The sequence below is a fragment of the Medicago truncatula genome, chromosome 3, assembly GCF_003473485.1.
Source record: "Medicago truncatula cultivar Jemalong A17 chromosome 3, MtrunA17r5.0-ANR, whole genome shotgun sequence".
NCBI lineage: Eukaryota > Viridiplantae > Streptophyta > Magnoliopsida > Fabales > Fabaceae > Medicago > Medicago truncatula.
In genome coordinates this window covers 51,767,783-51,909,763 of record NC_053044.1, presented here as the reverse complement: position 1 = coordinate 51,909,763, position 141,981 = coordinate 51,767,783, and the positions used below count along the sequence as shown (strand labels likewise).

Genomic DNA, 141,981 nt, shown 5'->3' with positions numbered 1-141,981 from the left:
GTGTCCGAAATTCGAACATCAACCTCGATATATAATATACATTATCCTAGTTAAGTTCGCACAATGCAAATGTATTTATTTATGTCTGATATTATTTATTATTTATTCCTCCTATTACACAGGTGAAAGTTGTGTTCACTAAAATAAGCCACGTTCAAAAATACAGATGTGGTGTGGTTTGTTTGTTATCTTGTGAAGATTATCTATCTTATTGCGACCCATACCATAGGTTATCCTGTCTGAGCTCCGTAGAGTTCATTCTTACAGAATAGAAAATGGCCGTTATGAACGGTTGCGACTCGTCCACCACCGATACGGAAACGAAGAAGAACGTCTCGTTTTGCTGGGGTAATTCTCAATCCACATTAGCATTCCCCTTTCTCAAATCCCCCATCTCCAATTTCTCCCCTCCACAACTCCCCACATCCATTTCCAACGCCGTCGATAATTGTTCCAAACTTCTCCACTCCTTAGCTTCTCAAAACCCCTTCTTAAACAAACTACTCTCTCTTTCCTCTCAATTCCATGACACATGCGTACAGGTTAGTAAAAGTTGCAGCAGCAGTAATTAATTCGTAGTAATTTTCGCCTTTTATTCATGATTTTTATGGTTCATCTATCAGATTCGGTGCAGTAACTATAGTAACAGTAGGTGGGTGAGTAATCATCACAATTTTGCTGCTGTTTTACCTGGGGATTCCGTGGCTGGCTTAGTGGTGGCTAATGGACTTAATAATTTCTTGAGTCTTTACAATACCTTACTCGTTGCCAGGCTTGTTCTTACCTGGTTTCCTAATGCTCCTCCTGCCATCGTTGCTCCTCTCAGGTTAGTCAGATTTGTATGTAATAGCTAACATGTTAGCCACAATGTGCCAATTACCAAATATATGTGAATAAATATTGATTGAAAATTATAGAATGGTCGGAGGCAGTTCCTTATGGGAACAGAGCCAATGTAAATGTAAAATTTTCTCTTCCATGAGTGGATAAGAGTGCATTTAACTCGTATTTTTTTTTTTTGTTGAAATGCAAGGACGTGGGGTTATTAGTTGATCGAGTAAACCACCAAATTGGAAGAGGCTTACAAAGATAGAGACCAATTTGATGGTTTACTCTTAGTGGAATCCATACTCGATTAGAAAAAAATTGCGCTATTTCTTGCAAAAAAATCATCATGAGTGTTTCGCGAATTGTTTTTGGTCATTTGATCTTCCACTCTAGTGGAATACATGGGTGGTTACACAAGAATTACAAGGAGGAGGTATTAATGAGTAAGCATCGTGAATGTTTTTGTGATAGATCTTTTCCCTACAAGTAGCATTTCTCTTAGAAAAATGGGATGCTTTTGAGGTGGTTAAGTTGAAAAGGGTCAAAATGAGTGATATATACACATAAGTTCCATACTTAAGGCCAGGGAATTCCAATGGAAGGTGTTGGATTGTAGGTTGGATGCTATTAGAGAGGGACCCAGATTCTCTACGGTCAGGGAATTCTATCGTCAATGCATTGGAGCCATTTGATTGAAATCAAATGGTCTAGATTTGATGCTCAACAAAGAATTTAGAACATTGTAGAACAGCAATCACGATCAGATGATTGAAATCTTCTTGCAGGCCACTATCTGACGTAGGGAATACATTTACGTAGAAAATACTTGAGTAGCGGGATGCAATTGGCGCCCAGTAGAATTTAATTATTTACCTTAAATTACCAAAATATTTGATTATGTTATTTCATCCCTGGTGCGTATGATGTAACTTCACGTTTCTTCACTTCTTGGACATTATACACTGCTTAGAACCAATGTAGCTAATTATTTAATGACACACAACATACACATATTTAATTGGTTAAAGAATTTGAGTGTTCAATAAAGTGGTTATTGTTTGATTCAGCACCGTATGTGACCCGTATTTGAATGTATTCCGTGGGCTTATCCCCCCCCTTGGAGGACTGGATCTCTCTCCCATCCTAGCTTTCCTTGTTCTGAATGCCTTCACTAGCACTGCTGCTGCACTCCCTGCTGAGCTTCCAGTCACAGAACAATCTAAGCAAGGTCTTGAAGCAAGATTACAACAACCTACCGACGTTACTTCTTCACAGAACAAATGGATGAGGCGGCTTCAAGGGATCGGGTCAAAGACCTCCACTTCTGCAAATTAGAATATCATAATGTTTTAGTTTGTACCTCTGCATGTATGTTCATTTAAATAGGTTTCTGTTGTAACTTCACAGTTATCATAGTCCTAGGCAACACAATTTTCGAGCCTGTGATTCATATGATGTTTTTTCAAAAGCTCCGAGTTTATTAGAATCATATCAATACTTTTTTTCTCCATGAATTCTCGTACTATTTAACTTCTGATACACAAAAGAGAATATTTTCAGCATGCTCCTTTTATTTCTGTTTGCCCCAAAAAGTATTTCATCCCAGTATGATATTATTCAAATTTGTGAAGTTGAATTGTATTTTGGACATTTGTGAGGACTGTAATTCGTTATAGTAATTCTTATGCATAACAGAAACAGCATCAGATTCAAATGAAACATAAGTCAAGCAGCGAATATTGTGATTTGTTAGTAGAGAATCAGATTCATAATCCTATCCCTGCAATGTAACAAGTATAATAAATAACAACCGAAGTAGCCTTTCAGCATGTGATTTCCAGTCCTTGTTACTTACTGGCTTTGAAAAAGATTCCAATTTCTGCACAATAACATTAACTATCCGACAGGGAGAGAACCAAGTACCAAGGTCACTCATAGACCATATCATAGTGAATGGAACTTGGAGCTTGCAGAAAAGGAAGCGAATTTTCACTATATGAGAGACTGGCTACCATTGGTTTGGTGGTTCTTGCTGTGGCTTCTACTCTTTACATGGAGCGAAAGCCAGAGTGTGACTTGGAAGATAATGATGAAGAACCCACGAATGTTGCTGTTTGGTTGCCTGTGCTGCTCTTTTTATTGATTTTATGCATAGCTTTATCAGCTTTCTTGGACCAGAGCTTGGCCGTGTTTGATCGTTACTGGATTCATAGAGTTTGTGGCTCCTCAGGCGGTATTTTTGTGATTATTACTGTTCTTTTTCTTATTTTGAAGTGGAAATCATCTTTGTAATGTCCCATGTTGCTCAAACTCTGATGTGAGATATTCGAACGTGCGGAAAAATTACTTTTGTACCGTATTTTGTTAACAACTCGATAGTCATCTTATCTTATGATCTCAATGTCTAAAGAAGAAAATATAACCAAATTTTGATAGAATTGGGCTAAAGTACTTAATTGTGATGGTTAAATAAAATACAGGCATTTAGAACTACGCATCTTAAAGTTAAAAAATATGCTAAAGTCAAGAGCCAAATAAATTATTCCTAGTCCTTCTCTCAACAATTCTATAAATTTCTTTAAATTCAAATGGTTAAATAAATTTCTACTGTCATTTCTCTGCGTTTTTGGAGAATAAAATGGGGGGTAGGACGAAAAATGCAACAAAAATGATAATTGAAGGACCGTTTTGTTCTGTTTTAAAATGGCAGGACCAGTTTCGTGAGTAGGCCAAAACACGATGACCAAAAGTGTAATCAAGCCTAATTATTATTAAGATGAAGATTAAGATTTTGAGTAACTCTTTAGACTTACTCTTAGAGTCAATATATCCATCCTCATATATTGTTGAAACTCAAATATGAGTGTTAAATTTCACATTGATTAGGAATAAACTAAACCGTTCAAAAAAAAGGAATAAACTAAATATTATTATTATTATATGTAAAAGAGATAGTTCATAAATTCAAACTTGAAGTTTTTAGGAGGAGACAAGGTGTTTTAGTTTCTTGGTTGATTTTAGTCATTATCTCGTTCTTTACTTTTTGTATTATACTTAATTTTTGTTTGTGTTTGTACAATCCATATAATTATTTTTGATAAGGTCAATATATAATTTTTTAACTGAGTTCTTTTTTATGTCTGGTAGCATTTGTGATATGAATTGAAAATGTGATTAAATTTTTTAATACAAATATTTCTCCAATGTCCAAATAGATGCATCTTGAATTCCAATCGTATAACAATCAAAGCAAAACTTGTATTCCTAGATAAGAAATTTACAAGAGCCAATATCACATGTTTCATATGTAGGCATTAAAAATAGGAAGACAATTGGCATGAACCTCTCAACAAATAAAAAAATCAAAATGAAGGAAAATAAGAAGAAAAGAATAGCTGAGACCAATCCTCTGTAGGGACAAAATGAAGGCCCCTAAATCAAGTGAAAATTCATACAATTCATGATCACAATGGAAATGCAAACCCCATTGCAATTGAAACTGAAGCAACAAATAGCCACATCAAACTGACTGGTGACCAAACATGAGCACCACTGCACACATCATTAGCTCCACTATAGCAACCTGGTTTTGTATCTTTAGCCACACCACCCTCAAAAGCAAAGGTGCTGTTAGGTTTGCCATTGCTAAACAACACACACCAGAAATAAGGAGACCCTCCATCAGTACCGGTTACAGCAGCACCGACCTGAGTGTGATTCTTACTGTAGAGTATGTCTAAGCTCTTCTCGTTTCTTATCAGGATTTCAGAAAACGCCTCAGGTGCATGGACATACTTAGTCTGGCACCCCAAGAAACGACCAGTTATACGAGCAAGAGTTGATGCCTTAACACCACAGTTTGGGGCAAAAGCTTCAGCAAATTGAGATTCAGGGGGCTTCTTGGCATCAGATCCACCCACAGCACCACAATCACCCTGGTATGCCTTAATGTACTGCAGAGCGAGACATGCGAGCCCGGGATTGTCAAATAGAGATGAATCCTTGTGAGCAGTTCTATTTTCGTTGATAGCAGCTACTAACTTGTCCGCAGGGTTATCAGTAATTTTGACTGCAAAGTTTTCATAATGTCACACAAATGTTAATGTAGAGAACACACAAGTGGGTAACAGTGAATGCAATAAAAGAAATTTAATCACATAGTAAGGAAATAAATATAACTATGAGGTAGGGATTCAGAATGATAGATAAGTTGATATTTGAGAATTTTCACTTTTTCAGTAAGCCAAAAGTAGGCTGTTTATTGTGACGAAAGTAGCCATATATATAAAATCAATGAAAATGTAAAAATATGTAACCTTAATCAAAGGATAAAAGGAAAAGCAAGACACATAAACTGAGTTTTTGCAAACTGTGTTTGAAATACAGTCAGTACAAAAACAAGTAGTGAGACATAAGTTAAGTGCAGAATATCAAACACATACTATATAAGAGAAATTCAAAGAACAAAAGAACTATTCAATTTTAATTAATAAAATATGAGTTTCTCAACAGATTCTCGGCAGAAGAATCCACCATCTGGGGGGGGGGAAGCACACATGTAACACATCCAAGACAAACTATAACAAATGTTGGTAATACTTGCTAGTTGCTACAATGATGAAGCAATATCAGGAGTTTCTAAAGAAAAAAGAGCAGCAACGGTTTTATTTTTATTTATTTCTCATCCCTTTATATACAGACTAAACTCTGTCTCTGGCTAAAACAGCCAATTCATATCTGATGCAAAAGCCATAATGAAAGCTAGATATTCGTTTGTCCACAACATTTTCTCCACTCTTAATGAACACCGAATCTCAAATTCCTAAACCCTAGTGCTGTCTGTCTGTGTCAAGTATAAAGAGGTCGCCATTTAAGGCCTCCATAAGTTTAGTCCTAATTTCACTACAAAAGTCATAACTTTACATGGTGCTCAGTTCTTTTGTTACTAAATTACAACAAACGTCTCATCTTCAAACAAAGGTACCTCGTTATCAACTGCTTCATAACTTATTTCCTAACCACATAACATAGATAGAAGACAGCAAAAGTTGTCATTCAACAAAATTAATCCAGGGGAGACCACATAATTAGCTCTTCAACAAAAAGCATCAAACAGGTCGTTGCTATTATACATGGAACACGTGGACATAGTACATTTTTGGATCCGAGCAGAGACAATATAAAATTAAAATGAAATCAAGGCCTGCTAGTTTGAAAAAAGTGCCAGAAGTGTATACGGTTATAAAAGTGTCATGTTGTTTTCATCATGCTTCCTACAACCATTTCTCCTACACCCAATTTGTGACTAACTAACAAAAGTGGATGCAGTTAAAACTAACTTATAACAAACTTCTAATAGCACTTCTATGCAATAACTAAATCAACAATTGGAAACTCCACACTAAAACAAAGACAATAAATTTAATGAGTTATTAAGATGAAGAAATGGATGATTTTCCAAATCAAGAATCACGGGATATCCTTAACCTGTTCTCGTTTTCCTTCACTTTCCTTCTCCACCATTATACTAAAAGTTCCAAATCAGATATGGACAGTTCTCTACATCATAAATTCCAATACCAACCAAGATTCAAGAATACCAAAAAATGAAACCATTTTCTACCATTTGACCAAAACTACAACTTGCAAGAAATTAAGATCTAGTCATAAAACAGCTAGCTGAATCACTGTGAAATGCTACATTGGAAAGAATAACATTAAAGATATAAAAATCATATTTTTTTCAAGTTATTATATACCAGATCAAACTCATATTACATAAGCAGTAACATTAAGATTCCAAATCTGAGAAATAAAATAAAAAAACTTGTTTTGGACTTACTTTGAGTAGCACTGGTAGAAGCACCAAGACCAAGAAGGAAGGAAAGGATGAAGAAAAGACAGCACAGTGTGAAACTTTTAGCCATTGTTACTGTTTCAGAATAAACAGAAACTCAAAGACAGATCTGTGTCTGCTTCAATGTGGATGTGGTGAGGAAAATTCACCAAACGTGTGAGTGAGTGGGTCTAACAAACTTGTGTTTTTTTCTCTCTTTAGTTGGTAGCATGTGAGTGGTGGTTGAAGTACAGATTCTGGAAGTATTAATATTATGAGATTATTTATAAGGAAGGTATTCATAATCAAATTAGTACTTCATTTTCTGTCTCATTCAAAATGGAAAATAGTTGGTTATTAGTTATCTTTAATTATAACCAAACAATAATTGAAAGACATGGTAAGACATCTCTTTTTTCTTAACTTGTGGAAATATTTTAATTTGACATATACAATTGTCATTATAGTCTTAGTGTGATTTGAATGGATGCATGTACAAAATTATCACTATATGTATATGTGTGTGCATGCATGTGTCTATAGACACACTTTTTTTTTTATTTACTAATAAAATTAAGTTTTATTAAAGATAAGATAGAGAAGAAATTTTTTTTAAATAAAGTTGTATTAAATTTAGATTTGAAAATAATTAAAAAAACTGAATAGATGGATAAATTTTGAATTCAAAAAATTAAATAAATAAATTTTCTTTTTCGATCCTAAATATAAAAAATTAGAATTAAAGTTTATTGAAAAAATTATGTAAAAATAAGATTAAAATTAATAGAAAAAGGTATATATTTTTTCGCAGAAGAAATATATATATATAAGATCCCCTAAAAAAAAAATAAGATAGATAAGATTAAAATAGATATTGGTAGCTTGTTGAGATATTTTTGCAATGTAACATAAAGATTAAATTTTTATTTATAAAAAACAAAAGATAATAAGTTTTTCAAAAAAGAAACAAATGGATTAAGTAGTTTGATAAGCAACAGCCAACATCAACCCTTTAAATCTTTCATAAACAAAAACTTAAAAAAAGTTTCTTTGAAAAAAACCTTATCCTCCTCCTCCTCATCTAGCACCGGTCTATGGTGGTGCGAGCAGTCCGTACCACCTTCATACCTTATCATAGCTACCTCCAAATAATAAGTGAATAATTAAATTCAAAGTTTAACTAAACTATCAAATTTTCATGTTGTTGATTCTATTCAAATTTTATATCGATATCAACATCAACAATAAAAAAACTATATATTTTGTCCAATAAAGCCAGATAGAAATTCTTGTTAGAACTGTAAGGGATATGGCTGTAACCAATAGGATCCTTGTATCCTTTGAAAGTCCAAAATCAATCATACAAACCTTTTAGTGTAAGTTGAGTAGCAATAAAACTCCCAAATCGAGGAATCGGTTGCAGCATTTGCCGATGCTGGAGTTTTGTCCTGATCCTTGCCCTTGTTGTCATGTGGTTGCAATCAATCATTTCAATTTTCTCAAATTACTACTATTGTCTACATGTCAGTGCACTATCATATCAGGTGTCCGTGTCTATCCATGTGTTTCATAGCTTAAAAGTGACAAAAGAAATAGGAAACTCCTAACAAGAGAAATCAAGATACTTTGGGCATGTTTAAATGTGTTTTAGTTTTTAGTTTTTAAATACCCTTTTGTAAATCTATTTTTAAGAAGCCTTTTTAAGAAGAAAAAGAAAAAAAAAATCTTGTTTGGTAATCCTGTTTTTTAAAACAGTTTTAGAGATGAAAAATGAAAAAACTTGTTTGACAAATTTATTTTAAAAATATATTTTGAAAACTAAAAAATTGAAAATGTGTTTGGTTGATACATATTTCAGTGGGAATTAAAATTCAAGTGAATGCTTAATAACACTATCTTGAAACAATGCTTAAGAAAAAAATGTTGATCAATTCAATTAATTATTTGATCAAAACTCCATCAACTTTTTTATATAAATAAAACAATTTTTGAAAACTAAATCAAACAAGCCCAAACAATAAAAATAAATAAGACCTTCAAAATAATGAAAGAACTATGTTATGAATAGTATACTTTTCCAAAAGGACAAAAATGAATGTATTAGTGATCCTATAAAAAGTTATTAACCTCAGTAGAGATAAATGTAGTTAGTGATGCTGATAGATGAACCTAACGGAAAATCCCTGTTTGGACATAAGAGTTTGAACACTAAGTTTAAGCACACATATATAATTGAAAAAATATATAGAGAGAAAATAATTAAATAATATTTTTTTTTAAATAATTAATTGAAATATACTTTTGTGTGTGGGTGCCTAAGTGATGTGTTTAAAAGCCTATGTCCAAACAAGTCTTTCTCCTTAGTAACAACCGAGAAAAAGTTATGAATTACAATCATAGATTACCATCAGTGAGCAACTATAATGTACCCAATTACAAGTATTGTAATAAAAAGTACTGCTTTATTGAAATTTACTAAAATAGTAAAATGAAAGGAGATTAAAAATAAAATGAAACAGTGCATTTTTTCCAAAGCTTGAGGAATTGTCTGTGTTGTAAAATAAATGCTGGCTGTTTTATAGAACAAACCATGTTAAATGTTTTCCAATTCAGCTACAATATTAACAATGACCTATTTCTTAAAATTATAATCTTGTATTTTCAGTATGACATGGCTACAAATTCACAAGAAATAAAAAACTAAAGCTAATGAACCATCCAGTTATAGCCAATTTCATTACAATGCATCATAGCCAGCCATATATATGTGTTGAGACTTGTAGCATATACCTTAGTCCAAGTGAGTCTATCAGAAAGAGTATAAATTATGGCCAATTGCTAAATCAAAATAATAATAACATATCAGAAATCAAACCAAGACCAAGCTCAGACAACTTTGTAGCAGTTGCTAGAAAGAACTCAATTACCCACTTAACATAAGGCTTTTAGCAGTAAAAGGATTAATAAACCATCCAAAAGCTTTGAAAATTCTTATAAGACATAGTATCCAATTAAATTGATTCAAGCAAGCCTTTACAACCCAAAACAGAAATAAAGTGAGGCATACAACAAATTATTCATGTGCCTACATAGACAAGCATATGAATTAGACTTAATATCCTATTCTCTCATACAGAACTGTTTCAATGAACAAGTTCTTTAGTCTGATGCAAAACTTGGATTTCTTTCATGTTTCAAGCAATCAATTAAAACTCAAAATATATCATAGTTTTATGTTTTATCACTATTCATAGAACCAACAACCGGACCATACCATACAATAGATAAAACTCCCAAAAAAAATCTTTCATGAATCACAAATACATGTTCTTCAAAAACATGGCGTAACTGTCATCCTCAATCAAATAGAAGTTTACATGTTGTAGAGCCCCTTGTGCATGAAGATAATTTCAGTTTCATTCGGTCATTTTCAAGGCAGGTACTCTGAATTGTCATGGTCTCGAGTACGTTTGAATGCTGCATAATATATTTTACAAATTTGAACTCGTATTCTGTGCCTATGTAACTTCTAACGCAACAAGTTTTGAGCTGTGATGAAAGGCAATCTGGAACAGTGGGTGGATACTTCCAAAAACCTTTACCCCTCCTTGCACACTGTCAACAACAGTTGACATGATTTTTTTGGTTTTAAAAATAAAATATGTGAAATTAGAATTTAAAAAGAAAACAAATCCTAAACATCAAAACCTGGATGATAAAATGTTGAAGATTGGGGAAATGTGGGAGTATTGCTAGGATCACAATGTACATCTGATCAAGTTCCATGTGGGTCAAATTGTGAAACATGGGAAGTCTTTTCAAATTCCACCCACACATCTGCATGAGGTGCACAACATTAGAAATGTATATTCTCTTTATTCCATATCTTTGGTAGATTGTACACATAGATGAAAAAATTATTTGGTTGATGTAGATATGTACCAATACTCAAGGCAAAGAGCATAAATACAATATAGCATATATATAGTTGAAAACAAAGGTCAATTATATCTTAAATTTCTAAAACACATTGTTTTGAAAAAGAAAAAAAATAATAATATGAAACTGGCAAAAATAATTTGACAGGAGAGATATTCATACCTGTTCTAGATGCAAAATCTTTGCCTTGCAAAACAAAGTCATCATATCATCCATACCATAACAAATCCTTACTTTGGCCAAATTAAGTAAAGCATTCAACTTTACTGCTGGATCATCAAACAACTCCGGCGAACTTAATAGAAATGATTTTGTATTCAAATCTTCTAGAATAGGAAAACCGTATATAAACTTCACAAAACATTGAGGAGGTGTGAAAAAAACTCTATCCAAATGAAGAGTTTTGACAAGAGGAAAATCCACTTTATCAAATTTTTTAATAAGTAAGTTTCCCAACGTAAGAATCTGAAGAGTCTTACAACTAAGAATGCGAGGAGGTAAATTGATAGAACGCTGTTTATCAGTCATGTTGAACTTAAGATTCTTGACTCCTCTTTCCATCACAAATTTAAGAATTCTATCAAATTGTCTTTGGTCGAAGCGAGAAGAGTGACTTAATTTGAAGGTAAACGAATAGATATCAGTTTTTTTGTCTCGCAACCGGAACATGGCTAAGTCAACAAATCTGCGAAAGCTGTTGAAGTCTGGGAAGGTTTTGTCGTCAAAATCAAGAGTGAACACCGAGCGCCATACCGGTTTCCATCTCTTAGAAAGTATAGTTGTGGTTACAGCAAGTTTGGTTGGGAGAAAAGAGAGAATATGACTGAGTATTGAATCCGGCATGTCGCTAATTCTATCAACCGTGGGAATTGATCGCCAACAAGAAAAAGAAGTCATCTTTTCTTCTAATGCCGGCAAAGCAAAGTGTGAGGGGTATGTGTGTGTGTATATACACACATATATATAGAGGTCTTCTCTTGTAGTTGTATCCAATCACGAAAGTCAATTAGGTTTTGTTTTTTTCTTTTCTTTCTTGGGTAGCAAGTCAAATAGGATTTGGGCATTAATATATCTTATTTTTCTTTAAAAAAACACAAATATCAAAATTAACTTATCAATATCTTTTTTATGAAATATTAAATATAAATTTTGATTCGAATATCAAAAATATTTTAAAAGTATATATATAACCAAGTCCTAGCTTCATCCGGGCTTTGTTTGAGAGTTTAGGGAGGGGGGGAGGAAAGGCTTTGGGGACATAAATATATGGAAAATTGATAATTCTTTCACATTTTTTTGAAGAGTATTTTTTTAGAGAGTGATAAATCAATGTTTATGATTAATATATTTTTAATTTTAAAAATATTATAACAATATATATTAAATTTGAGGAATTCATATAAACCCTCCCAGACACCCAAAACCCTCATCCAATACAATTTTTTAGATCCCCAAATGAGGAAGGTTTTATATTTTGAAGAAAAATAAGTCTCTTCATTTATCCTTCCTTTTTTTTCAAACACTCTACTCCTTTTCCATTGGCTATTCCGTCGAATTGTATTGTATATAAACATTAAAGAAAAGTGAATAGACGGATTTTTGGATCTTCCAATTTCAAACCAGAAAATAGACACTCTTTTTGCAAAAGTCCTTATAAACTATATTTATGAAGAAAAAAAAACCAGCCATACTGAAAAAAGAATAAAGATAAAAAAAAAAAAGTAGAAAAGAAAGATTTTAAATTAAACCAGTTAAAAAAAATTACCTCAATTTTCAACAAGTCTCCGACAACGATGCATTATGAATCTCAAGACAAGTGTAAGAATATACTGTCATAGTAAAAGAGTATCATTTCCCCAGGAAATTATGAATCTCAAGACAAGTTTTCTTTCCCAAGTGTTTAGTTAAATTGTATTTTGGTTTTGAAAGACGGTGTTTGATTTTGGTTTTGAAAATATGCAATTAATTAAAAATGTTTGGGGATCATGGAGTTCAAATTACAATGAATAATCCTAGTTCATAATCTTTTCTTATGTTATGTAAAATTATTGCCTAAGGATGAGGTAACTCTTAAAAATATCTTTTATCATCTTGCAAGAACAAAGAGTTTGCCTTACCAACATAACTCGTTATTCTCATGATTTCTATGTTCGTAAGATTCGTTGCACCCTATTACTCATATCGTTCCAAAAATCTTTAAGTTGTTCTCATGCTTCAAGACTTTTGTCTAGCTTTATATATCCAACAATTTTCTTGGAGAAACTCTTGCTTAGTCACAAGACCAACACCTCACATTTAGACACACACCTATGAAACTAAAAAAATTTAAAAGAAAATAATTAAAGTGATGTTGATTGATGTGACTATTTTATTTATCTTTTAATTTTTTTGATTTATATGTACGTGCCTAAATTTTGTGCCTATACAAAACTTTCTCATTTTCTTTTTCTTGTCTCTCAACAAGTGGAAAGTTTCACTTTCCATGATCCCAAGACAAGGGTGAATTACTCACTTGTTATAATGATGTACTTCCTAGATAAAAACAGAGACAAGAAAATAAACTAATTTTTTTTTTATTAAAATAGTAACAAATGATTCTATAGTGTAAATTGGTGTGAAACCATCCTAAGACTTGATTTATTTATAGCCTAAATATTTTAAGATCAAGAGAATTGATTTTGTCATCTAAAAAAGTTAATAGATATATAATTTTTTATATATAAATAAAATTGTTATGATTAACAAAATAAAAAGATAAAAAAAGAAATGTGGAGAAGTGGGGTGTTCGGAATTCGAGAACCCCGACCCCTGCATAAATTATGCAATGTTCCTACCAACCGAGTTAAGCTCACGGGCGACTTTGATAAATTCTTTATATTTCTAAAAAAGTGGATAGTTATGTTTTATTTCAAAAGAAAAAAAAATTTAAACCCTCTATTTATTTATTTTTTTCATCAATTAAACCATCTGGACATGGGAATTAAAAAGTGAGTAAATTTTATTCTCAAAAGTAAATAATAAGTTAGAACAATTTTTATAAATTTGTATTGAACATGAAGGAGAAGAGATAAGAGTATTGTGTGGATAATGGCATCATCATCAGTTGTGAGTCCCGCGCATGTTAGCAAGTACAGCAAACCATTGCATTGTTGTTCAAGTCGGAAGGTGAAGTGTGAACTGTCGCCATCACCATCATGGAAGGAAGGCAGGCGCATGGTCTCCATCTCTCTAGTTCTCTCCCACTTCCTTCTCTTTCCTAACCGTATCTCCTCTTTCTCTTTTTAATCTTTTTTTTTTTTTTTTGCTGTTTATGGTAACAATTTCACCTTCTTTGTTCTCCATCTGCACATTGAATTTGTCTTTTCTTCTATGTTACAGGGGCTACCGCTGAAGGAAGTATTATGGACAAATACGTTAAGAGGTTTTGCTTAAATTTGGTTTGAAATTATACTTTTTCATACACCCTTGTTTTGGATTTGTGATTTGTCTATAGTAAGTTCCTATTATTCCCTGTTTGGAATACAGTTAGTTTAATCAAGGGTTATTATAAACTATAAGTTGTTTTCGTATATAAATTATAAGCTATCCTGAAGAACTTATGAAAATAATTTAAGAACTTGTCATAAGCTATTTTTATTAGCTCTTCCAGTTCCTAACATTCTCTCAAGTAACACTGCAAGTAGATAAACTTAAGTAAGTCAATCCAAATAGCTCTAAAGTTTAATTAATACAAACACGATATTCACATATCCAAAAACTTATCTTAGTCTTCCCCATTGGTGGTGCTTAATGGTACTTGCCCATTAAGAATTGGGTACTTCCATTTTAGACGTCTAGGCTATATAGGTACTCTCCCTTTTAGAATGCAATGTTATTCGTAAGACCTATTTCGTAATTTTTTTTTTGAGGTGCTAGCTTGAAGGGATAAAGTGCAAACATATTAGGCACTGAATTGAAAACGTGGATGTTAGTGTTGTATACACATGAGAACCACTTTAAGTACCAAAATATGAGTTGCTCCTTCAAGGATGTTTTTAAAATTTTGTGGAGCCTTGTTCTTTGTCATGTTATTAGCCGAATTGGAGTACATACTCCTTTTGTTCATTCTTTGAGGATATAAAAAAAGAGACATGCATGATCATAGGATATTGGTGGGGATGTGCATGATTTGTTTGATGATGGTGGTAGTGATCGACTTCTTGAATTGAAAGAATTGTCTCTTGATGAATTAGACATATAAGCTGTGATTATTATCTACATATATAGTCACATATTAAATATACGAAAGTCTCTTTACAAATAATATGCAATTATGTAAACTATAAATTTTTTTTTTTTAATAAATTTATGTTAAAGTGTCTACGTTGTATCATATCTTTAGTCCTTGAATTAAATTAGAGTAGCTTTTAGATTTGCTTTTTATAATTTGTACTGGGTCTTGTATTATTGACATTAAACTTAAATTAATGTTTTGTTCCTCCAAAGAATGATAATTCTGATTCTAATTTGTTCTTAACTGCTCTAGAAAAAAGCTAGAGCCTCTGGAGACTTACGTACCAGCTGTAATTCTCACACAGTTCCAGATCAAGGATTTGGGTAATGCCAGTTTTTCGTGAACCACTTTCTTTGTCATGCTAGATATCCAGATATTTGTAAACCTCTGATTTTGGTGTTACATATTTATATCATACTTGGTTCTTATGGATTTGCTAAGATAATTATGTAAAACATATAAACACTCTATAAACATGAATTTAATGAGACACATTTTTCTCCTTTCATTGATAAATTTGGCCTCATTCTGATAAACGAATGCATTTATTCATGTGATTCATGTTGCTGTATCTTCTTGTCATTATTTTCCATGTTCACTCTTCACAACTAGGATTGCTCTAGGTATTTCACATGGTCTGCGATTATGATAAATTGAAGTTGATATGAAATCTGCTTATGCCTTTCTTTCTACTATTATAGAAAAAACTTTAGAGGGTAATGATCCCCAATTTTCCCTCTGCCGATCTCTACTTCGCTCTGGGCCTGCAGCATCTCTTCGTGTAAATATTCGAGCAGTAAGTAAAGGCTTCCTTTAACTTCTGAGTTCTTCTTTACTCTCGCATCTCTTATACCTTTGGATATTAAAAGTTTTCGTGTACGATTTATTTTTTAAAAAAAATGAATTCCTTTTTGGAAGTTTTCCCCCTCCCTTTTGATTGAGTCAGTCCAAAGCAATCTGAGGCTTCATCTTTGTAATTGAGTAGGTATTATTGTTTTTAAAACTCAACCCATTGTTTATATAATATTTGTTAAATAATCTATTTACGATTGTCCATGTTTATCATCATTTACTTTATGATATATATTCACCTGTATGAAAGTTAATTTGTGGTGCACAATCTTTTTATAGGTTGCGCAATATGCTTCTGACAGTGGCAATGGTAAAACTGCATTGAACAATGTTGATGATTGTCTGAGGTGACATAATCAATTTCCCGCAAAAATTATTATGAAAATAATGTGCTTGAAATAACTATTACCATTAGCAACTGAGCTATAGGACATATAGAAATAAGTTTTATGATTATGAAAAACTTAAATCCCAACAGAAGAATTCTGTTTCTGAAGGTCACTGGAGGACCTTGATTCCTTGCTTCTGCGTGCTTCAAGAAATGATCCTGATGCCTCCGTTAAATCAATGATGGCAAAAGTCAGTTCTGCCCTGATTGCTTTGGACAGGTGATTTGAATTCATTGTGTAGTTTTCCTCCCTTTTTCTTGTACATAATAAGGATTTGGATCCTTTGCAGTATCTCTCTTAATCTTACAGCCTTCAGCCGACTAGCTAAGGTCCCGTTTATTTTGTGAAAACATTTTATGTTCATCTTCTAAAATATGTGTTCATTTTAACTTGCTAATAAGAAGATATGAGACTTTTGAAGCGAATCATTGTGATGGAAAGGAGATGAAATGTTTGCTTGGGATGATGGATATCTAGAAATAATGAAAACCATTATTTTGACATTTTTATTGTTTCCAAAAAATGTAAACAATTGTTCACTCCTTCAGTCTCGCATTTTGATATCATTGAGTAAAATTAGCACAGATTTTTAAAAATAAGATAGTGTTAATTTCACATTTTGATATCATTGAGTAAAATTTTCACAAAATTACGGGGTCCAACATTTTCACTAGTGTCATACCAATTTACAGTTTACTGTTTACACACTGTACCATCTGATGCTATTCTTATTATGCTTTTGGTTTCAGCCTCTTGCAAACGGTACCATCAGATGTGCTAAGTAAGGGAAGGGTTATAGCTGATTCATATTTGGACCGGGAAGACGTGGAAACAGAGAACTTGGACCCTGGTTTAAAGCAATTAGAATCAATACTATGAGTAGCTAACATACATGATGCATAGTTAACATTATGTGTATCAAAATTAAATAAAAAAAATCATTTATTGATCCATTTTTTAAGCTTCAATGGAGTTGCTTTATCTTTGTTCTAATTTAAGAGCAAGTAATATGGATATATTAATCAATGGGAGCTGCTAATATGGTTCCATTTGTTGCCAAGAGGGAGTTTATTAACAATTTACCCCAGGGAGGATATAGAGGCATTGATGAGATGTAAAATTTAACTATATTTTATTGAAACTTTCTTGGTTTATCTCTCTCTCCCAAGCAAACTTTTTTTTCTTTCTCAGCTATCATCAACACATGTGTAGGGTGCTTCTTGGTATTTGCATTTGCATCTGCATACTCACTTTTTGGATTAACACCATGCCAACTTTTTGGACTTAGATCAATGTTTTTTACAGGAGGAATATGACATGCATCAATATGATATCGTTTTAGAACAGAGAAATATATTTACTTTTGGACTTCCAACAGAAATCAAAAGTACGAGAGCCTTTAGAACTTCTATTTCCATGTTTTTTAAGGACTTAGAATGCTTCAATTAAACGAGTGAACTGTACTGCTTATCAGCAGTTATTACACCGGTTCACGTAGTTAGGAATATGCACTTTATACATTCGAATTAGGAGCCTTTGAGAAATCTGCACTCCAGACCATGGATCTATTATAGTGTATAAATTCTAAATTTAATTATATCTAGTCAAGCAAGATACCTGTTGTTTATTGGCTTTAAATTTGTGGTTTGTAAGAACAGAGAAATCGTGACACGATTTCATCAACGTGTCACGATTTCCAAGCAACGAGCATGGTTTTTCAGGGTGCTCAACCGTGTCACGATTTTGGGGAAACGTGACACGATTTTCAAACTTGATGGGTACGTTTTCAGGATAAGGTTGGTTGTACCTTGGATCGTACGCACCAATCGTGTCACGATTTGGACAAACGTGACACGATTTTAACAGCCGAAGACTGCTATATAAGTGTTCTTGTGCAAATTTTGAAGGAGAGCTTGAATAGAGAGAAACTTGGATTACAAAGGAGGTAACTTTAGGGTTGAGTGTCTTTGTAGTAAGGATCTCTTGGTTGGGAAACATTGTAAACACCTTGGGTAGTGAGATTTCACCATTGGAATGATCAAAAAGCTTCCTTTTGTGTTTTCTCTTAGGATTCATTATTGAGAGTGTGGGTGACACAAAATGGGTAGAAATTAGGTCTTGTTCTTGTGTAAGCTTATATGCTAATTTCTTGTAACTCTTTTGTAACACTTTCATCATAGTGGATTGGAGGGCTGCTCTCTCCCCCAGATTAGGTCATATTGGACCGAACTAGGTCAATAATCTTGGTGTGTTTGTTCCTTTCTGTCATTGTTTATCTTTATTGTTTTGATTATGCTTGTGGTGTTGCTCTACACTTAGATCTAGGTCTGTTTTTGTTGTTGTTGCTTGGAGATACTTTATCTATTGATTACCATTTCCTTTGCTCCACACATCCTTGTTATTCATTGATGTGATTTTGTCCGAATTCACAACAATACTTATCTACCATTTTTCCCCCTCTGTAATTAAGATCTTCGATCTCAGTAGACACCTCAAGGTTCACATATGCCACGACTTAGTTCTAGAGTTTGCAGCTCGACATTTTTTTACTTCTTGAAAATGATTGGAATGTCTTTCAAATGAACGTTTTCAAAACTTAAAAAAAAATGCAAAACACTAATCAATCTTTTTTTTAATGGCAAGAAATAGATCAATTTAAAAATGCAAAACGTTTTTTCTTTTATTTTTTTGAAAGAAAAAATGTAAAACATTTTGGCAATTGCAATTTATTCGTTCAAGTTGGTATACCAATCGATATCTTTAGATTTAGGTTTTGATAGGGGTGTGCATGGTAGCATATTTTGACCAACCAAACTCTATCCATTTATATGTGGATTTGGATCCATAACCATGACCGTATTTTAATATAAATTAGTCACGAAACCGGATATAAATATGATTATGGATAAATAATCGGTTATATTTATAAGTAGATATGGTTTGATTTTTAAAAATATCCGAATTATTTTAAGATTCCAAATTAAAAACCGGTTATTTCTCTTACAAAATTGGTTTTTGAAACCAAATTTTATAAATAAAAAAAATCCAAATTTTCAATCATAGTTTTCTTGATTTAGGACCAATGAGTACAACAGACCTTGCATATATTAAAAGAATTTAATTTTTAAAAATTTTAAACAAAAAATGAAAACTATATTCTCATATTCCTGTCCTAGACCTTGCACGTATTATCTTAACAAGCTAATCAAAATATTCAAATGAACAATGCTACTTAACGATCATTATTCAAAATATGAAATCAAATACGAAATCTTCAGTATTGAACATTTTTTTTTTTTGAAAGGCAGTATTGAACAAACTTGAAGCTTGTATTATATTTATACGAGAAAAATAACGTGACATAAAATAAATATATGTAGATTAATTTTCCGTGACAATAAACAAATTGATAGTAAACTAGCGGGAGAGAGATGATTTAGTTAAAAAAAATATGGCTTAGTTAAAAAAAAATGGTTTAGTAAAAAAAGTGAATATGATTATGGATTTGGACATCCTACAAAAAAATCATATTTATAAAAGCGGTTGACCGACCGTTTTAAAACAAACCGGTTAATTTTAATGTACAAATATCTAATTATTTGGATATGGTTTTGAATTTGGATGTCTTTTTATCCATGAGGTATTTTACTCACCCCTAGTCTTTCTGGGAGTAGAGATGTCTATACCAAAACATCTCTACTCCCACATTCCTCTAAAAAAAACTCTACTCCCATTTTTAAGTCATCATATTTACTAAGTATTTAGTATAAAATGTAAAATCTCATTATATTTCACTAAGTATTTATGACAAAAGTTACTTCATTTGATCTTATTTATAAGATACATTTTTTTTGCAAACATTTATAAGATGCATTTAAATTAACGATAATTTATATATTTGGTCTACATTTTGAACTAGATACATTAACTTCGGTCGACCAAAATGCCTCTTATAAATACTCCATCTATTTCACAATATTTGTCACTTTTGGAGAATAATTTTGTTTCACATTACTTGTCACTTTCAAGTTTCAATGCAACATTAATTATTAGCTTGTCAATAATACACTTAATTATTTATTGTAGAGAGAAATAATATAATGAAATAATAAATTGTTAAGTGTATTATAGAAAGAAAAAAAAAACACTAAATTTTATCAAAAATAACAAATTTATTTGATTGATTGGTATATGTAAATTCTTCAAAAACAACATGTATTATGAAACGGAGGAAGTAACAGCCAATGATTAAACGGGTCAAATTTTTGAAATTGTTATTTTTATTGATTCATTTATTAATATTCTTAATCTATGTGCAATAATTTAAACACATTTTTAAAAGTGATGCAGTATATTTTTATTTTTAATTCTGGCGAGGTTTGTTTATGAAAAAAGAAAACATTGGAATGTAGTAAGTTGTTGAAAGTGACGTTACGTCATATGGCAGCACAGGTGGCCAATGAAATACAAATATTTTGGAACAATACTCAAAATTAGTTAAAAATATTTTCCGTCACCGAAGAGATTACTAGGCTGAGTCGCGGACTAGGTCGCTCTCTTTAAGACGTTTCGTGACACTGTTCAAAATAGTGCAAGCAGACTATCAACCACGACGTCCCCAGGATAAAACAGCTCAGCTACAATTGTATCAGAGTCCTATTGCATTAAAGGATCTGTTTTAGAAATACACCTTCAAATATGGTGCTAAGACCACTCTAATATGGTATTGATACCACTCTATTATGGTACTAAGACCATTCTATATGATACTAAAACCACTCTAATATGGTGTTTCCACCACTCTAACCTCTAACTTATCCAAGGGCATATAACATAAAAAAGATTATATTCTTAAGATCATTCTTATTTTCCAAAGGGACACTTTATCTCGAAAGAGACTTTGATCTTAAGAATACTCTTATTTTCGAAGGGACAAAATTTACCGAAGGAACTATGACCTTAAGAACACTCTTTAAATCTGAAGGGACATAAAAAGAGAGAGGAAAAGAATAGCTTGTCAACACAAGCTAAAGGAGGGAGAAGAGAGAAAAGTTCTTTCACAACTTAAGAGAACTTTTGGAGTGAGTAGAAGTGAAGGAGATGGGCTCTATTTATAGGTAAAGAGCCAAAGATGAGTTACAAATCCAATGGCTAGGATTAGTTGACATCTACAAATCAATGACATGATTTCTCCTCATAAATGAGCACTCAATGAGATAGTTGACATATTTTTCAAAATCCATTTACAACATATTTGTTTGCAACCAAAAGGCAAGTCTACCAAATACTAGGTCTTGTTAGATTCTAGAGAATCCATCTCATCTTTTATGGCTTCTTGCCATAAGTAAACATTCAAGGAAGACAACGCTTCATGAGGGCCAGTTGGATCCTCTTCTAATGTATAGATCATGTAATCAAGTCAATACTCCTTAGCAACTAGTGCTTTCTTACCTCTTTGAGGTTCTGTTACATCTAATTTGATGTTCTCATTAGTGCTTCTGATCGCTGGATTGTGAATTGTGATCAGTCGCAATAACCCACTAGTGCCCCCACTATTTTCTTAATTTAAAGGGGAATTTAATTTCATAGAAATCATCATCTTTTGATTCTATGATCACATAAACATTTAAGTCATAAAACTTATATGCTTTCTAGTTAATATCATACTCAATGAATGCATATTCACAGGCTCTACTAATGAGTTTTACTCTCTTGGGATCTGGAATCCGAATATAGGTCAGATAATTCCAAGTCTAAAAAATAAGACAAGATAGATTGTCTTTTCTTCAAAATTTCATAGCTAGAAATTTTGTTCATAGATTAAGGCACTCTATTTAGCACAAATCAAATAGTCGATTAATTTTTTCCCAACAATGAGATGCACTTCTAGAATTAAGCATGATGACAACAACTGACTCGGTAAATAGTATATTCTTTACAATCACTTTACCGTTCATATCAAGATAGTAAGATGCAGTTGTTTCATGAATAATTCTGTGTCATTTATAAAACTCATTGAAGTATGGAAATCACTTGATTTTCTTATTGAATTGATTTTCAATTTCAGCTAAAAAAAACTTTGAAATTGTCAGGCGTATCACTTTTATTTCTTATGATATATACCGAAGTATAGTTTAAATAGTCATCAATAAAAGTGATAAAATATCTTTTCATATCTAGTCAAGTCACCATCAAGGTCGCATACCTCATAACAAAATAAATCTAAATATTTAGATTATCTAAATACTGATTTATACGACTACTTGATTATTTTTAACTTGACTACAAAAAGCCATTTATATATATTTTTAGCAAAATTACACAATTAGTCCCTTAACTTTATTTTAGGTAACACTTTCGTCCTTTATATATTTTTTTGTCACGATTTAGTCCTTTATGTTATAAAATGACAATAGCTTATCATTTTTTATGAGATTTTTTCAAAGAAATTTGATTTTCTAGGTTTGTATGATGAAGATTTGCGTTTGCCTATGAGTTTGATAATTTTTTTTTTTTGGAGTTTTTGATTATTTTTTTCATAAAAAAGGATAACTATGTTGTTATTTTATAACATAGAGGACTAAATCGTGACAAAAAAAAAAGATAAAGGACGAAAGTGTTACCTAAAATAAAGTTAAGGGACTAATTGCGTAATTTTATCTATATTTTTTCTGTAAAAAATACAACGCATCTCATTCTACGATATAATATTGAATATGACAAATATGAATTGCAAAGTGCAAAAACAAATATCATCTGATTATTTTATTTTTATTAGACGGCTCAATGCATGATATTTGTTCCATATCTTAAATATCAACCAAAATTATATCAATAAATAAAACCAAATTATGTGAATTTATGCGAGGCATTAAATTCCATAAACCAAAAGAAATTATATGCTTCAATTCCATCTTGTAAAGTCAATAATTTGGAGTCAAACTATAGGCAAAAGGTAACCTTAAATACAAGAAAACATAATTGCATGCAAAGCAATTTCGATAATTAGAAATTAGAAGAAACTTTAATTTCTACCAAAGACTTTATGCACAATTTAATTTCCTTAAAAGAAATTGATTTCCTTCATAGAGATTACTTAGACAAAAAAGTCACTCACTTCATCTACCAAAAGGTTGATCTTCCGTATTCATAATAGTGAATTACTATCCATTCAGGTAAGCCTGTAACACAACTAGGGGTGTACATGGGTTGGGTAAACCCAAAAAACCCATCAAACCCATTCAAAAAAATCTAAAAAAGTGGGTTGGGTTGGATGATTGGGTGGATATGATTTTAAAAAATGAAAAATCCATAAAAAATAATGGGTTTTGGGTAAAACTGGACTCATATCCAATAAACCAACTTACCCAATAATTTTTAAATTTTAATTTCATTTTCATAGGGAGGAAGAAGAATAACAAATGTTTTGATCATAAATTTAGTTTAATTTCTAAAATTGACACAACACATCCTCTATATTGAAAATAAAATAAAAAAATATTAGAGTTACAAATTATGATGTTGCAGTTTATAGTTACTTTGATGCTAATGCAATTTTACGTCATTCAACTTTAATTTATTTCATGTATTCGATGATTAAATTTTTTATTTAATATTAAAATTTATTATTTTATGATGCTAAAATATAGTGAAAATAGGTTACATAATTATTTTAAGAAAATAAAAAGTTGAGAAATTTTTATGAAAAAAATACAAGGACTCGTCGTTTAGTCATTTCATATTAACAAAAAAAAAAATATTGGGTAACCCACTACCCAACCAAAACCAAACCGGAAATTAGTGGGTTTGCCCAAACCCACCCATTAATTTAACGGGTGGATATTTTACCTAACCCAAACCGGAGTATCCTATATGGTTCGGGTCTTGGGTTTGGCCAAACCCAACCCAAATCGACCCACTTACACCCCTAGACTCTGATACAGTTGTAGCTAGGCTGTTTTATCTTGGGGACGTCGTGGTTGATAGTCTGTTTTCACAATTTTGGGCAGTGCCACAAAACGTCTTAAAGAGAGCGACCTAGTCCGCGACTCAGCCTAGTAATCTCTTCGGTGACAGAAAGTATTTTTAACTAATTTTGACTATTGTTGCAACAATTTTAAGACGTTTACTTCTGCCATGTCGACTGAAGATATTACTAGTTTGTTGTCTATAAAGACAGAGTCCTATTGCACTGTAGGATCTGTTCTAGAAATACACCTTCAAATATGGTGTTAAGACCACTCTAATATGGTATTGATACCACTCTATTATGGTACCAAGACCATTCTTATATGGTACTAAGACCACTATAATATGGTGTTTCCACCACTCTAACCTCTAACTTCTCCAAGGGCATATAACATAAAAAGGGATTATATTCTTAATATCATTCTTATTTTCCGAAGGGACACTTTATCTCGAAAGGGACTTTGATCTTAAGAATACTCTTATTTCCGAAGGGACAAAATTTATCGAAGGGACTATGTTCTTAAGACCATTCTTAATTTCGAAGGGACATTATAAACCGAATGGACTATGGCATTAAGAACACTCTTTAAATCCGAAGGGACAGAAAAAGAGAGAGAGGAAAAGAATAGTTCGTCGACACAACCTAAAGGAGGGAGAAGAGAGAAAAGTTATTTGACAACTCAAGAGAACTTTTGGGGTGAGTAGAAGTGTGGGAGATGAGCTCTATTTATAGGTGAAGAGCCAAATATGAGTTACAAATCCAATGGCTAGGATTAGTTGACATCTACAATCAATGACATGATTTCTTCTCATAAATGAGCACTCAATGAGATAGTTGACATGAGAATTTTTTAATTCACAAATTAACACTCATAGTGTTCCAACAAAATTTATTTGATTAATTGGTATATGTAAATTCTTTAAAAACAACATGTATTATGTGTAACGCCCACTTTCGTTTAATCGTTTATTTAATCGAGTTTAGGCGATTATATGATAATTATATAGTATATGCATGATTTTGGTATGTTTTGATGATTTGATCGATGACGTGTTAAGTTATGAGTATTGAAGGATTTGATTATGATATGAGATTTATTTTATTGTTAAATAAAATAAAGATTTGAAAATAATATAAAATATTTAGTTGAGGGCTGTTTTGATATTTTAGATAGTTTTGGGGGAGGAAGTGAGATAAGATAAGTTATTAGAAAGAGGTATAAATAGGAGAAGACCTAATATTTTAGAAACTCATTGTACGTGAAAACTTTTGGAAAAGGGAGAAAAAGCTTAGAAGGGAGAAGAGCATAGAGAGAGCTGCGATTTCTTCATAACCAGGTAAGGGTGAGACTAGTAATTCAATAGCATTGATCGTTGTAATTCTGATGATTAATTGACAAAGTTAGGATTGATTTAGAAAAGTTTTGGAATTAGGTTAAAACCTTAAAAATTGATGATCAAACGGTAAAACTTGTTTAGATTGATGTAGAAACCGTCCTTTAACCTTAGAATATGTTTAGGATGAATTCTGGAATCAAAACCAAGCTTTGAAACATGTTGTAGGATGGATTTTTGAGAAAAACCCTAGTCTGCCCGTGCTTCTGTTCATCGCTCGCCACGGCGAGTGATGATCCTCGCCACGCGAGCCCTTCCTTTTCGCCTCGCGAGTTGTCTGGTTCAACTCGCCATGGCGAGCAATCCCCTTCGCCTCGCGAGTTGTGTGACGCAGCTCGCCACGCGAGCCCTTCCTTTTCGCCTCGCGAGTTGTCTGGTTCAACTCGCCATGGCGAGCAATCCCCTTCGCCTCGCGAGTTGTGTGACGCAGCTCGCCACTGCGAGCCACCTTACTCGCCATAGCGAGCTAAGGCAGAGTGTATGTTAGATTTCGTGTTTCGACCTTTTTAGTTGAATCTTTTATGCCTTTGAGTACCTGAACATACCTAGTATTGATTAGGAATGAATGTAGGATCAGAGGGAACCCAGAACAAGCTCAGTTTGTGAGTTGAGTGGTGCTCGCCATGGCGAGTAAGTACTCTCGCCTCGCGAGTACAACCAGGATGAACTTGCTTATGTGTTTGTGCGATCTGTGTCGCACTTTTTGGTCCAGAGTGAACCCCTAATTGGTAATGAAACCTTATGATAACGTTTAATGCAGTCTGTAAAGCTATTGAGTTAAGTTGATATTATTTGAGCATGATTAAGGTATTATGCAATATGTAAGATATAATTGAAATGATTATGATTCTAGTAAATTGTTGTTGATATATTGATATCTCCTTGCTGTTATGCGACTTGACTATGCTGCTGCTGTTATTTAACTGAGTAAGCAATGTTTATATATGAATATAATGAAAATGATGACGTTTTGCATCAAGTTATTGAATGCACATGATTACGATGATTATGATGTTTTGTTCATCTGTGTCCATGCATAGCATATCATTGAGCTTAGTCCTCACCACGGAAATTAGGAGCTTTGTCCTCCGCACGTTTTATAGGAGCTTTGTCCTCCGCACGATTAAAGTATATTAATACTTATGATGACGATTGGTACCACATGCATATAAGGAGTCTAGGAGCATTGTCACATTGTCATGATTAAGATGCCTTGTTGATAATGAATGAATATGTGATTATGTGATAAGTGTTATTTGATTATGTTTCGTTGTTCATAATGAATTGGATATATGATTACGTGATAACTGTTTAGCATTTATGCAAAGTTAATAATGGAATGTTTATGATGTTAATTATGATTCGCAATTACATTGATTAATGTTATTTTATTACGAAATCTCACCCCTTCTGCTTGAAAATGTTGCCCTTCGTATGGGTAACTTGCAGGTGATCGTGCTTAGTGTGCAGTTGCCGTCGTGAGTGGCCTTGCCTTCACTGTGTCGTCTAGGTCGCTCTGATACGTAACGGGATGGGGTTATATGCTATAACATGCTTCATTCTCTTACGTGGATAATATGTTATTTTTATTAAGTTATGGAATATGAACTATTTTGATGGGGCCTACGTGCCAAACTGATTTATGATTTTTGAATTTAATATTCCGCTGCTATGTTAAAGATAATTTGTGAAGGTTAAATCATTATTTAACTGTTTTTGGATTACGTTTCTATGTGATATCCCGTTTATGGTTTTTACTCTGATAATTGTTTAAGAAATTTGTATATTGGGAAAACGGGGTGTTACAATTGGTATCAGAGCAGGTCGATCCGTCCGGTCAATTAGAGAGTCGTGTCGAGTCTTAGTAATATTTATATTACTATCTTATGTTGCTGTTGCTACTTTTGTAGAATATCCGAAATGGCTGGAAGGAATGATGCTGCGTTAGCTGCTGCTCTTCAAGCTGTTGCCCAAGCTGTGGGACAACAACCTAACGTGAATGCTGGTGCGAATGCTGAAGCTAGGATGTTGGAGACGTTCATGAAGAAGAACCCTCCGACTTTCAAAGGACGTTATGACCCTGATGGAGCCCAGACGTGGCTTAAGGAGATTGAGAGGATTTTCCGAGTTATGCAGTGCACTGAAGATCAGAAGGTGCGGTTTGGTACTCATCAGCTGGCCGATGAAGCTGATGACTGGTGGGTTGCTATTCTGCCTACCCTCGAGCAGGAAGGAGCTGTGGTGACTTGGGCTGTTTTCAGGAGAGAGTTCCTGAGAAGATACTTTCCGGAAGATGTTCGCGGGAAGAAAGAGATCGAATTCCTTGAGCTGAAGCAAGGAAATATGTCTGTGACAGAGTATGCTGCCAAGTTCGTGGAGCTGTCTAAGTTCTATCCGCACTATACTGCAGAGAATGCTGAGTTCTCGAGATGCATCAAGTTCGAGAACGGTTTGAGGCCCGACATCAAGAGGGCGATTGGATACCAGCAGCTGAGAGTTTTTCAGGATTTGGTTAACAGCTGCAGGATCTATGAGGAGGATACCAAGGCTCACTACAAGGTAGTGAATGAAAGGAAGGGCAAGGGACAGCAGAGTCGTCCTAAGCCGTACAGTGCCCCCGCTGACAAAGGGAAACAGAAGATGGTCGATGTTAGGCGGCCTAAGAAGAAGGATGCTGCAGAGATTGTGTGTTTCAATTGTGGTGAGAAAGGCCACAAGAGCAACGTCTGCCCTGAGGAAATCAAGAAGTGTGTCCGGTGTGGTAAGAAGGGTCATGTTGTAGCTGATTGCAACCGTACAGACATTGTTTGCTTTAATTGCAATGGAGAGGGTCACATTAGTTCACAGTGTACTCAGCCTAAGAGGGCGCCGACTACTGGTAGGGTCTTTGCTTTGACTGGGACTCAGACAGAGAATGAGGATCGTTTGATCAGAGGTACTTGCTATATTAATAATACTCCTTTAGTTGCTATTATTGATACTGGTGCTACGCATTGTTTTATTGCTTTCGATTGTGTTTCTGCTTTGGGTCTTGTTTTGTCTGATATGAATGGAGAGATGGTTGTCGAAACTCCAGCTAAGGGTTCGGTGACTACTTCTCTCGTATGTTTGAAATGTCCTTTGTCTATGTTTGGTCGTGATTTTGAAATGGATTTAGTTTGTCTACCTTTGAGTGGTATGGATGTGATTTTGGGTATGAACTGGTTAGAGTACAACCACGTTCTTATTAATTATTTTAGCAAGTCAGTACATTTCTCTTCCGTCGAAGAGGAAAGTGGTGCAGAGTTTTTATCTACTAAGCAGCTGAAGCAACTGGAACGCGACGGTATCTTGATGTTTTCGTTGATGGCTACTTTATCTATTGAGAATCAAGCAGTGATTGACAGGTTACCGGTGGTGTGTGAATTTCCTGAAGTTTTTCCAGATGAGATTCCTGATGTGCCTCCAGAGAGAGAAGTTGAATTTTCTATTGATCTTGTTCCTGGAACGAAGCCGGTCTCGATGGCACCTTATCGTATGTCTGCTTCTGAGTTATCTGAGTTGAAGAAACAGTTAGAAGACTTGCTTGAGAAGAAGTTTGTTAGACCAAGTGTTTCACCTTGGGGAGCGCCGGTTTTGCTAGTAAAGAAGAAAGATGGTAGTATGCGGTTGTGTATTGATTATCGACAGTTGAACAAGGTAACTATCAAGAATAGGTATCCACTTCCGAGAATTGATGATTTGATGGATCAGCTAGTGGGTGCACGAGTTTTCAGCAAGATTGATTTGAGATCAGGTTATCACCAGATTAAAGTAAAAGACGAAGATATGCAGAAGACGGCTTTCAGAACGCGTTATGGTCACTATGAATATAAAGTTATGCCTTTCGGTGTGACCAATGCACCTGGAGTGTTTATGGAGTATATGAATCGCATCTTCCATGCATTTTTGGATCGGTTCGTAGTTGTGTTTATCGACGATATTTTGATCTACTCCAAGACTGAAGAAGAACATGCCGAGCATCTGAAGATTGTTTTGCAAGTGTTGAAAGAGAAGAAGCTTTATGCTAAATTGTCTAAGTGTGAATTCTGGTTGAAAGAAGTGAGTTTTCTAGGCCATGTTATTTCTGGTGATGGTATTGCAGTGGATCCGTCTAAAGTTGAAGCGGTATCACAGTGGGAGACTCCTAAGTCAGTTACTGAGATTAGAAGTTTCTTGGGTTTAGCTGGTTACTATAGAAGGTTTATTGAAGGGTTTTCTAAGTTAGCTCTTCCGCTAACGCAATTGACTTGTAAAGGTAAAACTTTTGTGTGGGACGTTCATTGTGAGAAAAGTTTCGGTGAATTGAAGAAGCGTTTGACAACTGCTCCAGTGTTAATTTTGCCGAAGTCAGATGAACCTTTTGTGGTATATTGTGATGCGTCCAAGTTGGGTTTAGGAGGTGTACTTATGCAAGAAGGTAAAGTGGTAGCTTATGCTTCAAGACAGTTGAGAGTTCATGAGAAGAATTATCCTACGCATGATCTCGAGTTGGCGGCCGTAGTCTTTGTATTGAAGATATGGAGACATTACTTGTATGGTTCGAGGTTTGAGGTGTTTAGTGATCACAAGAGTTTGAAGTATTTGTTCGATCAGAAGGAATTGAATATGAGACAGCGAAGATGGCTTGAATTGTTGAAGGATTATGACTTTGGTTTGAATTATCATCCAGGTAAAGCTAATGTTGTTGCAGATGCCTTGAGTAGGAAGACATTGCATATGTCCGCCATGATGGTCAGAGAGTTCGAATTGCTTGAACAGTTTAGAGATATGAGTTTGGTTTGCGAATGGTCACCTCAGAGTGTGAAACTGGGTATGCTCAAGATTGATAGTGAATTTTTGAAAAATATCAAGGAAGCACAGAAAGTTGATGTAAAGTTTGTGGACTTGTTGGTTGCTAGAGATCAGACTGAAGACAGTGATTTTAAAATCGATGATCAAGGTGTGTTGAGATTCCGAGGAAGAATTTGTATCCCAGACAATGAAGAGATTAAGAAGATGATTCTTGAAGAGAGTCATAGAAGTAGCTTGAGTATTCATCCGGGAGCTACGAAGATGTATCATGATCTAAAGAAGATTTTCTGGTGGTCTGGTTTGAAACGAGATGTGGCACAGTTTGTGTAATCCTGTTTAGTTTGTCAGAAGTCGAAAGTCGAGCATCAGAAACCCGCTGGGATGATGGTACCTTTAGACGTGCCAGAATGGAAATGGGATAGTATATCCATGGATTTTGTGACGAGTTTGCCAAATACTCCTAAAGGGAACGACGCAATTTGGGTTATTGTTGATAGGCTGACGAAGTCAGCTCATTTCCTACCTATTAATATTAGTTTCCCTGTTGCCCAGTTGGCAGAGATTTACATCAAGGAGATTGTGAAGTTGCATGGTGTTCCTTCGAGCATTGTATCAGATAGAGATCCAAGATTTACTTCTAGATTTTGGAAAAGTTTGCAAGAGGCCTTGGGTTCGAAGTTGAGATTGAGTTCGGCGTATCATCCACAGACAGATGGTCAGTCGGAGAGAACAATTCAGTCGCTAGAGGATTTGTTGAGAATTTGTGTTCTTGAGCAAGGAGGAACTTGGGATAGTCATCTTCCGTTGATCGAGTTCACTTATAATAATAGTTATCATTCTAGTATTGGAATGGCACCGTTCAAGGCTTTGTATGGTCGGAGATGCAGAACTCCGTTGTGTTGGTTTGAATCAGGAGAAAGAGTGGTCTTAGGACTAGAGATTGTTCAGCAAACTACTGAGAAAGTTCAGATGATCCAAGAGAAAATGAAGGCGTCGCAGAGTCGACAAAAGAGTTATCATGATAAGCGTAGAAAAGATCTTGAATTCCAAGAAGGAGACCACGTGTTTTTGAGAGTCACTCCTATGACTGGTGTAGGACGTGCTTTGAAGTCAAAGAAGTTGACCCCGAAGTTCATTGGTCCGTATCAGATATTGGAAAGAGTTGGAACGGTGGCTTACCGAGTGGGTTTACCGCCGCATCTTTCGAATTTGCACAACGTTTTCCATGTGTCGCAACTTCGAAAGTATGTTCCGGATCCATCTCATGTAATCCAAAGCGACGATGTGCAAATTAGAGACAACCTTACGGTAGAGACTTTGCCGTTGAGGATTGATGATCGTAAAGTGAAGACGTTGAGAGGCAAGGAGATACCTCTCGTGAGAGTCGTTTGGTCGGGAGCGACTGGTGAAAGCTTGACGTGGGAGCTTGAGAGTAAGATGCTGGAGTCTTATCCAGAGTTGTTTGCTTGAGGTAAATTTTCGAGGACGAAAATCCTTTAAGTGGGGGAGAGTTGTAACGCCCACTTTCGTTTAATCGTTTATTTAATCGAGTTTAGGCGATTATATGATAATTATATAGTATATGCATGATTTTGGTATGTTTTGATGATTTGATCGATGACGTGTTAAGTTATGAGTATTGAAGGATTTGATTATGATATGAGATTTATTTTATTGTTAAATAAAATAAAGATTTGAAAATAATATAAAATATTTAGTTGAGGGCTGTTTTGATATTTTAGATAGTTTTGGGGGAGGAAGTGAGATAAGATAAGTTATTAGAAAGAGGTATAAATAGGAGAAGACCTAATATTTTAGAAACTCATTGTACGTGAAAACTTTTGGAAAAGGGAGAAAAAGCTTAGAAGGGAGAAGAGCATAGAGAGAGCTGCGATTTCTTCATAACCAGGTAAGGGTGAGACTAGTAATTCAATAGCATTGATCGTTGTAATTCTGATGATTAATTGACAAAGTTAGGATTGATTTAGAAAAGTTTTGGAATTAGGTTAAAACCTTAAAAATTGATGATCAAACGGTAAAACTTGTTTAGATTGATGTAGAAACCGTCCTTTAACCTTAGAATATGTTTAGGATGAATTCTGGAATCAAAACCAAGCTTTGAAACATGTTGTAGGATGGATTTTTGAGAAAAACCCTAGTCTGCCCGTGCTTCTGTTCATCGCTCGCCACGGCGAGTGATGATCCTCGCCACGCGAGCCCTTCCTTTTCGCCTCGCGAGTTGTCTGGTTCAACTCGCCATGGCGAGCAATCCCCTTCGCCTCGCGAGTTGTGTGACGCAGCTCGCCACGCGAGCCCTTCCTTTTCGCCTCGCGAGTTGTCTGGTTCAACTCGCCATGGCGAGCAATCCCCTTCGCCTCGCGAGTTGTGTGACGCAGCTCGCCACTGCGAGCCACCTTACTCGCCATAGCGAGCTAAGGCAGAGTGTATGTTAGATTTCGTGTTTCGACCTTTTTAGTTGAATCTTTTATGCCTTTGAGTACCTGAACATACCTAGTATTGATTAGGAATGAATGTAGGATCAGAGGGAACCCAGAACAAGCTCAGTTTGTGAGTTGAGTGGTGCTCGCCATGGCGAGTAAGTACTCTCGCCTCGCGAGTACAACCAGGATGAACTTGCTTATGTGTTTGTGCGATCTGTGTCGCACTTTTTGGTCCAGAGTGAACCCCTAATTGGTAATGAAACCTTATGATAACGTTTAATGCAGTCTGTAAAGCTATTGAGTTAAGTTGATATTATTTGAGCATGATTAAGGTATTATGCAATATGTAAGATATAATTGAAATGATTATGATTCTAGTAAATTGTTGTTGATATATTGATATCTCCTTGCTGTTATGCGACTTGACTATGCTGCTGCTGTTATTTAACTGAGTAAGCAATGTTTATATATGAATATAATGAAAATGATGACGTTTTGCATCAAGTTATTGAATGCACATGATTACGATGATTATGATGTTTTGTTCATCTGTGTCCATGCATAGCATATCATTGAGCTTAGTCCTCACCACGAAAATTAGGAGCTTTGTCCTCCGCACGTTTTATAGGAGCTTTGTCCTCCGCACGATTAAAGTATATTAATACTTATGATGACGATTGGTACCACATGCATATAAGGAGTCTAGGAGCATTGTCACATTGTCATGATTAAGATGCCTTGTTGATAATGAATGAATATGTGATTATGTGATAAGTGTTATTTGATTATGTTTCGTTGTTCATAATGAATTGGATATATGATTACGTGATAACTGTTTAGCATTTATGCAAAGTTAATAATGGAATGTTTATGATGTTAATTATGATTCGCAATTACATTGATTAATGTTATTTTATTACGAAATCTCACCCCTTCTGCTTGAAAATGTTGCCCTTCGTATGGGTAACTTGCAGGTGATCGTGCTTAGTGTGCAGTTGTCGTCGTGAGTGGCCTTGCCTTCACTGTGTCGTCTAGGTCGCTCTGATACGTAACGGGATGGGGTTATATGCTATAACATGCTTCATTCTCTTACGTGGATAATATGTTATTTTTATTAAGTTATGGAATATGAACTATTTTGATGGGGCCTACGTGCCAAACTGATTTATGATTTTTGAATTTAATATTCCGCTGCTATGTTAAAGATAATTTGTGAAGGTTAAATCATTATTTAACTGTTTTTGGATTACGTTTCTATGTGATATCCCGTTTATGGTTTTTACTCTGATAATTGTTTAAGAAATTTGTATATTGGGAAAACGGGGTGTTACATTATGAAACAGAGGGAGTAACTGTAACAACCCGATTTTCGTTAGATTTATTTTAATTATTTTATTGTGTGTTTAACTGTGCTTGTGTGTGAATATTCATCATTGAGTGCATTTTCATGGGTTTCTGTGTTAGAAGGGTAATTTAGTCATTTTGGACTCAGGGGTATTTTGATCTTTTTGAGTGTAAGATTAAATTAGTAACTTTTGGTGAGAATTACTTTTAGTGGTTAGTGAGAACCGTTATTTTACTAAGTTACTAGGGTAGTAATTAATATTTTACCGTTAAGTGACCAATATTAGTAATTTACCGTAAAGTGTGTAGAAACATTTTAGAATTGAGTTGGAGTGGTTTAAGTCCACTAAGATTTAGGGTTAAGCCCATTAAGAGAATATACTATATAAGATTTGTCTTAAGAGAAAATATCACACAATTTTTCATTACAAAGATATTTTGAGAGAGGTAGAAAGAGAAAGTGAAGGAAAAGAGGAAAAAGGGTTAGAGAGAAAAGGAGCTTGAAGATTCAAGGATTGGAAGAGGGCTAGGAGTTAAAGTGAAGCTAGAGCTAGGGAATTGATCTAACTAAGGTAAGAGAGTTAGAATTCATCATAATCATTTAGTGTAATTTTTCATTTGTTGTATGAATAAGTGCTTAATTGAATAAGTGATTATTGTGAACCCAATCTTTGAAATTCATGCTCATGTTGTAGTGATATGTTTGAGTATGTTAATTTGATGATAATTGAATTGTTGGTGATGAAATTGCATGTTCATGATGTATATAAATGGGTAGTTTGAGAATTATGTTCAATTGGTGAATTATGACATGTTGTTGTTGAAATATGATGGAATGCATGATTATAAATTGTGGTTGTGGTTAATTGTTGATGATAATATCATTTCATGACTTGGGTATGAATTATGTTGAGATGTTGTTGTTGAATTGTGTTGAATTGGAATAAATGAATTGTTGTTGTTGTTGAAGACTTATTGTTTTGAGAAAAATCATTTTTAAACAATTTCATAACTTATTCAAAATGCCATGAAACGAGCGAGTTCGACGTGTTATTGTCTCGGGTTATGCCTCTGATCACTTTTGACGATTGGGGGTTTTAAACATTCGATTTTGGAGCGAAATTGGCGAAAATCCACGGCCGAAACACTCGAAAACGTGCGTTACGGAGCGCTGCGCCTGAGCAAGGGCGCTAGGCGCCCATATGTTAGGGAGCTAGGCTAGGCACTTCACCTCTAGCCCAGGCGCCCAGGACAGGACAACGGGAACGTTGTTCCGTGTCCAGGTGCTTGGGGGTGGTCGTGTAGGGGTCCTAGGCGATCGTTTTGAAGTGTTCTTTTGCTGTTTTCATTTACTTTTCTACTGGAACACATTTGGCTTTGTTGAAACTTCAATTTTTCAAATAGTTTGAAACTTGTAATTGTGTCGTTTTCGGTTTTTCGGAAACTGTCAGAAATTGGAATTTTATGAACAAAAAGAATTGCAAGCTTGGTCTACAGTTCATATAGACTTAGACAAGGCTTGTAAGGTTAGTACAATGTCTTAATCATGTCAACCGTGATTTTCGGGTGGGATTGTGGAATATGTGAACTTGGGTTTTTTTCATACGGACTTAAGCTATTCTTTGAACTAATGTCTAATAGTTTGTAAATGACTTAAGCTCATGACTACATGATTGATTAAGATTGATTTATTAGTTTTCAAACTTGATTATGTTACCTTACTTGAGAGTTATCAAAGTTGGCCATTTGCCACTTGATACGGTTTTATCGGAAATGGTTCTTTTAAGCCAATTATCTTATGATCTTTCGTGACTAGCCTTGAATGACTAAATGGAGATGTGTGAACGAATTTTTATGTGTTGGATATGATATTTATCATAAGATGTTGTATGTTCTCTTACTTGGAATATGAGAAATGATTATAGTGATGAAACTATATGAGGTTGAATTATTTGAATGAGGTTGATGATTATTGATGATTAAGTGATGATGACTCTTATTTGATGTATGACTTGAATGTTGTGTGGACGTAATTTCTTGATAATGCAAATGTTGTGGTTTGTGATCAATATATTTGGAAGTTGTCCTTTATATTGTTGTGAAAATTATGAGATGATCTTGCATTGTCGAGTCTTTACTTGTATGTCCATGCATCATTGTCATGTTGAGTCTTGTAGTTGTAAAAGGGTTGAGCTCTTTTACTTCGGTGATTATGTAAGACGGGTGTGAAATCTTACATACGATATTTTTGTTGCATCGAAGGTGACGACCTTGAGGTGATTCGGTACCACATGCATTTATGTGTCATGTTTAGGGACATAACATTTTGTTGCATGAGTCATAAATGTGGAATGATTGACATACTTGTGGTTGTGAGTGATTGATTGTGATATTTGGATTTATCATTATGTATTATTGATGAGATTAATTATTCATGTCAATTATGTGGAACTTGAATTGATTTATTCATGTCAATTATTTGGAACTTGGATTGTTTTATTTATGTCTAACTGTTTTGTGGATTATGATGATGTAATACTTACCCCAATGGATCTGTGATGGACCGCCTACCTGTCTGTATGGATGGGTAGACGTTGTGCATGATTAATTGCTCTGGTGAGTTGGTTGATGCTTGGTGGATACCGGAAGCTATCTCCAGTATAGGTTTAGTTGAGTCTAGGATGACTTTGATCTAGGCATATGTTTGTTGTCTAGATTATTTGTTTGGATTATTTATTCATGTTGGAGATTTACCCATTGTTGGGAGTTGGAGATTCATTCATGTTGATGTATTATTTGATTCATGACATGTATGCTTCGAAGTATTCTGGTTTATATCAGCTGCGACTGTTGAGATTTTTATGCATGCATGTGAATTTAATTTTTGTATGATGACGTAGCGTCTATTTCTTGAATAAATGTTTTATTCGTAAGTTTTATCGTTTTAATAGAAATAGGACGTTACAGTAACAACCAATGATTAAACGGGTCAATTTTTTGAAATTGTTATTTTTATTGATTCATTTATTAATGTTCTTAATCTATGTGCAATAATTTAAACACATTTTTAAAAGTGATGCGGTATATTTTTATTTAATTATGGCGAGGTTTGTTTATGAAAAAAGAAAACATTGGAATGTAGTAAGTTGTTGAAAGTGACGTTACATCACACGGCAGCACAGGTGGCTAATGAAATACAAATATGCAGTTGGCCCCCCGTTCATTTGGGTCCGACTCTTCTGAGCTAAGACTGACGAGTACCAATGCAAAAGTTGAAGTCCATGTTAAAATTTGAAAAGGGATGATGATATATCTATGACCCCGTTGGATGCTCCAAACACCAAATTAATGGCGAAGACATGAGAATGACGTTCATGTGCGCATCTATTGCATGCTTCCAAAATAATGTCTTAATCTCGTCAGATCATAATTGTTGTATTCACACTGTCTTACGATAACAATCCCTTACTATACGCATTTGCAGTCCGGCTGGGATGAGTAAAGATTTCTATATATCCACCAAAGATTGACTCAATTGATAAAGAATTAACTAATCAGCAAGATCATATATTTAACTTTTAGGGTCAATGGTGTTTTACCCTTGTAATATAGGTCATTTTTTGTTTTCCTTCCTGTAAAATATTTTTTTTGATTTACCTCCTGTAAAATATATTTTTTTGGAATACCCCCTAATAGGTCATAAAAAAAAAAATAAAGTCGTTTATGACCTATTAGGGGGATATTCCCAAAAAAATATATTTTACAGGGGGTAAATCGAAAAAAATATTTTACAGAGGGAAAATAAAAAATGACCTATATTACAGGGGGTAAAGCACCATTAACCCTAACTTTTATTACTAATACTTAGTAAATGATATACAAGTACATGTGTAAACATTTAGTTTGACCAGGTAAGCTTCTAGAGTCAAGCTTATTTAAACTTCTTATTAGCAAAAAAAAAAAGTTAAGTCAGTCCCAACTCTATTCGACACCAATGAAAATAATTCATTTTTTTTTTTTTTTTTATAAATAATGGAAAGTAAATGAATAGTTTTAATTGATATCATTTGAATTCTCTTGAACTTAACTCAGTTGATATGAACAAAACATAAAATATATAAGGTGTGAGATTCGAACTCCAGCCATTATCAAAAATATTTGATGTCACCTGAGCTGAGAATAGCAACCTCTATCCATCTTTTGGGGATAGTTAATATAATTGTCACATTTTTTTTTGTTTTTATATTTTCTTTTAGTAGTTGTGTTTTTATCTCTTATTTAAATCAATTTTTGTCCCTACTAAGTATGAAAAACTAATCCCCTGTTTAAATGTCAAGTTGGTTCTCTTTGTCAATTGTTTTTTAAAAATATTCGTCGTTTTTCAAAATATCAAGTAGTTTTAACTTCTTTTTTTTTTAAATAAAAAATAGTTTTGTTTTGTTTTTCACTACAAAAAGAAAAGTAGTTTGATATTATTTTAGTCAAAACTATCTTTCATTAATTATTGTAAAAATATATTTAGATAGTAAATAGTTAAATGCATTATAAGAAAAAGATAAATGATGTCCCCGTGAGCTTCACTCAGTTGGTAAATATAATGCATAATATATGCAAGGTTCGAAGTTCAAACCCGGACACCACCAAAAAAAGAAAAAGATAAATGATTATTGTAAAAAAAAAGATAAAAGATTTATAAAAAAAAGACAACTAATTTAAAAAAAAGTAGCATAATTTATTATATTTTAATACGTCTAAATAACCTTAAAACATCAACAAAAATAAAATTGTAACTACCTTCTCTATTGTCCCCGTAACATTAGCTTAATCGTTAAGAACATTGCATTATATAATTTGAATTTTAGACTTTCCACTTAAGATGAATCTAATCATAATCTAATCTAATCATAGTCTGGTTCACAAAAATCAATACCTACTCTATTTCTTGAACCCAAAAAAAACCACCTACTCTATAGTGAGTAACTTATTTACGTTGCGTTTGAATGCAAAGAAATAGATAGGAGAGATAGAAAACTTGTAACAAAAACTAAAGCTCAAAAGATAATTTGTTTATTTTCTATATTTCTATGCTCACATTTTTAGCCATTTTTAATCATCACAGTTTATTTTGACTAGTTAATGAACTTGTTTGATTCTCCTTAAAAAAACACAAACTTGTTTGATTAAAAAAAAAGTGTATGATAAATTACAGACAGAATTCTCTAGCTTTTAAGTTTTTATTTTTTTTTTTTTTTTTTTTTTTTTTTTTTTTTTTAAATAGTGTGATGGTTGTTCTAGCTTAGATGCTGCAATGCTTTAAATGGTTTTTGCATGTTTTTAAATTTGATGATTTATTTTTACGTTTAAAGTGTAAGTGATTAATTCAGATGTCGCCTATAAATAAATAAAAAAAAGATAAATTTATTAAAGAGATGAGTTATATACTCAATGTTTTAAGATTTTAGGTAGAAAAGTTGTGTCTCATTCTCTAATGATCCTAAAACATTTAGTCCGTTGTTACTCCTACGATCTAAACTCCCCAACAAACATTAGAGATGCTATTCATCATGAAATTTCTCCACTGCTGTTTTCCCTCCCAGGTGCTCATTTCAAGTGGTGTGTTTTTTGGTTCTTCGCCATATCAGGCAAAATAAGTTGATCTCTTGCGTACACTTAAAGACGCCAACAATAAATAAGCCAAAAGAAGACATTAATTGTATGACAGCACAACAAAAGTAACCTAAGCAAGGATCAACAAAGGCAACATTTAACTCGATCGTGATTCGGTGGTGTAATAAAGCACGCAATTTTCATATTATTAGATCTCGATCATTAATTAAAATTCGACCGGTTCAAATTAATATAGTTATAAAATCTTTCTAAACGATCTCAATCACATGTTTTAGATTGGATGGTCTTGATTTGTTACGTGTTACAACATCCCATCTATCTATGGTGTTAATAATTATGGCTTTACTTTATGGGATTCAACACCTTCGTTTATTTTGACAGATTAATTAAAAATTGTTTCCTCGACTTTGAATCTTTTCTCTTTTTTAAATAATATTCTTCGAGTGTCTTGCAAATGATAGGAAATAGATTGTCGTATCAACATAGTTAAGATGATTAATTTTTTGTAATATTTTTGCATGCATCCAACTAAGAAAATAAATCAAATTTTTGTATTAAGGTAAACTTAGGTGAAGTCTAAAGTCAAATCATTCGATTTTGGTTAACTTTAATTTCTTAACACAACCAAATGTAAATTCTTGTACTTAAACAAGTACGGCAAGTTATAAAAAATACTACTAGTCTATTGGCAAATGTACAAGTAGAACATGAAGTCCAACCCAACCCTTTTAGTCCACTTGGTTCTTTCAGTCTTCCAAAAACGCAAATGTACTATTTAGTATTTCCCATTCTTTCTTGTATCATCTAGTTTTGAGTTTAGACTATTTCAGCACCAGAGCATTGAATCTTAAGTGTGCTGATGCAGCCTTACAATGAAATGGCCAATAACATCCTTTATCATGAACAGAAACTCACCCTTGATGATGGTTCCGTTCTCAACAACTCTCCAAATATCTTAACCCCAAACCACATTCATCACCCTATTCTCCAACACTATCATTACTCACAATCTTTACAGAACACACAACAACAGAAAGAACGGTGTCACGAAGAATATCAACATTTTTATCAATCACATGAGGTACACCAGCATAAATTTCAACCATCACAACAACAACAAACACATTCTTTGGGTGACATTATTGTAAATCGTTACATTGAATGCGAAGGATCCAATGCCAGAGTATCTTTTTGGTAATTCACATTTTCTATTATTATTATTATTATTTTTATTTTCACATTGAGTTTAATTTTGATACATTACATTCTCAACATATAGTTATATAGACCGTTCTTTATAAAACTAACACCATCATATAAACTCTTCTGAGCCACATTATATGACATGTTCTGATAACTGTACAATGAGCCCAGAATAAATGTACAAATCTGGTTAGCTCGTGGTTACAAGTCTCTTCGACAACGTAAAAAAATATCTATCTTGACATTGTATATGAATTAAATCCGCTCACATTACGGATGTTTGTGTTGGCATTTTCAGGAAAGCATTCAACAACACGGTGCTATGTGATGCAACAGAAAAACAACAACATGAAAAGGAAAACAACGAGAGATGTTTGGTTTCCGACAACAACTTTGCTGGTGAGCTTGAAGCTGTGTACAAACTTGGTCAGAATCAAGTGTTCGTGGAGGAACATGATTCGAGGAGAAGGGCTAGGAAGAAGAAGCAAAAGAAGAGACTGAAGGAAGAAATGAGTTTGATGAGAGTGTTCTTTAAAAGATTGACCAAAACTGTGGTTAATCACCAAGAGGTTCTTCAGAATAAATTGTTGGAGGTGATTGATAGAATGGAAAAAGAAAGGATGCAGAGGGAAGAAAATTGGAGGCGGGAAGAAAGTGAAATATACGAAAGAGAAGCTGTGATGAAAGCACGTGAGCGTGATTTTGCTAAACGGAGAGAATCTTCCATTGTTTCCAGCATTGAGAAAATAACAGGTCGAAGATTTTCTAGTCAGTGACAGTAATAGAATAGAAGATTAATGTAAGGATTATTTAAATTTTATTATAGATGTAGTTTTAGTTTGTGTTGAAAGAAAGATTGAAATTTGCCAACTACATTCATTTGCAGAAAATGCTGAATGCATGTCACAACTGCAACCATCAATAATGATGTAGTTTTAATATGATTAGTTTGCATATCCTGAACTTTGGTTGAGATGTAAAAGTAAGTGAATGGTCAGGATGCCTGCATTGAACCAAAGATATATAGTTAAAAGCATAACTCAAATAAACTTATAGAGCATATGAAGGCTGCAATGAATTGAAGAAAGTGGTAACAAGACAAGATTGAGAGCAAATGTTGAAATTTTTAGTTTAACAAAAGAGTGAATGGGTGGATAAGGCCACATTTCATTGGTGAAACAAAGGAAACCAATATTGACTGGAGTAGATAAGGGAAGCAACAGATAAGTTGTAAGATCATTATCCCTCTGAAGAGTCTGAACTGAACTTGTTTTTGAATATCCAAATTGAATAAATGTATGTAGTCTATTCAATTGGTTAAAAGTTGAACCTAACATTTTGTTTTTAAGTGTTCTACAAACTCGGACACGCCTTTAATCTAAAATGTCGCTGTTATATGTAACTGTTTCTTTAAATCTCAACTACATACATTCTTTGATTAATTAGTTATAGATTTGATTTTATATATCAAATGATAGCATATTTATATAAACAAATCAATTCAATGATCTGCGTATGTGATTGCTGCATTCTAAACCATATCTTCATCAATTTAATGCAAATTCACATATAACATGAAGTAATGATTCGAAATTATATTAAAATGTTGAAGACATTGTGACATTGCATGGTAAGTATTCCCGCTTGTCACGCGGGTGACTCGGGTTTGATCCCCGACAACATTGTTTTTTAATTAGTTTTGCTTTTTTTGTTTTTGTTTTCCCTTCAAAGCGACGTCATTTATTCATCATCGATTCCATGCGAGCTGCTTTGGTTCTCTCACCTCTCTTCAAATGCACCCCCTGGCCCCTACCCTAGTATACAATTTTCTGAGATTCCAAAAACTTTCACTTAAAAATACATAAATGTTGATGTTTGAAAAATTGTTAATGGGACTCTTTAGATATTTTAAAGACTACATTAGTTTTTATTTTTGAGGTAAAGACTAAATTAGATACATGGTCTATTAACCAAGTTACTTGTTTCTTGAAAAAAAAAACTAAGTTATTTGTTTTATTTTGATTTGGTAATTTTGAAAGGTGTCAACGAATCTCAACCACTTATTTTGTTTGATCTAATGGTATGTAATTATTAATTCGTGTGATCTTCTCTTCCGTAACCCATCTGATTGCAACTCATTTTTTATACTCAAGTAAGTCAGGTAGTCTACCAACTGAGCTATGCTCACATTGATTATTATTATTATTTTTAACTAAAAAGAATAATACTGTGCAAGGATATGCACCCTAAGTCAATTTAAAAAACAATTATTAGCCTTTGATTGAAAAAATTGACGGTTGTGATTTGGTGTCAACGAATCCGTTGACACCTGGTGTCAACAAATCCTTACTCTTGTTAAATAGTTCATTTTTGTCTCTTATCTTCTCTTTTCTCACTCAACATTATATAGACGGTTCATCATATATTTTACTAAATTTTTTAATTTTAACCATTTCATATTTTTATTCAAAAAGAAATTGTTAGATCATGTATGTCTATTGTATCTTATAGCGAACAACAACGAACTATTTCTTTTTTTTTTTAGGGAACAACCAACTATTTGTTGTTCTTCCTTTTATCTTCTTTTTCACTCCTCCTCCTCCTCTTCCTCCTTCTTCATCTTTTTCATAAAAAAACTTAGAAAAAACCATAAAACACAAATTAAACCTTAGAACTCTTTAATCAACCCTTAAACCACTACACCATTATCTCATCACTACGCCGCCACGTAATCTCATCACAATAAATTGGTTTGCCCAAAGATAACTACAACAACAACCTTAATCCTTTAAACTAAAAAGAAACAATTTCAACAAATTCATCACGCGCCCTTCGTATTTTCCACTTCACCTCCGTTGGATTAAATACTAAAACAAAACAAAAAAATCAAGATAGATAATCTGAAAGTTACTCCATATATAATTCATCTCAGAACCATTCCCTCGTTTATCCATTTTTAAAGATAGACCGAAAAACCTCTCAAACCCCAAAAAAATTGAACCTTGCTACATTGTGTCGTTCTTCAAGTCAAGTTGCTCGAATATATCACATTTGAGACGCTCTCCACCACAAAATCAAAAGTTAGTTCGCATTTCTTTAGGCATGTAGTGTTTAATTTACAATCTAAATTGTTTAGGCATTTAGATCATATAATTCACAAGAGCGTTTGATATGCTAAATTCTGATTTCCCTTATAATTATCTTCAATATATTGATTTGTCCATGTATTTTTTATTTCTTTAAGATATGTAGGCATACCTCTGGCCAATTAGGCATGTGAACGGGTGAGTAAGGTTAAGCATGACATACGCAGACCCTCTCAAGTACCAGAGGTTAAGCATGTCCCCGAGTTCGAGGCAACAATGCTCCAATCAAGGATCATGTCCTGGTGACCTAGAGGATACGTGAACCCTCAACTTGTATGCACATCACGTAGCCATATACATAAAAGAGATTGTATGCGCATCACGTAGCCAGGCACATACGAGCCGAGGGTTTGTATGGACACAACATAGCAAGAAGAATCAATTTTGTGTTTGTTTATTGAAATAAAAATCACATATTTAAAAAATAATTTACTTTGTTTAAATACAGCTATATAAAATAATTTTTTTTCCATTAAACAAAAAAGATATTTTTTGTTTATAAATTTATAATATTTAGGATACAACTTAATCTAATCATTTTCACCAAAAACAAAAAAAAAAAAATCTTCCCTAAAATATATATATATTTTTTTTTGTAGAGCAGCAGCAGTTACAAATGAGCACAATTCGCGCTACAACGCGCAGCAGTTGGTAAGGGTTTCGATCATTCTCTGAACCAATCTCGACATAATTTCTCACAGCAATGGCGGATCCGATCCTAGCGCATAACAGAACCGTCACGAACCTCTTCTCCGACCCTCTCTGGTTCAAACCCGAACCGTTCCTCTCCCCTAACTTCGATTCCGAATCATACATCTCTCAACTTCCAACCTTCGTTCCCTTCCACACTCTCCGTTCACAACTCAACAACTACCTTTCATCCCTAAATCACCAACTCATTCATCTTATCAATCGCGATTACTCTGATTTCGCTAATCTTACTGCAAACATTGTTGATGTGGATGATGTTGTGGTACCCGCTTGTGGAGCTGCGGGAGAATATTCAGCAGTTTAGAGATTCTGCTGATGTTTCTCTTTTTTCTATTAACAATGGTTTGAAGCAGAAATCTCAAGCTGCTTCCGCTAGAGAGACTTTGGAGTTTCTTCTTTATTCGTTTCATCTTGTTTCTAAGGTACGCAATGCTTGCATCTTTTATTTTATTTTTTGTGTTTAATTGTTACTCTTATTATTAAATTCACGTTGTAAATAGAATCGTTGCATTTTGATGTGAGATAGTATAATTGTGATTCTCTGATCACTGAAAAATTTGAATGAGGGAAAATCAATTATACTCCAAAAGTGGAACCAAACATACTTGATTGTGTAAAGCTGATTTTGGCTAAACGTGAGTTGAATGTAACGTGTTTTATGCTTGGATAGATTAATTTAAAAGTGAGTTGAACAATATAATCCAAGCTAAATATTAATTGTAGAATCAAAAGCACAAAATTTTAACTTCAAGTTAGAATCAATTCTAGAGGCAAAATTAAATCTACTCGAGAACATTCAAACATGCCTGTATGTTTGGTTACACTTTTAGAGGGGTCAGAATTGATTCTATAAGTGTGGAATTGATTCTGAGATGTTTGATTGCTTTCGAGTAGAATTGATTTTGCCTCCAAAATTGATTCGGAGGTGTATTTGTTTTCTTTTTTTGATAAAAGGAGGTGTATTTGTTTGAGTAGGAAAATTATCATCCTATTGTTTTTTAGGTTAACTTGTTTAGTTTTAGCTACGGTTTAGTTTCAATGCCATTGCTAGGTTTAGTTTTTTCTTTTTTTTTTGAAATAGGTTTAGGTTTAAGTTTAGGTTGGATGTTATCATAAAAAAAGGTTTAGGGTTGTTTATTTCAATAAAGGTTTCTAAAACTGAAGGAACTCTTTCATCTTCTGGACATAATATTCGATAAGATTTGTTTGATGACAATCATTTCTGGCATTGATTTGGGAAACCTTAGGGGTGAGATAAAAAACATTGGCTCAAGATTCATTCAAAATTGCAGGTGGAGAAACTAATAAAGGAGCTGCCTACTGTACACTCCGACTGGTCAAATGGAGGTGTGAATTTGTTGAAGAAAAGTTCGTTGAGCAATGGGGTTACTGTGCAGCATGTTGAGAATGGGACAAGTCTCAGAGAGACTCAAAGCATGCTCAAAGCATGCCAGTGAGATGAACCGGCTAAATTTTTATGTTACACATGCAAAGGTTTGTTTTGTTGAATACTTGAATGTTATGTTTGTGTGTTTTGATATTTGTGTCGAGAATTTCTAGAACAATATTTATAAATTAGTTGGCATTAAAATTTTAGTTGAAAAGTGAGTTGAATTTGTTTGCTGAAGCTTGGTGAGAGGAAGGGTATACTATTTTGTAGGCTATGTATTGGGTATTTTTCGGGTTACTATTATTTACACAAACCACCGACTAATTAGCATTCTGAAAAGAAAAAAAAAAATGAAGGAAACTGAAAGGGACAAACTTGATAAAAAGATAGCCATGTTCAGGTAATTTATAGATACGACTACTCAAATTAAAATATTTTTTATGATTGAATTATTACACTTAACCAGTCGTTGAAGGTCCTTAATGTACTGTCTGTGTTCACTGTGGGTTTTCATTTAGCTTTGACTGTAGTTGTTAGGGTCAGTGGACTGCAGAGTGCGAAAGTCTAGAAAGGGAACTATTGTGTGTGTGTGTTTCATGTCGTTATCACTTTGTTTGGAGGAATCCTTCCATTATTTATTGAATATACTCCCTCCGTCCCAATTTAACTGAGCTAGTTGAGCTTTTCACACATATTAAGAAAAATGTATAAATGAAAGAGAGAGAGAAAGATTGTTTTGAGTGTCTTTGTCAAGTATTGGTGGATTCTTCTTTATCATAAATGTAAAGTAGAATATGTTGAATTGGGAGTGGTGAAAGTAGTATTAATTAGAGTTATAATTGGAAAAAAGTAATTAATGTTGTATTGAAAACTGAAATGGGTCAAGATTCCTAGGACAATATTTTTTTACAAATGGCTCAGTTATTACGGGACGGAGGGACTAGTTAGAACCGACCAGGTTTTTTCACTATGATCAAATATCTCATATCACTGTCAATTTTCTTAGTTTAGCATTGTCACGATGAACTAGTAGAAACAAAATGACATTTTGGTAGGGTTTGTCTAACAAGGACCTCCCAAAGATGGTTCAAAAGCGGACCATTACCATTTTTAGAAGTCCATATTAGATGCACTCCAAGAATTAATGGGTAACATTCAGAGTGTTATCGATAGAATTATAGATACATTCCAAGTATTAGATGCCTTGAAGTTTTGCTGGTGTTGATATATTTTGAATTTATTTAACTTTCCTCTGATGTTTAGATGTTAAGATCTTAGTACATTCTGTGCTCATCTCTTTTTCTCTATTCTACCAGTACAGAACCTGCCTTTTATTGAGAATATGGAGAAGAGGATTCAAAATGCAAGTCTATTAGTTAATGCAAGCTTGGGACATTGCTTTGTAGATGGTCTAGAGCACCGGGATGCAACTGCAACTTACAATTGCTTATGTGCATATGCTTCCATTGATAACACCAAAAATGCAGTAGAAACTTTTCGAGTGACTGTTGTTGCTCCATTGATGCAGAAGATTATCCCACATGAGTCATCAGCTGTGGCTGCTGGATCATCTGGGGATGGGCTTATAAATAGTTATGAATTAATTAAGGAGTGCATTTATAAAGACTGCAAATTTTTATTGGATATTTCTTCAGCTGGTACCTCATCTAACTTTTTCTTACCACTTTAGGTTTAGGATCCATATGAGCCTTAATCTGTCATACTGCATTGGTTTCTTGGACCATGTCAGTCCTTGCCGAGGCATTCCTTAGTCCTTCTTGGTCTTTAAAAGTTAGAACTTATTAAACCACCTTTCACATACATGTACTGTTAGCTAGGTCATTTATAGTCATGCTTACATATCAAACCATTATATTTACATATCTAAAGTTTGGTATTTGGCAAGTCTATTTAGTAAATGCAAGCTTGGGACATTGCTTTGTAGATGGTCTAGAGCACCGGGATGCAACTGCAACTTACAATTGCTTATGTGCATATGCTTTCATTGATAACACCAAAAATGCAGTAGAAACTTTTCGAGTGACTGTTGTTGCTCCATTGATGCAGAAGATTATCCCACATGAGTCATCAGCTGTGGCTGCTGGATCATCTGGGGATGGGCTTATAAATAGTTATGAATTAATTAAGGAGTGCATTTATAAAGACTGCAAATTTTTATTGGATATTTCTTCAGCTGGTACCTCATCTAACTTTTTCTTACCACTTTAGGTTTAGGATCCATATGAGCCTTAATCTGTCATACTGCATTGGTTTCTTGGACCATGTCAGTCCTTGCCGAGGCATTCCTTAGTCCTTCTTGGTCTTTAAAAGTTAGAACTTATTAAACCACCTTTCACATGCATGTACTGTTAGCTAGGTCATTTATAGTCATGCTTACATATCAAACCATTATATTTACATATCTAAAGTTTGGTATTTGGTGCAGAAAATTCAGGTTTACACGTCTTTGACTTCTTGGCCAATTCAATCCTTAGAGAGGTTCTCTTTGAGGAGTGCTTCCTCTTTATAAACTCTGATCAAGCTTCCAATCTAACCGATGTGGGACTAAATCCACCCCCTCAAAGACAAGGCAACTTGGGGCAGATCGCATCGCAATTTTAAGGTGGAATTACCAACCCACCCCCTCACATTCGGGGCGGGATTTCCAACGCACCTGAGGTGGAATTACCAACCCACCCCCTCATATTCAGGGCGGAATTTCCAACACACCCCCTCATGCTCAGGCCCGGGCCCAATGGGCATGAAGCGTGGCAATGCGGAATCCCGACAACGGTAGATCCTGGATAGGCTCTGATACCATGTTGAAATTTTGGGGCATAACTCATCCTTACAAAACCGGCTTGTAAGGTGAGGAGTGCTTCCTCTTTATAAGAACACCTGAATTATTAGTGATATGGATCTCATATTTTCAATTGCCTCAGGTTTCAGGAAATAGCAGGGTCGTTTGATTCTGTGCTGACAGCATCCAGTCCTGTCCCCGTTCAAAATTTAGATCCTGGCGAAGCAAATTGTCAAGACTTAACGCTAAAACAAAGTGTAACTCTGTTGGAGAGTTTGAGATTGTGCTGGAAGAAGATTTTCTTGTCCTTTCTTGTTCCGACAAATTCCTTCGCCTTTCCTTGCAGCTTCTTTCTAGGTCAGTTTTAGGTGGAATGTTAACTATTTATGTTTCTCTTTTGCTGACAAAACAGAAGCCAACCTGTTTTTTGAACTTACAGATACTCAAATTGGCTGTCATCTGTACTGACTGCACGGAAGAGTCATAACACAAGCACCGGCACTGGGCATGGAAGGGATGTTTCAGAAGTCATAGATGGCTGTATCTTTGTATACATCATGCCTTTACTTTGGTTTTGCATGCATCACATCACACTCACTTAACCCACATCTGTGTGTTGAAGACTTGAAGTAAATCTAGGAGATCTACTACTTTAAATACGTCACACCTGTACATATTATGACTTTTACTAGACTTTTTCTGAAGTTCTGTTTAAGGATTTGGTATAAAAAAATGGTGCCATGATAAAATAACAATTGTCTTGCTTGCAATATTGTCAGATATGTAAAACGAGGATATGATTGCCCATTACCTGAATTATAACGTGAAATCATTTGTAGGTTATTCATGATATAAGATGTTTGGAGGAGCATGTTCGTGGTGATTACTTACAACACATGGTTCAGGTTTTATCTTCATGCTCCCCCAATGTCCTTGAATCAGTAAGGCAGAGCATTTTAGAGAGTGGTCAATCCTTGAAATCCTTAGAACCTTTAGTCATCAAAGCAGTGGTGGAGTCTCTGGTGGAAAAGTCAGTCGAGGTAGGTTGTATTCTACAATGTTCATTAAATTGGTTGCATTATTCAGATCTAGGGATGTATATATTTGCAATTTTCTAGACTTTTTTTTTCTTTCTTTGCTTCCCCCCATTTCCCTTCCAACTTGTTCATATTTTCACTTGTACAAAATAATCTAGGACTTGAGACAGATGAAGGGGATAGCAGCAACTTACATGATGACTAATAAGCCTCTACCTGTTGGGCATTCACCATATGTTGCTGGAGTATTACGTCCCTTAAAGGTATGTGATATCGATCAAGTTTTATGGTTTATATGATTTTCACCCTGGTTACTTCTTTTCATGGTTACTGGTTAGCTGTATCTAAAGAAAATGGGATGGTGATATATTTCTGGTATGATGTTTAGTTTGATAGCATGATCGTAGAGAAAGCTTAAACATTCATGGTGATTGGTTTCATTATTACTCCCTCCGATCCTATTTATAAGAGACACTGAGTTTATTCTTGGTCCTTTATTTAAGAGACATTTTGTGTATTATCGATCAATTTCCTTCAATCCCCCTATATTAGTAATAAATTATATTCACAAATTTTTCATCTTCCCCAATACAATGAGAGTCATTAATGTTATACACTTGATTATTCACCGATAACCATGGGACGGTTTAATGCCATATATATGAAGAATGTCTCTTAAATACCCCAAATATAAATGGAGTAGGAGCTAGAGGGGAAGTCGATATGCAATCTACGGGCTGTCTTTCCTTTTGCATTTGGTGGAAAATCCTAATTTGCAAAACATTTGAATTTTGATTTAAATTTAAATTTTCTGTTTAAAACAATTTTGGCATTTGAAGTATACTCAACCCAAAGAAAAATGGAGTAAGAATCTAAAGGGGCACTTGATATGCAACCCACACAAATGCTTTTAGTTAAATTTTGGTGGTAAATTCTTGGCAAGGCATTAAAATTTCATTGTCGGGATACTATCAGTTGCATAAACCTTCTTTAATTGTCTGCATTTAAATATCGAGGTATGTTATTTGAACAACCATAAATTTTCAAAGAAAAGTAGTAGGCATTAGCACAGAAACCAAAACAATAAGAGAGAGAAAGTAAAAACATAATGTGAGTATGAGAGAGAAAGTTGTTACAAAAGTTGTCACAAAATGGTTGTACAAATATCATTTCTCTTAAATATTTTGTGCAATTAAAAAAAGAAAAATATTGAAATCATTTATTGAATAACAAGGGGTATTTTTGGAATATAAAGTGGCAATAACTACTTTGATGTACTTGGTTTATGTGATTTTATAATTTTTCTCTTAAAAAAAAGGACCGGTGGGAGTATTTTTGTTTTCTAATCTTAAGTTAATCCCGAGTTTTTTTACTGGAATTAAACAACTTCTGTTAGGTGGGATACTCATTATTATGAACCGTTGGAAGTCCGACAGGATTATTACATGTTCATGTAGGTATCACTGCTTCTGCTTAGCTTTTTAGTTAGAGGCCAGGGTGGGAAACTACCCTCATGCAAATTGAGGAACTGAGTTTATTTTTGGTCCTTTATATAAGAGACATTTTGTGTATTATTGATCAATTTCCTTCACTACTAGAAAAAGCAAAATTAGCGAGGGAAATTAGTGACGGAAAAAATGAAATTCCTCACAAATTCCTTGGTCGCAAAATTTAGTGACGGAATTAGAGAGGGATTTTACGTTTTCCCTCACTAAATTTAGTTTTTTTAGTAGTGCTTCAATCCCCCTATATTAGAAATAAAATTTATATTCACACATAAGTTGAGGAACTGAGTTTATTTTTGTGCTTAGCTTTTGAGTTAGAGGCCAGGGAAACTACACTCATGCAAATTGAATCCAATCTGATATGGTGGGTGGCATTTCATGTGCCCAATTTTGAACACTCTTCCTGTGTACAATCTACACATGCTATAAAAAATGGAAAGATAACATCGAATCCCTCTTAAAATAGGAAACCAAGAGATCAAGATGACGAACCTCCCAAAAAATTTGACTTATGTATAATTTGTGAGAAAGATTATTTGTTTTCAATAATTCAGTATGTATATTGGTGCCATGCAGGCGTTTTTGGGTGGGGAGAAAATCTCATATTTGGCAAGTGAAACCAAAAATGAAATACTCCTTTATGCTGCAACTGAGATTACTGATCGATATTATGAATTAGCTGCCGACCTTGTTATTGTGGTAAGAATCCAAACTACATTGATGAAATTGCTATGTTGATGAAATTTTTATCTCTTGGATTCTTTTATAATGCTTGAGAAATTTTGGTTACGAGCAGTCAAGAAGGAAAGAATATTCACTTCAGAAAATTAGACAGAGTGCAGAGACGAGCAGGGGCAAGTTCAGGCATCTATGATAATAATGTGTCTGACACCGACAGAATGTGTATGCAGTTGTTCCTTGATATTCAGGTAGGCATGATACTTGCACATGCAACATGCAAGACATGGATGCCTTGATTTTGAAATGATTTTTTAAACTCAATGTCCTGCAAACTGTGAATTCTTTCTTTTAGATAATAACCTTCATCTTGCGTATTGTCACCAGGAGTATGCCCGTAATCTCTCTGCGCTAGGGGTTGAGGCAGTCAATATTGCATCCTTTAGTTCATTATGGCAGTCTGTGGCTCCAGCAGATAAGCAGAACACAATTAAATTATAAGAGTTTGCATCTGTGATGCGGCTTGTAGGTTGATTGCTGTCTTGTGTGGTTAAGATTTTCTTGTGTAACTTAACCATGAAATCTATAATACACAAATTAGTCGGCTTTTACACAAATTAGGTAGTGACAAATATAGTTTGTTTTTTTTTGAAGGAAGGTAGTGACAAAAATAGATGATTGTAAGTATTATTTCAATTTTATTTAAATGCAATTTGAGTTTGTGTTGAAAAAAAGATTGAAATTCGCTGACTATATTTAGTTTGCATATGCTAAATGTTTGTTGAGATGTAAAGGATATGAAGGCTGCAACTAAGCCATATGAAGACACATAACATTGAAAAAAAAAACATTGGTAAACTATCTAGGACATGAATTCAACTTCTTGAAGTGATATGGAGCTCAACTTTCTTAAATAACTATTGTTAGATTTTAAGAAATAATTATCATCATTTTTTTTTTTAATGTTTTTTGGGGCTTAAAAATTAATATTTGATTCATCTTTTGTTAAAAAAATTTAATTTTTTTGGAAGAGATTCTTATTCTTATAATATTAAGATTACACATGAGTTAACTTAAAAGTAGGAACCAAAAGTGATAATTGAAAACTTTTAGGAAAGTCAAAGTCAAAGTAAATTTTTAGGGAGCTAAAATGAAAAGTTGATATATGTATACGAATCAAAAACATATTTAACCTTAATTTTAATAATATATTTTATTTTTCTTTGTATATGGTTCCCTTCTAAAAGTTATGCCAACTCCACCATTAGATATTATTGACAAATTAGTAGAATGTGACATTGAATCCAATATATCGTTTAAAGCATATGAAAAACCAAATGAAGAGAAAGAGGAGTATAACATAGAATTGTGCAATGAATCGAAGGAAGTGACAACAAGAGAGCAAATGTTGAAATTTTTTAGTTTAAGAAAGTATCCGAAACAGGTATCACTTGAACAAATTCAATATCATATTTGAGAGAATATCACTCTTTGTGAAATATCTTAAAGGGCCAAACGTATTTTCCTGTGTTATTTTCTGTGACCATCTCTAAAATCTCACATATAATAATGCAAATAGAAATCATATACAATATACCAACAAATCATATGTATATATACCACTAATTCCAATTTTTTTTCTAGTGGATTATAATTGATCGCAAAAACGGTGTTTTGGTTTCTGACCATGTCATACGGACATCATCTTGAATGCCTAGTCTACCATAACGATCTGCGTCTGTAGTTGCTGCATTTATTATTTTTTTTTTTGGTACAAAAGAGAGGCCTTGTAGTTGCTGCATTCTAAACTATATCTTCATCAATCTAATGCAATTGTTTTATAGAAAGATTTACATGTTATTTAGTAAACTTCAGAGGGGTAATCAGCAAATAAGTTGTTGTAGTATAGTGGTAAGTATTCCCGTCTGTCACGCGGGTGACCTGAGTTTGATCCCTGGCAACGGCGATTTTTTATTGTTTTTCGCTTTCTTTTCTGTTGTTTTTCCCTTCCAAATCAACCTTATGCCTTCAGCCTTCTGCATATCACTCTTGATATCAAATAGAAAGATAAAATTGCAACCAACAATGAATTAGGCCACTAAATGCCTTGAGCTCCTTAAAGATATAGTTAGAGGTTCGACTGAAGAAAAGAAAAATGAATTGAAGGTGGGAATCTACTTTTTGTTCTACACATGTTCTTTCATATAAATGTTAACCTTAGAAAGATATTGTTTCGATCACATTTATAATCAAATATTGGTTTTTCAGATTCATTAAATAATGGATGTATCCGGACTATAATATAGTTTAGATACATCTATCATTTAATCAATGTGAAAAAATAATAATTGTTTATAAATGTGACCTAAAATTACAAATAAATATAATAATAGCTTCTTTCTTTTTGGTCTAGTCATCCAATTTTTATAATTAAAAAAAACACTAATTTGTCTTATTTTCCACATTGACGTAATTATTGATTTATTTATTTTTTTGGTACAAAACGTAATTATTGATTTTATCATCCTTTCTAAATTATCAAATGTATACTCTATCAGGTGGACACATTTTTCATAGGTGGATACATCCTATTCAATTGCTCATGATCTTTTTTCTTTGAGAGTAATTGCTTCCAATGAGTTAGTTTGTGACAAGTGATGACGAGTGATTTGTGTATATTAATTATAGTATGCACATCTCCACTCTAGGAGTTTTGTCTCAGCAATGTCCACCAAAGGCATTCTTGGTGGCAATTTATCATAAATTTTGTCGCCTTTGCTTTTTCAGACTTGTAGCGGAAAATTTCTTTATTAGTACTTTTTTTAATGGATTCTTTTTGACAAAAAATAAACGATATTCATTCATTCAAATTGATAGAGTACATCGATACAATATAAATTCAAATTCGCTAAAAATAAAAAGGATGAATCTGTGAACAAACTCACATCATCCATGTTAATAGCATATAACAGCAAAGTACATATGCCTACAAATATGACTATATTTATGTCTCCGGATCTGCAACGTTGACGACGCCAAAGTCATTATCATTGATCGGATCTGCACTTGCTCAAAGCTAATCTTTTAACCTAACCTGAATTAAATAAACACCGCACAAAGACTGGAAATCAAAACAAACAGAGAGACGACGAAATCACAAAAAGCTAAAAACAAAAAGGATGAATCTGTGAACAAACTCACATCATCCATGTTAATAGCATATAACAGCAAAGTACATATGCCTACAAATATGACTATATTTATGTCTCCGGATCTGCAACGTTGACGACGCCAAAGTCATTGTCATTGATCGGATCTGCACTTGCTCAAAGCTAATCTTTTAACCTGAATCAAATAAACACCGCACAAAGACTGGAAATTAAAACAAACAGAGAGACGACGAAATCACAAAAACAAACGAAAGAAAACAAAAAATATGTGAAATCACTTATTAAAATAGGGTAGAAGGAAAAACAATTCCGATGTGTGATTTTTGGGTCAAAATTGACCCTAAATCACCCCTCTAAAAAGAAGAAGAAGAAGAAGAAAATGGTGACGGCTAGGGTTTGAGAAGAGAGGGGAGAAAGGTGATTTCCTACTTTTTAAATAGATGAAATTACAATAACTACAAACTCATACATGTAAGTCGAGGAATTATAGTTTAAATTCCGGTTACAACATTTAATTTAACAATTTTAGTATTTTTTGTCAGTTGAGTTAAGACTTGTTAATTTTCCTTATTCTGATTGTTTTTATTTTGTTTTTCAATGATGTTTTGTTGTATATGCACACATTATCAAATACATCAATTATTCAATCAATTTAAAAGAAAAACATTTTTATATCTAAGACGAAGGGGTATATGATGTTGGTAGAAGAAGTTATCAGCATGTGTCCTAGATAAGCATATGATTATTAGGAATGTACTCACACTTCACTTAAAAAAAAAAAAAAAAAGAATGCACTCACACTTATTTTGAGACAAGAAGTGATTATAAAATGTAAATGAATTTATACATTTAAAAAGTTTAAAATAGTAAATTTGTATTAAAACTTATACATTTTATATTAAATATACAATTTTTAATAAATTATCATTATTTTCAAAAAAAAATTATTCCTTTAACATGTACAAAATTGCATATATTAAACAAATTCATTTTTTTTTTATTAAGAACTTCCTTTAGACTTATATTATTGGTCTTTCTTGAGATTCACAGTCGAAATTTCTGGTCCCTTACTTTTAGACCTCGCTCCTCACGTACAATCTCAATTTTTTATTTATTAAAATATAGGATATGGATTGGTTAAAAAAAGTATAAGATATAAATTTGTAAAAAAATATATAGGATATAGAATAATATTGCACTCCCTTCCGTCTCGATTATAAGATCGATTTGTTAAAAAAAAAAATAGGATATAGAATAGCACTGTACTCCCTTCCATCTCGATTATAAGAGAAAGTTTATTATTCAGATTTATTTAATAAATGATGTAACTTCTAACATAATCTAGATACATTATTTATTAAATAAATAAATTTAAAAACTGAATAAGTTTTTTGTTCTACAAAAAATAAAACAAAGTTTTGTCTAATTTGTAGTTAAGTACTATTAACATTTCTATACGAATAAATTTAATTTTTATACATTATCAACCTATAATTGTTTTAGAATATCATTCAATTATAACCGTTATGACATATGGTTTTATATATAGAGAACCAGAGGTGGTAGACAACATAAATCATTTGCACTAAAGGTCGGTGCAGTAGCCAGTAGGCAGTAGCCTGACATCGTTGTTTAACAATTTGCATATGTAAGTACACTAGATTTCAACTCTCAATCTAAATCAAATTCAGAAAGTGTCACTACTAGATTTTTAGTACAAAGTGAACTGCTTCAGTTCAGTTCATTCATACATACATGTGTTTCAACCTTTGCCAGCTAACTTTCTGTCAGACTGTTTACACACACACCTCCACTTGATCTCTTTTCTTTCATACTCTATATATTAATATTCCTCTTGTATTTTATTTATTTAAATTCAAATACTATAGCTGAAGCTTGTCTGATTGTGTTCCTTTTTAATTTCATTTCTAGTAATAACTATGATGGCCAAGTTAGTTAGTTTATTAATTTCCACTAGTTTATATCTTTGTGGATATGCATAGGGTTGTGAATGGATGGTAATAATAATAATAATAAGCATCAAGGTGGTGAAGTGAGCATGATGGAGAAGAAAACAGAAGTGGTGGTGGCGATTTCAAATGTGGGTGGAGATACCCATCACCATGGCCAAGATCATGATCATGAGTTGAAAGGAGTTGAATCTTCACCTCGCTATTCTACAAAGTCACCACCTTTAAACTGTGCTTCCCCTGAAATAAGGTTCATCCCTAGCCCAAATAAGCCCCCAAAGGTTCCTGCTACAAATGAAAGCCTTACCCCAAGAAAAACTCTTGTTAGATCAGTGTTCTCTAAGCCCAAATCAAGATTTGGTGAACAACCTTACCCTATTGATGGAACCCTTTTAGAAGAGAATGTTACTTCTTCAAATTTGCAAGATCAGATAGCTGTTACTTCACCATATAAAGCATCACGTTCACCGAATAACAAACATGGAACAGTTTATAGAACCGTTTCGATTACTTCTGTCGTCACTCCTAGAACACCTTTGATGACATCTCCAGGTCCTGCTGGCGAGGATCCTGATGAAATCATTTACAAGAAAGTTGAATTTAGTAAAGGCAAGCGTAAGAGACTAACTACTAAGGTTTTGATCGAGTTGTTCGTGTTTGTGTGCATCACGGGTAGCTTGTTGGCTAGTTTAACAGTTGAGGAACTAAAAAGGACGGAGATTTGGAGTTTGGGGCTTTGGAGGTGGTGTATGCTTGTGATGGTGACATTTTGTGGCATGTTAGTTACCAAATGGTTCACGCACATTGTGGTTTTCTTGATTGAAATGAACTTTTTATTGAAGAAAAAGGTGCTTTATTTTGTTCATGGACTGAAGAAATGTATCCAGGTTTTCACTTGGATTGCTTTGGTTCTCCTCACTTGGGTGCTTTTAATCAATCGTGGAGTCCAGCGATCTAAATTGGCCACGAAGATTTTGGATGGTGTAACATGGACTCTTGTTTCCCTTCTCATTGGAACATTTTTGTGGGTCATAAAGACATTGTTGCTAAAGATTTTGGCATCGAGTTTCCATGTCAAATCTTTCTTTGATCGAATTCAAGAATCGATCTTCCATCAATATGTTCTGCAGACTCTCTCTGGGCCTCCACTAATGGAAGAGGCTGAGAAAGTCGGCGGATCTCAAAGCACTTCCCATTTTAGTTTCAGGAGTACAACCAGTAAAGGTAGCACAAAGAAAGAGGTTATTGATATGGCAAAGCTTCACAAGATGAAGCAAGAGAAAGTTTCTTCATGGACTATGAAGATTTTGGTAGATGCAGTGATGAACTCAAGGCTGTCCACAATCTCTAACTCTCTAGATGAAAGTTTTTATGATGTAGAAAACGAACAGAATGATAAAGAAATTACTAATGAGATGGAAGCAACTGCTGCTGCCTATTACGTTTTCAGGAATGTTGCTGCTTCCCCTAGCTGCAAGTAAGAATATATATATGCATTATTACTTGTAGAGTTGTTGATGGTCGTAAGGGCATGTTTGGATTGACTTACTTGTATTGATCTACTAGCATAAGCATTTGTGAGATTGTTTGGAAGAGCTAATGAAAACAACTTATAGCTTAAATAAAAACAATTTGACTTTATTTTATCTTTTATTATAAAAATAACTTATACATTTACACTTATAAGTTATAAGGGCTTATGCTACCAACGCTTAATTAAGCTGTTTATCTAAACAGAACTAATTGTATTTATTGTTCTTTTTTTTTTTAATTATATATATCTGTCACTCTTGCTAAAAAAATGCTCTCATTATGAATAGGGACATCGACGAGGATGAACTCCGTAGGTTCTTGATTAAGGAAGAAGTTCCTTTGGTATTTCCCCTACTAGCACAGGCAGAAACAGGGCTGATTACTAGAAAATCTTTAGCAGCTTGGGTGGTAAGGTTTTATATGTTTGTTAAAAATTTGTCATCATAACTTCAGATTGAGATTCTGTTTGGACCATAATCTTTGTATTTTCCAGTTGAAGGTATATCAAGAACGTAGAGCACTCGCACATGCCTTAAGTGACACTAAAACAGCGGTTAAACAATTAAACAAGCTTGTTACAGGGGTCCTAGTAGTGGTGACCATAGTAGTGTGGCTTCTTCTAATGGAGATTGCAACAACAAAAGTACTTGTATTCCTCTCATCACAGCTAGTACTTGCGGCTTTCATGTTTGGAAACACGTGCAAGAATATATTTGAAGCCATCATCTTCGTGTTTGTAATGCATCCATTTGATGTTGGCGATCGATGTTTTATAGATGGTGTTGAGGTAATTTATAGCAGCCGAGTTTAACTTTATTGTTTTGATATTTGCGTATTAATGCATTCAAAATTATCTTGCAGCTATTGGTTGAAGAAATGAACATACTGACAACAGTATTCTTGAAACTTAATAATGAAAAGGTGTATTATCCAAACTCTGTCCTAGCCATAAAACCGATCAGCAATTATTACAGAAGCCCTAATATGGGTGACAGTGTAGAGTTCTCAGTTGATTTTACAACGTCAGCAGAGAAAATCGGATCACTGAATGAAAAAATAAAGAGGTAAGCTAATTCTGGATTCAACTGATTTTAATTCTGCTCACCCCTAACTCGACTGTTGGCCGTATTCGGCTAACATTTCAAATATTTTTTTGGGTGTAAATAGTTCTAATGTATTTTTTTTTAATAAATTAGGTATTTGGAGAGGAATCCACAATACTGGCATCCTAGTTTCAGTTTGGCAGTGAAGGAGATTGAAAATGTAAATAAGATTAAGATGGGTCTTTATGTTACTCACACAATGAACTTTCAAGAATTTGGGGAGAAGACTAAGCGGAGAAGTGAATTAGTGATGGAAGTAAAGAAAATATTTGAAGAGCTCAATATCAGATACTACCTTATTCCGCAAGGTGTTCATCTCAGACACATGGAACCTGATTCAAGTTATCTCAAGTGATGATTCTTACTCATTACTATGAAACTTCATGTATTTGTTCCTTTTGTTTCTTTGGTCTGTCAAAATTATCTCAGAGACATCGGTTCTTTACATGAATCATGATTGTTGGGAGTGGTTCTATATAGTGAAAGTAAAAGGCCTTAACAGGCTATGTTAGCAATATTTTTACATATGATTATTAAATTATGTATTCAGGACTCTTAGGTCTTCTGTACCAACCTTGAAGTGGATCCAATGTAAAATTCCGCCTCTCAAGTGATGATTACTCATTACTATGAAACTTAATCCAATGTACTAGTCTTCCGATAACTGACTTAATCTACCATTGTTTTTGAATGAGAAAGAAATAACAATGTTGAATGTTCAAATTCTATTGTTTAAAATACAACCTAGAATTTCAATCAACTCAAAACATTTGTCCATTACATCACATCATTGATGCATATACACACAAACCTGTTTCTATAAGTTTAGTCCAATTGATAACACAAATGCTAGCAGTATCCATCCCGCTAGAAAGTATCCAACCAGTCTGGTGGGTCCAACATCCTCAGGTTCCTGCCATGAAAAGTGGAAGTATTCCAAACATGATTTATATAAACATATGTCTTAACTCTTAATTAAATGCATCAATTGAACAAATTCATTATCATATTTGAGAAATTCTATCCACCTCAAACACCTCCTAGGAAGTTGAGAAATAGAAACAAGCAATTAGTACCTGTGGTGGAGGATCTCCTTCTTGAAGTACTGAAACATCAACCTCAAATGGCCAAATGTATGTTTCTGTGTTATCTTCTCTGGACAAGCTCCAGTCATACATTCTTCTTTCATCCGGCGATGACATGATAGTGTATGATTCCTATATACAGTTAAGGTTAACCAAATCATCACCTCTCAAGTCTCACCTATAATAATAATGCAAACACAAAAATTTAAATCATGCATATATACTAACTCTGAGAAGTTCCAATTTCTTGTTGAGTATGTCTTCCTCTAAACCTTGACTCTCCAATTCTCGAACCTTGTTATTATACGCAACTGGTACCTGTTAAAGTGAAGAGAGACGCAGATCGAAAAGATAAGTTGAATTATATAAAAGACTTTAACTGCAGCAACGTAAAAAGTTTTACATTGTGCGATGTTTGATGAGTATGATTGATTGACGGTATAAAAATCTTTTCATCATCGACGAAGGTATATATGAATTAAATCCGATATAAAATGTTTCTGACCATGTCATATGGACATCCTTTTGGTAAGCCAAGTCTACCATAATGATCTGCATCTGTAATAGCTGCATTCTAAACCATATCTTCATCAATTCAATTCAATGCAATGCAATGCAATTTTAGGTATATAATAACAACAAGATTATGGAAAACTTACGTATGCCACGGAGAGCTCTTTCTACGTTGAGAACAGAAATTAAAGAAGATGATTCTTTTGGAAGTTCAATGGAACTCTCTGACTCAACCTCTGTTGAACCTGCAGAGTTTTCACTAGAGCTTCTGATACATAGTTTACGCGGTAGTTTCACAGAAAAAACAACGTTATTAGCTGAGAATCCTAGTTTGCTTGGAATGTTGTTACTTTGAATGCAAATTGTAGTGGTGGTGGTGGAGGACAAGGCCATTGCTAAGTTTTCATTTATTGGAGTACTCTGTTTTTGTTTAATGTAACATTATGAAATCAAACAATAAACATGGGTGAGATAATGCAACGGATCTTTGCCACAAATGTGTTATCTGCAAGTAGTTCACATGAAAGTTTATTATGTTTAAATAATATCTGAGAGTTTAAATTATCAAATGAGTCGTTGTAGTATAGTGGTAAGTATTCCCGCCTGTCACGCGGGTGACCCGGGTTCGATCCCCGGCAACGGCGTTTTTTTTATGTTCGCTCTCTTTTTTGGTGTTTTCCCTTAATACCATAGTTGTTTTCTTTCCTTTCTGACTCTCGTTATTTTATTTTATTTGACAAAAGAATCGCCAATCCTTCATTTTTGTGCTAGTCCATAAGATAAAAATGTAAAATAATTTATTTATAAATTAAACTATTTCTGATTCAATTTTCAATTAAACTATTCTAAAAATTAATCTACTTTTAAAAAAATGGATATTTGATGCATCGATTATTATCTATTATATTTTTATTAGAAAAAACTACTATTTTCATGGAAGAAAAGATTTTTTTTTTTTTTTTTTAATTTCAAAATCAAGTTCAAACACATCTCGCAGTTTTAAGTTAGATATTTATAATAAATTTTTTTTGTTTTTTTTTTTTAAAATTGCTCTTTTAACTCATAATATCTACAATGTCGTCTATTTTTTTTTATCAACAATATAATAAATTAAGTGATCGATCAATTTAATTTTAAATCGGATTGAATAACACATCTATGAATTCTAACTTTGGACATACTAACTTAATATTAAACGTACATATAAATAATTTTTAACCGAATTTAATGAAAATAGGATAATAATACAAATATTTTATGAGGGAAAAAGATCAATTTATAACAAAAGAAATTAAAAAGACTAATATGTTACAATCAGCTAATTAAAAAGGTTTAAAAGGTTGTGGATTTAAATAGTACCCACGCAGGCGCATTGATTATTTTATTTCAGTCGCAATTTTCTTTCTAACTCAAAAAATTGAGGTTAGGGATTTACGTCTCGAAGAGGAATATCGAAAAAAATAAAAATGAAATTCATAATGTGATTATCGACAATGCTACTTTTCTATCTGATAAGGAGGCTGCAATTCCTGATCATGATCTCGAAGCTGCTGCAGACATGGATGAAGATTTGGATTGTATTTCCAATTCGCAGAGATACATACATGGATATTATATTGTACGCAAAATGGAGGAGGAAGCGAGTTCAGATGTTTATTATATATCCACAATGCTTTGTTAGTTGACATTGAAAATGAAATTATTATTCGTGACATCACCCAATCGATTATGCAAACATGCCTGCTTGTAATGTTCAGCTTCTCGGAGCCAAAGAAAATAAAACTTAATATATTGAATGTTCAACTTTTAAAAACAACTTTCATATTTGATTTTTTAACTTATGCTTCTATAACACAAAATAGCATTTTAACGTAAATATTCATATGAATTAAGCAAAAATTTGGAGAAAACACAAATATACCATTATATACTAAAACAAATTTGAAGCATCCTAGTATTTACAAATTATAATTGCCCTATGTTTCTTACTCCGTATATCAATATAAGTACCCCCTCCATATTTTATTACAATTCGTTTTGACAAAAAAAAAAAGAAATATAATTAATTTTGTATGAGAAAAAGAAGTTATGAATTATTTTACAAAATTTTCTCTCATTAATGATGTATGAAATTGATATTAAAAATTGAAAGAAGAGAGATTAATAAATAGTAAATGATATGATAGAAAAAATAAACATTAATGATATAATAAGATAAACTGTCATATAATAAAATATAATTTTTTTTTCTTTTCAAACTGGCATATAATAAAACACGAAGGAAGTAATATTTTAAATTAATAATACTTGAGAAATTAGTTCGATGGTTTGAGTTTAACTTTGTTATCTTAAGATGTTGAGTTAGAAGCGGAAACATTATAAAATGTTCATCAGTGTCATTTAATTAATAAAAATTTCTCCGTGCCCTGCTTTCTTTTTTAAAAGATGTAACAAATTTCTTTATTTTTAACCTATTAAAAAATATCTGAGTAAATTTTTTTTTTATCATAAATATATTAACTTATCATGGTTATACAGTTTATCTTTCATGGTTATACAATTTCTTCTCTCCCAATATTTTAGTTTAGGTTACTAAGCACCTTTTGAGAAAAAGTGACTCTAAATATAGTCCCATTTTTAAATTATTAATATTCATAAATATGGTCATCTCAAAAGGGTCTTATAATTAGGGACAATAGTGGTTTTAATTTTATTTTTTTAAGAATTTCATCCAAAAAAATATTTTTATAAGAATGGATTTTTTTTAAAAAGTCAAACTAATCCACCGAAATGAGCATCAATAAGAATCGAATTTGACACTTTGAGAGCTGACACGCTCCAAGATTTTTAAACAACACCATCAAGTCAATCCAAGTAGCTAAAAGGTAAATTTCCATAAAAAATCGAAAAAAGAAAATGCAATCACAATTTTTGCATTTATATTTGTGTATTACTATTATAGCATTAAAGAATTTTGCTAAAAATTGAGGAAAATAAAAACAAAAGGCTATAAAAAGCAAGTGCACTCCACTATTTACATGCAAATCTCATCTCATATAATTGTATTTGTATCTACTAACTCTTCCCATCATCTCATATAATTGTATTTGTATCTACTAACTCTTCCCATCATCTCATATAATTGTATTTGTATCTACTAACTCTTCCCACCGTTTATTTTCCAAACATGGGTGAGGCTCCAAAGCTACTATACATTAATGGGTTCCCAAAGTATGGCCATGATGAAACAGATCACCACCTTATAACCAATAATTACGACCATGATATTCCTTGGTACGAGGAAGTTATCGATGATGATCTCAAATGGTCTTTTGCTTTGAACAGGTTCATCATTCCTTTTGCAATTCACTACTACTACTACTACAGCCACAACTAACAACTCACAAGTCAATTATATATTTGAAAAATCCAAGTACCACATATTTATTAAAGATATGATATAAAATGAATTTACAAATAGTGACATATATAGAAAACACTATCATTTTCACAATTTGGACTTATGATGTTTCACATCATTATTAAATCTACACAATCATGTTTTCCATCTTTTTCAATAGTGTGCTTCATAAAGGGATCAGTGATTACCAAGAGATAGCTCTTTTGGATACAAAGCGTTTTGGAAAGGTATGTAATTTGCTACAGTACTTCTATTATGGACAATGGATTATTACTAATGATTATTTATTTATGTTGCTGTGTTAATTTAAAATCAGAAATCTGGAGTAGGCATGGCAATGGGGCGGGGTGGGGACGGGTTTTACCCTCCCCATCCCCATGTCCGATTCTCATATACTTACCTGTTACCTTACCCATACTCAACGAGGATTAGAAATTGAATCTCATCCCCGTCCCCGACTGGTTCGGGTATCCCCACCCCATCCCCGTATCGAATAATTTTTTTTAATAAAAAAAGAAGTTTTTTTGCATCCCTATGAACAACGCTGTAATACATTATCCAACAATATGTTCACTTCAACATTTGTTAGACGGAATGATTTAGTTGATCTTTTAAATATCAATGGTAGTTTTTTTAACATGACAATTATCAAACAAAATAACATGACATATCAACATAAAGTAATTTTTTACGTTCGGGACGGGTATGGGTATGGGTTCAGGATGGGTACCTATATTCCCGTTACCCGTCCCATACCCGTGTTTTGAAATCGGGGAAAACCCATACCCATACCCAAACCCAGTCAAAACGGGGAAAATCCGTCAAATTGGATTTGGTTCGAACGGGTAACCGCGGGTATGGGTTTTGTTGCCATGCCTAATCTGGAGAAATGTGTCACGATGGAGAAGCAACGTGCCACAATTGTTGAAGCAAGATTCTGGAGGAAGTCACTGGAAAAATCGTGCTACGATGGAATCGTAACGTGGCACGATGGTACGATGGAGGAAATAATAGAAACGTATTTTCAGTGAAGATTTGTTTCAACTTTTAAGGGTTACTTTCCACTATAAATATAAGCCTCGTATCAGATGATAAAGTGTGTAGAAAAACAGGGTTTAGAAGCCGACATACAAACTAGGGTTTATAGAGAATTTCTCTTGGCTGGGACTTTGGTAGAATTAGGTTTGAAGACTGATTCTTGTAACTCAATATCTCTTTCTAAAGAGACTCATATCATTATAGTGGAACGGAGAGCTGCTCTCTCCCCCAGACTAGGTCATCATTAAACCGAACTGGGTAAACAAATTCTTGTGTTCTCCTTCTTCCCTTTTTATCTCTTGCTGTTTGTTTTTGTTTGAATTATTTGTTACCCGTTTGATTTGATTACTTGATATTAATTTGCTCCACGCATCAAGTTTTTTTATTGGTGTGACTTTCTCAACGAATTCACAACAGTTGCATTAGGCCCTAGTGATTGATGGAAAGATGCCGAGTGCTGAAATGGACGAATTCATTTATCATGAATGCTTGATTCATCCCCCTCTATTATGTCACCCCAAGTAAATTTCTAATTTAATTTAGTGCTGGATTCGGCATTTTAAAGTATTGGACTAACATAAAAAGCATATGTTACTGATTATTGTGACAGCCCCAAAAGAGTGTTTATAATGGGAGGAGGTGAAGGGTCTGCTACTAGGGAGTCCCTCAAGCATAGCATAAGTCAATAGAGAGAGAGTCATCATGTGTGATATAGACCAGGTTATTGCCAAACCCATTAATAATGATAATGATAGTACTAGTATTAGTATAACAACAATATTATATGATATTAAGATTGATATAGTTTGATACTCAAATTAACTATGAACCAAACAGGAGGTGGTAGATTTCTGCAAAAAATACTTGATTACTAACAGGGAGGCCTTTGCTCACAAGAAGCTCGACCTTGTCATCAATGATGACAAGTATGCATCTTGCCCTTTTTTTTCTTTACTTGTTATTTTAGTTTATGTTTATTCAAAATTTCAAAATATTATTGAGTAAATACTATTTTGGTCCTTTGACCGTCAATAATTTTTATCTATCAATTAATTCAACCACTTTTTTATGATTTGGAACTAACAAATTTATATTGACCTTTTTCTTTGTAATAAATAATTTCTAAAATTTTAATAAACAGGAATTTTGCTTTGTAGGGCTGAGTTAGAGAAAAGGAAAGAGAAATTTGATATCATTGTTGGAGATTTGGCAGACCCAGTTGAAGGTGGACCTTGTTATCAACTTTATACAAAATCGTTCTATGAAAATATTCTGAAACCCAAGCTCAATGAGAATGACATTTTTGTGACTCAGGTATAGTAAAAGAATGTTCCAACTATATAGGTTTTATGAAATTAAAGAAGTTTCTGATTTTTTTATTAAACTATATGTTAAGGATTTGGCAAATTCTATGGTACACCCAATAAATTTGGATGTATCGATACACCAAGTCGTAAAATTAATAATAAATGAGTTGTTTTTTTTGAAGAAAAATAATTATTTTCTATCATTGACAACTAAGATAATTAAATTTTATTTACCAAAAGCTTCGACGAAATAAAATTTAATTTTTAAGAATTTTTATTACTCATAACAATGAATATTGATTATTTTTATGATAAAATGTAAATTTTTTAATATGATCTTTATAAACAATGAAATGATGATTTTTCTTATGAAATGATGTTTTCTAAAATATAAATATAAACAAATACTTTTTTATTTCATTAAAGTGATCGTTAATTTATATATTTTGTGAAACAAGAGTACCAGTACACTCAAAATTGTGAGTGTACCATAGAAGTTTCCTAAGTATATTTTGTCGGAATTTACCAACTAGACATATGTTATATCTTGCACAGGCTGGACCGGCAGGTATCTTGACACACAGGGAAGTCTTCACTTCTATATACAACACAATCAAACAAGTCTTTAAATGTAAGAATATTTAATTTAATTTAAGTAATTGGATTCAACCATGGATATTTTGTTATTGTTTTACTCAAACATTTATTATTGTGCTTGTTTCCTTGCAGATGTGATAGTATACACAACTCATGTACCATCTTTTGCTGATACTTGGGGATGGGTTATGGTAACAAAAAAAAAATTAGTAGAGAATAAAATTGTTTGTGCTGTATAATGTAGTTGTCATCAATCATTTTTTCAAGTACTTATTTATATCATGCTTTAAATCCAGGCTTCAGACCAACCATTATTCATTGGTTCTGAGGAAATGGACAAAAGAATCAAAGAAAGAATAAATGGAGAATTGCTCTATCTAACTGGTGACTGGTTCCACTCATCTACCACCATGAACAAGACTCTTTCGCAATCGTAAGTACAATATTTCTTTTTTGCAATTCACATTTCAATGAAGAACTCTGATTATGATATCAACATTCTCACTCAAATGTTTTGGAACTTGACACCAAAAGCTTATTTGTTTCAGGCTTCAGAATGAAACTCATGTGTACACTGAAGAAAATGCTAGATTCATTCCTGGACACGGTGTGGCTTATCGTCTCTGATGTTTCAAGCCGTAGGTTGAAGATGAATTCTTGCAGTATACTTTCTCAAATATTTCTGAGTTTAGATTTCACTTCAAAATTATCGCAGGGCCTGAGTAACTCAAGTTGTTTGGAATAGCTTATTTGGAGTTTATTTAAACTTGTCATTTGATTTTAATCACTAGCTTTAGCATTGTTTCATCAATCTGGGTCAATATATCTAAGTTAGGTTGATTTAGAAGCTCCTGTGTGCTAATGTAACATGATAGATTTGTTTCTACTCTGAATTTCCTCAATAAGAATTAAGCTTTATAGTTCATTGTGATTTTTAACAGACAATCTATGAGGTCTTTCTTTAGGGTGCTACTTTTCTCCCGACCTTGTAACTAAAATTCCCTATGTTTTTAGAAGTATACTTCTGAACGACACAAAATTAATAAAATAATTTAGTCAAACAAATACATCCAAACTCATATCGAGGATGAAAAAAATAGTGCAGAAAACTCATAGCAGGTACACTTGTTAAACATTAACACACCATCTATGCAGATTGAAACGGCCTTGTTTGGATAAACAACTTATTTTGCATCTTATAACATAAGCGCTTACCATAGTCGTGCTTATGAATAAGTTGAACATGTCGTAAGTTGTTTTCTTAAGTTCTCCAAGTAGTGTTAGAAGTGTCTATGCTATGCTAATAGATAAGCTGAAATAATTTTATCATACCCTTTTAAAATTAAAAGATGATGATCACCCCTACTCCCCAAGTTCAAACTCAAATGCAATAAAAATAAGACTAAAAAGAATAAAAGATAAGGAGAAGCTGAGATTCACTTTTGAACATACAATGCAACCAGTAACATAAACATATTACATTAAATCAAAAGGACATAAAGTTCAAAAGCTTTTCAAGACATACATAATTAAGCTCTCTTAACCGGATCAAAGTTGGAAACCCCAATAACAGCTCCAAGTATAGCTGTTAGCACAGCTCCACCAGCAAAAATGCTTAGCAAAAAGTTCTGGAGAGATGGTGAGAGATCAGATCCAGCTGCATGAGCCACATCAGGTATAACCATGGAGGCTGTCAAGGATGCAGCTGTAATTGCTGTCACTGCCTTTTCTTTCAAAGATGCATTAATTTCAACCTTGGATTTTGACTGTGTGATCCTCTTTGGTTGTGTTATGGGTAATGGCCTGAAAAATGATTCGGAGGATGGATTTTTCAGCTTGTTTTGGGTAGCAGAACCCAGTGGCAAAGCTGTTGCAACAGAAGTAGATGCCATTTTTTTTTTGCTCTTGTTTGTTATGCTTGTGATGTGCTTGCACCTGACCTGTGTAGACTATGCAGAAAAGTTACGTGCTTGATACTTTGATAAGGTAATGGACACAATAAGATTATGATAGGTTGAAATTGGAGATTTTCAGATGATGTAGCATATGTTGGTTATCCTACGTGGAACATTCTCCACCTGGTATTTGTGAGATAGGGTTATCATCTCATAAGATTACACATTGTCAATTGTCAAAAAAAATAATCATAAGATTACACTTGGCATAATCTTATGCTTATTTTACCTTAACATGTTAGTTGTTGACTTACTGTTATGTTAAGGAAGTTACTCACTGTACATGTGTGTATGTTTGTTTATTTATTTTTAACAAAAAATACTCTAATCCTTTCATTTTAAAGACAGGAAAAAAGATAGATGAACAAAGCCTACAAACAACAAACATCAAAAGCTATATAGCACCTACACTTCCTAGCGAAGGTGTGTCCGATGTCCGACACAAACATGACTCCAAACATGTTATCTCATTCAATTATTTAATTCTTTCAAATTATTACCGGAGTCATGTATTGATATCATGTCCGGTGTCCGTGTCAAAGCATCATAGATGAGAAGTAATGCTGAGCCAATCATAAAATAGCCAGATTCAAGGTATGAAGTTCAACTGTAGGACAAAATTTCACTTGTGATCAACTTCAAGGTTGGTACATAAGATTTAACAGTCCTGAAAATATAATTTAAATAATTACACGTATTTATTTTTTATTTTTTTAATGTCTACTTGGGCCTTTACTTTCACTATATATATAGAACCACTCACAGTCACAGGTAACTGCAATCATGATTCATGAATCATGAATAAAACCAACCAAAGAAAAAAACAGATGGTATTAGGCAGACCAAAGAAACAAAAGGAGCACATACATGCAGTTGCATAGCAGTGAGAAAGAATCATCATTTGAGATAACTTGCATCAGGTTCCATGTGTCTGAGATGAACACCTTGTGGAAGAAGGTTGTATCTTATATTGAGATCTTCAAATATTTTCTTTACTTCCATTACTAGTTCACTTCTCCGCTTGGTCTTCTCTCCAAACTCTTGAAAATTCATTGTGTGAGTAACAAAAAGACCCATCTTAATATTATTTACATTTTCAATCTCCTTCACTACCAATCCAAAATTAGGATGCCAGTATTGTGGATTCTTCTCCAAATACCTAGTTTTGAAAAAGACATTAGAACAAAGAAATTCATTGAAATACTAAGATTACGGCAATAAGACTTGTTCCAAATTGAGGATAAAACTCCACTAGCTTACCTCTTCACTTTTTCTTTCAGTGCCCCAATTTTCTCTGCTGGTGTCGTAAAATCAACCGAGAACTCTACCTTTTCAACCATATTTGGGCTTCTGTAATAATTGCTAATCGGTTTAGAGGCGAGGACAGAGTTTGGATAATACAACTTTTCATTATTAAGCTTCAAGAATACTGTTGTCAATATATTCATCTCTTCAACCAATAGCTGCCAGATAATTAAAAGGCATTAATACGTGAATCTCTAACAACAAAATTAAATTCGGCAGCTACAGAAGTTACCTCAACACCATCTATAACACACCGATCGCCAACATCGAACGGATGCATTACAAACACGAAGATGATGGCTTCAAAAATATTCTTGCACGTGTTTCCAAACATGAAAGCCGCGAGTACTAGCTGCGATGAGAGGAATACAAGTACTTTTGTTGTCGCAATCTCCATTAGAAGAAGCCACACTATTATGGTCACCACTACTAGGACCCCTGTAACAAGCTTGTTTAATTGTTTTACAGCTGTTTTAGTGTCGCTTAAAGCGTGTGCCAGTGCTTTACGCTCTTGATAAACCTTCAACTGAAAAATATAAACATTATGGTCCAAACATAATTTCAATCCTTCGTTATGATGTTGACAAATTTTTAACGAACATTAAAGACCTTACCACCCAATCTGCTAAAGACTTTCTGGTAATGAGCCCTGTCTCTGACTGTGCCAGTAGGGGAAATACCAAAGGAACTTCTTCCTTAATCAGGAAACGACGGAGTTCATTCTCATCAATGTCCCTATTCATAATGAGAGAACTTTTTAGCAGCAACAAGAGTGACAGATATCAAAACAAGGAGAAGGGAAAATACACATAGGTCATGGGTAGATAAACAACTTAATTAAGCATTTATCAATATATAAGCCAAATCTATAACAGAAGATAACATAAAGTCAAATTGTTTCCATTTAAGCTATAAGTTATTTTCTATAAGGTCTCCCAAAGAGTCTCACAAATGATTAAGCTAGTAGATAACCTCAATTTAGTTAATCTAAACAGACTCTTACAAGCAACAATAACTCAAAGTAATAATAATGCATATATTCTTACTGGCAGCTAGGGGAAGCAGCAACATTCCTGAAAACGTAATAGGCAGCAGCAGTTGCTTCCATCTCATTAGTAATTTCTTTATCATTCGGTTCATTTTCTACATCATAAAAACTTTCATCCAGTGAATTAGAGATTGTGGACAGCCTTGAATTCATCACTGCATCTACCAAAATCTTCATAGTCCACGAGGAAACTTTCCCTTGCTTCATCTTGTGAAGCTTTGCCATATCAATGATGTCTTTCTTTGTGCCGCCATTAACGGTAGTACTCCTGAAACTAAAATGGCCAATACTTTGAGTTCCGCCGATCTTCTCAGCCTCTTCCATAAGTGGAGGCCCAGAGAGAGTCTGCAGAACATATTGATGGAAGATTGATTCTTGAATTCGATCAAAGAAAGATTTAACATGGAAACTCGATGCCAAAACCTTTAGCAACAATGTCTTTATAACCCACAAAAATGCTCCAATGAGAAGGGAAACAAGAGTCCATGTTATATCATTCAAAATCTTTGCGGCCAATTTAGATCGATGGGCCCCACGATTGATTAAAAGCACCCATGTGAGGAGAACCAAACTGATCCAAATGAAAACCTGGACACATTTCTTCAATCCATGAACAAAATAAAGTACTTTTTTCTTCAACAAAAAGTTCATTTCAATCAAGAAAACAAGAATGTGCATGAACCATTTGGTAACTAACATGCCACAAAATGTCACCATCACAAGCATACAATACCTCCAAAGCCTTAAACTCCAAAGCTCTGTCCTTCTCAGTTTCTCAACCGTTAAACTAGCCAACAAGCTACCCGCGATGCATACAAAAACGAACAATTCAATCAAGACCTTTGTTGTTAGTCTCTTTCGCTTGCCTCTACTGGATTCAACTTTCCTGAAAATGATTTCATCAAGATCCTCGCCAGCAGGACCTGGAGATGCCATCAAAGGTGTTCTAGGAGTGACTACAGAAGTTATAGAAACAGACCGATTCACCGTTCCAGACTTGTTATTCGGTGAATGTGATGCTTTATTAAATGTGTTCCTATAAGGTGAACTAACAGCTAAATGTTCTTGCAAATTTGAATAAGTAACATTCTCTTCTAAAAGGGTTTCATCAATAGGATAAGGTTGTTCACCAAATCTTGATTTGGGCTTAGAATACACTGATCTTTTAAAAGATTTTCTTGTGGTAAGTTTTGCAGTTGCAGCAGGAGATTTTGGGGGTTTATTTGGGCTAGGGATGAACCTTATTTCAGGGGAAGCACAGTTTAAAGGTGGTGACTTTGTAGAGTAGCGAGGTGAAGATTCAAAAACTTTCAACTCATGATCATGATCATGATCTTGGCCATGGTCTCGACTCACATTTGAAATAGGAACTACCACTTCTCTTCTATTCTCCATCATGCTTACTTCACCACCACCATGATGCTTATTACTATCCATTCACAAATCACAATCCTAAGCATATCATAAAAATAGAAACTTGTGGAAATTAATAAACAAACTTACTTTGGTCAACAAAATCAAACCTTTGAGTAAGTAACGTTGAACAATTATTACTAGAAATGAAATAAATAAAACACAGTGGAGCTGGTTTCAGATATAGTATTACTAGTTACTATTTTATGAAAAAATAAACAAATAAATACAAGAGGAATATTATAGAGCATGAAAGAAAAGATGAAGTGGAGGTGTAACTAGTTATGTGTGAATCTAGTGAGTGACCCTTTTGAAAAGGGTAGCTGTACTTACATGTAAAGTGGGTTGGTCAACAAAAACAGCGATGTTTGCGGAGAAGACAGCCTATTTCTTAGCCAAAACTTAGAGAAGAAAAACACAACTTTAACACATTTCAATTTTTAGAAACTCTTTTTTGATCAAAGAGAACTTTTTTGTCTTTCATTAAAAATTAGACAAAAAAGTTGTCCCGAAAGAAACAGACAAAAAAATTAGTAAGATTTACGTATACTAATTTGACCTATTGATTATTAAAAGCTTGTTTCAATAAAATATAGGTCAAATACCGGCTCGGGTCTTTTAAGTTTCATATTTGTTTCAGATAGATCATTTAAGTTTCTAAGGTTTTAGATAAGTCCTTTAACTTTCGAGTTAGTTTCGGATAGGTCCTTTGAGTTTCTAAAATTTCAGATAAGTTTTTAAGTTTCGAGTTTGTTTTAGATAGGTCATTTCTAACAACCTCCGTTAAGCCATAGTTGATCTGTCCGTTAAGCCAAAGTTGATCTGGTTGGCGAAAAAATTTGAAGCCAAGTGTCAGAGAGAACCACCTCACCACTTAACGGGCAACATCAGTTTTAGTTTAACGGACATAACAACTTTGGCTTAACGGAGGTTGACATAAAAGACATATCTGAAACAAACTCGAAACTTAAATGATCTATCTAAAACCTTAAAAACTTAAGGATCTATCTGAAACAAACGTGAAACTTAAAAGATCCGGATAGATATTTGGCCTAAAATATATCACATAGTTTGTTTTCCAACAAATCCAATAAACTTAAAATACCAACCGCATGTGGTTGGTTCAATGATAAGAGATCCAAACAACTTGAAGAGATGAGTATGACCATAGCAGAAGTTATGTCTCTTGCACATAAAAAAAACAAAAAAAATTGAACGAGATAATTCATGTTTGTATATTCAACAATTTTTTTAAGATCAGTTTTATTTGTAAGATAGGTCAGTGGTTTGAGTTCATATATTTTAAATATGAAAAAATGGATGTAAGTGGTTCGAACCCGACTCATATATATATTATGTAATGTTATGTCAATTGAGCTAAGCTTATGCGGATATTTTAAAGATAAGTTATTGTCAAATAATAGTGGATACTTATAAATTATAGGGTTAAATATGTTTTTAGTCTCTATAAATATACCAACTTTTCGTTTTAGTCCCTCTAAAATTTTCCTTCAACTTTTAATCCCTACAAAATTTTCAATCACTACTTTTGGTCCCTCTTTTAAAGTAAACTCATATCTAGAATTCATATTTTTGAATAAAATTTTTCAGAAAAATTCATAATATTATAAGAATCTCTCCCTAAAAAAATTAGAATGTTTTAACAAAACATGAATTTAATATAAATTTTTATATTTTTTACGGTTACAAATTCTTATTAAATTTGTGTTTTGTTAAAAAATTCTAACTTTTTTTGTGAATGTTTTTACAATATTCTACACATTTATGCACAATTTCATTAAAAAATACAAAAAAAATAACTTAAAAAAAGGGACTAAAAGTAGTGACTGAAAATTTTATAGGGACTAAAAGTTGAAGGAAAATTTTAGAGGGATTAAAATGAAAAATTGATATATTTATAAGGACCAAAAACATATTTAACATTAAATTATAATTATTAAAAAAATATATTCCCTATCTCCTAAAACAAAAACAAGTGACTTTATTGACCGTTCTAAGTATGTCAATGCACATTTTTAACATTTAATATATTTAATAATGTATTAGAAAACTATAAAAATTTAATATTTTAAAAATATGGAACAAAACCAATTCAAAAATTTCTCTTTCAAGCAACGTCTTCTTTTTATCTTGTTAAAATATTAATTGCACTAATTTTTTTTATAAAAAACAAAAAAACTCTCATATATGATTTCTTAATTTACGCGTTTAGACTTTAGACCACAAGATAGCATTTCTTGATATTTTATTTTTGGGTTAAATATGTTTTTGGTCTCTATAGTATTTCAACTTTTCGTTTTAGTCTTTCAAAAAATTTCCTTCAACTTTTAGTCCTCCAAAAAATTTTCATCTTCACATTTAGTCCCTATTTTAAAGTAAACTCATATGTAGAATTCATATTTTTGAATAAAAGTTTTCAGAAAAATTCATAATATTATAAGAATCTCTCTAAAAGAAAATTAAAATTTTTTAACAAAACATGAATTTAATATGAATTTTTATATTTTTTATGGTTAAAAATTCATATTAAATTTAAGTTTTGTTAAAAAATTCTATTTTTTTTAAAAAAGATTTTTACAATATTCTACACATTTCTACACAATTTCATTAAAAATACTAAAATTAACTTAAAAATAAGGACCAAAAGTATTGATTGAAAAGTTTGTAAGGACTAAGGCGGGTGTATTGGATTAGAATTTTAAAAGACTATTTTAATAAAAAAAAATAAAAAAGTCTTTTAAGATTTTAAAAGATTGTGTGAGATTGTATTGATTCTGTGAGATTTTAAAAAACTTTTTATGTAAAAGACTTTATACACTCAAGATTTTAAAGGATTTATCACACTGACTTTTAAGGATTTTATGTGATTTTAAAATTTCAAAAGATTCAATGAATTTTAGGGGAAAAAGAACAAACTTACAAGCGTGGATGTTAAAAATAATGAACAAATAAATTCTAGCTTTTTAATAAAGAAAAATAAAACCAATAAAAAATTCTTTTACTATTGATTTTCAAATTTTAAGAATTTTATGGATTTTATAAGGTTTTAATGGACTAAAAAACACTCTAACACATTATTCTCAATACACATTTTTTATTTGTTAAAAATGTTATTCCCACAAAACTCAATTGTACATATTTAAAATTACGTCAGCACTTACAAATCTTTTAAAAAAAAATATCGTGGCAGCCATTACAAATCGGTCAAGTTTACACGAGTTTACCGAGTGTTAACTCAGTCAAACTCGTTAAGCCTTCCGATTTTACCAGAAATCGAGTTTACCTCAGAATTAACACGATTTTTGTACCTAAAAACGTAAACTCGGTAATCTCGGAGAGTTAACACTCGATTTGCGGAACATTGATTACGACATACTTTCTATCATAATATTCTCAATACAATTTTTTATTTTTTTTTATGAGATAGAGAGAGGGAGAGAGGGGGATGAGAGATGAGAGAGAGAGAGAGAGAAACAAAGAGAGAAAGGAGAGAATAGGGAAGGGGGAGGAGGAGAGAGAGAAAGGAGAAGAAAGAGATAGTAACATTTAAAAGAAAAACAATCTCAAGAAATCTGATCTTTTCATGAAAGACATTTTCTTATTAAAATTACACTACAAAATCCCACAAAATCCATCAAAATTCAATTTATTAAACAATCCTTCGAAATTTGAATGATTTTGAATACCACAAGACTTTTTTTAAGTGATGAAAAGTCTAGATTGAATACCTCAAGACTTTTTTAAAATGACAAAGAGTCTTGATTGAAATCACAAGATTTTTTTTAAGTTGCAAAAAATTTTGATTGAATACCACGAGACTTTTTGATAATTAAAAAGTCTTTTAAAATCCTATAGAATCATAATCCAATACATCTCCCTAAAAGTTGAAAGAAAATTTTAGAAAGATTAAAATGAAAAATTGGTATATTTATAGGGACCAAAAATATAATTAACCTTTTATTTTTTAAGAAGATATCATTTCTTTATTTAAAATTAGTACCGCTGAGTTAGTGAATATATGTGCTTTGATTAATGCACTTCAATGTCGTGATAAAAGGAGCACGGCTCGACAAGACAGACAAAAGGAAGGAAGGAAACAAACGATGGCGACAAAAAAGTCTCATTCATTGCCAGCATATATTTGATGGAGAATAACTCTCGGTAAAAATAGCGGATGACTGATAAGCTAGTTGATAGTTTATAGCTGATAAGCTACTTAAATTGTTTGAGAAAATTATTGTCCTTATTCTCTACAATTCTGATATATCACACAAAAATAATGTGTCATTTCGCAAAAAAAATGTGACATTAAATATTGAAATAGTCCCACACAAAAAAACATAACAATTGTAACGAAAAAAAACTTAAACGTAACGGTAAAAAAAATATCATTTTCTATTGAGAAAAAGAAAAGATTTTTCATTCATAAAAAAAAAAATAGCATTCATATTTAAAACATATGTATTTTAATTTATAATATAATAAATGATTAAGGGTAAAAAATAGAATTTAGTTAGAATAATAAGAGTAAAACTGTAATTAAAAGTGCGAAGCTATAAGCTCAAACGCTACTTGGAATAGCTTCTGAAAAATAGCTTATAAGCTCGTGAAATAAGCTATAGACTCGTGGTGAAAAAATGTTACCAAACAGATTTTTTTTTGTCAAATGAGCTTATAAGCTATAAGCTAAGAGGTAAAAGCTCTTTTTTGGGTGTTACCAAAGAGACCCTATGGAGAATGATAAGACTAGTAGAGTAGTTAACCTTAGGCTTTGTTTGGATGAGGGAAGAAAATGAAAAGAAAAAAAGTGAAACGATAAAATGTTAACGGATTGAAATCGAATGGAAAGTCAAATGGTTTTTTTAGTTGTTTGGTAGGAAAAGAAGTGAAAGAAAAGATAAATGTGTATTTGTTAAATTTCATAAGCAGTCCTATGAACCTTACAAAATTGAGATTTTAAATGACTATTTTGACAAAAAAAGTCTTAAATATTTTTAAAGATTGTGTAAGAATGTATTAACTTTCAAGATTTTTGTAAAAGACTTATGAGGTTTGGACGGATTTTAACTATTAGACTTTAAAGATTTGAAAGTATTTTGTGAGAATTCATAAGATTTAAAATGACTCTATAGCAAAAATTCAAAATTCAAGAGTGGATGACCGAAGATATTAAAAAATTAAAGGTTTGCATGATAAAAAAAATTAAATCAATACAATTTTTAAATTTACAATAACAATTTTCATGAGATTGATTACTAATATAATAATAAAATCAAAACTTATTCCTTAAAAAAAACGTATTGATATTTAGAGCAACTCCAATAGTGATCTCATCCCAATATTATTTTGTGGGATCCATTATACCACATCATCTCAAAATAACTCTCTTCTTTTTAACTTCAATAGTGCAACTTTAAAAAACTCATACTAGATCCTACAACTTTATATTTATATTAATATTCTACTCATTCGGGAGAGACATGCTGGGTCCCACAACTTGTGACATTCTCCAATTTTTTACTGCAATTTAATTCAAAGTAACTCAAAGTAACAATACTTGCTGAAGTAACGAGAGCGCCAGGCTGGAGTAGTTTTAATCATCTCCAATGTTAAATTGCTGAAAAACCATTTGACATGTTGGCGAACTAAAGTAAAATACCACCGCTAAAGTTGCTCTAATAGAATGAACATGTAAGAACACAACCAAAAAAATACAATAAACATGTAGCAACGTGATCCTAAGTTAAAAACGGAGTGAATGACAAAAATTAAAATCCGGAAAAAAGAAGAAAAAAAAACATGACATAATGGCACTCAGATTGAATACCTCAGGAATTTTTTATAACTAAAAAGTATTTTTAAAATTTTTTAAAATTTCAATTCAATACACCCCTAAATGTTTTTTTTAAGTATATTTGTTTTTGTTTTCAAGAGATGAAACATCTTTGTTAAAGACATAACATGCCACGTCATACGAACCTTACAAAATAAAAATTAGGGTTAATTTTTTTTTTTATGGCGGCCGGGATTCGAACCCCAAACCTTACATATATTATGCATTATCTTTACCAACTGAGCTAAGCTCACGAGGACTTAAGGTTAATTGTTTAAATATGTTGAAAATATTCTATATAAAAATAAAAACACATATTTTATTTATGTAATTTGAGATTCTTCCTATTTTAGTCTTTTATAGCTCCATGAACTCAGTCACCGGGCGTGTTAATGAATTTTGTCACGTGGCTCCTGTCACGTAGATTTTTTTGATGACGTGACAATATCAGTATTTTTTTCCCTAAAATATGTTTTACTAACATTTATTGTGGGGCTAAAAAAATGAATCATTGTCCAATATTTTCATGATTTTTTTATAGGTATAAAAAAATAATTATGAAATAATAATTTCCCTTTAGACGTTCAGTAATATATTCCATTTTAGTTTCTTCAAAAAATAATAATAATAATAATTTCCCATCTAGGGATATATAAGACCTCCTATATAAAATAATAATTAAAAGCTTAAAAGTCAAAACACCGGGGATCATGTCCTAGAAATTGAATTTTGAACTGATTTTTTCTTCTTTCTAGAGACCCATATAAAAATACATAAAAAAGATCTACAAAGTAAGTTTTATAGCATTCTGAAGATGTCTCTATTTATTATGATTTTTCAACCAAAATGTGCAAATTCTCAAAAAAAAAATTCAACTCGTGGTTAAATTTGTTATCCATTTTTAAAATCATGTTTAAAACATTATAAGAACTTCTACCACTAAATTTTGAAGTTTCTAACTGAAGGCGTTTAAAAACTACAAAATTACATGGTGAAACCCTAAAATATTATCATTCGGCCCTCATTTATAAACTAAAAAAAATGTGAGTACAATGATTAGAATATGTACGAAAACTTAGAATATTTCTCCAAACATTATCGTCTGAAGTGAAAATACTTGCCTTGCCTCTGTTTGGACGAAAGGTCACCACCTTATTTTTTTGTGGTTAAATTATCATAAACAAATGAGAATTTGAAATTGTAATTTGAACTGTTACCTGAAATACAAAAAGAGACTAGTACATTGACCTCGTAGCTATGTTCCATAAACACCATAAATATAGAGTTATGATTCATAGACACCCTTAGGTGACAATACACCCCTGAAAATCCATACAAAAATCTGACGTGTGGTCACATGGACCCCGCACAAGCACATTTTCTCTTTCCTCTCCTCTTCTCTCTTCCTAGAATATAGGGTGTACAAAGATGTATGGAAATAAAGGGTGTCTATGTAACATTTTTCTAAGGTGTTACACTAGTATTTTAGACATTGATCTAGTTGTTGGTTAATGCAATTGATTGTGGAAACAAATGTATGCTTATTATTACAAAATATGAAAATCATGTGAACTTAACTCATTTTAAAGGCAAGTACGTAGAAAGTAAATTTTGAGAAATTAAAATTATAATAAAACTTAAAATGGGTAAATAACATACACAACACATAATTAAGTAAGCATCTACAAGAACTTAGCTTGTATTTATTTATCGTTTCTTTCCATTTAGCTACATAGTTAGTACAAAAGGACTTCGAACACTATATTTACCGTTACTCCATGTAATGGATCCAAACAGATCTTCCTTCAACGAGGTTAAAGTAGTAGAGAAAATAGCTTGGTAGCTTTGTTTTTTATTGCTTTTTGTGAATTGTAGTTTCTCTGGAATCAGCTGAACTTTCACACCACTAGGAGCATTAACTATGGCAGAGTAGGCTACTTCATCCTCTTCGCCAACGTTTGTAACAGTTCTACTCACATTCACAGTTTCTTTCCCAGTGAAGTTGGAAATTGCTATGGAAGGATAATTGATATTGGAAATATGATCAGGAGTTGATTCCTTGGGGCAGTTGAAAGTATCAGGGACAGTTTTTGAAATAACCTTAATAGTGGTTGTGTTGTATCCTATGTAACACAAGTAATTCAAGTAGTCAATGGTGCTAGTTTCATAAACGAGACCTGGTTGGAATGATTCAATTGTTGTTATGTCCCCTGCTCCATAGTCATAAGGTGTGGCAACTGACCCTAAATCTGTAGTAATGGGAGCCTTCATATTATTAATTTGTGTTGCTGCATATCGAAAAAAGAAAAAAAAATAGAAGTTGATGAGTTGCTATACAAATATCATAATATCTAGGATTACATTTCCTAGTGACATTTATTTGAGTGAATCATCAATTTAATAAGTGAAATTGTAGTGGTTAGACAAAAGCCTGACCAGATGTCATGATGGCTGATCTGATTGCAGAGGCACTCCAAGTAGGGTTCCTAGATTTGATGCTACCTGCAAGGCCCGAAACATGTGGGCATGACATGGAAGTTCCGGTTTCAAGTTTATACGGCAAGGGCTTTTTTCCCTTTGGAACATTTTCATCGTCATTTCCAATCCATGCTGCAAGAATGGTAACACCTGGTGCTGCAATATCAGGCTACAAAGAAAGTATTGTTGGTCTTGTTCAGTTACGTGGATTGATGATAGTTATGTGTAACCCTATCTATATTGTTATATATTTTTACCTTGAGAATATTCTTTGAAAGAGCTGAAGGTCCTCTACTTGAAAAGATTGCCACCATAGGTGCAGGCTTATAATCTATGACTGTGACTGTTGGTAGAATTGTTGCTACTGGATTGCTTTAGATTAATTTTATGCAAAAATACAATAAAATTAACTACCACCACTGTTAATTTTAGTATTAAATAAAATTCATAACCATATTTATCCAATATAATAAAAATAAAAACCTTTAAAATGCTTACCTCGTTGAATTGACATATTTGAGGAGTGTGACAACATCTTTTGATCTTACCACTGTTGCTGGGAAGTCTGCATAAATATTTGCCACAGCTCCATCCTGGTCAGTAATATGAACAAGACCTAATCCACCCGCCTCTTGCACCGTCCTAATTTTTTCATCGGTTGAATAATCACCATCTACCCCATCGCAGATGACAATATTTCCTTCAACTTTTTTCTTATCTAATGAACTTGGATGACACTGACTGCACTTCATAAAGAATGTTAGTTTGCCTAACTTTAAAACAACGTGGTTCTGAGTTTTTGATTATGCAGAACAAACATGTTTAAGTTTATTCATTTTCAGATAGATTTTTTGTATGTACCTTGCTTCAGTTAAGTCAGCAGTAGTTGTCTTAGCAGACTTTCCAGTTATCAATGGATAATCGGCAGATTTTGAAAGAGGGGAGAAATTTATGGCTTGACCCTAAAGTACAACATTTATGAGCATAAGACATAAAACATAGAGCATAATTTTACCAACAAACTAGTAAAAATAATTAATATTTATTTTAGATGATAAAAAAGTATATTTCATCTTATTGGATAATACTTTTTTTCTTTCAAAAATTAAAATATTTCTTAACTTATTCTTTGTATCTTAAATAGACGCACCATTAACAAATGATTGAACTTAAGTGCCTAATGCAATTCCTTTATGACGAATCGTTCAGGAGAAATCGAGTTCGATTTTGGTGAAAATAATTTTTGGTCAGACTTTACTTACTTACCAGCAAACATCTGGATTACTATGACCCTTTTTTTGAAAACTGAAGGATTAACACTAAATAGACGCACCCTTATGTCCTCAACTTGCCAAATGTTAAGCCGTCGTAATTAATATATCCAACTCCTCAAGAAAAAAAGAAGAAAATCCAACACTTGGAGAGAAAAAGCAACCGAATATGCTATGTTTTCCCTTTTCTTTCTTGTTGGTCTGGTAGATTAATGCCTAAAACTTCATCTTTAAAGTGAATAAGTGAAGAGTTCGTGATTTAAACTCTTACCCCTTATATATAATGCGATGTTTATATCGATTGAGATATACTCGTGAAGACATTATATTTTCTTTCCATAAAGCATTATAAGGTGAATGGGTAAAGTGCAGTAGAAATTAGAAAAAAAATGGAATGGAACAATAGTTTTTTTTTTTGGACCAACTAGATTACTGGAACTATGTTTTCTCTACACACAAAAATTGATAAAATGCTTTCTCCAAAAATATGGTACTGAATGGGATTGGGGAGCAATTTCATTTCATGTATGAAAACCAACATTATTTTTTAACCCTGTATTTGACTCTCATATTAAATTTTTCATTTGAATGAAAAAAAGAATTAAATGAATAAGTGAATCAAATTCATCAACTTAATTGTAAATACGTATTTATTTGTTTATTCTTAAAAAAAGACTCTAAAAATTGTTGACACTTTTAATATATATATATATATATATATATATATATATATATATATATATATATATATATATATATATGCAAGCGAGCGCATAAAGTGTACCTTGACAACTTTGTTATTACCCAAGACAACATTGGACTGAAAGTCACGGTCAATAGTGGTGGCAGCAACCGTTAATATCCAAGGTGCATCATTAACAACAGTACTTAGCTCTGGACCAGAATTCCCAGCGGAGCAAACCACCACGATGCCGTGCTCCATGGCATGGAACGCTCCAATTGCAATCACGTCGGTTTTCAAGTCAGGTTGGGAACTCGGACCCCTACCAAGGGAGAGCGAAAGCACATCAACTCCATCAGAAATTGCATCGTCAAACGCCGCAAGTATGGCAGAGCCAGAGCAACCAATATTGCTGCACACTTTGTAAATCGCCAACCTCGATTCAGGGGAACCACCTTTTGCTATCCCTTCCGCGAGACCATAGTATGATGCACCACTCACGGCATTCCCCGCCGCTGTCGAAGCCGTGTGGGTTCCATGCCCAACTGTATCCCTTGTTGTGGCCGCCACACGATCATCCCCTTCAAGGTTAGGGTAATACCTTGCTCCTATTATCTTCCTAAATTGAAATATAAAATAAAATTATGGCAATGCTACTCTAATGGCCCCAGAAACAAAAGTAAACATAGATAAGTTTGATTTTATTTTTGGGTACAAGATAAGTTTCATCTGTTTTCTTTTGGGAAATTCTAAACAATTAAAACTTTCGGCTTCTTTTGATTTGTATTTTGCAATATCTTGTTACAAAATCTATACCAAACGGAATCCATGAAGAACATAATAGCTTTGTTAGGTTTAATCAGGTTGATACTTTTAAAAATTAAATGCTTATTTTACAAACTACAAAGAATTATTGTATATTTTTACATACGTTCTTTATGCTAGTAATGTATAATGATTAAAAAATGCATATATAAAATATATTTTTCAAGATAATACTACTAATATAGTTTTTTTTTTTTTATAAAGAATAAAGTAAAGTAAAATAAAACCAAAACACAGGTCCCAAATGATCGATTAAACGATACCCGAATTAATAAAAGCCAGATTTGTTTAGTTTAGTACAGTTTGGACCTGAATATGAAAATATAAAATCAATTTAATTGGTTTGAATTTATTAAGCTCAATCAGTTAAATGGTGGATCTTTGTTTGGTTATTATATAGCACTAAGTTTGTTTTTATTGCTTTGTTTGGTTGGACCTTTTTTTTTCTATCTACCTATTACAATTAGATGAGTTGAAGTCATTTGATGTCATGCAAATGCCTTTCCAACCGGATGGAATAGGATCCATTCCATTGTCCGAAAAACTTGTTGCTTCTGGCCATATACCTGAATAATCAATTATTAAAACGATAAAACAAGTCAATTAAGTACCAATATAATTAAACTCATGAAAAGGATAGAGTAATATAGCTTTGGATATGATTTAATTTTTATTTCACTAGTGATAAGTTTCTATATCAATATCAATACTTTAAAAATAACGAACCTGAGTCTAACATGCCGATTACGATGTCCGACGATGAAGATTGAGAAGAAGAATTGGAGAGAGTGCTGTCGATTTTGACATGAGTTTGCAACTTGAGGAAATCCCAAGAATGAGTTGTGTGAAGCTTCAGAATGGGATCTGGAAACACAGACACAACTCCAGGTTGTTGAGCAATTGAGGCTGCTTCATTTTTCGATAAACGAGCTGCGAAGCCTGAGAATCCGTGCTTATAGTTATGTACTAGAGCTTTTTCATTCCTAAACAATTCACATCAACAATAATTAATTAATTAATTATTAATCACATTTGAAAACACTAGCTAATTGAATATGCAACTAATTACCTTCTTAACACAGTGTTTAAAACATGGGCATTTGTTGAATTTGCGGCTCCCATGTATACAATATAAACTTGATTGTTATTTCCTGATTTAGTAGCCGAGGATGATATTGACTCTCCTCCAAGAAAAAAGAAGAGAAATTCAAATAATAGGATCAATAAACTTTGATTTCCTTTCATGTTTTGTTTAGTATGCTTGTTAGCTCCCGCCCTCACACATTTATATAAAAAGCCATTGGACTAGTTAAAGTAAATAAGGTAAGTGGTGCTTTACTGTGTCAGCCACTCAGCATTGGGTTATACGATTTATGGTAATCTCTTAAATGAGTGGGGAGGATTTTGGAAGGGAATTAATAATTGTCTTGGGCTCAAACTTGAACAAAAAAAAAAAAGTTAATTTAACAATTAACCATAAATATTGTCATTAAAGCTTTGTTTGAGAGTTTGGAAGGGATGAGGGGGGTGGATTTTGACTTTTGAGGTTAATTTTTTATTCATAATATAAAATCTCACTCATTTGGGGAACTCAAAAATTGTATCGGAGAAGGATTTTGGGAGGATTTATATGAATTTTTCAAATTTAATTTATGTTGTTATAATATTCTTAAAATTAAAAATATTTAGAAAATGTGAAAAATTTCTTCATTTTTCTATACATTTTCCCCTCCCCTCCTTTGCTCCTGTTTGATTTTGTAATTTTTTAATCAACATTGGTGGAATTATTGCATGCGCATTGCTGCAGATAGGCATCAAGCACCACAATACTCCAACCAAGCCAAAGTGCGCCATTTTGAAAACATATTTTGTTATTTGTGCTATAACCACGATTATAACCGATAAGTCGATATATAATTGACACTTGAAGTGGAGGTAGCAACTAGTTAGTGTTCACTTGATATAAAGCACGTGAAAATCTATATAACCTATAAGCAATGTATATATTAATAATAGTGTACAACACACTTAGCCTTGCTTACCTCCGCCAAAACAACATAAAAAATAATTCAATGTCTTTTTAAAAATTGCGGGTAATGTTATTTATAATAAAATATTAAAAAAGTACATTCTTAAGTATCTTAGAAGTTAGTCTCACACAATTAACATTCATTATTTCATGACAAGTAAGTGGGTTTTGTGGGAAGGGAAGGTTGATCAAAATAGATTAATCATGTGCCATTGTAATTTGCGAGGAAATATGGTAATCTTACTAGACAGGCATTTTGGTAAACCATATCCACAAGTTAATTGAATTCGGTCAGAATGAGCACTTGTTAAAATTATTTATTACTATTAAGAAAAAAGTTCCTATTGTTTAAATGGGTTTGGTCTATATAAAACTAATTAGTACAAGGGAAAAATTTGAAATAAAATAATGTTTTTCTCTTTTTTGTCTTTGATATAAACATAAAAACATCAATAAAAAAAATATAAAACTAGTTTGATATACTAGAGTTTTGTTAGATGTTAGAAATCTATATGCAAAATTAATTCAAAATATAAATTTACTTTAAAATAAAAAAAAAATATTACATTAAATAATTAGATGATAAATACATATACTCAACAAAATTGTGAGGGGTTCAATTTTGGCTCTAACATACAAAGCAATATTATAAGAAGAGAGTACACTTTATGTGCTCTACATATTTTTCAACGGAGTTTAATTACATCGAACGACTCTAAAAACTTCGTACATAAAAAAAATAAATTGTTTCATTTTAGAAACTAACATTTCTTCACATAGTTTATTTCCTCAAGTTTCATAATTTCATTAGGGCACTGCCATGTATTTTTTTTTATATACAAAGCACCGTCATCTTTTTATTAGAGCACGTGGGAGAGAAAAAAAAAATCGAGATATATGATTTCAATTCCAAAGAAAATATTCAAAAAGCCGGTAAAGTATATTTCTAATTTTTTTAAATCATTCTTAAATCATTTTTAAAAAAGGTCAAAGATATTTTAAGTCCGTATAAAGTGTTTTTCAACAACACTTTTGATTTTTGTGCTGGTTGATAACATTTTGATGTCTCGTAAATTTAACTTAGAAGGTAGAGATATTATATAATATATGCAGGAACTAAAGAATGAGGTTTGAACCTCAGATTGAATTATTTCTCATTTATTAATTCTTATCATTTTTTTTTTACAAAAAAATCTTGTTTTTATTAATTAAACTATCACTTATTATTTATAATTTAAAAAATATTAAATATTTAAATTTAAGGTGTTTTTGATTTGCTAAAAAACTAATAAGATATCGAACAAAACAACTTCAATTTTACCTTGTTTGATTGTAAAACTATTTCAATAATTCAACAAATAGAACTGAAAATATTGTGCCTCTAAACCAAACAAAGAGAACTGAAATTATTGTCCCTCTAAACTATAACACAACTTTTTGTCCAAAATACATATTATCTAAAATACTATAATGTTTTTTGTCGACCAATGGACAAAAAATTATTCAAGACCATAAAAGTTTGTCAAATGTTATTCTACCTTTTTTTTTTGAAGAAAATTTTCTTCTACCTTCAGATGTGTTGTTTTGTCTTGTGCTATTCTGTCAAGTCCATAGATTTTAGCATAACAAACACACCCTTATAATTTTTAGGGTTAAAAATGTTTTGGTCCCTCTAAAATTTTTGGTCCCTATTTTTAAGTTAATTTTTGTATTTTTTAATGAAATTGTGCAGAAATGTGTAGAATATTGTAAAACTCTTTTCCAAAAAAAAAGAATTTTTTTAACGAAACATAGATTAAATATGACTTTTTAACCTCCAATAATATAAAAATTTATATTTAATTCATTTTTTGTTAGAAAATTCTAATTTTTTTTTGGGAGAGATTCTTATAATATTATCAATTTTTTCTACATAATTTTATTCAAAAATATGAATTATATATATGAGTTTACTTTAAAGGAGGGACCAAAAGTGAAGATGGAAAACTTTTTGGGACTAAAAGTTGAAGAATTTTTTTAGAGGGATTAAAACGAAAAATTAACATATTTATAGAGACAAAAAACATATTTAACTCTAATTTTTAAACATAAATTCTCCCAAGCAATTCTGTGAATTTGGTTCTAAGAAGAAGAGTACTAAACTAACTCCAAGGCTATAAAAACTTTACATTGATATTTTTGGGAGTTATACAAACCAAACTAGGATGGAATTTGGGGCATATGATGATCAAATGTATTTATGAAAAATATTTTTGGAACAAAAAGTTGACAAATTCTTTTATAAAATTTAAAAACGAAAATTGTTATCGTGAAGACCCAAAAGACTCTTGGCATTTTTGGGATTGATTAAGGAGTTGTGTCGTGAAGTTAAAGTGTCAATTCCCTCGAAGGTTTATATGAAGTTGAAGGGGGGCATCGATGAAATTATGTTGACATGAAAAATGATAGGAATATATTTTTTTAATATGTTTTCTAACATTCAATCTTTCAGGTGAAATTAAAGTGGATCTTACACTTTAAAAATGATGAGTCATACGATATGATTCATATGAATATCACAAAATAAAGGACGAGTATCAGAGAGAAAGTGTTGAAAATAAAATATTTTTATTATTTTTCATGTTAACACATATTTATTGCACTTGGAGACTTAGACGTCAAGTTGATACGAACTCTGATTTTATATGAATAGATGATGAACTATAAGCTTCAATCTTGTTTCCAAGGTGAATCTTCAGTTTAGATATCGAAGAAATCGTGTTCCTAAGCTCTCCAGTGCAGAAATTCGACCCCTAGTACTGAAATATGTGTTCCTTTATATAAAAAGGTGAAATTCTGCAATTCAAGAACTACCTTGCGGGATGTGTGATGCGCAGTGACCAGAAAAACTTGTATCATCAATTTTCTTCATTCTTTGTCCCATTCTCATCTTATCTCCCAAGCATGCTGGCATTCAAATTTCTTCTTATAAAATGCACTTTTTATTGAAGAAAATAAGTTAATTTGATAGTTTATAAATTTAGCGCAGAACCAAATCACATATTCATAACATCGTCATGGACATAAGGCAAAATGTTTGATTATTCTCTCTTTGAAATAAGTAAAAGTTTATTTGAATTCTCTTTTCTAATACACCGTTTTGAAAAGTGAAGGCTCACATGGTATCACCTCTTGTGACATGAACATGAATGTTTCTGAAAATATGAAAACACAAGGTCTTAACCTCAGAACAACTTATATATTTTATCATTTATCGATCAATACACATGCAACCTCTAAAAATAAAACAGATAATAAAGTCAACGTGTATAGACAGACAGACAGACTCAAGGGAAGAAGTTCAACCTTAGGACGAAATTTTACATTGGTTCCACTACAAGGTTGGTACATAAGTATTGCCAACACTCTCTGTTAAGGCCTTTATTTTCACTCTATTTATATTGAACCAGTCTCAACACTCATACTATAACTCATGAATCGACAAACCAAAGAAACAAAAGGAGCACATACGATGCAGTCATCATTTGAGAGAACTTGTGTCAGGTTCTATGTGTCTGAGATGAACACCTTGTGGAAGAAGGCTGTATCTGATATTGAGCTCTTCAAATATTCTTTTAACTTCCATCACTAGTTCACTTTTCCTATTCACCTTCTCTCCAAACTCTTGAAAGTTCATTGTGTGAGTAACATAAAGACCCATCTTAATCTTATTTACATTTTCAATCTCTATTACTACCAAGCTGAAATTAGGATGCCAGTATTGTGGATTCCTCTCCGCGTACCTATTTTTTATTTATTTTTAAACAAAACATTACAACAAAGAAATACATAGAAATCTTAAGATTAAAGCAACAAGAGTTGTTCCAAATTTGTGATAAAACTTTTCAGTAGCTTACCTCGTTATTTTTTCTTTCAATGCTCCAATTTTCTCTGCTGGTGTCGTAAAATCAACCGAGAACTCTATACCTTCAGCCATATTTGGGCTTCTGTAATAATTGCTAATCGGTTTAGTGGCGAGGACAGAGTTTGGATAATACACCTTTTCATTATTAAGCTTCAAGAATACTGTTGTCAATATATTCATTTCTTCAACCAATAGCTGCCAGATAATTCGATGCATTAATACGTGAATCTCAAAACAGTAAAAATAAATTCGGCTGCTATAAGTTACCTCAACACCATCTACAACACAACGATCGCCAACATCGAATGGATGCATTACAAAGACGAAGATGATGGCTTCAAATATATTCTTGCACGTGTTTCCAAACATGAACCCCGCTAGTACTAGCTGTGATGAGAGGAATACAAGTACTTTTGTTGTTGCAATCTCCATTAGAAGAAGCCACACTACTATGCTCACCACTACCAACACCCCTGTCACAAGCTTGTTTAATTGTTTAACAGCTGTTTTTGTGTCGCATAAGGCATGCGCCAGTGCTTTACGTTCTTGATAAACCTTTAACTGAAAAATACAAACATTATAGTCGAAACAGGATTTCAATCCTTCACTATGATGATGATAAATTTTTAACAAACATATAAACCTTACCACCCAATCTGCTAAAGACTTTTTGGTAATTAGCCCTGTATCTGCCTGGGCCAGTAGGGGAAATACAAAAGGAACTTCATCCTTAATCATGAATCTACGAAGTTCATTCTCATCAATGTCCCTATTCATAATGAGAACACTTTTTAGCAACAAGAGTGGGAAACATCAAAGCAAGGAGAACGGCAAATACATTTAGGCCCAAATTGGATATACAAATTAATTAAGAGTTTATCATATGATTATGTATAAGTTATTTCGATAACAAAAGATAAAATAAAGTCAAATTGTTTTCATTTACGCCATAAGTTGTTTTCATTAGCTACCTTGGAAAGCTTATGGACATGTTATAAGTTGTTTCTATTTGCTCTCCCACAAATGTTTATACTAGTAAATAAACTCAAATAAGTCAATCTAAATAGGCCCTTAAAAGCAACAATAACTCTACAAGTAATAATGCATACTATATTCTAACTACTCCAAAAAATAATGCATACTATATCCTTACTTGCAACAAGGGGAAGCAGCAACATTCTTGAAAACATAATAGGCAGCAGCAGTTGCTTCCATCTCATTAGTAATTTCTTTACCAGTCCGTTCATTTTTTACATCATAAAAACTTTCATCAAGTGAATTAGAGATTGTGGACAGCCTTGAATTCATCACTGCGTCTACCAAAATCTTCATGGTCCACGCGGAGACTTTCTCTTGCTTCATGTTGTGAAGCTGTGCCATATCAATAACCTCTTTCTTTGTGCAACCTTTAACAGTTGTACTCCCGAAACTAAAACGGCCAACACCTTGAGATCTGCCGATTTTCTCAGCCTCTTCCATTAGTGGAGGCCCAGACAGCATCTGTAGAACATATTGATGAAAGATCGATTCTTGAATTCGATCAAAGAAAGATTTGACATGGAAATTTGATGCCAAAATCATTAGCAACAATGTCTTTATAACCCACAAAAATGCTCCAATGAGAAGGGAAACAAGAGTCCATGTTACATCATTCAAAAACCTTGCGGCTAATTTAGATCGCTGGACCTCGTGATTGATAAAAAGTACCCATGTAAGGAGAACCAAACTGATCCAAATGAAAACCTGGACACATTGCTTCAACCCATGGACAAAATAAAGCACCTTTTTCTTCAACAAAAAGTTCATTTCAATCAAGAAAACAACAATGTGCATGAACCATTTGGTAACTAACAAGCCAAAAAATGTCACCATCACAAGCATACACCACCTCCAAAGCCCTAAACTCCAAATATGTATCCTTTTCAGTTCCTCAATTGTTAAGCTAGCCAACAAGACACCCACAACGCACACAAACATGAACAATTCGATCAAAACCTTAGTCGCTAGTCTCTTATGCTGGGATTTACTAAATTCAACTTTCCTATAAATGACTTCGTCAGGATCTTCACCGGAAGAAGAACCTGGAGATGCCCTTAAAGGTGTTCTAGGTGAATAAGAGTTCCTATAAGGTGAAGTAACAGCTGATTGTTCTTGCGAATTTGGACAAGTAACATTCTCTTCTAAAAGGGTCTCATCAATAGGGTAAGATTGTTCTACAAACCTTGATTTGGGTTTAGAATACACAGATCTTCGGAGAGTTTTTCTCGTGGTAAGGTTTTCATTTGTAGCAGGAACTTGAGGGGGTGTATTTGGGCTTGGGGTGAACCTTATGTCAGGAGAAGCACAGTTTAAAGGTGTTGACTTTGAAGCAAGCTCTTTTTCATAAGATTCAAACACTTTCAACCCATGATCATGATCTTGGTCATGGCTCTCTAGTTCACCCACATTTGAAATTGCCACCACCACTTCTCTTTTCTTCTCCATCATGTTTACTTCACCACCTTGATGCTTATTACCATCCATTCATTAACGTAAGCATATTACAAAAATAGAAACTTGTGGAAATTAGTAACTTGGTCATCAATCAAACCAGTAAGTAGTGTTGAACAATTATTACTAGAAATTACTATAAATGAAATTACATAAATAAATACAATGGAGCAAGTTACAGATATAGTATTAGTAGTATAGTACTATTATTATTATAAATAAATACAAGAACATGAAACTAGTTGTGTCTCCAAAAAGTTCGCTGGAAAAGGTTGAAACGCATGTATGTATGAAGAAGTTCAGTTTGGACTAGGAATCTAATGACCCTTTTGATTAATATGATCATTTAGATTGAAAGTATTAAAAAGGTAGCAGTACTTACATAAGATATACATATAAAGTGGCTTGGTCAACAAAGAACCCTGATGTTTCAGGGACAGGGAGGTTAATTTTAAGCCAAATCTTAGTTAGAGCAGAAAAGCAGAACTTGAAGTGTTAATGACAATGGATTAGCTTCTCTTAAGTACGATATTTATATCAATTAAGTTGTTAAACAGGGATTGCAGCCTACTTTCTTTTTAAGAAAATGATATTGGTTAAATACAGTTTTCAAAATAATATTGATTACTAATTTTGATTACTCCTTCCCATCATTACAACTATCACATCTGAAGAAAAAAAATGTCTCAACATAAATATAAAAAACAAATAATAAAAGTTGCTTGAAAATTAAATGGGATAATTTTTTTTAAACAAATTTATTTTGTAAATGTGAAAAAATATTATAAGCCGGGAGAAGTAATTGATATTCTTCTACTATTAAGAAGCCAAATCCAAATCTAAATCAAAAGATAATAAGTGGGGTCTGAAAAACCACAACCAGAGCAATGTAGGGTCTGAAAATCCATTAATCATTGTTAAAATTTCATCTAATTAGCCGACTTAGTGTTTTTTTCTCTCTCTGTTTTCACACAACAAGCTGACTTAGATTTTTCTTTTATTGATTATGTAGATAAAGTGAGAAGCACCACTGAAATTTATGCATGATCGTGAAGTTTTAGGTTTAAATTCGATAAAAATGTTCATTATAACAATTTCGATATTGTTAGTTGAACTAAACTTTACCGACAACTTGCTTGGAATTTTAGTATTAAAGGAAGATGATAATGATATGCAGTGAAGGAAAATAATGTAAGACTTAGATTTTTTTGTAATAATATGTGTGAGAGTTAACTTAAAATCAGGTTCTGTAGAAATCGTGGCACGATGGTTGGGCAACGTGGCACGATTGGAAGTTTCAGTTTTGAGGCAAGTAACTAGATTTTTCGTGGCATGATGGTGCGCTGGCAGCGAATAGCAGAAACGTATTTTTGGATGCAGATTTGTTCCAAATTTTAAGCGATACTTTTACTATAAATATAGACCTTGTATCATAGTAAACTTTGAGATACAGGGGGCTGAAACAAGGTTTAGAATGACAACAACAAAACTAGGGTTTGTATAGAGTTTGTCTCTTGGGAACAAAAACTAGGGTTTGAGGGTTGATTCACATTGGGAAACACTATTAGGATTGAGTCTCTTAGTTACGGGAAGAGATTGGGGCTTTTGGTAGAATTAGGCGGAAGACTTTTTCTTGTAACTCATTGACATCTCTTTTGCAACGTTACTCATAATATAGTAAAACGGAGAGCTGCTCTCTCCCCCAGACTAGGTCAATTTGGATCGAACTGGGTCAACAAATTCTTTTGTGTTCTCTCTTCTCTTCTTTTCTCTCGTTGTTTTCTACTTTTGACTTGTGATTATAATTGTTCCATACACTTTGTTTTGGTTGCTTGATTATTCATTGTTCCATACATTAAGTTTGTTATTGATGTAAGTTTTTCCATCGAATTCACAAGAGTATGAAAGTAAGATGGTTAAGATATAGTGCAAAATAAGATAGTGTGATGAATCCGTAAAAAGAAAAGGATAATGTTAAGAAAAACCACAAAGGAGGGCAAAGTAGGGCCTGAAAATGGTTATAAACTTGTTATGAAAGCATTGTTTAAAATTTCACCTTAACTCAACTGATATTATACTGTACTACGTATTAAAACAGTATGGTAAAGATACTCTAAACAACTTATTTAGAAAATTATTATAGAAAATAACTTACTTTTCTTTTGACAAAAATAATGATAATAAAAAACATACTTAGAAATTCATTTTAAAAAACAAATATACATAACTATAATTTTCCAACATGTCTAAAATGATTATAATTTTTCAACATGTCCAAAATGATTCAGTTATCGTGGAACTCTGGATGTGTTTGTTTTAACTTTAAAAAATGATTTTGTTTTAAACAATCTAGATTTTTTATTTTTTTTTGACATTTTTGAGAAAAGCTAAAGCTAATTTGAAAATTGCTCTATAAGAACCTCTAATTGCTCACATGCACCTTGAATAGCCAAAAATACCCTATCGGATCCTATTTTCCGTTAGTTTGTGATTGGGAGTTACGCCTTGTTCGCTTGTGATCAGATGTACTAACTGATTCCTTTGTACCATATACCTACGCCAGGTCATTTGTCCTACACTTCTTCATCACACCCACTTGCCTATTCCATCCATTCCTATCAATGTTTCAATTTTTATTTAAAAAAAAAAAAAAAAAAGTTGTCTCAAATCATCAAATAAGGATTGTTAAATTGTTTTTACACTCATTTGGCATGAAGAAACATGTATCCCTTCTGTTAACTCATTTACATTACTATTTTTTTGCGGAATTCTTTAAACCTGTAACGATGAACCTCTCAAGAGTTAACTGATTGTGGAAACCAGATCGGGTTCTAAGTCACAATCTAGGCAATGCATGTATTTATCCCCTTCATGTGTGCTCCAAGGTATGATTTATCTCTCCTTAAACATTAAACTTCTGACTCAAATACTAATTTGAACGTTGGTGTGTCTTCTGCAGGCATCCCTTGTCGTCCTAACTACAAGCCGCTCACTAAACATTGTTCTTATGATCAGTTAAGATCACTGACGTCATTTGTGAGAAACTAGTTATCCCTCATCTTTTTCTTTTAAAAAGATCAAAACTAATAAAAAGAACATTAATATTCCTAAAATTGCTACCGATGCAATAAACACAATCAAGAGTGATGTCCACTGTGTCAAACTTAGAGACTATAAAACTGGCACCTCAGCACCAGTTGAGACACCAAGAGTGGAGATCAAGCCTTAGCCTATGCCAGTAGTTGCACCAACACATGAAATGCATGTCTATGGCCCCCTAGCTCCTACAATTGTTCCAGCCACTGTTTCAAGAACGAACAAAATGCACAACAACATCATTTAGACCTTCATAACGAGAACAAGGCGATTAAAGATCAGATAATCTACTTTCGTCAAATGGAAGACCAACAAGCGGAAGGGGAAAGGAAAACCCCGACGTTCAGGATCACAGGTCCCAAGAGGTCCCCTTCACAAGAAGAATCCATGAATCACATATTTCAACAGGTTTGGAGAAGCCATTGCAAATGGATCATAACGATTGAACCGCAGATTCAGACAAACACATCAAAAACATCAAAGCCATCCTCAACTATCGTAACGTCCAAGGAGCGGTCAAATGTTGGCTCTTCGCTGCGACGTTGCGAAAAGAATCCATTTCATGGTACAAAAGCATGAGAAGAGAGTACATCACCTCATTAGAGGAGCTATGTAGACAATTCATTGTCCACTTTGCTACATAGCTAACCCAAGACGGTTGCGACCTTGGAAGCCATCTTCTAAGGAAAGAGAGAGCCTCTTCAATACTACATCGAGAGATTCAACAAAGAAGTTGTCCATGTCTAAAAGGATAAACTCAAATAAGAAATGACAATTGAGGACTTATTGGTCGATTCAACGAATACACACTACTCGCAGTATCCAGAGACAAGATCATCGTAGATTGTGCGCTATTGAAGTCAAATATCCAAAGACATTGCATACTCAAATAAATACATAAAGCATGACATAGACAATGAGGTAATAATCATTGGAATGTTACAACGATGTCATAAATAGTTGATATGAACAATACATTATAATATACAAGGGTCGGAATTTAAACCCTAAAAACTCCACTTATTCAACTTTTTGAGAATTATAACCAATATACTACTTAACCAAATATGTATTTCTTATAAAAGATTTATCAATAAAAAAAATTAGAGTTGCGAAGACTTTTTTTTTTTTTGAAAGGAGTCGCAAAGACTTTTATAAGATTTTTTTTTTAAATCTTATAAAAGATTTATCAATTTATATGCCTGTGAATGTGAATGCCTATGTGTGGACATTTTAAAATCAACTTTTGTTTTCATTGACGCAAGTAAACGTGTGCAATTACTTATGACTAAGGTAATTTGAACCGCGCAAAGTGATCACTACGGGTAAACGTGTGCAATTATTAATGCGCCTCAATGTCATGAATCATGATATAGTGCGACAAAATGTACGATAATTGCCATTTTTCACCATACATTCGATGGAGAATGATATGGTAAGTCAAAGATGGTGCATTGATGGATGGTAGTGATTCGATATTGAATTGCATAATTGGCTACCAATTAATTTGTAATTGCAATTGTTGTTGAGTCATGAGTACAGTTAGGAATTTTGGTTGTTGTGGGCCTGCTGGCACACAGTACCTGCATTTCCAGAGTTGTTATGTGGTGCTTCTATGACAAGAAGCTAGTGGGTCATACTATGTATGACTCTTTGAGAATGACTCTTTGAGAATGGCTTTTTGAGAATTGATCTGACGGATTATGTGTACAAAAATTGGTTATAGTAAAGATGCCTCGTACTCGTAGCATATACTTTTTCAGCAATCAATCAATAGAATTAATTTGTCTTAAAGCTAGGAAATGCATACATCCTTAGTTCTTTATTATAAATTGGTTAAATTCTTTATATATATAATTTCTTGGTCTTAAGGGACCAATTTGTGAAGGTTTTGTTTGTAAGTAATTTGTGATGTTCTTTTGCAGCCACAAATCTTTTTAAGTTGATCACAAACAAGTGTTACTAAATAATGTGAATCCCACATAAAATTCTCTAAAAACAAATCACATGACATAAGAATAAGAATTAATTCATATAGGTATAGCTTATTTGATTTCTCTACTCTGCAGATACATTATTTTGAAAATTAATGAAGGACCCTATTGGTATAGCTTTTGAGAATACGAGTGATTGTATCAAAGGATGGTCTAGTGGATGGAGTTCCATCCCAACAAAGGCGTATAAGGTCAATCAATTCTCCCAAATGCTCACCATCATCCCTTGACGGAAGTGTAGGCCGCAGCTTACCCTCTACCACTTCCATAGCAATCTAACAACGTATTCATAAATAAAAATGTTACAATTAAAAAGAGTAAGACTTTCTTCTAGTTTTATAGCCAAGAAATTATATTGCTCATGATCAATATGATGATGATACCTTGGCAGGACCATATTCTGTCTCAATGTAGGGATGTTTTCCTGTTAGAATCTCGTTCAATATGACTCCAAAACTGTATACATCACATTTTTCATTATAAGGCTCACATCGTATCACCTCTGGTGACATATACACATATGTTCCTGAAAATGTGAAAACATAAAAGTGCATGGTCTTAGCGTCAGAACAATACATATTTTTATCATTTATCAATCAATACATGTCCATATTTATTGTTAAACTTGCCTGTTTCTCCGGTAAGAGCCATTTCTCCATCCCCTAAGAAACGAGCATGTCCAAAATCAGCCACTCTAACATGCAAGTTAAAGTCCATGAAAATGTTGCTGGGCTTCAAGTCACGGTGAATAATTTTGGGCTTTTGCTCATGAAGATACTGCATAGCTTGGGCTATCTCTATGACCCTTGTTAGTCTTTCTTTGAAAGGAGGAAGTGGCACAATTCTATCTCTGCGTCTTTTGCCAGGACCATAAAGCCACTCCTTAAGTGTGGTGCTTAGATATTCAGTAACCACCCAAGCATGATTAGGAGGGTCAAGACATGCACCCATTAGATTAAGCACAAACCTGTGGCGTTGCTTTGAGAGAGTTTCAACCTCTTGAGCAAAGAATTCAACACCGTTTGCATTTGTGCGAAAGAATTCAGGTGAAATGCACTTCACTGCCACATCAAATCCACGCCATGTTCCCCTATGAATTTCTGCTGTGGTTCCCTGCCCTATTTTATCTTCCAATTGAATCTGCTCAAGTTGATTTGTATTTACTTATTATATGTTAAAATATTGGGTGTGTGACTATAGATAGATATATGGCTAGCTAGTTAGATTGGCATACTTCTTTAATTTTTCTCTAGTTTTGTACTTGTTTATTTCTTAAACTGAATCAAATTAGTCGTCAAATAAATCTTTGTTAGTAAATATAATAAAAGAGAAATTTTCTGATACTTATTTGTATTTTACAGCACATATATATATAAGTACATTGATGGAAATGTGAGTAGTGCTAACCTCGGTTGGGTTGATATACCATCCATTGATTTTGGCTTGATCAATGATGGCTTCTAGATTGGGGTGGTGCTGGTGCTTAGGACTATGAGTGGGAATTCGAGGACTATTGGTAATGGAGCTGACATTGTAGACAGATAGAGGAGAATGTTGAAGTTCACCTTTGGAGTGGATAATGTGTTCCAAGATTCCATTCTCTTGTGCTATTTGGAGGCAGTACCTTAAATAGTCTTGTGTCCTTTCCATTCTTTTCCTATACATCACTCGGAGTTCTGTCTGCTTTTGCACCTCCTTTTCCAAATCTGCCACCTACTTGTGTCACAAAAATGGTAAGTTCATCAAACTTTTATACTCATCCCTCTCTCTTTCACTTTTTATAAACCCTAAAATACTTAGTCTTCAAATATATTAAGAAAATATAAATATACTAATAAAATAATGTAAATATAAAACAAGATATATGGACGACCTTCATCTTAATAACTAGACTAGATACATGGTGTACCACTGTTTATCATTTTCTAGTTCATTCATAACATTATTAAGTTGGTCCCATATATCTTTTCAACACACTTTCTAATTGATTGATATTGATATGCAGCCTAATAAGTTTATATGAGCCTCATGTAATTGCCAATCAATTATACAGGGTTGGTAACACTCCTCTTTATTTATTTATTTGATAGTTTGTTTAAGATAATGTAATTGTTTTTTTAGGGTAAGATAGTGCAATTGTTGATGCTGAATAATGACACTTTAGTTTTTTTTGTTGTTGAAGAAAATAAAATAATTCAAATAAAGATAAAATTTGAAGAAAAAATGGGCTACCTCAAAACATGGCATTCCCTTTATGTATGGATATAGATATTTAAAAAATAAAGTTATTTGATTGAATAAAAAAGTATAAAATTATAAATAAAATAATTTAAATGAAAAGTATAATTGAAACGAAAAAAAAAAACTACACTAAAAATTGATGTTTCTTTTATCTATAGTTTATATAAAAATATCTTAACTTATTTAACATTTGGCACACAGCATATGATCAATTTTGATAAAATACAATGTTAATTTATAAAAATTTACGTAGTCTATTGAAGCTAAGTTTCAATGTTTTTATATTACGTTCATGATATATCATGAAATAGAAAAATAAAGTGAACTCAAAATATTGGCCCTTTACTTGTTTTATACGTCCGAAATACTGAGAAACTCTCAAATTTATTAGATTGTAAATTATAATAGCATAAAATTTATTGGATGTTACAACCTGATCATTGTTTTTGATCAGATCATAACTTTCGATCGATTTATTTTAGAGGTTGAACAATTTGAGAGACTATATAACAATTATCGAAACGTTGTGTCTCTATCTCCTAAGTCTTGGATGTTTGAATTTTTATTTTGGAAATTTTTTGTTTTCTTTCTTAAGTTACTCTCTACACGACTAATTCTCCGAGAATGTGATTTATAATTAATTGTTTCCTTTAAATCATAACTTTCTAAATACATAAATTGGAAATCAAACTCGTGACCGACATGCATTTGTTTGTTGGGAGCTTCTATGGTGCAGTTAGGAAATTGACTTTTTTGAAAAAGTTAATTTTGATCTTAATGTTTGATTCATTTTTAAATTGTTGCTTACTGATTAATGATCAATAATAATTCATCTAGTAATACTTGCAACATCTTGGACTTACAGATACTATTTTATTGTCGGAATCTTTAACATGCAAACAGAGTTGATGATATTATGTGATAGTCTTAAGTGTTACACTTTGTGGTATGTTACATTTATAACAAGGTAGGATAAAATTAGACTAAGTGTAGTCTTGTTAATCTGATGAGTTGATGATACTATGAGAACTGAACTTTTGATGCCATTGTACAAACAATGGGGTGTTACTCATTACATTTTTAATATTATAGTGTTAACTTCACCATAAAAATCATTCTCATGACTTCACCATAGAATTTTCCTTGTTTTAAAGGACCCAAAACATTTAGAAATCGAACTCGTGACCAGTTTGGTTCATTTGAAAAGTTTTATATTATGGTCTGGATAAAATCTATATTTTACCAACTTTTGCTATAACTGAAATTTTGAAAACTTGAAACAAAATCAAAACACACTATTTGGTTGTTTGCAATTTTGAAAAGTTTAAATGGTTAACTTTGACAATTACAAAGAGCTTCCTAAAAATAAAACAATCTCCATGACTATCTTGCTTATTGTTATGCAATTTTTTTCTTCAAAGCAAGGATGTCATTGTTTTATTAATCCTAGAGGAACTAAATTAAAGTTTGATTGATCGAATCCCACGACATAACCATACACCCCCAACCCACACACAAAAAAAAAAAAACGTAAATTTTAGTTTGACATACATTAATATTAATATACAAAGTAAAATATATACCTTCACTTCCAAACTCTCATAACGTTGTTGTAGCTGATGTTGTTGCAAGGTTGATGTGGTGGATGCCACAGTCTTCACGCTGGTGAAGCCTCGGCAGCATCCACCAGAAAACGGACTAAGTGGCTCTTGCTTTGCCTTAGAATTCTTCGATGACTGCCGAGACAGGCTCTTCTGAATCTGAGGACTGTTTCTTGTGTTCATGATTTTTTTTTTTTCTTCTTTCTTCTGATTTTGTTTCTTCAGTATCCTCCGAAATTAATGTTATGTTCAATTTCTCGTAGGAGGAGGCAATATATTATTGAGTCGTGGAGGACATGCTGCAACATAAATGGAGTCAGTGCCTTAGCCTTTGTACTTTATTTTTTTGTGGTATAATGTATGCCGGAATAGCACACGACAATTTAGACGGACTTTGTGATGAACATTGAAGAAATCAACGTGCTGATTGGAATGCAAATTGCCCATGGGTCGTTTTCACATTCAAATAGTCATACGTTATCATGGGAAAAAATGGGTGCTGTTTTTTTTTTGAAGGAAAAAAAAAAAATTGTTTACTATAAAAATTTGTTTTTATACAGCACAAAATTCTGTCAAAATCAATAGATGCAAACTAAACCAAAAAATAATGATTTTAATCTATTAAATCGAATTGTTTTCTTTTTTATGTATGTTCCACTTCAAACTAAAAAATATATCCACTGATACCACTAATAATTTGAGAAAATCAAATAATTAATTGTAATTATATGTATCGGTGTCGAGGTTGCACGCATGACGCAATCTAACTTCCTACTAGTGACCCCAATCATGGTCTAGATCCATTTGAAGCGATTCGGTTAATTTGAACCAAGGATATAAATTAACTAGCATGGAGATAAGTTACATGTCTCGCTTCAAATTAAGGAATCGGATATTCTTGCTGGCCAACTAGTATACCTTTGGATTTTTTTAATGTTATGAGCACGGGAACGGGAGTTTTAAATTACTCGTAAAGACTACTATCAGAAAAAAAAATAAAAAAATAATGGTGCATTAGAATCTAGGACAAATTTTGCCGTGTGGACGTTATTATGAGCTTTGGGGTTTTGATTTTTAAAAGAGAAGGAAAGCGGCAGAGAAAGAGATTCTTGTGTAGAGGTCATAACGATCATCCCTAATCACTTTAAGTACTTTATTCGTACTTTGAGTAGGATGATGATAAAGTGAAAGCGGTTATAAAACAGTGTAGTTATATATAGAAACTCACCTCGGGATCGCCAACCAAGTAGTATATGTTTGTCTTTTGCATTTTTTTTTTTTAAGAAGCTAAGAAAAATATATTATAGCAATGTTATTTGAACATCAATTTGGTTGACAATCATATTTTTATAAAGAAAAGTATGTGTTGGTACAAAAATCAAAGCAATAGAGAGAGAAAGTAAAAATATAATATGAGTATGAGAGAGAAAGTTGTCACAAAAGTTGTTAAAAAATGGATGTACAAATATCATTTCTCAATATATTAACACAACATACAACTCCTCAAGCATAAGTAGTGTTTAAGGGAGCTGCCAAGAAACTCTTACAATAATGTTAAGCCACAAACAACTATAATGCAAGAAAATGAAGCTAACAATTACGCAATAGTTTTAAGGCAACTAAGAGGATTCTGCCTCCATACAGAGTAGTCAAAATCAAACGGATGTAGTACGATCTCAACCACCAATACGTTTGGAGTTTAACCTTTTCAACAAGAGTCTTAATTTGATCAGACTTGTTGTGGAAAATTCTGTTGTTGCGATCTTTCCAAATAACAAAAAGAACTAGTCTAAATAGTGGTAAATGCAATCCTAGAGTTTTTGGAAAACCCTCCAAGACCACGAAACTGATGAGCATGAACAAGAATGTCTCCATGAAAAGCCGCCTCGAACCTCAACCACTTTGTAACCAACGACCAAAACCGCCCATAAACAGGACATCGGCAGAACAAATGATTATGGTCTTCAGGTTCCCCACACAGGGCCACACATGGAAGCTGAGTAGCATCAATAACTCCTTTCCTAAGCAGATTATCCTTAGTAGGAAGCCTATTTAAAAAGAGACGCCAAATAAAGTTATTCACCTTCAACGGAACCGCTTTAAGCCACAAAAAGTTATCGAACCCTTCATTAAGATTGGTATCGGTCGCTGTTAAGAATTCATAAGCAGATTTCACTGTGTAACACTGCGAGACATGGAGATTCCACACCCACCTGTCAATCGATCCAACCTGCAAAACACAAACAGACAAACGCTCCACACACTCCATAAGAAGCCCCTCCTCCCAAGCAAATAACCTCCTCCGCCACTTCCACGCCTCACCTCCAAAACCCCATCCTAACTCACACATCTCCGACACCGTAGCTAGTTTATTGTCCGCAAGATGAAAAAGCCTACTATAAGACCTTTCTAGAGGACAATCATCCAGCCACGGATCCACCTAAAACAGCGTTGAACGACCATCCCTCACCCTCCTAACAATGTTTGTCTTTTGCATTAAATTATGAAACATCATCGACATGAGTTTGCTTTGCTTCAAGTGATAGCTTAATGAAATCCATTTGTGAGATCTATTATCCCACTAAACTATCACTTATGTCTATATTCTATATCTCATAAATGGAGTAAACCAAACTCGAAGGACAAATTTTTTAGGACCTCTTCATTACCACCTTTCGAACAAACTCTCGCTAACTTTATATTTTTTCCACACCCCTACATTTCAAAATACACCGCAAATTATATATTCATATGATTCTCTAAAGAAAAAAAATGTGCAGCGTAATTTAGATAAGGGCAGAGCTTTAGAGATATACCCCATTTGTTTCATAATAATTCCTATTAATCTTAAGAGTAATGCTAACGACATTCTCTTTTGAACATTTTCTCTAATACTCTTTCTCTTATTGATTTAAATCATTATGGATATACACTTTGAAAATTGAACCCACACAAAGTAGTGAGACATATATTGATTTTATCCAATAAAAGAGTGTGTCTTAAAGAGAGTGTTAAAAACTGAGTGTTGTTAGCATTCCTCTAATCTTAAATAGATTGATGAACTTTGCCGAACTTGTTGGACCAGATGGATTGCACCTTGTCCTCGTGGAGGTGCGATGATGTATGTAAGTTATGATGCTCAAGTTAATGTGAGAGTGGGTGGGAGCAAAGAGGTGTTGAGATAGAAATTGTGTACCTTTTACAAGTATTGGCTAACCTATTTATAGTGAAGAGATGAGTCGCGAAAGATGGCAATGCATTATCTTTGAGATGATTTCTTGTCAGATCTTCGATATTTTGTTTATATTTGTCCGTTGAAGGCAACAAATGGGAGAAGGGAATGTTACAAGTCCAAAAACACTTGTAGATGTGGACCTTCGAAGAAGTCTTGGACGAGTTGTCGGGTTAAATTTGTCTTGCTTTTGATGAATTGGACCTTTAGACCAATCCAAAATAGTTATATTTGGCAAAAAAAAAAAAAAAACGTTTAAAAACAGTGTAAGCACTTTTAATTTTTAATGTAATTTCAGTTGATTTTTTCAATTGTATTTTCTACTTAATATTACATCCACGTCACTTATAAGTAATTATTTTCAATTTTTATTATGATAACGGTAATATACCAATAATTAATAAGTTTAATTTAATAAGATCACCATTATATAGTATATAATATAATAATATAGCTTATGAAAAGCTTTAGTATATATATTGAATAAAAAAAACTTTAGTATATATCATATTTATGCATAGTTTTAGTAAAAATAAATAAATCATATATGCATAGTTAGCAAACTCCTTTGAGTATGTATATCAATTTTTTCTTTTTTCTTTTCTTGAGAAAAAGATTGTCTACGAGTCTTTTGGATGAGACAGCGAAAATTTATTCCTCTCATCATTACTTGGCTACTTCTCCAACTCACCCACTGTACGGAATCCCCAACCAGGAAAACGATAGGAACTCTCCCAACCCAAAATTTTAATCCGGTGATTCAGTTTTTAAAGTTAGTTTTCCTCCTATTCATTATAATAACACACAAACTTTTTTTGGCACTTATTTTCAACTTAAAAAAATAAACACAAAATAAGATAATCACCATCAGCTAATTAAACAAAGTTATACTAGCTTATAGTAAATGATATATGGTCATGTTAAAAAATGGTATAAATAGTACTTTGACTAAAGAAAGATTCTTTTAAGTGGGACTTCATCCATTCCAAACCGTATGCATGCTCATGTCGTAGTGATCTTAATTATATGCTTTATTTGAGTAGGCTATCATTAGATCTACCATCTACTAACTAATAGCGAAACCTCTACCAAATTATCCAGAAAAATTAAATGAACCCTACTAAATTATCAAGGAAAAATAATAGGAACCCTATATAATATTAATATTAGTATATATCGGGGGGTGGTTCTCATTTCAATATAATTTGTTTATGAAGAATTTTGAAATATAATTTTTGTTAGAAATGATAACTTACTAATTTTAATAGCCTATATCGATTAATTCGTGTTAGAAAAAGTAGCCTATTAATATTTGATAATAAATAAAGAATGGCATTTATAGTTATATATGTGTCTACGTATGTCGTTAAGGGTTCTTGCTCCACAACAAGTGCTTCTAGATTCATTTCCACATGTAAATGAGGGGATGCATGCAGACCTGCTTATAATTAAACTGGAATTGAACATGCGGCCATGCCTCAACATTTAAGAGGTGAGAATAAATCAGACAGACTGATTGATAAAGACATCTATGATTTAGCTTTCTCATGTCTAAATTAGATTAAATTTTTACACGGACAAAAATGGACTAGATGACTATTTTTTTGAAGGAATAAGATGTATAACTTATTTACGTAAATATAAATTACTTTCATACTTTGTGTTGAATTATAAATTTGTTGATTTTTTTTGTAATTTTAACATACTAACCTACAATGTCATTGTCTATGTTGCGCCCAATGTCCGTATCCGTGCTTCACGGAAGCTATTATATCATGGTCTTCACCAAAGAAGCAACTAGGCTCGGATATCATTAATTAATAGCCTCACCGTTGGAAGTAATTCGAACATCTTGGAACCCATAACCATTCCAAACATCCACAACACACGCAAAACATAAAATGAGAAATATATTCCTCCACATTATCACAAAAAAGGGGCAAGTAGCTAAGACATCCACTACGGCTCTAGGGAGAGAACTATATATGGTAGGATTGTCATATAAAAAATTAAACACAGCCTAGACGTATGAGTTCCAAATCCAACTCCAAGTATAGTTGGATGTAAGAAATATTGTGTGAGAAAAGCCGGTGATAAACCACTCTTGGTTGAATATTGATCATCCAAATTAGCCTTCCAAACAAAGTGTCCTCCAAAGAGTCAACAAAGTAAGGTCAAAGCAACCATAGGAAAAAACAAGGCAGTCACAATATCGCTCCCTAGTTCCTGCATCATTGTATTTATGGAAGCATACACTACCATAAAATAGACCTTGTATGAATTTCAGAAAGACCAAGTCAAATCTTAAAAATGGACTTAATATACGGATAATAGGTTAGTCTTCAACGTAAACCAACTTAAGTCTCACAAAGTCTAGTGTCGCGTAATCTATTATCGCCTCTACTTCTTTTTTCTTCTATAACACTGCTATTTTCTCTTTTAGTTTATCAAATGTATGAGCTAACAAATTTATCTACTATATATGACATAAATTATATATCTACAATTAATAACAAAGTCTCCTGAATGTTTAATGTAGCGAGAACATACATAACGAAAATCTTATGAATCATTTTGATTGGCCGTCAAACCTTGACTACTCATGTTTCTTCGAAAAACGGAACTGTAAGAGCATCTTTAGTGGAGATATCTTAGAGATTACTTAAAAGATTTAATAGTAGTTTTATCCCCCTAACTTTTTTAAAGTTGCGATTTTGGTCCTTTAAGAAAAATAACTACAAAATCGCCCCTTAAGTTTTGCATATGTGGCAGTTTTGACCCCAAGCCCAATTTTGACTCGGTCTACGCTGACGTGGCACGCTAAGTGAGGTGCCACGTGTTTTTTTTTTTTTTTTTACCAAAAATTGGCTTGGAAGGCCAAAACTACTGCAGTTGCAAAACTTAGGGGACCGTTTTATAGTTTTTTTTTTAAAAAACCAAAATCGCAACTTCGTAAAAGTTAGGGGGCGAAAACTGCTATTAAGTCTAATTAAAACACATATTAATGTCACCTAACATATTATCATGAATAAGGTACCGTTCCATAAAAGTTAATAATTAAAATTGAGTATATTGTGCTAGATAAAAATTAAAGTGTAAACGTTGCTTAAATTTTTACAATTAGACTAAAATATGTTGGATTGTATGAGATAGAGATTTTTCACTAAATAGGAAGTGGATCGAAAGAGAGAAAGCAGCAGCTTTAGCTGGCAGCAGTAGCATTGATCACTTTCTCTTCTCCATTCCCATGGGCGAAGATCTACCTTTCACTTTCTCTCATTTTGCTTGTGATTACGATCACGAATCTTTCGTTTTCCTCTTTTCTTTATTTTTCTCTCCTTTAATTTAATGGTCTTTCTTACTTTTGTTTTTCTTCCTCCTTCAGCTAACTATTCTGTCACAGTATCAATGTGAATGTTTGATCACGATCGGGAGAAAAAGAATTAACATATCCCCACCTCTCTTTTTAGAAACCCAAGTACGTACCCTACTTGATTGCTTTTATAAATAAATCACCTAGCTACTGTGCTTTTCATCGTAACGTATTCTTGTTTGCTCTCTCCAAACATTCTATGTGTCAGTAAGTAACATGTACTACATGTAGTTTAACTTTGTATTTACTACTATAAAGTTAAGAAATAACTTTAATTCATAAACAAATTTTAAATATACCCTCTTATTATTTTCTTATACAAATGTTTTCTTTTTTAACACATTAAAAAATCAAATATAGAAGTAGTATTGTTTTGCAACTTGTTTCATTTTTATTCTTTTTAAAAATTCTAATGGTGAAACTCATGCGTATTAAATTGTTATGAGTGCATGGTAGCAAGGCAATTTTTAAATGGTACACTAATATATTTACTCGTTAATTAATTGAGTGAGTATTAAACAAATGATACCATAGAAATATGCAGGGGTCGGGGTTCGAACCTCAGACACCCCACTTATTCATTTTATAAGGTGAATTCTAACCGCTAGACTCCTGACAAAAAAAATTAATATATCTTTAAAATGAAAAATATAATTTTTAAATAAAAAAAAATCATATATCTTCCTTTTGAAAAAAGATGCAAACAATTTTCTATTTAAAAAGGAAAAAAAAATTGTGTACATACATTCATGAACACCTTAGTTGTGATGTATATGAGTAGTGTTATATCGTATCGACAACTAAAAATCAAACATTTTACCACACATCATATCTCTCGTGTGAAGCCATTTAGCTAAGGCGTGTGTTATTTGAACAACTATTTTTGTTGACAATTTGTGGGACAACCTAAATATACAAAGAAATATGAATATTGACACAAAAACCAAAGCAATAGAGAGAGAAAGTAAAAACAAAATATAAGTATGAAAGAGAAAGTTGTCACAAACGTTGTCAAAAAATGATTGTTCAAATATCTTTTCTCTTTAGCTAAATGCAAATTCCAATATAATAAGAAATATTAAAAAGATTAATTTCTACTATACTCATTTTGTAATGAAGTATAAACAAAAATGGTAGCTAAAAAAACTACTGATAAAGTATTATCTAACCGTATTAAGGTTTGTCTAACGTGTAATATTGTATATGTTAATGCAAATAAAAATAGTAACTTTTCATCGAAAAAAGATAAATTATTTATTAAAAAGTTGTACTCCCTCCGATCCTTATTATAAGAAACTTTTTACTTTTTAGATTCATTAAGTAATTAATGTATCTTGTTATAAATATAGACTAGATACATCACTTACATAATAAACTTAAAAAGTCAAAAGTTTTTTATAATAAGAACGGGAGGGAGTATATTTAATATAAAATCACAAGTTCCAAAACAAACTTACCATTTTAAATTGTTAACATGTTCAAATTTACACATTATAGAAAAACTCTTGAAAAAAAAAAAGAAGTAACAAGATAAAGTGTTACAAGGAAATATTCGGTTCAGACGGCCATATGTACATTAAAAAGTGGAGTTCGGGTATGCTCCATTTAGGTTGAGTTCTATTTACTTTATTTAGAATTTGGATGCAAAACATGTGGCAAAAAAAAAAACTAACGGTTGAGATTTTAAATTAAAAAACAGTAAAAGGTTGTTGCGATATGAGAGAAGAAGAGAACATGATTTGTTTTTTATTAAACAAATATTTATTTTTTTATTTAAAATCTAAACCGTTAGATATTTTTTTGTCATATGTCTCGCATCTAAACCCCTTAAATGGAGTAAATTGAGCATACTGAACTCGAAAAAGTGATCCTCTCTCAGGCGTACGATCATACACGCTTGGTTGTGGCAAAACTAGTTAGATAGCGACTAATTTTGTACAGAAATACTCTTATTATAATTTTGCAGAAGTTCTTCATGTACTTGTTACTGTTTCATAAATGTGATCATTTATGAAAATTTATTTATCAAAAAAATAAGTTATGAAAAATTTAACCGTTTCATAATGTTGTTGGCAGTTAGCACAAGATACCAAAATCACCTCAAGTTTAATTAGAATTAGAATTCATACTTACAAAATAATAAGAACAACAACAGTGAAGAAATTAATAAAATGATTATATAACCTGTATAGTTAATTATCATATGGTTCTACTAATTAAAATTAAAATTACATTATGCGAATAGCACGATTAGTACTAACATGAGTAGTCTCAAACACAGGTAAATCTTCACAATACCTATCATTTCCCATCACATCCAAGTGATCAAGCTCAAAAAGATCTGAACTTGAACAACTTGATACATCATCATCAACTTCTTCATTTTTCTTCATAGAAAAATCCCTCAAAATCTTATGGTTAAGATGGTACTCTCTTAAAAATTCTCTAGCAACTTCCTCCTCTTTCTTACTCTTGTCCACAACTTCTTCATTCTTCTTTGTAACTCCTTTATTCAAATATTTATGACCACAAGCTCGATTATCTTCATCAACAATCACACTCACCGGGTAAAAACGGACCGTTCTTTTATCACCATTGTGTAATTTATCTCTTGATTTAGATGAATTTTTACTCAAACAAGAACGTGAATACGAAGAAGCCGAAGAACAAGTTGTTGAAGCTTGTCCTGGTTTACCTTTCCTCTCTGCATTTGAGTCTTCATAAGACGAAACAGTTTTTGTTTTCTTTGTGTTTATGAAGAGAGAGTTGAGAAAACTTGTGAGTTTTCCACCTGGTGAAATGGGTTGCTTCACTTTTTTGAGATTGTTGTAAATCTTCAACGCTCTTGATTTTGATTTGATTAAGGTATCTTCATCGTTTGCAATGATTCTTCTCTCTGGAGGAACGGTTGTTTTCACCGGCTTAGGCCTTGAAGGAGCGAAACACGAACCACCTCGTGATTTGGCTTTGTACATTGATTCTGTTTCGGAGGAGGATGATAATAAACCACTTGAATCTGAAGAACTTGAAGTTGAGCTGAAAAACATAACATCTTGGTCATGAATCTCATGATCAAGATGCAACTTTCTGTCTATTTGTGTTGTGATTTTTTCTTTTTCTTTACAAACACCGCGAAGATATGGTTGCTGTTCTTCAAAAACTCTGTTGAATTTAGCATTGGTTTTGCTCTGTTTTTGAAATGTTGTTTCTGTATAGAACTTCATATCAGAAACTTTTCTGTCTCCTTCGTCGATGGAACGGTAAATTTGGTCGAGCAGTGTGGAAGAGAAGGAATGATTTTCAAAGTTGTTGTGAAAACGTTTTTCTATATGAGTATTCTCAAACTTATACATGGTTTAATAAAACTGAACTAAGAAATGAAAAGATGAAGTAAGAAACAGGGTAAAAAAGAAAGTATTATTAGGTTTTTAGAAAAAGGCGGTTGTGTTTTGTGTGGAAATGGAAGAAGAAAACGTGAAGGTGTAATTGATTGGTTGTGTAAAAGAGAAAGCACGCTTTGGGAGTTTAGAAGAAGAGTGAGTGAATGAGAAGGGAACAAGGGGGAAAACAGAGGTATATAAAGGTGTTGGAGTTAATGTGATCACGCGCGTGCATCTACACTGGCATCTGCTGACATGGCATTCCTTTCTTGCCAGATTGCATTTGCATTTGCCTGCATCCTTCATTGCTTTTTCCTCTTTTCTTTTCATCACACTAAAATTCGAATTTGTAGTCGTTGATCAACTTTGGCCTATTTTTATGGCAAAGCCAATACGTGAAAATTGTTGTTCAAACGTTATTGTTCGCTGAAAAACAGGTAAAATACCGAAACTGGCGACAGTTAACTATTACGGAACTTCAACGGTTAATTATCGCATACCTTCAGACCTCATTTTTTTCAAAGTGAAATTAAATTTAAATTAATTTGTTATTCCTCTCATTTTCTCCGTAACACATAGTCAATGAAATTAAATGCAAATTATGTATAACAAAATCAAATACTACTATGATTTTTTGCATATTTAAAATTAATTTGCATTTAATTTCACTTTAAAAAAAATTATTTTTGTTCAAATTAAGTAAGTAAAAATTAAGTAAAAACTTTTAAAAATACATAGAAACACCCTCTTTTTTTACCAAAAAGAAAAATACATAGAAATAAATCATCAAATTAAAATAAAACACTATATTATCAACAACTTTCTTTTTTACATTGGTCCCAATAGTTATAAGGAAAATATTAAAAGTAGTTTGAACGAGGGTGTTTCTATGTATTTTTAAAAGTTTTTTACTTAGTTTTTACTTACTTAATTTGAACAAAAATCATTTGTTTCAAATATGCAAAAAATCATATTTGATTTTGTTATACTTAATTTGCATTTAATTTTATTGATGAATTATTTATTATGGAGAAAATGAGGGAGAACAAATTAATTTGCATTTAATTTCACTTTGAAAAATATGAGGTTTGAAGCTCCGCGGCAGTTAACTGTCGAAGTTCCATGGTAGTTAACCGTCGCCGGTTAATTTCCGCTGCAGTTAATTGTCGAAGGAACATTTTGGTATTTTACTGGTGTTTTTAGCCAATAGTGATGTGTGAACAACAATTTTCCCAATACGTTAAGATTAAGAGTGGGTTAGCATAAGAACATCTCGAATGATACTTATAGTAAAAGGGTATAGCTTAAGTGTCCCCCGCACTCATTCACTTCAATCTAACAACTCTTCAAAAATCATTAAATAAGTTCAACTTTATTTTTATATTATTACATTCCAGCAATGGAAATAGATCATCTCATGCCTTTCTCTTATGTCTTTCATCTTGCTTGAAACGTGAATCATCTATCAGTTAATATGTATTGTTGACTACCCATAATTGACTGAGATTAACGATCCAGGTCGTACAAGAGCCTCATGTGGCAGTTTATAGTAGCACTTGGGTGACATTGTGACATTAGCCAACGACAATGTCACATGTGTCTTTCTTCATTCTCTTTTACAATATTTTTTTGTTTCTTTGTACATTTGTGACATTGTGGTTGACCAATGTCGCCAACCATAATGTCACCCAAGTATTATCCCATTATTTAAGGTAGCTTCTCAACCGCTAATATTTTATAACATAGTTAGCAAAATAGAGAAATAATATTTACGCAACTATTTTTATTTTAGGAATAATATATATTTGGTTGTCTCATTTTGACTACCATAAAGTCCTAAGAAAATAACACAACTAGACAACTCTATTTTAATTATTTAAATTTGTTGTACGTTAGAGCACTCCAAAGAAGATAGTTTACCTAATAATATGCAAACCTTATTACTAGTTACTTCCATTGAAGAAATATGAGTGATTGCTCTTGGGATGCAATGCTTTTATAAATATTGTCTCCTTCTTGCATAAATACGAGTTTAATTGCATACTACATTAGAAAGTTTGAAAAATGTTGTGCAGACAAATTAACTATTGTTTTTTATTTTAGGAAAATTAACTATCGGTGACATTGTGGTTGTGGTCGGTGATATTGGCCAACCACAATGTCACAAATGTACAAAAAAACAAAAAAATATTGTAAAAGAGAATGAAGAAAGACACATGTGGCATTGTGGTTGGCTAATGTCACAATGTCACCAACCACAATGTCACCCAAGTGCTACCCTGTTAGCATAAATGCAACTTGGTCAACTTATTTTTCTAAATTTGGAATTTTAATCTCCTTATTATTTTTATTTTTTTTGCTTTCGCACCTGTTTCCGATCCACCAAAGATGGACGACTAATCTGGTTCATGCGTAGAGGCATGCGCACTAGCCAAGCGTTGTTCCCCCTAGGAATAGAACCCGGTATTCCCCAGGTACGTCCTTGGAAGGAGCTCCTTGCCACTGGAGCCCAAACAACTTGGTTAAATATGTGGTTTTAGTCCTCTAATTTATGAAATTAAGCGATTTTAGTCTCTCACAATTTTGACATTCAATATTTAGCAAGGATATTGATGTGGCGACGATGTAATTTCAACGAGTCAAGTATGTGTTTGAGTCCTAAATAATATGACTCTCTTTCACTCTTTCCGCTCACAAGACCAAACATCAGTTTTTTTTTTGTTTTTTTTAAATTTGGTATCAAACCCTATGTTCAGTTAAAGTCATAACAAAGTTGTGTATAGACGGATAAAACATCTACTTTCTCTTGACAAATTTATAAACAACTTTTGTTTTTTTAAAATTGTTTTGTAACGTCAATCTCTCAAGCTTATAATATTTTTCACGAGTTTATAGCATTTTTTGAGATGCTACTTTAAATAGTGTTTGAGTTTATCCTAACAATTTACATCATATAACTTTTACTATTATTTTTGTTGTGTTATTTTAAAGTAAAAAAATTAAATATAAATTAAAAAATAACCAATTCAATGAAAAGCAATTTTTTCCTCTCACCTTATTATTATGTTATGCTAATTAAAATATCATACTAGTCGGGTAAATTGCTAATTTTGCCTAACAATTCACATTCAATCAGTCACATTCACTGTAAGCTCATATGCTTAGCTTATTCTCTGATACTGTATTTATCGGATTGAGCCGTGTTAAAATGGAAAATGTATAAATATGATGTCGGGTTAATTGTTGGGAGTAATTTGGGGAGCGTGCAAGGCAGGTATTCCAATTTCGATGGCTATGGAAATTAATGTCTTTGTTTTCCTAGTTGATTTCTGTTTATGGGCCGAAAATATTTAAGATGTTTAAATATGGTTTGGAAATTACAGTAAATAAATCCCACCGCGAGATCGGCGCCCTGGAATATTATTCAATTTGACCTGTTTTCGGGTGGCTTTATTAATTATAATTTCTCTCTTTGGCATCCAAGGTTAAATGTATGTTGAAAAATGAAAATTTGATGCTTGTATGTGGTAGGTAAATTTAACTATTATAACGGGTACATTGCAACGTTCAGTTTACAATTGAGCTGGCAGACCATTATTAATTTTTGTTGGATAGAGGAGAGTTGATAGGAGATCGTGGAGGTTGGAAACATCTTCCATTTATACAGTTCGATTCGAAGTGCTTATAAATTTTTGAATGTTAATGTTGTTGTTGATCAAGCGGTGCCCGTGTCTTCTTTGCGGCACAAGAACGTTTCTTTGAAGGTGGTGATTTTTGCCTCGCGTCTGTTTCGTGATAGGCTACCAACCAAGGATAACCTCTTCCGTCGACATGTCATTGGCATTGATGCTCAGCCTTGCGTTGGAGATTGTGGGGAGATGGAAACATCTTCTCATCTGTTTTTACATTGTGAATTTTTTGTTCTTGGAATTTATTATTTAACAATTTGCTTAAAGAATTACTCCCTCCGGTCCTATTTATAAGAGAATTTTGGGTCAACAAAAGTTGATGTATCTAGTTAAAAATTCAGTCCAAATACATTCACTTTTGTTGACCTAAATTTCTCTTGTAAATAGGACCGGAGGTAGTACTATAAATATATTTAATCTAAAAATTATCAATCAAATTGTGAAAAAAAATATAAATTAAATATTATATATAAAATCATAATTCAAAAATATATACCGTATTCAATAGTTGAATACATTTTTTATCTTTTTTTAAAGAGAAATACATTTTTTTTATCTTTAATTAATACTCATTATGGTCTTATATTCAATCAAATTTTTTTCCCAGATTCATTGAATAATTAATATATATAGTCTATATTATAAATTATATACATTCAAACTAAGGAAAGACGTTTAGCTTAACAATATAAGGGTGTGTTTGTTTCAAGTTTACCAAATTTATTCCTAGGAATAACATTCCTTAGAATATAAAGATGAGAATTTTATTCCAAGGAATTTAGGAAAAATATGTTTGGTTAGCTTTATAATATTCCTAGGAACCATAAAAATAGGGATTATAATAGGTAAACTATTTATGAATTTATTCCCATCTCCATGGGAACTTTATTCCCACCCTTTTCCTTGGGAAATTTTTTCTATTCCCATGAACATTTTATACCAAGGAATAAATTTTAGTAAACTTGTAACAAACATAGGCATATACATTTATATCATTTTATTCCCGGAAATCAACAATTATAACTTGAAACAAACACATCCTAAGTATTACTCGTTGATCAGCTAGATCTATCGGACAAATATAATTTCAGTAGTTGAAAACATATTTCATCTTTAATTAAATAATTAATATTTCTATTTCTATAGAGAGTGAGATTTATTTATAACTAGACTTTTAAAATGTCTTAGCTTTGTTTGTTTAAAAAGTGCCTATTTTCATCGTAAAATCAACCCGTTTGACAATCATAGAGCAATCAAATTGAACACATGGTTGTCCCCTTATAACACGTAACCTTATTCAATTACCATCTATCGATCATAGTAGTTTGACTAGTTTCTTCATATTTACTTAAGCTCAACTGGAAAATAACCAAATATAAGTTCCATTTTAAATTTTCCTCAAAAAATTGGTTTGCATCATTTTGATGTGGATAGGGATATCTAGTGTACTTTTCCATCTGATATTGGTTTGAATGCTTTTTAGTTTGACGGTGCTCGTATTTTTAGGAAGGATATTTGCATCTCTCTTCAAATAATATGGTTGGCTATATATGGATAATTTGGAAGGGTCATATCCTTCAGATTTTCATAACAAAGAGTCGTCTATCTCTTCGATGATTGATATGGTGAAACTTCATTCTCCGTGGCGACATAAGGTGTACATGCCTAATTTTTCTTTTATTACCATGCTTGATGGACGAATTTGTGTGTTTGTGTAGGATATTTCACCTTGTAATGTTGCTATCTGCCTTGCTGTTGTTTTTCTTATTATTTTACACACTTTTGTATTCCTTTTTATACACGTCTTGTCCTTAATCTGAACTTTTCTTATTATTTATAGGATCTTGCTAACTAATGTCCTCAGGGAATTGGTTAAAGAATTTATAAATAGAAATTTTATCTTGGAAATATAAGATGTTATTTTTGATAAAGTAATTATTACACAACTTTTTTATAAAAACTTACTTGTTTTGGATGCTTAACCATTGCCCTTAGAGCACTAGTTAGCATTCTCCTTATTTATATAGCACTCAATTTTTTTTCCAAAATCATTAAATGTATTTTTTTTTCAAACACGACTCTAATACAATAAACGTACAAATTAATTATATAATTAATCTATTTTAATATATACTTAATAGGTGAGTAAACCACCAATTTGAACCATGTATTTGTAAGTGATTATCAAATTAGTCTCTGACTCTATTAATATATCAAAATAGTCTATGTATTTGTCTTTGTCAAAAGTTTCTCAATTAAATCTCTGGTCGTGTGAAAAAACATAGAAACATGGATTTAATTGAGAAACTTTTGACAATATTTTTAAATAGTCTATGTCTTTGTCAAAAGTTTATCAATTGATCAATGTTTTTATGTTTTTTTTTCCACACGAGGAGGGACTTAATTGAGAAACTTTTGACAAAGACATGGACTATTTTGAAGTATTAATAGAGTCAATGACTAATTTAAGAATCATTTACAAAGATAGAGACTAATTTGATGGTGTATTCCTCAATAAAGATGCAATGGGTACTTATAAAAAAGTGAAGGAATAAAATAGGCTTAATACATCATTTGGTCCCTTAACTTATTTTCAGTTTTCAATTTGGTTCCCTGACTATTAAACGTTCTAAATTGGTCCTTTATCTTCTTTCCATCATTCAATTTGGTCCTATTTTATTCATTTTAACCACCAAGAAAAGGAGACCGCTGGATATATGAGGTCTATCAGATCTAACTGTGTATCACCAACACCTGATTTATTCATTTTCTTCCCTCATCTTCATCTTCATACAACCTTCATCAATCTTCATCATCTTCAACTTTTTTTTTGTTCTTTAAAAAATTCTGTTGGAACAAAATGTGTTTTACAATGAACCTTAATGAGTTTTGATGATAACAAGGTATTAAAAATTGTCAATTGGTTATTGCTAATAATTGTTCAAGTGTACAGGACGTTCAAGTGTACAGGACCAAATGCTAGTCAAGTAATTTCAATAGGTCTTGGAAGAACAATGGAAAGCAAAGGAATTCATAGCATCTGAAGAAAACTGCGTCTGAAGCTTGAAGTGCTCCTGAAGCTGAAGTGCATCAGAAGTGATGACATCATCAGAAGCATAAGCTCATCAGAAGCAAGGTTTTCATCAGAAGCGATATCATCACCAGAAGCTACATTTTATCCGTAAATTCAAACTGAAGATCCAAAGTAGCTGTTTCTCATTTCAACATTATCTAAGAAGAACGAAGAATTGAAAGGGAGGTATCATCGGTCATTTGGACAGCACTGAGTATTTGTCCTTCGTTAACAGAATTGACAAAGTACAAGTGTACAACCACTACCTCCACTACTCTGTTTTGTCCACGCTACAAGACAAGACAACAGCTATGCCTGCAGAATTTGTGCCTTCAAGATGGGAATGAATTTGAAGCTAATTCTTCAAAGGACTACACCCAAATCAGACAAAGGATTACTGGTGAATGATCAAAGGATTCTAAACGACTCTTTAGACGTGCAAATCATCTCAACGTCTCTTTCACACCTCTATATAAAGGAGTGAAGACTTGAAGATTGTAGATAGACATACACAAGTTAAAAAGCGCCAAAACTCTGTCAATTTGATTCTACAAAGCACACTGAATTTCTGCACTGATTTGATACATCTTAGAAATTCAAAAGTCTAGAGTCTTTAACGTATTGTATTGTGAACACCACTGATTGTATATCAAGTGTTCAAGTCAAACTAATTTCATTGTATTTTTGTTTGATCAGAAGCCTCTTGCCTGCGTGCTTGAGCATTAGAAGACTCTTGCTTAGTGCTTGAGCATTGGAAGACTCTTGCGTGTGTGCTTGAGCATTTTTGAGAAGTCTCATACTTAGAGAGTATTGAGCATTTGTAATCTTTGTGATTATAGTGAAATCTCCTTGGAAGTGCAAGGGGGACTGGACTACTTCCGATTTGTGGAAGGAACCAGGATAACTGCTTGTGTCTTGCTTTTCTTTTCTCTGCTTTGATCTTTTCCGCTGCATATCTGATTCTGATCATTTCATCAGAAGCTTTTCTTGTTTCATCGCCGATTGGTGCCACGGTTCATGGATATTTTTACGGTATAAGTAGTCCTGAGAAGTTAGATGTATCCGGATCTCCCGTAAACGATGCTTCTATTGATAATAAACCATTGAAGATAATGAGGTTGAAGATGATGAAGATTGATGAAAAAGTTGTATGAAGATGAAAATGAGGGAAGAAGAAGAATAAATCCGGTGTTGGTGATACACAGTTAGATCTAATAAACCTCATTTATCCAACGGTCTCCTTTTCTTGGGGGTTAAAATGAATAAAATAGGACCAAATTGAATGATGGAAAGAAGATAAATGATCAATTTGGAACGTTTAATAGTTAGAGGACCAAATTGAAAACTGAAAATAAGTTAAGGGAGCAAATGATGTATTAAGCCAAAAAAATATTACTAAATATAGATATGGGAAAGCAAAACATCATGATTAGCTAGACCAAAAAGGAAAGATCGGAGTTACACTAAGAATTAATACAGCAAATCCCACAATCCCCACCACTACCATTAGCAATATGGGTACACCAAAGCTTTGTCACTATAATTCTTGTCAATATCACATGACTTTCAACATTTGGTTTTTTTTCATGTATAGTTCCCTCACGACATAAACTTTGTTAGACATAAGTAACATAAATGACCCACATGGTCTTAATTTTTGTACCCTATCTTGGAGATAAAGGTGAATTGAATCAGAAAAAATCTATCATTTGGTCTCTTAATTCAGCTTCAACGAACGTGATGACCAATTTGAAGGAAGCTGCTGTTAACGGTTAGAATATGGTTATAGCTAAGCAAGGTAAGGCTGGCTACCAAAAACACAATAAGACAATGATCCCTTCAGGTCTGATGCAATGCATATATTTAGGGGATTTAATACTTAGTAGGGACAGTATTCTGAGGATATTGATGAATTTAATAGCACGGAGAGATTTCAATAAGTGATTCATAATCAGCTAAGAAAATTTTGTGCTGCGAAAAGGAAAACATATTGTTGTTTCTCAGTAGTCAGCAGTCCACGAGCTTAATTAGACCCACAACTCAGCTTCAATCATTATTTCCAGATTTGATCTAAATGATTTTAGTTGACGGCATTAACTACAAAATATGGTGAATATATGTTAATCTATACTTATACTTTTAATCTATACTTAGAGGAAATGTTAACCATGCCCCGGGGCACTGATTAAGAAATTATAAAAAAAATTTTTTTTTTTGAAACTTGAAAAAATATTGCTTTCAATGTTGACTTTGTTTTTCTTTCTATTTTTAACTGTTTAACTAAGGGACACTAATCAGCAGTCCACGAACTTAACATTTGAATTTTATTAGAGAAGTGATATTTGTACATCCAACTTTAGACAACTTTTGTGATAATCACTTTTTCTTTCTTTTTATTGGATAAAAAACAATAAAGCGAGAAAGAATAAGAGGGAGAATAAAACCACATGTGAGTATGAGAGAGAAGGTTATTCCAAAAGTTGTTAAAAAATGGCTGTACATATATCTTTTATCTTTTGTAAATATTTATACTTATAATTTTAATCTATATAAAAAAAATTATATAAAATATCGTTTCTAATTTAGACTCAAAATTTCTATAAAATACCATTGATAATCTAAACGTGTTAGCGCAATAAAAAAAATGTGAGTGTCCGTCTTTCTGTTAGTTTTTTTTGTGGTGGTCGGAGTTTGGATCCCGGACTTTGCATATATCATACATTGTTCATACCAACTGAGATAAGCTCATGAGAACATCTTTCTATTCGTTTATGATAATGGTGAATTCAATGTTACTTAACAATGATATTTAAAATCATTTTTCTCTTTCTTTTACTTGTACATTTTCACATGTTAGTAAACCAAAAGTCGAAATTTTGTCTAGGAAATTGTGCCAATTTATTCTTCTAGAGGTTGAAAGTAAATGTTTTGTGACAAATATTTACTCCCTCCGTTTTAAAATACATCTCGTAATTTTACAATGTACATTATTCACATAGTTTACTTTAACCATTTTTTTTAACTATATATAAATACAAATATTAGCATGTAAGATGTTGTTTGATTTGTCTCGATGAATTTCAGAATATTAAATTTTTATGATTTTTTATTATATACATAATTAAAGATATTAATGGTCAAAATTGTGTATTGACATGTGTGTATTATTTTACTGTGACATGTATTTTTGAACGAAGGAAGTACCATTTATGGGATCCTTAGCATATGTTTTAAGGACACAAGTCTGTGAAGCACGAATACAAGATACGATACTGTACCGATACGTCGATACAGATAAATTTCAAAAATCAAGATACGATACTGCTGGGATACGTTAATAAAAAATTATATAATTATAAACATTTTTTTTAATATGCAAATATATTACAAACACAAGAAACCAGTCATAGGCTCGTAGCACATCAACATAAATATATATAATATTGACGATTAAGAGGGTAACGGTCAGTCAACGACATGCACAATATATCCCGAAAAGAACACCATCCGTGTTATACTATATCCAAAAAGAACATTGTTAGTGCTATACTATATCGATCCAAAAAAGAATATCCAAAAAATAAAATTAAAATTTAATCTTCGGATACTTTCTTGATACGTATCAGGAAGTATCAGATAATTATTTTTTTTTAAAAAATAAAATTTAATCTTCGAATACTCTTTTAATATGTATCGGGAAATATCAAGTATTGATGCAGGATGCGTAAGAGATACTCCCTCCGTCCCAAATTGTATAACGTTTTAGGCATTTCACACATATTAAGAAATGTAATTAATATTGTGTGGGAAAGAGATATTATGAGTTGTTTTACAAAATTATCCTCAATAAATGATATGGGAAAGATAAATGAAGGAATTGAAAGAATAGAGTAATAAATAGTTAAGGATATAATAGGAAAAGTAACATTAATTTTTCATTGGTATTGTAAAGCAACATATAATTTGGGACAAATATTTTTTCTAAAGTGACATACAATTTGGGACGGAGGGAGTACAATACATCATCCATTTTGAAGCATATGGACTTCACAGACACAAGTTAACATAACCCATTTTAATGGTCAAAATTGTGTATTGACATGTGTGTATTATTTTACTGTGACATGTATTTTTTAACGGAGGAAGTACCATTTATGGGATCCTTAGCATATGTTCTAAGGACACAAGTCTCTAAAGCACGAATACAAGATACGATACTGCACCGATACGTCGATGCGGATAAATTTCAAAAATCAAGATATGATACTGCTGGGATACATTAATAAAAAATTATATAATTATAACCATTTTTTTAATATGCAAATATATTACAAACACAAGAAACAGTCATAGGCTCGTAGCACATCAACATAAATATATATAATATTGACAATTAAGAGAGTGACGGTCAGTCAACTACATACACAATATATCCCGAAAAGAACACCATCAGTGTTATACTATATCCAAAAGGAATATTGTTAGTGCTATACTATATCGATCCAAAAAAGAACATCCAAAAAATAAAAATAAAATTTAATCTTCGGATACTTTCCTGATACGTATCAGGAAGTATCAAATAATTATTTTTTTTTAATATAAAATTTAATCTTCGAATACTCTTTTAATATATATCGGGAAATATCAGGTATTGATGCAGGATGCGTAAGAGATACAATACATCATCCATTTTGAAGCATATGGACTTCACAGACACAAGTTAACATAACCCATTTTAATAAGCGTGAAATAATCAAATGTGTCTTAATTTGGAACTGAAATATATAAATTGATAGGATTTCAATTTGGGTTTGGAAGACAATAAATGACAAGGAGCCCACAACATGCATGCGAGCAGGCAATGGCAATGTACCACGTGACAGGGTATGGCTACATACAAAGCAACCTGACATCGCTTCCCAAGTGTCTGTGTCAGTGAGATACTCACGTCCCGTGTGTGTACAAACTTTAAACTTGCACGCAGGCACATGGCACACGTACGCACTACGTTTATATTATCGACTGCCTTGCCAAGTTTCCCTGGCTGATACTTGCATGATTCCTTATATTGATAACTCATAAGAGTCCACTCCATCTGTATGTGTATAATAGTGGTAAGTGATGAAATCATATTGATACCTCTAAATCTTATTCGCATTCATACGTGAGTTCAACTCCCCTGCTTCTTTTGTGTCTGAATAAGTAAGTCTTTATTAAAACTGTACACAGTACGTTGAAGCATAAGTTATGCTCCGTGTATACAAACTAACACCCCAAACACAGTATCTCGAAGCAGTTCAAAGATTTAGCAGTAATAATACATCACCACATGATGGCTTACTAACAATACCAATAACAGGATTACGAAGATACATCAAATTGAGTTAACAATCAATATGCAGCATATAGTTCCATAACCATTCTCTAGTTCGGCCTCCAACTTTATTTTCCGTTTCTTGTTTATTGCTGGTAGCCACATCCAAATTTGTCATTATATCAGTTCCCTGCTATGTATATATCTAAGGGGACTTTTTTTTCACCAACACAAAAATTATTCAGGAATAACTTACCCAAGAATGTAAATATGAAAATTTGATTCTTGGATATTTTTTCAAAAAAATGTTGGCGCATAACTTCACATTCCTAGAAAAATTGGAAGTTAAAACTGTTTTTAATTTTTTTTTTTTTATATAGAATTACATGGGAACGCACATTCTATCTTCCCGAGAATAAATTCATAGGAATAGGGGAATAAATCCATAAGAACAAAGTAAGTTACAAAAAGTTACTATATTTTCGAGAACATTTATGCCTAGGAATATTTTTTCTCAAACTTTTTTTGGAGAAAATTCATAGGAATCGGGGTAGACAATGATTAAGTCATATTTTACACACGAGGCCGGCCCATTTTTATCCTCCATTTAACTGCATGAGTCTACTAACTGAGCAGTCTAATACATATTTTGTTAAATCAAAGGATGGTTTATTTTAACAGATAGATCACATGATGAATTTATTCACAACTGGTGCAAGTATACTCTGAGGGTAACACCTGCAAATTGTAAGTTTAAAACCTTTAATCCATTTCGGCCTGTGAATCTGACATATGTTGTACATATAACCAGATCCTCATAGCCTGATCATGTGATCCGCACTACACTGGAACCAACCTGGAGTCACTGATCATACAGACAACACAGTTCATAACTTACAACACACCGCTCCTGTACATACGTCCAAGTTCATTTATTTCCTCACAGGCTAAACAATGTCCAATCCCGATTTGAGAAATGCTAGTAACCATGGTCACAATTAACAACAAACCAAACAGATAGAGAAAGCACAAATTCCTTTATTTCTTTCTTTCTGTTTAGGGTTTGGGTTCCACATCATCAATAATACAGCATCCAATTACCATAAAAGATGGCATGTGCATGCTTCTTACAAGGTAATGTAATTATGCAGATGCCTCAAATATAAAAGTCCCGCTCCATTCAGTTGGAATTCAGCCTCTGCAAATCTACCAATTGATAAAGATCACCTCGCCGTTGCTTAGTCACAGGGAGGTTTGTCCTGAGTAATCAAATAATAATAATATTTCTTAATGATTAATTGATATCACTGCAACCAAAAGTTAAACATGTGCAAGATATTGTAGTTTGAAGGAAAGTAAACCTTCTCTGTTCCAGTATTGAGTAATCAATTTCAGCTATAATGGTTGTCTCCTCGTGTTCTGTAGTAGCCAAAACTTCTCCAAACTGCCACATTGATATGGTCCACAATAAGTTTTTGTGCCTTACTGACAATTAAAGATATTTTTCCTTCTATTTGTAATTAAAAATAGAACATACAGTACAATACCAACTTGCATAGTCAGCAAATTTAAATGGCTCTACCAAAGGAAAGCTAAACATAAAGGATATACTTACAGGACCAACAAGAGTGGAGTGACCCCAAGCCACATAACCACCAGTAGTATCCCGAGCAGGTGAACAGGTTGCCACATATAACTGTCGGAAATGAATTTCCATAAGCATCCACTTATCTCAGAGCATAAAACTTTGCAATTCACAATATACTATGGTTATAATTTAGAGACTCCTCACTACAACCTAGCTTTAATCACACAATCAACCGCACCAATCCCAGCAATTCAACTTAAAATACCATGGCAAATTCTATTTCTCAATTTCTATTCTATTTTTTCCCTTGGAGATGTGAAGGAGTGATAAAACCTCTCCAACATATACGGCTCATCTATAAATACACCAATCTGAAAGGCACAATCACACAACAAATGTAGAGTAGCATTTGCTTTCTAGAACTTATGACACATTCATGCTGAACTCCTTAGGAATTTTTGGTTTGGTAGTTTCTTTTCTTGATTTCGTATTTACAGTGCAAATAACTCCCCAATTCAAAGTTACGTTTTTAAAGGTCATTATATGGCTCATACATCATGAACTCCGCCAAATAAACAAGCAAAAGACATTAGATGTGATGTAGTTTATCAAAAAATATGAATGCAGTAAAAATCCACAGGAGTTGCACAAATTAGGCGTCATTACCTGATTATCTGTAGCCCTGCAAGTGAAGAAGCAAAACACATATTAGAAATGGATTGTAGATCATCATTATGTTGAAATTAATATATATGTATAATCATTCAACAGAGATTGTTCATCAAAAACAACAGCAAGAACAATCATGCAATTCAACTCTATATTACATATCAACATCAATTAATAAAAGCCATACAACATATCTAGTTAGCCCTAATACCAATTGTTGGAATTTAACAGATAAGCAAAATCATAAATATGAATGTATAGCATATTATTAAAACATATTAATAATGCTATGACCATGTATCTTGGATGACTGAAGAATCCATAGAGACTTGGGAGAATTAGGGGTGGGAGAATGCTTCTGCCTCTTAGTGATGATGAGCAGTTACTTTTTTCTGTTTCAGTATATCTAACCTAATGGGATGGCTAGATTATATGACCATCGGTGGAGGCAAAGACCTCTCAATGGGCTAACTAAAATGAACAACTCAGCACATCACGGTTCGTTCACAATAAAGCCCAATATGATGTTTATTGTGAACGGGTCGTGATTGGTCTGACAGTTCTTTTTATTTAGCCCATTGAGAGGTCCCTGCCTCACTAATGGGCATATATAAGTCATCACATTAGGTTAGATATACTAAAACAAAAAAAAAGTAACTGCTCACCAATAAAAGGCAAAAGCATTCTATCAACCCTAATTCTCCCAAGTCTCTATGGATTATGGATTCTTTAGTCATCCAAGGTACACGGTTACAACATTACTAATTTGTTTTAATAATATGCTATACATTCATATCTATGATTTTGATCCTCTGTTAAATTCCAACACATTATTCTCAAATCAATCAATATCTTAAAAATATTAACATGTTTCTAGCACTGAAGATGAGGAAGAGTCAGGGGAAGGTAATGGGATTAAACAAAGAGAAAGGTGGCACTAAAATATATTCGGATTGTCTGTCTGTGTGTGTGTCCATAAATTCCTAATGCAAATATTAAATACAGTTCAGTGAACTATCAGTCTAATTTGATGGATGTAACTACTAACTAGGGAATTATTTTACAAAAGAGTCGGGTTTATAGTGGTTATTTCTGGCAAGCATCTGGCATACTGATGGGCCACACAGAAACGGGAGGGGATAAACGCTGCTATGTGCAAAGAGGAAGTGGTGGAGGAAAAGTAACAGATTGAGAGTAACGAAAAATTAAACAAGGAGAGTAATGAAAAAAGAAACAAGAATTAGGGAGGGAAATTCTACAATGATGATAGCAACGAAAAAGTGAATTAGGAGGTGATGACTGGAATGAGGGAAGCTAACAGAATTTTGGAGTTAGGTTAATTGGCTTAGGCCCAATATGACAGTATGTTCTAGTTGTTGCGGCATCTTCTTTTGAGTATTCTATGTTGCTAAGAAGAACTTTGCTTACGTACAAGAGAGTTTACCCCATGAAAACCTTAAAACTCAATACAGTTTTTTTGCTCCTATCACAAGAAAATAGCATTCTGGAAACCTAAAGAAATCGTATAAGAATATAAAATTTCAAAGAATCTGTAGTATAATATTTGTTTCAGGTTCTCAAATAATCATTACGTTGTATTTGTAATTACCTTGCCCTCTGCAATAACTCCCAATGCAATGGACCAGTTGTCATGTTAAAAGCCCCAGGATAGCAGAGCAAGTGAGCACCTGAAGCCAAAAGCTGAATATTGTAAGTCCCCCAAAGCTAAAGAACAAGAAAAATAATAACAATGCAGTTCAAGTTTGGAAACAAATCAACTCAACTGGATAATTAATCTCAAGGAAAGCTTACAGTTTTCACAGATTATATTAATAATTGACAGATTACACATGATAAAGAGAAAGCAATATCATACCAAAGAATAAATAAGTTTATTTTAGTATATCCCCAAAGCCAAACCTACTTAGTGGGATAAGGCTTGGTTGTTGTTGTTTAGTATATCCCAAAATAAGAATTACACAAAAGCATCTGAACCAATTTCTTTTATGGTATCCACCCCCATAGGAAAAAATTGTTACTCCATCAATGCTAAAATAACTTATTAAGAAGCATGAATGAAAAACATTGGAAAACACAAATCATTCCCAATCAAATGGAGGTGGAACAAGATAATTGTTTCTGAGCAAATTAATGGAAAAGACAAACCTCTTGCAGCGTATATCATTGCTAGTTCTGGAAACCTAATGTCATAGCATATGCCTATGCCAATGCGTCCAACCTCTGTATGAATCATCCCATTATTGCAATTAGTTTACTAAAACATGGAAAATCGATGCCAAGAAAACAATAATCATAAAGAATTAAAAATTAGATCACTCTTGTGGCATATGACTATGTCGTTTTCTTCTACATATACATTTCTTCATAAATATTCCTTCCCGTAACTAAATAAAAACACACCTTGAGTGAACATACTCTTCAAATTTTACGGAGAGACCTAGTTTCAACAAAGTTATCCTTCATAGAGACAGTCAATCACTATTTTCACATAAGGTAAGATCACTTGGCAATTAAGTTCAATATGACTTATGCAAGAGTGTAAGAAGCTAGGGATTATATCAAGAGGTTAATCGAATTGTACAACCATACGGATAACAACTTTCATTTTCATTTCTTCATGCTTATCTGCAGCCATTCGATATTAAGAACATTTTTTGTATTTTGAATATACATTACTCATACATGATTGATCACAAACACAGTGGTAGAATAAAGGAGTGCATCTATACTGAAACAGATAAAACTGGGAAACAAATGTCTAAATGGGTGTTTAAGAACATATTAGACCTGTGTCAACAATCGTTGGAGTATCCCCAGCAGTAAGAGTCAATGATTCAATGAAGGTAATCTTCCCGGGGATGTCAATATCAAAAAGATGTATCTGCAGTGACACCACCAGCACATCAGAAATTACATAATAAAGCAGAAAATGCTAATAACGATTCATGTATGACTCACAATCCAAATTCTCTTCAGGTGTGATGAAATTAAAATTCCAATAAGAAGCTAGCATATAAACTAAAACAATCGAGCAAATAGTCATTTTGATCGCTTAGGGTATGTTTGGATTGTTGGTATAGGAGTGAAATCATATGGAATGATGTAAAATCAATTTTTTTAAAACTAAATAGCCTATTCCATTCCACTTCAATATATCCTATACCAACAAATTTTCTTTTTTGCACAAAATAGGAAAACAATAAATTTGATAATCAAATATTGAGACAAGATTCCCACAAACACTACCTTACGGTGCTTTGCTTTGAGTTTTCCATCGGTGCCAAAGACACAACAAGTGTTATATAATCGATCTCCAGAACGTTCAGGAATAGAACCACCAACGATGGTAATTTTCAACAAACTAGAGAGTTCAGAAAGCATAGCAGTGGAAGGAGAAGCATCACCACCAGCATCAATATCCTCAGCATAAACAGGAAAACTATCATTTGAATAAGGACTGTTCCAAATTTCCTAACAAATTCAAAATTCCAAACACAGATTAATTTCAGAAGAATCAAAATCGCATTTCCAAATACAAACATTTAAAAAAAAAAAAAAAAAAAACTCACTGGTAGAAGAATGAGCTTAGCACCCTTTGCAGCAGCGTCTTGAATAGCAGTGCGTGCGTGGGCGATGTTTTTGTCCTTATCGGAGGTGACTGAGAGTTGACAGAGACCAATCTTGAACTGAAATGAAAGAAAAGAAGATGAGGAGAGAGAATAATTACATTTTAAGGGTAGCATCAAAGGTGTATGACACATGTAATTACATTAGTGAGAGGTGGGGTGGGCAAGGGAATTGCGGGTGGTGAACGTGCTAATTCTGAATTGATGGATGAAGCAGCCATGATTGGAGAAGGGGAAGAGTGGATTTGGCGAAAGAAGAGAGTTTTGTTGGAGAAAAGAAAGGGATTATTGGAGATTCGATTTCGAGTGTGGTTGAAATTCAAAGATTTCAATGCTAATAGTGACGATGATATTGCGAACGCTTTCATCACTTTTTTAAGTTTTGGATAGATATTAACCCTTTCTTACATTCGTTTGATGAATTCAACCTTCCTCCAGTCATCTCGTCGGGAAAAATATTATTTATAATTACATTATTCGGTGATCACTATTTCAATCGAGGGGACTAAGAAAAACGATGGTTCACAATTGAAAATATGATAAACTAATTTAACACAAACAAAAAAAAAGATAAATTATCTAGAAGACATATTATGTAACACCTTTGAATGTATTTTTTTTTTTTTAGTTTCAATTTTTACACTGGTTGAAATTTGTACCCAAAGAAAAGAAACAAGATTTGAATTATCTAAAGGAAAAAAAGAATTTTGTTTTCAGATGGAAAAGGAAACATCCATTAATGTATTTTTATTTTGCAATCTTTTTAAATTTAAATTTAGAATGTGGTAACATTATTTTCGTTTCTTTGATTTGTTGAGATTTTTTAGTTGGTGAATTTTTTTTGGGATACATATACAACGCTAAAGGAAAAAAAAGAAAAGAAAATAACAGAACAGAACAAGCAAAGAAAAACAAATATAAACTACTCTCTGGGTAAAAATGTCTCAACTGCTGCATCCATCTTTAAAGGATATAAAAGACCATCAGGAGGCATGTTGAAGTGTGACAAACAATAATATTACTTTTTTTTTTTTTTTTTAAGGAAACAATAATATTACTTTTAGTTGGTGAATTTGATTTGTAGAGTTTTGTACTTTCTATATTGAGATCAATTTTTTTATTTTAATTTGTAATCTTTTTAATGACATTAATTTTTCTATAAGGCATTTTAATTATAACAAATTATTGCATTTAATTAGACTATGTTTTTCCATAAAAATCGGTGAGAAAAAAAAAAAAGAAGAAGAAACTGTTTAATATATAATTTCATTTAATCAATAAACCATTTTTTGTTTATAAAACAAATTTTATCGTTCTGTCCCATATTTCTCTAAAAAGGAAAAAGAAAAACATTTATGTTCCATATCTTATGTAATAATGGTAAAATACACAATATCATTATTAGTATTGTTTTGGTATCAATTTTGGTATCAATCAAAGTATTTTTTAAGGGAAAATTCAAGCTTTATCAGTGCTCTCTGCCTCACACACGTTTTTTGTTTGACATGTAATGTTAAAAACTCAATACAAAATATCAATTCATACTTGCAACACAAATTCTCTTCCATTTTTATTTTTCTCCCATGACCATGGAGAACAATAAGGATCAACAAAGCATAACCTCGTATCTAAAGTTTTTCATTGCTAAACTATATTCCCGTAACTTCTTTGCTTTTAACCTAGCTTTTTGCTGCTGTTGTTTACTTGTTGGTATTACACTCACTTTTTGTGCCAAAACATTTTCATTCAACATTCAATTGCAACAACTCCAAAATCCACCCCTTATCTTCAATGAACCTTCTCATTTTTCTCCTCCTCCAATCTCATCCAACAACTCAACAAAATCACATTATCAAAACAACCAAACAAAATTTTCAATCAATGAAAATAGTTTGGAGGATTACTCGAAGATTCCAATGGTTACACATGATATGAACGATGATGAATTGTTTCGAAGAACTTCGTTGATTTCTATGATTCACGAACCTCCGTTCAATCAAACACCAAAGATTGCCTTTATGTTTTTGACAAAAGGTCCCGTCTTGTTAGCTCCTTTTTGGGAGAAATTCTTCAAAGGAAATGAAGGGATGTATTCAATCTACATTCATCCAAGTCCATCTTTCAATCAAACGGTTTACAATGAAAGATCTGTGTTTCATGGCCGAAGAATCCCAAGCAAGGTACACATTCAAAGATCCTCTTTTTCTTGAGACTTTGTTATTTTTATGTCTCACAAAAAAACATACAATTGTAGCGGTATTTGTCATGTTTCTGATTCTCGATTATATTTTAGTCTCCAATACTTAGTTCATATTGAAACATTTTCCTTTAGTATGACAAACTTATTCATTTTTTAGTGCAAAAGGCTTGTTCACTCTCACATGTATTCCCCAAAATGTGGAATAGTTAATTGACCATCCAATAATAAATTAACACTTATATTCATATATTTTCGTTATTGACTTTCCAAGTTCCATCATACGGAGTACTATTTAGCACTTTTCTATTTATTTATTTTTTTAACATAGACTTGGTTTGGTTGACTTATTATAAGCCTCTGAAACTATTTGAGAGAGTTACGTAAACAACTATTGCATTATCATAATTTGTGTGTATCTTAATTTCACAAGTTTTTTGAGAGGTAATTTCACAATTTCTCTATGATAATTTATGAAAACAATTTATAGCTTACAGAAAAACAATTTGACTTTATATTATCTTTTATTATAGAAATAACTTATAAATAAAAATAATTAAAGTCGGAATATAATTTTGTATTGTTGATGCAGGAGGTAAAGTGGGGTGAGACTAGCATGATAGAGGCAGAGAGGCGTCTACTAGCAAATGCATTGCTTGATTTCTCAAACCAAAGATTTGTACTACTTTCAGAATCATGTATACCATTGTTCAATTTCTCCACAATTTATACTTATCTAATGAACTCAAATGAAACCTTTGTGGAAGCCAATGAGATTAAGAATTCACAATGGAAAAAAGGGTCTCAATGGTTTCAAATTGACCGTTACCTTGGACTTCACATAGTTTCTGACAAGACATATTTTTCTATGTTCAAAAAGTATTGCAACACTCCATGCTATAGTGATGAACATTACCTGCCAACTTTTATTAGCAACGAATTTGGGAAGAGAAATTCTAATAGGACTTTAACTTGGGTTGATTGGTCAAAAGGTGGACCCCATCCTTCAAGTTTTACAGGAAAAGATGTGACTACTGAATTTTTGGAGAGGTTGAGGTTTGGAAGCACTTGTGAGCACAATGGAAGGACATCCATTTGTCATTTGTTTGCAAGGAAGTTCACTCCTCATGCTTTGGATATATTGGTTAGATATGCTCCAAAGTTAATGCAATTCAATTGATTTTACATTTCAGATATATATTTTTGTTTTGTTTTCTTCCATTGATTATGTTCACTTGTGCTACATTTTCCCCCACAGATGAAACGTTCATCGATTTATGTAATACATTTAGTGACACCTAGAATTTGGCCATTGCTTAGAGTTTTTTTCATAGCGAGTATATTATTCTTTCTAGAAATTGTCTAGTTTGTTTCCTCACTACTATATCCCTTCTCAATTTTGATGAATTTAGTTCCTCTGACGTGCTTTTATGTAATCTGAGAAAGAAAGAAAAAAAACTGAGAAGATCTAAATCAATATTTCAACTACTTTTGTGTTTTTTAAAAACAAAGATAGGTGCATATGATATTAATTAGGCTTAATGATGTGATTAGTCCTTGCAATTAGGCGTCGTTTAAAAATTCGTCCCTGTAATTGTTAATCCTGGCAATTTAGCCTTGCAATTGTTAATCATTTAAAATTTCGTCCCTCTCCCCACTTAATCACTGCCACGCCACATGAAATTCCAAATTTACCCCTGGGTTTCTAATTCTTTCTTCAATATTTTGTCCTCTTCTTAAGGGCAAAATTGGAATTTCATGTGTGACAGTGATTGCCACGTCATCAAATTAGTGACGTGGCAGTGATTAAGTTGGTCCAAGGACCAAATTTTAAATGATTAACAATTGCAAGGCTAAATTGCCAGGATTAGCAATTACAGGGACGAATTTTTAAATGATGTCTAATTGCAAGGACTAATCACATCATTAAGCCTATTAATTATTGACCAACAATGAATTAGTTTAAGGGTCTTGTTAACGAGTATTCAGGGGTACTCTTTAAGCATTCTAAAATAAGTAATTATTTTTTTAAAAAGTCAAATGTTTCGATTTCCAATACATTGATTACATGTTTTTTCATAAATACCTACTACTTATGGTCCTTAAAGAGTGCCCCGGAGCACTCGTTAACATTTTCCTTAGTTTAAGTAAGAAAGGTGGGTTGATCGGGTGATGTTTACTTGAGACTTTGAAATGTGCTACTCTTTAGATCATATGTTCGATATTTTCGGTGTCATTTTCAGTGGTTTATTTTGCCTTCTTCAAAAAAATAAAAGTTTAAGTTGTAAGGGACATTAACTTCTTGTGCAAGTGGTTAAGGGTTCGATATATGCATCTTAACATTACATATGAACAAAATTCAGACGTGAGGAGAAAATTCGCCTTACGTGTCTCTCAAGTTCCCTTATCAGGAAACAAAACACCGTTAAACTGTCATGAAAACTTCATACTGATAATACAGTAACCAAAATCAAAATATCAATTGCCGAATTATTCAATGATTGATAATGCTCAATTTTAAGTAGCAGACAAATTTTCCTTAAAAAAAAGTAAAACATATTGTTGCAAATCTTTTGTGATATGGTTAAAAGTTGAACGTATAAGAGATGTTATATAAAAAAAAATGTGAACCATACTTCTAATTTCAGATATTAGGTAAAAGTGTGATGTCCCTATTTTAATAGAGAATTTTTTCGATCATCAAAATTTTGATGACAAATACAATTGATAAAAAGATATAGATAAACACATACTATCACATATGATATATGTATTTTGATGTTAAAAAATACAGTGATCGTACGATTACGTTTGGTTTTTATCTATGTCGTTCATGAGACAATTGGAAACCTTACGCGGGAACACATCCAACAAGATTGAACAATGATCACTTCACACCGGTAAACTAGGCATCGGTCTGTATCATAAAAAATTTGGAGTCCTACTCTAACGTGACCGATGTGGTTTATGTTTGGACCCAAATCTGGTATATATATTCTCAATGTATTTTTGTTACAAATTTAAGAAATTTTTTTGTTGTAGATAAATGAAATGACCATAACTATTAGAAACATATATAAATAGAGAAGTCGAGGTTCAAACCCGATCACATCGTTCGATTTAATAATTACAATATTTTTACCAGTTGAGTTAGGTGAACCACAAATTTTAGACCTATTTGAGACAAATCGATTTTTTTAATGAAAATTATTTAAACACATGATAAAAAAGGAATATCACCATTTTGTCTTAGTGTCTAAATTTTATTTTATTTTCACACAAAATGGTTTACTTGCCTGAAAATTTTCGAATTCAATTTGAAACCTGGTACCTGTCAAAAAAAATTGAAACGTGGTTTTGTTAGTGAAGCCGAAATCAAATAATCACGTTTTTCAAAAATCCCAACTGAAACGACTTCATGCATTTTCAAACGGTAATTAACCGCCAATTGCACCTCTTTCACCCTTATATAATCTCCATCTCATTCTGAAAAATTCTTTTCATTCTCCTTTCACTTTCACAATCCAACGAATTCTGTTAAACTTTCATCAGTGGCGGCGCTTTCATCTTCTTCTAGCGCCGCTACTGCCATCATCACCATTCCATAATTTTGTTTCAACCAACGTAAATTTTAAAAAAAAATTATAAAAAAAAAAAATGAATCCAAGTATGGAAGATGAAGATCTCATGTTTGACTGTTTCGAAAATTCCCTTGACCCAAGTTTCTTCAATATGAGTAACCCAACACTAGCAGATTTATCCATTGATAACAATAACAACAATGTGGGTCCCACTTCATTGTCCCAACAAACTCAGCATATCAATTTATCCATTAATAAAAATAATGGACCCCACCAAAATCTTCAAGGAGTTGGAATAGTTAGTAACTTTAATGATGTTTTTTCCAGTCCACCATCCCAAGAAAATTACTATGGACATGGTGGTAATAGTAATAATGGAAATGATCCATTTAATTCCAATGTATTGCCACAACAGAATCATAGTGGTAATAATGATCCATTTGCTTACAATTTAGAATCACCAGAAAATGATCATCATATTCAACAAGTGCATGGTGGTTGTAATGATCCTTATATGTACAATTTAGTACCACCAGAAAATCACCATGAATATATTCAACAAGGGCAGGGTGGTAATACTGATTCATTTTCGGATGTTATGTTACAACAACATGGAAATGGTAGTACAAATGAAACATTTTCTGTTCCAATGGTTCAAGATCAATATGATCAAAACAGTATTAATTTTTCATTTGGAAGAAATAGCCTTGAAGTGGGTGATAGTTCATCAAGAATATATGAGAATCAACAACAAAGTATACCTGAAATTCAGATTCCCATTTTGTTGAACCAAACCGAACTGCGAGCACTTAATCAATGGCCACCCACAGTAACCCCGTATTTTTGCAGTTGTTGTCAAGTTCTCAGAGAAATCATACACACTGATGGTTAGTTTTTAATTAATCATATATATGGCCAAAATTAATGAATATGAAATTAATGCCCATGTTTCTGATATATATCTTTATTTGAATTATTTATAGGTATGCAATTTGAAAAGCTTGAGATTCATGGAAGGTTGGCGTTGATTACACATGCAATTCACCATCAGATACCTGTTAATGGGGCCCCATCAGTTTATCAAATGATTGAGTATGTTCCAAGTCTTAGTATAGTACTCTGCATTAATTTCTTTAATATATTTTTTTGTGATTTTAAAATTGTCACATTTGAATAATAATAATAACAATTGAAAACTTTTGTAACAGTTTTTGTGGGAAAAGCCTTGGTGAAATAAAGATTTTTTTGGCACAGTACTGTGTGGAACGTCATTTAGCAGGATACATTCTTATGCAAGATCCAATGTCTGAATTTTATGAGACTCTTTGCACTGGATTGGATTGGTTTAGTGATATTAATATGGATGGTCTTATTCAAAATAATTCAGGTTTGTCCTGGAAATCACGACAGAAAGGGAAAAAAAGTACTTTTGTATTTAGTATCTGTATTTGTATTTATTTAATCATCATTTTTATTTCTTTTTATTCATCTGACATTGTGTTAAGGTTGAATGGTTCTTATGTTTACAGATGAAGTGGAGCAAGAGCAAGAGCAAATGGGTGATAATGGAACGCTTAGGAACCTCTCAGAACAAGTAATAATATATACTGCTCGATCTTATGTTTTCTTGAACAATAAATAATGAATATATCGTAGTTGCATGCATGTTATGTAACTTATGTTATTAAAAAAAAAAATTGATATACCCTATTGTATTGAACAGAGGAAAAAATCTGCAAAACTGAAATTGAGTGATTTATGTGATTACTTTCATCTACCTATTGATGAAGCAGCAGATCATGAGAAAGTTAAGTTATGTCCAACAGTTCTCAAGAAAACTTGTCGTAAAGCAGGGTTACCCAGATGGCCTCACAGAAAGGTAAAAGTCTTTCTTGTGTGTTATACTTATTTGGTACTGTAAAATCAAATGAATATTTCTTTTTGCTAATATAACGTATCTTAAAATTAACGACAGGTGAAAAGCCTTTTGAAGCAGATCAAATTACTAGCAAAACAATGGGAAGGACAGGATCCAGAGGCAAGGGCAAGGACTGAAAGGGAAATTAAAAGCCTTCAAACCGAAATGATTAAACATTGTGGTGGACATATACCAACCGCATTTTATAACATCGCCGCCTACTTGCCACTTTAGCCGCAGCAGCGACAGTGTGTCGTGTCCAATTGTTATGGAGAAAGAGGAGTGGCTAACTTGTTGGTTTTTAACTTGTACCTTGTGTCTGGATTGCTTGGTTGTTTTTCTTGTTTGTTATTGTTTTGTTGATTGTTTTAGACATTCTTGATTGGTGGTCGTATATAGTGTAATTGGTGGTGGTGTTAATGTGGATATTGTAAGTTTGTCGTTGTTACAATTTTTTGTAACCTCAGATTGTATATATTTTGGTTTGTTGGGCTGTTAAAAGTTGCTTGGTGCAAAAGTTGTGCAATTATTTTCTTATGTCAGTTTGCTCTAGCGTGCAAAGTGAAATTTAATGTAAGACCAAACCAAAAATAAAACTAGGCATTCCTCCATTTTAGATTATTTGACAATTAAAGTTAGAGTTTAATTGATATACTAAAGTGGTTTTACACAGAATTCTATGATACTTTTTTGAAGAATTCTATGATACTTGTAACAACAATTAATGAATATAATCATTTGTTTCATATAAAAAAACTCGTACTTTTGCATGTATGTACAGAATAACTTCACACAAATATTGCATACAAATTAAATCCTTAAAATTTGATACAAGAATCAAGCAACTTACTCAGACCAATTTAGTCCTAAAAAAAAAAACTAAAATCAGTCCGACATTTTTATTCTAGGGACAAATTAGTCTCTCTGTCATAATGATTGAAGAGCTAATTTATCTCCTGTATTATGTTTTTTTTTTATTTGACAAAAATGTAAGAGATTATGTTTGACAATATTTTGTAATATAAATAAAATAACAGTAAAAGAAATTGCAGCCGGTAATGAGAAATTTGGTGCCGGCCATAGCTTTGGCCTCTTGGTGTTTGTCTTATCAGAACAATGAAGGACGATATTTTATAGGCCACAAGAAAGAACATATGTTAAAAGCATATAGACACATTTAACTTCAAGATGTCACACTAGTATTTTACTAGGATAACTAGCTTGGACCCAATTTTCAGTTTCATATCCTAGGAGGAAATGGCTGCCTCAGATCAAACACTTGTTTGTGTGAAACAAGTGAAGCAAGAGGTAGCTGATGAATGGGATGAGAGCATGCCATTACCAGGAGACATCCTTGAAGGATTCTCTGAACATGATGTCGACGACGCTGATAAATCCTTTGTATCGGTCAAGACCAATTCTGAGTTTAGTTCTCAGCTTGGCAAGATCAACCGACGTGTGGAGTCTATATGGATACAGGTTAGAAGAGGCGATGGTTTGCTGAAACTGCAGACATGTATCGTGCAACAGAAAGTCTCCGTTCTTAGAAGGAAGTATACTATCCAAGCCACAACAGATCATAGGCATATTGCAGATTTAGCAGATCTAACATTAAAGCAGTGTATTGAACTTCAGGGTAGATACTCTCTTTTATCATTATTATTCACAAAGTTTTAACTAGTCTTAATTGTATTTTTATCCTCTACATATTTTTTTTATGATTCTACCTTGAGATTCACAACACTCAAATAGCCTGCACACTAACTACATGTGCTAGACCATGGTTTACAACCCTGTAGATATTAGGATCGTGCAGTTTTCGCTTTTCATGTTTCAATTGTACGAATTAAGTCCTCCGAATTTTTCTCTAGTCACAACTGCCCCTCAATCACTATGTTGCCGTTGTACATCTTTAGCGCTGGTAACCTATGCGTCATTCATAAATTAGACAGCCGGGTGGTGGAGGAATTTGATTGTAATTAGAGAATAGGGAACCTATCCCGAGCAATTAGTGCCGTGACTCGTGAGACAAAAATTATACAATCATATATGCAGATCAAAAGTTCCATTTTGAATTTTATCTATTGTAAGAGTTGAAATTTCTTTAATATACCAGGGACCATATTAAGAGTTTCAAGATACTTTTTTATTCCTGTCCTCAAGAAGAATCCCTTGCTATTTGCAATATAACCAAACCAGCAATTAAAATAGTAAAGACACGTTTCTTTTTTCAATTTTTGCAGTAATGACAAGAAGAGTAATGCACATACAAGCAAGACGATTCCATGAAGATGCGATAAAATATGACTGGAAGATGAAAGTAGGTTCCTATCTGCCTCACCAAAGTTCTTCAGTTGTAAGCTCTATTCTATTCATGCCACTGGTCAGTGAGAACTGCATCAATACCACCACAGCTAGGTGCATGACCTGGTTTAGTGCAGCAATTTCCTCAGGTGTCCCTCTTGTTTTTGTAAATGTCCAAACTGAACTTATTCCAACCACATTGGTATGTTTACTTTTTCTTTAGGTAACTAGGTTTCTTTGTGATATGCATTTTTTTTCTTTTCAATCTAGTAATAGAAAAATCTCAAAGGAATGAACTAATAGAGACAATTTGAACCTTACCACTACACAAACACAGGAAAAGAGTAGTCTCTCTAGCAACCAACAAATCCATTTCACAAACCAAATAATTCATGGTATAAGATTATGGTTTCTACCTGGACTAGAAGAAATTCCAATAGAATTGATCCCTCAACCCGACGAAGCACGCTTCGGAATGGAAATCAAACGAACAGAAGAGGTGCATGATTAAAATCCTTACCAACTTTCTAAACAACTAAATTTTATAAAATGTTACTTACAAAACACACATACATGTTGCAGGGCTTTGTGTGCATCTATTCAGTGATGAAGGACACGTCAGCGGATCGTGGTGGATTAAGAGAGCTCCATGAAGAAGCAACTGCAAACGGGTTCCTTCTCGTGATTTCGCGGTTGGATGACAAGAACACTATACCGACGAGTGTTTGTTCGGACGGTCTTGTACATTGTTGTGATCATGCTGAAATTAAGGATCTTCTCATTTCTGCAATAGACCAATATGAGACGATTCAACTTCATGTCATGGCTTGGCCAAACCAAACTCGTCCTTCTCCGACTCATGCTGTTGGGTTTGCTGGCCTTTTACCGCCAGAAAGATCGTTTTCCAGCCATCAATTTGATTAAAGGGCAAAGACCAAATAGTTATAAAATGTTTTGGTAAACAAGTAGGCCATTATAAGAAATTGCTTGAAATGAAACTAGGAATGAATATCATGTATCTTAATATTAAATATTATAAGAGGGAAGGTCAAATTTATGAACTCTCCCTTAAACAAAGATGTTATTTGAACAACCATTTGTATAATTATTTTTAAGATAACTATAAATTTATAAATAAAGTAGGTATGGACACAAAAACTAAAACAAGAGAGATAGAAAGTAAAAACATATTGTAAGTACTAGAGAGAAAATTATAATAAAAATTGATACACAATGATTGTACAAATATTATTTTTCTTAAACAAAGCATGATCCTTCAAATTACCCATCCCTCTAATTAGAGATGTGAGTGCAACATTATTAGCCCTTGTATTATCAATAGTTATGCAACAAACATTTTTAAGTTGATTTTGGGTGTAAGGGTGTCATGAGTGATGACAAAGGTGATTCGATGGTCCTCGTGAGCTTAGCTCAGTTGGTAAGGATAATGCATAATATATGCAAGGTCCGGGGTTCAAATCCCGACCACAAAAAAAAAAGGTGATTCAATGAAGTGTTGGACTGTTGAGTAAAAACATATTGGACTTTAAGTGTGAAGGTGTGAGAAGAGATATTATTAAAATGTAAGGTGATTTTAATATAGTTCAACCGTTCGTTGTATCTCAAAATTAAAAACCTAAAAATCAAAAGTCATAATAATTTAGTTTGATTTTCTGAGTTTATTAGTTTTTTCCAAACTGCTTACACCCCATTTCGTTCTAAAACAAAAATTATACAAAAATTATTTTTGAAAGGTTTTACACAATAAAAATAGGATCTTGCTAACCAGTGCTCTAAGGGCAATGGTTAAGGAAACCAAAAGTGGTATATTTACATAGAATTAGATCATCGACCCGTGCTAACGTACGGGTCATATGGAAGGTAATATTTGACGGTAATAGGTAACAAAATAGTTTAG

At 32.8% G+C, this 141,981-nt stretch overlaps 18 protein-coding genes, 1 non-coding gene and 1 pseudogene across 26 annotated transcripts; 10 read left to right on the top strand and 10 right to left on the bottom strand.

Annotated features, from left to right (window-relative positions):
• Positions 1–183: 183 nt before the first annotated feature.
• Positions 184–2,390, top strand: LOC11442240 (ylmG homolog protein 2, chloroplastic). Its single transcript, XM_003603165.4, has 3 exons — positions 184–542; positions 624–826; positions 1,896–2,390. Exons 1-3 carry the CDS (start codon positions 276–278, stop codon positions 2,161–2,163), a joined length of 738 nt encoding a protein of 245 aa, XP_003603213.1. The 5' UTR covers positions 184–275; the 3' UTR covers positions 2,164–2,390.
• A 391-nt stretch (positions 2,391–2,781) lies between these two features.
• LOC11428786 (uncharacterized) lies at positions 2,782–3,120 on the top strand. The gene has a single exon (XM_003603164.3). The coding sequence runs from the start codon at positions 2,782–2,784 to the stop codon at positions 3,118–3,120; it is 339 nt and encodes a 112-aa protein (XP_003603212.1).
• Positions 3,121–4,064: 944 nt separating this feature from the next.
• LOC11432427 (uncharacterized) lies at positions 4,065–6,942 on the bottom strand. Its single transcript, XM_003603163.4, has 2 exons — positions 6,671–6,942; positions 4,065–4,897 (listed from the first exon to the last, which is right to left on the bottom strand). The coding sequence occupies exons 1-2, from the start codon at positions 6,753–6,755 to the stop codon at positions 4,293–4,295; spliced, it is 690 nt and encodes a 229-aa protein (XP_003603211.1). The 5' UTR covers positions 6,756–6,942; the 3' UTR covers positions 4,065–4,292.
• A 2,012-nt stretch (positions 6,943–8,954) lies between these two features.
• LOC11432426 (FBD-associated F-box protein At5g56370) lies at positions 8,955–11,522 on the bottom strand. The gene is made up of 3 exons (XM_003603161.3): positions 10,766–11,522; positions 10,373–10,501; positions 8,955–10,279 (listed from the first exon to the last, which is right to left on the bottom strand). Exons 1-3 carry the CDS (start codon positions 11,498–11,500, stop codon positions 10,022–10,024), a joined length of 1,122 nt encoding a protein of 373 aa, XP_003603209.1. The 5' UTR covers positions 11,501–11,522; the 3' UTR covers positions 8,955–10,021.
• A 2,100-nt stretch (positions 11,523–13,622) lies between these two features.
• LOC11433497 (uncharacterized) lies at positions 13,623–17,172 on the top strand. The gene is made up of 7 exons (XM_003603159.4): positions 13,623–13,865; positions 13,982–14,024; positions 15,129–15,199; positions 15,578–15,672; positions 16,008–16,075; positions 16,226–16,336; positions 16,867–17,172. Exons 1-7 carry the CDS (start codon positions 13,691–13,693, stop codon positions 16,994–16,996), a joined length of 693 nt encoding a protein of 230 aa, XP_003603207.1. The 5' UTR covers positions 13,623–13,690; the 3' UTR covers positions 16,997–17,172.
• A 23,226-nt stretch (positions 17,173–40,398) lies between these two features.
• On the top strand, positions 40,399–41,926 carry LOC11433494 (reticulocyte-binding protein 2 homolog a). 2 transcript variants are annotated; one of them, XM_039831817.1, is made up of 3 exons: positions 40,399–40,899; positions 41,207–41,707; positions 41,795–41,926. In XM_039831817.1, the coding sequence occupies exons 1-2, from the start codon at positions 40,565–40,567 to the stop codon at positions 41,682–41,684; spliced, it is 813 nt and encodes a 270-aa protein (XP_039687751.1). In that variant the 5' UTR covers positions 40,399–40,564; the 3' UTR covers positions 41,685–41,707; positions 41,795–41,926. The 2 variants fall into 2 exon arrangements, with proteins under 2 accessions (XP_039687751.1, XP_003603204.2); XM_003603156.3 differs by having other exon boundaries at positions 41,207–41,926.
• A 2,737-nt stretch (positions 41,927–44,663) lies between these two features.
• LOC11433910 (conserved oligomeric Golgi complex subunit 2-like) lies at positions 44,664–52,906 on the top strand (annotated as a pseudogene).
• Positions 52,907–56,854: 3,948 nt separating this feature from the next.
• On the top strand, positions 56,855–60,615 carry LOC11428784 (mechanosensitive ion channel protein 10). Its single transcript, XM_024777670.2, has 6 exons — positions 56,855–56,993; positions 57,349–58,792; positions 59,136–59,256; positions 59,342–59,635; positions 59,710–59,912; positions 60,045–60,615. Exons 2-6 carry the CDS (start codon positions 57,357–57,359, stop codon positions 60,304–60,306), a joined length of 2,316 nt encoding a protein of 771 aa, XP_024633438.1. The 5' UTR covers positions 56,855–56,993; positions 57,349–57,356; the 3' UTR covers positions 60,307–60,615.
• Position 60,616: 1 nt separating this feature from the next.
• On the bottom strand, positions 60,617–62,017 carry LOC11421544 (NAD(P)H-quinone oxidoreductase subunit U, chloroplastic). Its single transcript, XM_003603153.3, has 5 exons — positions 61,696–62,017; positions 61,542–61,603; positions 61,265–61,354; positions 61,028–61,168; positions 60,617–60,864 (listed from the first exon to the last, which is right to left on the bottom strand). The coding sequence occupies exons 1-5, from the start codon at positions 61,940–61,942 to the stop codon at positions 60,769–60,771; spliced, it is 636 nt and encodes a 211-aa protein (XP_003603201.1). The 5' UTR covers positions 61,943–62,017; the 3' UTR covers positions 60,617–60,768.
• A 104-nt stretch (positions 62,018–62,121) lies between these two features.
• Positions 62,122–62,193, top strand: TRNAD-GUC (transfer RNA aspartic acid (anticodon GUC)). Its single transcript has one exon. It is a non-coding gene; the product is annotated as a tRNA-Asp (tRNA).
• A 2,530-nt stretch (positions 62,194–64,723) lies between these two features.
• Positions 64,724–68,825, top strand: LOC11435403 (thermospermine synthase ACAULIS5-like). Its single transcript, XM_024779263.2, is given in 11 exon segments — positions 64,724–64,894; positions 65,131–65,197; positions 66,435–66,529; positions 66,619–66,691; positions 66,693–66,728; positions 66,846–66,934; positions 67,166–67,322; positions 67,871–67,946; positions 68,045–68,103; positions 68,209–68,345; positions 68,461–68,825. Coding segments are annotated over 11 exon segments (1,026 nt in total). The 5' UTR covers positions 64,724–64,736; the 3' UTR covers positions 68,540–68,825.
• A 499-nt stretch (positions 68,826–69,324) lies between these two features.
• LOC11442239 (uncharacterized) lies at positions 69,325–69,921 on the bottom strand. The gene has a single exon (XM_003603150.4). It carries the CDS (start codon positions 69,802–69,804, stop codon positions 69,442–69,444), a length of 363 nt encoding a protein of 120 aa, XP_003603198.1. The 5' UTR covers positions 69,805–69,921; the 3' UTR covers positions 69,325–69,441.
• Positions 69,814–74,080, bottom strand: LOC11442238 (mechanosensitive ion channel protein 10). 4 transcript variants are annotated; one of them, XR_005645335.1, is made up of 7 exons: positions 72,219–73,936; positions 71,787–71,907; positions 71,405–71,698; positions 71,128–71,330; positions 70,735–71,026; positions 70,368–70,474; positions 69,814–69,990 (listed from the first exon to the last, which is right to left on the bottom strand). XR_005645335.1 is itself a non-coding variant. In XM_024779260.2 (6 exons), exons 1-5 carry the CDS (start codon positions 73,655–73,657, stop codon positions 70,765–70,767), a joined length of 2,319 nt encoding a protein of 772 aa, XP_024635028.1. In that variant the 5' UTR covers positions 73,658–73,937; the 3' UTR covers positions 69,814–69,990; positions 70,735–70,764. The 4 variants fall into 4 exon arrangements, 3 of the variants coding, with proteins under 3 accessions (XP_024635028.1, XP_039687749.1, XP_003603197.1); XM_024779260.2 differs by lacking the exon at positions 70,368–70,474 and having other exon boundaries at positions 72,219–73,937; XM_039831815.1 differs by lacking the exon at positions 69,814–69,990 and having other exon boundaries at positions 69,997–70,474.
• A 7,032-nt stretch (positions 74,081–81,112) lies between these two features.
• Positions 81,113–86,011, bottom strand: LOC11442237 (CO(2)-response secreted protease). The gene is made up of 9 exons (XM_003603148.4): positions 85,813–86,011; positions 85,470–85,726; positions 85,198–85,309; positions 84,021–84,537; positions 82,827–82,927; positions 82,464–82,706; positions 82,223–82,337; positions 81,924–82,134; positions 81,113–81,775 (listed from the first exon to the last, which is right to left on the bottom strand). The coding sequence occupies exons 1-9, from the start codon at positions 85,986–85,988 to the stop codon at positions 81,216–81,218; spliced, it is 2,292 nt and encodes a 763-aa protein (XP_003603196.1). The 5' UTR covers positions 85,989–86,011; the 3' UTR covers positions 81,113–81,215.
• Positions 86,012–89,990: 3,979 nt separating this feature from the next.
• Positions 89,991–93,738, bottom strand: LOC11423317 (mechanosensitive ion channel protein 10). 3 transcript variants are annotated; one of them, XM_024777800.2, is made up of 6 exons: positions 93,549–93,738; positions 91,830–93,231; positions 91,325–91,445; positions 90,944–91,237; positions 90,669–90,871; positions 89,991–90,554 (listed from the first exon to the last, which is right to left on the bottom strand). In XM_024777800.2, exons 2-6 carry the CDS (start codon positions 93,197–93,199, stop codon positions 90,293–90,295), a joined length of 2,250 nt encoding a protein of 749 aa, XP_024633568.1. In that variant the 5' UTR covers positions 93,200–93,231; positions 93,549–93,738; the 3' UTR covers positions 89,991–90,292. The 3 variants fall into 3 exon arrangements, with proteins under 3 accessions (XP_024633568.1, XP_013461846.1, XP_003603195.2); XM_013606392.3 differs by having other exon boundaries at positions 91,830–93,184; positions 93,549–93,737; XM_003603147.4 differs by having other exon boundaries at positions 91,830–93,737.
• Positions 93,739–98,196: 4,458 nt separating this feature from the next.
• Positions 98,197–102,505, bottom strand: LOC11428782 (serine/threonine-protein kinase STY46). 2 transcript variants are annotated; one of them, XM_003603145.3, is made up of 5 exons: positions 102,081–102,505; positions 99,664–99,969; positions 98,886–99,396; positions 98,640–98,782; positions 98,197–98,531 (listed from the first exon to the last, which is right to left on the bottom strand). In XM_003603145.3, the coding sequence occupies exons 1-5, from the start codon at positions 102,279–102,281 to the stop codon at positions 98,349–98,351; spliced, it is 1,344 nt and encodes a 447-aa protein (XP_003603193.1). In that variant the 5' UTR covers positions 102,282–102,505; the 3' UTR covers positions 98,197–98,348. The 2 variants fall into 2 exon arrangements, with proteins under 2 accessions (XP_003603193.1, XP_039687748.1); XM_039831814.1 differs by lacking the exon at positions 102,081–102,505 and adding an exon at positions 100,130–100,186 and having other exon boundaries at positions 98,251–98,531.
• An 8,285-nt stretch (positions 102,506–110,790) lies between these two features.
• LOC11432422 (protein BIG GRAIN 1-like B) lies at positions 110,791–112,243 on the bottom strand. The gene has a single exon (XM_003603144.4). It carries the CDS (start codon positions 112,054–112,056, stop codon positions 110,932–110,934), a length of 1,125 nt encoding a protein of 374 aa, XP_003603192.1. The 5' UTR covers positions 112,057–112,243; the 3' UTR covers positions 110,791–110,931.
• Positions 112,244–124,908: 12,665 nt separating this feature from the next.
• LOC11433493 (omega-amidase, chloroplastic) lies at positions 124,909–130,568 on the bottom strand. Its single transcript, XM_003603142.4, has 10 exons — positions 130,207–130,568; positions 130,007–130,123; positions 129,684–129,908; positions 129,225–129,318; positions 128,583–128,657; positions 128,026–128,104; positions 126,414–126,429; positions 125,775–125,855; positions 125,521–125,603; positions 124,909–125,418 (listed from the first exon to the last, which is right to left on the bottom strand). Exons 1-10 carry the CDS (start codon positions 130,429–130,431, stop codon positions 125,340–125,342), a joined length of 1,074 nt encoding a protein of 357 aa, XP_003603190.1. The 5' UTR covers positions 130,432–130,568; the 3' UTR covers positions 124,909–125,339.
• Positions 130,569–131,652: 1,084 nt separating this feature from the next.
• LOC11433492 (glycosyltransferase BC10) lies at positions 131,653–133,651 on the top strand. Its single transcript, XM_024777819.2, has 2 exons — positions 131,653–132,243; positions 132,853–133,651. The coding sequence occupies exons 1-2, from the start codon at positions 131,653–131,655 to the stop codon at positions 133,438–133,440; spliced, it is 1,179 nt and encodes a 392-aa protein (XP_024633587.2). The 3' UTR covers positions 133,441–133,651.
• A 5,239-nt stretch (positions 133,652–138,890) lies between these two features.
• Positions 138,891–141,072, top strand: LOC11433490 (uncharacterized). Its single transcript, XM_024778537.2, has 4 exons — positions 138,891–139,395; positions 140,003–140,265; positions 140,401–140,562; positions 140,646–141,072. The coding sequence occupies exons 1-4, from the start codon at positions 139,017–139,019 to the stop codon at positions 140,985–140,987; spliced, it is 1,146 nt and encodes a 381-aa protein (XP_024634305.1). The 5' UTR covers positions 138,891–139,016; the 3' UTR covers positions 140,988–141,072.
• Positions 141,073–141,981: the final 909 nt, after the last annotated feature.

Coding starts and splice junctions, on each gene's coding strand:
- LOC11442240 (XM_003603165.4), top strand. CDS start 276: ATGGCCGTTATGAACGGTTGCGACTCGTCCACCACCGATACGGAAACG. Junction 543..623: donor TCCATGACACATGCGTACAG/GTTAGTAAAAGT, acceptor TTCATCTATCAG/ATTCGGTGCAGTAACTATAG. Junction 827..1,895: donor GCCATCGTTGCTCCTCTCAG/GTTAGTCAGATT, acceptor TGTTTGATTCAG/CACCGTATGTGACCCGTATT.
- LOC11428786 (XM_003603164.3), top strand. CDS start 2,782: ATGGAACTTGGAGCTTGCAGAAAAGGAAGCGAATTTTCACTATATGAG.
- LOC11432427 (XM_003603163.4), bottom strand. CDS start 6,755: ATGGCTAAAAGTTTCACACTGTGCTGTCTTTTCTTCATCCTTTCCTTC. Junction 4,898..6,670: donor TTCTACCAGTGCTACTCAAA/GTAAGTCCAAAA, acceptor AAAACTTTGCAG/TCAAAATTACTGATAACCCT.
- LOC11432426 (XM_003603161.3), bottom strand. CDS start 11,500: ATGACTTCTTTTTCTTGTTGGCGATCAATTCCCACGGTTGATAGAATT. Junction 10,502..10,765: donor AGATTTTGCATCTAGAACAG/GTATGAATATCT, acceptor CACCTCATGCAG/ATGTGTGGGTGGAATTTGAA. Junction 10,280..10,372: donor TTCAACATTTTATCATCCAG/GTTTTGATGTTT, acceptor TGTTGTTGACAG/TGTGCAAGGAGGGGTAAAGG.
- LOC11433497 (XM_003603159.4), top strand. CDS start 13,691: ATGGCATCATCATCAGTTGTGAGTCCCGCGCATGTTAGCAAGTACAGC. Junction 14,025..15,128: donor ATGGACAAATACGTTAAGAG/GTTTTGCTTAAA, acceptor TAACTGCTCTAG/AAAAAAGCTAGAGCCTCTGG. Junction 15,673..16,007: donor TTCGTGTAAATATTCGAGCA/GTAAGTAAAGGC, acceptor ATCTTTTTATAG/GTTGCGCAATATGCTTCTGA.
- LOC11433494 (XM_039831817.1), top strand. CDS start 40,565: ATGCAGCCTTACAATGAAATGGCCAATAACATCCTTTATCATGAACAG. Junction 40,900..41,206: donor AATGCCAGAGTATCTTTTTG/GTAATTCACATT, acceptor TGGCATTTTCAG/GAAAGCATTCAACAACACGG.
- LOC11428784 (XM_024777670.2), top strand. CDS start 57,357: ATGGATGGTAATAATAATAATAATAAGCATCAAGGTGGTGAAGTGAGC. Junction 58,793..59,135: donor GCTGCTTCCCCTAGCTGCAA/GTAAGAATATAT, acceptor CATTATGAATAG/GGACATCGACGAGGATGAAC. Junction 59,257..59,341: donor AATCTTTAGCAGCTTGGGTG/GTAAGGTTTTAT, acceptor TGTATTTTCCAG/TTGAAGGTATATCAAGAACG.
- LOC11421544 (XM_003603153.3), bottom strand. CDS start 61,942: ATGGCCTTGTCCTCCACCACCACCACTACAATTTGCATTCAAAGTAAC. Junction 61,355..61,541: donor AAGGATGTCCATATGACATG/GTCAGAAACATT, acceptor TCACTTTAACAG/GTACCAGTTGCGTATAATAA. Junction 61,169..61,264: donor AGAAATTGGAACTTCTCAGA/GTTAGTATATAT, acceptor AACTGTATATAG/GAATCATACACTATCATGTC.
- LOC11442239 (XM_003603150.4), bottom strand. CDS start 69,804: ATGGCATCTACTTCTGTTGCAACAGCTTTGCCACTGGGTTCTGCTACC.
- LOC11442238 (XM_003603149.4), bottom strand. CDS start 73,657: ATGGATAGTAATAAGCATCATGGTGGTGGTGAAGTAAGCATGATGGAG. Junction 71,331..71,404: donor GTGTTATAGATGGTGTTGAG/GTAACTTCTGTA, acceptor ATTATCTGGCAG/CTATTGGTTGAAGAGATGAA. Junction 71,027..71,127: donor CTGAAAGAAAAAGTGAAGAG/GTAAGCTAGTGG, acceptor TTTCAAAACTAG/GTATTTGGAGAAGAATCCAC.
- LOC11442237 (XM_003603148.4), bottom strand. CDS start 85,988: ATGAAAGGAAATCAAAGTTTATTGATCCTATTATTTGAATTTCTCTTC. Junction 82,707..82,826: donor GCTGACTTAACTGAAGCAAG/GTACATACAAAA, acceptor TATGAAGTGCAG/TCAGTGTCATCCAAGTTCAT. Junction 82,135..82,222: donor TTTCAAAGAATATTCTCAAG/GTAAAAATATAT, acceptor CTTTCTTTGTAG/CCTGATATTGCAGCACCAGG.
- LOC11423317 (XM_024777800.2), bottom strand. CDS start 93,199: ATGGATGGTAATAAGCATCAAGGTGGTGAAGTAAACATGATGGAGAAG. Junction 91,238..91,324: donor AGTCTTTAGCAGATTGGGTG/GTAAGGTTTATA, acceptor TGTATTTTTCAG/TTAAAGGTTTATCAAGAACG. Junction 90,555..90,668: donor TTGAAAGAAAAAATAACGAG/GTAAGCTACTGA, acceptor AATAAAAAATAG/GTACGCGGAGAGGAATCCAC.
- LOC11428782 (XM_003603145.3), bottom strand. CDS start 102,281: ATGAACACAAGAAACAGTCCTCAGATTCAGAAGAGCCTGTCTCGGCAG. Junction 99,970..102,080: donor ATGAGAGTTTGGAAGTGAAG/GTATATATTTTA, acceptor TGACACAAGTAG/GTGGCAGATTTGGAAAAGGA. Junction 98,783..98,885: donor GGCTCTTACCGGAGAAACAG/GCAAGTTTAACA, acceptor TCACATTTTCAG/GAACATATGTGTATATGTCA.
- LOC11432422 (XM_003603144.4), bottom strand. CDS start 112,056: ATGTATAAGTTTGAGAATACTCATATAGAAAAACGTTTTCACAACAAC.
- LOC11433493 (XM_003603142.4), bottom strand. CDS start 130,431: ATGAAAGCGTTCGCAATATCATCGTCACTATTAGCATTGAAATCTTTG. Junction 129,319..129,683: donor TCAAAGCAAAGCACCGTAAG/GTAGTGTTTGTG, acceptor GTGTCACTGCAG/ATACATCTTTTTGATATTGA. Junction 128,105..128,582: donor AATGATATACGCTGCAAGAG/GTTTGTCTTTTC, acceptor TTTTGGCTTCAG/GTGCTCACTTGCTCTGCTAT.
- LOC11433492 (XM_024777819.2), top strand. CDS start 131,653: ATGGAGAACAATAAGGATCAACAAAGCATAACCTCGTATCTAAAGTTT. Junction 132,244..132,852: donor GCCGAAGAATCCCAAGCAAG/GTACACATTCAA, acceptor TTGTTGATGCAG/GAGGTAAAGTGGGGTGAGAC.
- LOC11433490 (XM_024778537.2), top strand. CDS start 139,017: ATGGCTGCCTCAGATCAAACACTTGTTTGTGTGAAACAAGTGAAGCAA. Junction 139,396..140,002: donor GCAGTGTATTGAACTTCAGG/GTAGATACTCTC, acceptor CAATTTTTGCAG/TAATGACAAGAAGAGTAATG. Junction 140,563..140,645: donor AAATCAAACGAACAGAAGAG/GTGCATGATTAA, acceptor TACATGTTGCAG/GGCTTTGTGTGCATCTATTC.